At 40.4% G+C, this 112,395-nt stretch overlaps 3 protein-coding genes across 11 annotated transcripts; 2 read left to right on the top strand and 1 right to left on the bottom strand.

The window, feature by feature from the left end:
• On the top strand, nt 7,573–29,656 carry LIPN (lipase family member N). Of its 6 annotated transcripts, none has more exons than XM_018041741.1 (11): nt 7,573–7,734; nt 8,317–8,374; nt 9,001–9,116; nt 10,469–10,586; nt 12,265–12,463; nt 14,117–14,226; nt 17,808–17,944; nt 22,569–22,715; nt 23,632–23,703; nt 24,239–24,310; nt 28,078–29,656. In XM_018041741.1, the coding sequence occupies exons 3-11, from the start codon at nt 9,012–9,014 to the stop codon at nt 28,309–28,311; spliced, it is 1,194 nt and encodes a 397-aa protein (XP_017897230.1). In that variant the 5' UTR covers nt 7,573–7,734; nt 8,317–8,374; nt 9,001–9,011; the 3' UTR covers nt 28,312–29,656. The 6 variants fall into 6 exon arrangements, with proteins under 6 accessions (XP_017897230.1, XP_017897227.1, XP_017897229.1 ...); XM_018041738.1 differs by having other exon boundaries at nt 8,988–9,116; XM_018041740.1 differs by having other exon boundaries at nt 8,314–8,374.
• On the top strand, nt 42,437–77,095 carry LIPM (lipase family member M). Of its 4 annotated transcripts, XM_013975081.2 has the most exons (10): nt 42,437–42,494; nt 51,139–51,244; nt 58,926–59,043; nt 66,443–66,641; nt 67,658–67,767; nt 69,082–69,218; nt 69,349–69,495; nt 72,377–72,448; nt 73,838–73,909; nt 76,496–77,095. In XM_013975081.2, the coding sequence occupies exons 1-10, from the start codon at nt 42,478–42,480 to the stop codon at nt 76,781–76,783; spliced, it is 1,266 nt and encodes a 421-aa protein (XP_013830535.1). In that variant the 5' UTR covers nt 42,437–42,477; the 3' UTR covers nt 76,784–77,095. The 4 variants fall into 4 exon arrangements, with proteins under 4 accessions (XP_013830535.1, XP_005698244.2, XP_013830537.1 ...); XM_005698187.3 differs by lacking the exon at nt 42,437–42,494 and having other exon boundaries at nt 50,927–51,244; XM_013975083.2 differs by lacking the exon at nt 42,437–42,494 and having other exon boundaries at nt 50,962–51,244; nt 76,285–76,610.
• ANKRD22 (ankyrin repeat domain 22) lies at nt 78,638–108,681 on the bottom strand. Its single transcript, XM_005698188.3, has 6 exons — nt 108,445–108,681; nt 88,807–88,998; nt 86,720–86,827; nt 83,162–83,239; nt 79,745–79,843; nt 78,638–79,482 (listed from the first exon to the last, which is right to left on the bottom strand). The coding sequence occupies exons 1-6, from the start codon at nt 108,463–108,465 to the stop codon at nt 79,405–79,407; spliced, it is 576 nt and encodes a 191-aa protein (XP_005698245.1). The 5' UTR covers nt 108,466–108,681; the 3' UTR covers nt 78,638–79,404.

The following is a 112,395-nucleotide window of genomic DNA, read 5'->3' as shown; positions in this document are numbered from 1 at the left end:
TCCTGGTCAGGGAAGGTCCTGCTTATTAGAGAATTTCTGAGGCTTTGTACAGTGGGTAAGGGCAGAATTTAATACACTTTTTTTACTTAAGAGAGAAGTCTATAAAGTAAACAGGGGGCTTCCCTGGTGCTCAGGGGTAAAAAAATTCTGTCTGTCAGTGCAGGAGACATGGGTTCAATCCCTAATCAGGGAAGATCCCAGATGCTATGGAGCAACTAAACCCATGCACCACAACTACTGAGCCTGTGCCCTGGAGCTCAGGAGCCACAACTACTGAGGCCTGCACACACTAGAGTTCAAGCTCTGCAACAAGAGAAGCCACCACAATGAGAAGCCCGCACATCGCAACCAGAGTAGCCCCAACTCCCTGCAACTAAAGAAAGGAGCATGCAGCAATGGGGACACAGCAGTTGTTTATTTATTTACTTGTTTAAATAAAATTTAAAATTAAACAGGGAGACTAAAGCAAAATCACCAGAGAACAGAAAGGGAGTGACGGAACCAGAAACAAGAACAGGGTATAAGATGGGTAATGTCCAGACAGAGCAGGAGTGTGGGTGACTAAGCGAAACAGGCTACCCAGGTTCTGAGTCAAAATTAGGTTGGCATAGAACAAAGCCAGATCTGGCAGCCTGGTTGGTATTTACCTGCCAATGCGTTGATAGGTGTGTTGTGATAATTTTTCCACAGTCATACTTTCAGATAGCAATCGCTTGACCCTACCCAATGTAATTCATCTCCATGAAGCCCTGTCTCGCAACACTGAAGAATTACCTAACCCTCAACATAACAATCTGCCTTTCCACATTTAGTTGAGTCAGAAATTTGGGGAAGTCACTATTCTTTGTAAGAAAAGGCTTTTCCTTCATCTTCATACCTGAGATTGCCTAAACGAGGCTGAACATTTCACACTTTTTTTCACATCTTCCAGATCCAGTCCTTTCAGCATTGATTCCAAATATTGTGTCCTGCACACCAATGTGATGTTACATGGATACATTTGGCTCAGTGGAATGAACTAGTTCTTGTTAGTCCTTCCTTTAAAGGACCTCAAGGATAATACCAGTAGTTATAAAGATCATCATAACAAAAATCATTCTCATTTCTGTACTATGTTGTGTTCTATTCAAAGTGCTTTTAGAGCTGTAATTATCGTTCTTTCTATTGATTGAGAGGTAACAAGGAATGGTTATGGATAATGCTACTGCTGGGCTTCCCCAGTGGCTAAGTGGTAAAGAATCCACCTGCAATGCTAGAGATGAAGGTTCGATCCCTGGGTCGGGAAGGAGAAGGAAATGGCAATTCACTCCAGCATTCTTGTCTTGGAAATCCCATGGACAGAGGAGCCTGGCAGGCTACAGGCCATGGGGTCACAAAAGAATCTGGCATGACTTAGCAACTAAACAACAACAACAACAAATACTCATGTTAGCATTAGATATTGAAAGTTCCAGAGCCAACTCCACAATTGGTTAGCCACATGACACCAAAAATATCATGTAACATTGACTCCAGCAATTTCCTTTTCTACAAAACAGTGACATTCATTCCTGCCTACATCATCTGCTGTCATGGATACCAAAGATGTATTAAGACATGAAGCATATTTGGAAAGCACAGTACTTAAACATAGGCCCTGAAGTCACATTGTTTAGATTCGGTTCCTAGCCCTATTATTATCGTTATATCCATAGACAAGTTAATGAATCACTTTAATCACATTTTCCTAACTGTGAGATAGAAATAATATTTGTTGTTGTTTAGTCACTACACTGTGTCTGATTATTTTCAGGGGTTCTAGCCCTCCAGGCTCCTCTGTACATGGGATTTCCCAGGCAAGAATACTGGAGTAGGTTGTCAATTTCTTCTCCAGGGGATCTTCCCAACCCAGAGATAGAACCCATGTCTCCTGCATTAGCAGGCAGATTCTTCACCACTGAGCCACCAGAGAAGCCCAGAGACAACATTAGTATCTCTATTATTGAGTTGTTATGAGATAATGCATTAGAATTTGACAATGCCGTTACATAGAAAGAGATTAATAAATATTATTTGTAAAATGCTGGGTGGGGCACTTCCCTGGTGGCTCATATGGTAAAGAATCTGCCTGCAGTGCAAGAGACCTGGTTTTGATCCCTGGGTCGGGAAGATACCCTGGAGAAGGTAATAGCAAACTACTCTAGAATTCTTGCCTAGAAAATTCCATAGACAGAGGAGCTTGGTGGGGGTATAGTCCACAGTGCTGCAAAGAGTCACACACAACTGAGCGACTTTCACTCATGCAAAGATAATTGATTAATATATTTAATCATGATCAAATTCCCATATGGAAAATAGAAATATTAATTTACATAGGAATGAAGTATACCAAGACATTAAATGATATATGTAAAATCCTATTTTCCTGCCATCTTGAGACTTTGATATATTTATCTTACTAAACATTAAAAATAGAAATCGCCTCTACCTATTATTTTGAAACCCTTCACATTTGCCAGATATTATACTAAGTGCTTTCTATACATTATCTTGTTGGATTTTCAGAATAGTCCTGAAAATGGACTCCATGTTCTGTCCATTTTACACATCTCTATAGACATAACAGTTTGTTTGTAAAATTAATAACTTGCCAAAGTAATAGACCCACTTTTTGGGGGGAAAAGCTATCTCAATATAAGGGCCAGTATTGTTGATTAACCATGAATCTATATTGCTTCTCACAATGCAGTATTGCCAGAATAATAGTATTTGTCAAGCAATTAATCTCCATTTATTCACATAAGCAAATAAATAAGCTCTAAGATTTTATCCAGTGCCATACTGCCTAATACAATGGAGGCAGAAAGAGAAGAAGCATGTGCACAGAAATAAGAATTAATATTTATTTCCTACTATGCACCAAGAACCAAACTAGACATGTATTATCTCATTTAGTCCTTACAATTGTTTATGAGTTAGATATTAGTATATCCATTTTACATATGAAGAGGATAAGTAGTTGAAATAACTAGGGTACCCAAAATCAAACAGCAAATAACTAGCTGATTGCTCTAATTCTCAAGAGCACTTTCCTATGCTCTCAATGTTATGATCTAGGTATGTCTATGTGCTGTGCTTAGTTGCTTAGTTCTGTCCAATTTTTTGCAACCCCATAGACTGTAGCCCACCAGATTCCTCTGTCCATGGGGATTCTCCAGGCAAGAATACTGGTGTGGGTTGCCATGACCTCCTCCAGGGAATTTTCCGAGCCCAGTGATCAAACCCAGGTCTCCCACATTGCAAGCCAATTCATTATCGTCTGAGCCACCAGTGAAGCCCAGGTATGAATATAGTCATACATGAACAAGGCTAAAGTGTCTGAGCAGACATCCCAGAGGAGGAAATAAATGATCTAAGTTGTAAGGAAAGACTTGGGTGTCTACAGACAGAAGGAAAAGCAGAGAATGTGAAGTCTGTCCATTTCCAAATGGACATGGGTGGGAAAACAACTGTCTTGTGACAGTGGTTCTGCCTGTCTCATTCATGATTGCACCCACAACTACGCAGGCACGTTCAGTGGTCAATAAATAGCTGTTGAATGGCTGGCCATCTCTGTCCTCTAAGCACTTGACTAGGTACTATGGTAATTGGAATACTTTTCATGCATGTAATGAATACATATTTGGCTACGACTCATTTCTCAAAAATGTCTTAGCATACTTAAATAAAGGAGCTATAGGTGTGAGGGGGAGTATTAAAGAAGATCTGAGTGTTGGCAGGAGAAGACTGGCTGGCAGGGCACCAAAAGGTTTCACAGGGAGGCACCTCTTTGGTGACTATGGCATATGAGACTGGCCAATCCTAGCACCTGACTTGTCAGTGTCCCAGAAATGATTGCACTTACCCATGCTGAACACTTACGCATGCTTCAGTCACGTAACTGAAACTTACAAGAAGGTGAAAAGCATAAATCAAAACATGTCTTTATAATTTATATTAGAAACTATAGTTGTCAAAAGAACTATTTCAATTTTTTGGCCACAGCAGTGCATTCTTTCCCTGTAATAAGACACATAGGAATTCCCAGTATAAAAATGTTACTTGTTTGTGCAAGGGAATAAAACACAGAGGAAGTATATGGTTTAGCAAACTGTTGCTATTTATTCAGTCAATACTCTGAGAAGAGTTAAATCCAGGAAGCTGTCAAATCTGTAAATAAGTTTAAATAATATTATTCTGGTGACATTTTCTCTTAGGAAATGTTAAATCTTAAAAAAAAAAAAAAAGGTTTTAAATAGCAGTTTGACATTTATTATTGGAGTAGATAGAGTCAGTGTAACAAACCATTTTTCCAAACGTAGTGACCACAAGAACACTGTTGGATATCACGCTTATGATAAAGGACTGTAGCTAAGTATTTATGCTCACGTCTTTTTTGCTGGACAGTAAGGCTCAAAGCTCATTTGGGGAGCAGAGGCCAAACACTTGAGAAGATACGGCTGATGATTCAAATAGTAGGAGGTTTGATAGGCAGATACTGAATTCATGTCAAATATAAGGAAGGCATAGCCAAGTTATTCAGCCTCCTTTCTCCACTAAAGTTTCCTACTATACTGTTTCGTCTTAATCTCTTTACATTTCTAATTAAATAAATAAGTTTTTCCCTCGCCTATCCGTCTCCCCTTCAAATCACCCTGGTTCCACTGGGGCTGGACCCCGACAGCGACCCACTCTAGTATTCTTGCCTGGAGAATTCCATGGACAGAGGAGCCTGGCAGGCTACATACAGTCCATGGGATCACAAAGAGTTGGACACGACTGAAGTGATTTAGCACAGCACACGTAAGATACAAAGTTAGGTATTTGGGGTGAGTACGATATGAAAAATAAAGAATCTGGTTGAAAAGTTTCAACAAAATAAAAGGAGAAACAAGAAAAAAGAAATATAAGCCTGAGAGTACAGAGCTGGAATCTCCAATAAATAACTACTAGCCAGATGTGACTGTAAGTAAGTAAGTAAGTAAGTAAATGAAGTCACTCAGTCATGTCCAACTCTTTGCGACCCTATGGACTGTAGCCTACCAGGTTTCTCCGTCCATGGGATTCTCCAGGCCAGAATACTGGAGTGGGTTACCATTTCCTTCTCCAGGGAATCTTCCTGACCCAGGGATTGAACTCGGGTCTCCCACCTTGGAGGCAGACGCTTTAACCTCTGAGCCCCCAGGGATGTGACTGTTCAGCCCTTTAAATGAGGTAATACTAATGGAGATGTGCTACACTGTAACATAATATTCAAACTCAAAGACAGTGCAAAAAAAGAAGAATGGAAAATTCCTCAATAATGATATTGATTACATTTTGAAATGATAATATTTTGGATCTGTTGGTTTAAAAGAAATAGAAATAAAATTAAATTTTATAAAATGATTATAAAATGAATTCTAAATAAAAATTAAATGTCATCTGTTCTTTTTTAATTTTTTTTATTAGTCATTTGTTCTTTATACTTTAAAACATGTGGCTGTAAGAAAATGTAAATTGTATATGTAGTTCACATTATATTTCTACTGGACAGCACTGGTATAGAGAAAAGAATAAAGGTAAGTGTCCCCTATGAAATATGATAGAAAAATATGAATAATTATGCATTTCTAAAATTTTTTAAATATTTGGAGAAATGAGAGAATGTAGATTGTGTCAAAGACATCAGATTGTGCCATAGTGGTCACCAAACTTAAGGATAGTTTGGAGTCTGAACAGAAGAAAAGCTCTTGAGTAATAACTTTTATTTTATTAGTGTGCAATGCACTTTACAGATAATAGTGGACTTTTTCCAGGTTAGTATAAAGCAAGATTGTTTATTCCTATGAATTTAATGTAAAAAGACAACTTTGTGCCTTTACAAGGAAATCGGTTGGAAGAAGTCTCCAGATTCTTTAGATAAACCTCAAAGCTGAGTAAGACTATGAGAAGGCAATGATGTTGAAATCCTTCTGAGATTTTAAATCTACAATCCATAAAGACCTGAGAAGTTTAACTACATTTATGCTATTTCCACAAGAAGTCATGGCAACATTTGTGCTTCCTAGAATTCTCCAGTGAGTTCACTGAAATTTTGTTAAAAGGATTGTTTTTAAAATCTCAGTCCATGAGAGGACCCAGACAAATCTACACACCTCTGCCACTGCCAAACACACCTTTGCCCATTGTCACTGAAGGCAAAGTATGGTTGTCTTTTTCATCAAAGAGGCTGAATGAGCGTGGACTGCTACTTAAGCTTTCCACCTATTCCAACAAGCTGACTGTTTCCTGTCACTCTACGTTTGTTTAACTGGCTCAAGTGGAACAGATCTTAGGATCTGGACAAATATGAACATTTGTGTTTTTGAAAGGATTTGGGAATGAGCCCAGACTAATAGAACTGGAACTACTTTATCCTGGGCATCAACTTACCATTTTCCCACTGGGAAAAGAAAGAGATTCAATTACTGCTAGGGATTTTCCAGCATTCAAAGTGAAGTAGGAAATGAAGGCACTTCTGCCTCTACCATCCAGTGTTTCCGGTGGGATTTAGAGCTAAATTGTCTTCATTCTCCTCAGGCCTCTAGGCCAAAGTTAACAGCTGGTCAAATCCCTTTGGCATAAGGGTTCATTTCCTCTGCTACACTGACATGTCCAAACACTCTCTGGCCTCAAAGGTGAACCTAGAGCCTGTCATACAGGGGGAAGTAAGTCAGAAAGAGAAACACAAATCTGTATATTAGCATATATGCATGGAATCTAGAAAAATGGTACTGATGAACATATTTGCAGGACAGGAAAGCAGATGCAAATATGAGAATGGACTTGTGAACACAGGGCAGGAAGGAGAGGGTGGGACAAATTGAGAGAGCGCCATTGGCAGATATGCTCTGCTATATGTAAAGTAGATGGCTAGTGGGAAGGCATTCCGCAGGGAGGTAAGCTCAGTGCTCTGTGATGGCCTAGAGTGGTAGGATGGGGGTACTGTGGCACGGGGACGGAGGCTCAAGAGGAAAGGGGATATAGCTGATTCACAGTGTTGTACAGCAGAAACCAATACAACATTGCAAAGCATGTATACTATCATGTAAGAATTGAATCGCCAGTCTATGTCTGATGCAGGATACAGCATGCTTGGAGCTGGTGCATGGGGATGACCCAGAGAGATGTTATGGGGAGGGAGGTGGGAGGGGGGTTCATGTTTGGGAATGCATGTAAGAATTTAAGATTTTAAAATTTAAAAAATAAAAAAATAAAATTAAAAAAAATTTTTTTTTAAATACAAAAAGAAGTGAATCAGGAAGGCCTCAACTTGTCAACTGTTGCAATCAATCACTTTCCTGCACATTGCCTGTTACCTGGTGGCTGTCAGTACTTTCACAAACATTGCTTCGGTTGACCCTCACAGTGAACTCTAGTATTGAGAAGGCAGATAACTGCTAACTCTGATTTTGCCTTAGGATCCTGAGTACACACTTCCACATTGGATGCCTTGTTTTGAAAATGTTGCTGAACCCTCCCCAGGGTGACAGACATTCAGTGTAAATGAGGATTCAGTCAAACTGGTTAACCTTGGGTGTGTGCCACTGTCCAGGATTTCTTCATTTCCAAGGGCTTCCTGTCTCTCATTTTTCTAGCTTCTGGCTGCAATCATATCTCACTGTCACAAGCAAAAGTTCAGAAGTCCCTCTTCAATAAGGAGTCCTCAGGAACAGGGGAAGCTCTCTTAACTAGGTAAGATCAAGACTTAGAGCAACTGGGAGGCAGGTTGGGAGTGGTAGCCAGGTATAGGGCTCTGCACTGAGGCTTCCTGTGTTCCTGTCCTAGTTCTCTCACCTCTTGGCTCTATAACCTGGGACAGATCTTTAATCTCTCTAAGCTTTCGCTAATTTGTTTGATAAAATGAGGATAATAACAGTAGCTATTTCAATGGCATTTCTTCAATATCTAAATAACATACATGAAACATTTAGAAAAGGGCTTAGCACAAGCTGAGCCCTCAATACACATTAGCTAGTATTAATTTCAAAAATGGTTTTAATTATATAACATTTATAGCTATAAAATCAACTGCAGCCAGAGAGCCAGTTTATGGAAAGCTACTGAACTTCGAAAGTAAACTCTGAATTTCTCTAGAAGTCTGTCATTAATTTATTATCATAAAGGTTCTCTGATGTTACTCTCTTGCTCATTCTTGGATTAAAAAAAAAAAAAAATAGTGAAAGAGCTTACCCTGAGATTAATGCGTTATATGTCACTGATCCTCCCTACAATCTTATAAGGTAGGTTGTTTTATTATCCTAATATCACCAGCAGGAAAAACAAGAGACAAAGCTACTGAATAACTTGCCCAAGGTCAGAAATCTTGTTCATGGTGAGGCTGGACTTCAAACTCAGACCACTGAACTGCAGCTCCGCTTTGATAAGTACTCAGCATTGTGATGTTGGCCAAACTGCTTTGAGGAGGCATGCTTTTAAACTGTGCTAAGGAAGAGACATTACACATTCAAATGCGTAAAATTTGCCTGTGGTTGTTCACAAGAGAGATAGTCTCATCACTTGAAACTTACCATAAACCTGTTTGTTTGAAGTGTCATTGTTCACTGCTCTTGTTTGTTTTGTGGGATGTTAGAGGAGCTTAAAGGATAACTCCACTTTTAGCTTCTCTGTGGTGTGGAAACTTGTCCTCCGAATCTTTATATATCCTGGCAACTCACAGGTCAGCAAAGATTTAAATTAAGTGAAAATTTTGGATTAAAATAAGAGATAAAATAAACCTTCATACGAGTTCATCTCATATCTGGAACTGGACTATGTCAGGGCAATTTCTATGTGAAAAAATAGATTAATAGTGTTTGGAGTTAGCTCATTGTACTTACTCCCTTCCACACTGTCTCAGCTTTCTCAGGATGTTATTCAAGTTTTCACTGGGGAACTATTTCATTTCATTAATCAGTTTTGACATGTAACAATTTGTGGTTATTAAGTGTTTTCTATCAGGCATTCCCACCATGTGGCTGTTTTTAACAACAGCCTATTTGATTTGTGGAACTTTAAATGCTGCTGGATTCTTCAATTTGGAAAAAGAAGCAAATCCTGAAGTGTGGATGAGTACTGTAAGTGATGGAGAATTCCAAAGAACATCAAATAAAGCAAATTAATAGGTTGTAAGATTATTGAAGTTCCTGTTCTAGCAGAAAATCTCCGATATAGATTAAACATAAGTGATTTTTAGAGATTTGCTGGTGGCTCAGACAGTAATCTGCCTGCAATGTAGGAGACCTGAGTTGGATCCCTGGGTGGGGAAGAGCCCTGGAGGAGAGAATGACTGCCCACTCCAGCACCCTTGCCTGAAGAACTCCGTGGGCAGAGGAGCCTGGCGGGCTACAGTCCATGGGGTCTCGAAGAGTTAGACATGGCTGGCAGCTGAGCATACACAGATTTTAAGCCCTCTGGATGATATATGTGACTGCTCTCTACTGGACTGTGGTTTTAGTACCTTTGAACCAAGAGCAGTCTCGCAGTTGACATTTATATACATAAATGTCAATTATTTCATATATGTGTGTGTGTGTGTGTGTGTATGTGTGTGAGAGAGAGTCACTTTGCTGTACCCCTGAAACTAAAACAACATTGTTAATCAACTATACCCCAGTATAAAATTAAAACTTTAAACAGATGTAATACCTACGTTTTATGTATACACAATGGAACTTTACTCAGCCGTAAAAAGAATAATGCCATTTGCAGTTATATTGATGGACCTAGATAGAGATGATTATACCATGTAAGTCAGAAAGAGAAAGACAAATAGCATATGAAGCCACTGACATATGCAATCTAAAATATGATACACATGAACTTATCTATGAAACAGGAGCAGACTCACAGAGAGCAGACTTGTGGTTACAAAGGGAGGGGACAGGGGAGGGTTTGGGATTAGCAAGTGCAAACTATTATGTATAGAATGCATAAACAACAAGGTCCTTTCGTCTCCTGTCTAGCACAGGGAACTATATTCAATATCTTATAAATAAACCATGATGGAAAAGAATATGAAAAAGAATATATATAATACATATATATTGTGTGTATGTGTATAAAACTGAATTAGTTTGCTATACACCAGAAACTAATACAAATTTGTAAATTACATTTCAATTAAAATATGTCTATATGCACTTTAAAAAAGACAACTGACTTGAGAATATAGTTTTGTCAGAAGAATGAGTCAAAGATAGATATTATCTCCAACTCCCCCAAAACATTTACCACTAGCAGATGTTTTCTAATAGTCCACTTATGTTTTTAATCATGACTTTATGTAGCAAATTAATCTCACTGTTACCTGGAGCTGCAGATTTCAAATAATTTACCCTAATAAGCACACACTAGCTGCTTTGTTCTAGCTCCTTTTGATAACCTTTAGAGAAAATGTGTAGCTAATGCTTCTATTTTTACTGAGCAGAGTGAAATCATCACCTATAATGGCTACCCCAGTGAGGAGTATGAAGTAACCACTCAAGACGGGTACATACTCAGCGTCAATCGGATTCCCCACGGGCGAAAAGACACTAAGATCACAGGTACCAAACATGTCTATCTTGAGAAGGAGAATTGCACATGACTAAAATTTAGTACTTGCTGTTCATTAAGATAGTGACTGATTTATCAACATTGGTTTGAATTTTGGATTAGTTTTTATATAGTTAACAGGAAGTCTCATTGTATTCCAGTTCTCTGGAGGCAGGCAAGAACTGAAAAATACAAAGGGCAAGACTGATCTAGCGGATTTCCTGTTGGAAAGAGATTGTGTATACACGTTAATCCCAGTCTCCCAATTTCTCCCACAAAACCCCCTTTCTCCCTAGAAATCCATGTATTTGTTCTCTACATCTGTGTCTCTGTTTCTGCTTTGTAAATAAGATCATCTATACCATTTATCTAGATTCCATATATATGTGCTAATACATGGTATTTGTTTTTCTTTTTCTGACTTACTTCACTCTATATGCCGCTCTGTAGGTCCATCCACATCTCTACAAATGACCCAATTTCATTTCTTTTCATGGCTGAGATATATTCCGTTGTATACACATACCACATCTTCTTTATCCATTCTTCTACTGACGAACATTTAGGCTCCTTCCATGTCCTGGCTATTGCAAACAGTGCTGCTATGTATCCTTTTGAACGATGAGGGAAATGTAACCACAGATCTTCTGAGAAGGGAGAGAGAAGAGTAAGCAAAGTCTCTGCAAAGGCTCAGTGGTCTTTATTTACCAAATCACTTACTGTGATCGCTCTGCCTTATCTCATCTCCCATCCACATTCAGAGGCAGCTAAAATCATGTTGCTTAAGAATTCAAGGGTTTCAGATGTGTATAATGGACTTTTGGACTCAGAGGGAGAGGGAGAGGGTGGGATGACTTGGGAGAATGACATTCTAACATGTATACTATCATGTAAGAATTGAATCGCCAGTCTATGTCTGATGCAGGATACAGCATGCTTGGAGCTGGTGCATGGGGATGACCCAGAGAGATGTTATGGGGAGGGAGGTGAGAGGGGGGTTCATGTTTGGGAACGCATGTAAGAATTAAAGATTTTAAAATTTAAAAAAAAATAAAAATAAAAAAAATTTTTAAATTAATTAATTAATTAATTAAAAAAAAAGAATATGAGAAACTATATAAATATATATATATAAAGCTGAATCATTTTGCTATATACCAGAAACTAACACTGTAAATAAACTATATGTCAAAAAAAAAAAAAAAAAGAATTCAAGGGTTTCAAAATGAAAAATGGGAGTGTGACATGGGTAGGATTACTATATAAAATATGAGATGCCCAGTTAAAGTTGAATTTCAGATAAAGAGCAGATGAGTTTTTCATATGCCTCATTTTATGATATATTAAAAAGCGAGTTCATTGTTAATATGAAATGTAAATTTAACGGGGCATCTTGGGTCTTTTTGTTTATCTTTATTTTTGTTTTTGCTAACTCTTGCAACACCAAGCATGATGAGGAGTTGTGGGGAGCCACTATGAAGTATAAAAGGAGAAACATGTATAGGAAAGACTGCTTAAGAAGGGAGGATAGAATTTGGGCAAGATTGGAAATTAAAATATATTTATTATATGTCTCTTTTTGGTTTTGGGTTTTTCCAGTGGTGTGTGTGTGTGTGTGTATTATTCTTATGTTTCTGAGATGCTTTAGTTGTTATAAATTTCTCTCTCTGCCTTTTTGCCTCCGTCTAGGTGCCCGACCAGTTGTATATCTGCAGCATGCCCTGTTTTCAGACAATGCCTCCTGGCTTGAGAATTTTGCCAATGGCAGCCTTGGATTCCTTCTAGCTGATGCTGGTTATGATGTATGGATGGGAAACAGCCGGGGGAACACTTGGTCAAGAAGACACAAGACACTCTCAGTGAACGAAGAGAAATTCTGGGCCTTTAGGTAAACTGTATCTAAGAAAGACCATGAACACAATTTGAGACAAGTCCTTTAAATATAATAGTGTGGATGGTATTAATAATAATGTAGGATACTTGGAGTCACACAGCTCCTTGCAGTCTCTACTAAGAGCTCAAAGGAAAGAAACAGCAGGAAGCTGATTCACACTGATTCTCAGATAAGTTAATTATCATTTCAACAAGGTCATTTTAACATATGTTCCTATCCAATACAAAGTATGTCTCAAACGACAGCTTAGAAAATTTCTGGGACAACGTATGCACTCATTCAGCCAATATTTATTGAGTGCCTATTCTGTGTACTGTTCTAGTCCCTGAGCGTTCAAGAGTAAACAGGCCTCCACCTTCACGAAGCTTATATTTTTATCCTAGTGATGTTATTACAATTTTTTTTCTCTTGGACTGTCAATTAGTTTTGCAAAGATGATGTATATCAGTACTATATTTTACCTACAGGAACTATGGTTGAGAATGTATAGAATACCATTTTCAGGAAAACTCTAATATGAGATCGTTACAACCTTGTTAATAGGCAATAGGAAAGAATCTTTTGACATGCTGACTGCTTGCTTTAATGAAGGCGTTTTCTGCTGTCATCAGAGAACAAGCTGATGCCTGCAGTGAGCATTCTTTCTCAGGCTTAAACTTCCTGGTTGTTTGAAGCCTGCTGCTAGAACAGAACCATATTAATGAAATATTCCATACCTTATTTCTGTACCTACTGACAAGTTGGAAGGAAAGGAAGAATAGGCCAGATTGTTAGGATTAGAGCGTTTGCCCAAGGGCAAGCATCAGGAAGTACTTCATGCAGCTGGTCCTTGGCTGGGAACTTGTAGCTTGTTTACTGTAAGGCATCACAATGATTCCCTTTATACTGGAAAGTACCAATCTATATTTCCTCTTATGTTCTTTTAATAAGCAGGTCCTTAGTTTGTAAAGTACCTAACTCAACCATATATTATATAGGCATTTTTTGTTCTCTCAACATTTGTATTAATGTTGACTGAACCAGTACTATAAGATTTTGGTATATATTGAATATAACCATATATGGACGGAAACAATAATAGCAACATCCGATTGAATGTCTAATTTCTGCTGGAGTCATTCCTTTAATACTATCCAGCCCCCATAGCTCCCCTGCCATATAGCATGTCATGCTTATTTTACAGATGATGAGACTTAAGGTCAGAGCATTTAAGTAAATTACGGAAAGCTACTCAGCTAGTACAAGATACAATCATGATTTACAACTGAGAAATTTTGAAATCTGGGTGTTAAATGGCCCTAAGCATCTTGAAGTTCCCTGGGAGAGACGGAAAGAGAGGCGTGCAAACCAGGTTAAGTAAAGGGCAGCAAAAGAAATGCAAGAGAAGGGAGTGAAGAGGAAGAATGACAAGACTGAATTTCAGAAAATGTAGTATACACAAGCCTTGAAATCATTCCTGCTACTAGAAAGTAACACATATAAGTGTAGCAAACAAAAACCACAATAGCCTACATGTAACTGGATAAATAATGAAACACAAACCAGGTAAGCGGACAGCACAAAATTCTGTGTATAAAAAATAAATGAGCAAGTGCTCTGTTTTGAACTTAGCTGCAAATATTTATAAGGTCCTGTTTTATTCTTCAGCTTTCATGAAATGGCCAAATATGATCTCCCTGGGATAATAGACTTCATTGTAAATAAAACTGGTCAGCAGAAGTTGTATTTCATTGGATATTCGCTTGGTACTACAATAGGTATGTTTACAAGGGTCAACATTTTTGCAAGGGTCAGAGCCACGTAAGAGTTCACCTTTGAATCAGGAACAGAGTCACTGTTTTACATTTACAGTGTCCCTAATTATATGTCCTGTGATGGGAATGTAACTCTAGTGGCTGTAAACCTGAATTCCAGAGACTGTGAGTTTGTAGGAAGAATCCTTCATCCATTTCCGGTCACTGCAGCACATTTGTAATGGTGATGTAATTTGCCAGGAATTCCAAAGAAATATTTCTGAAGACTGAGTCTCTAGATCTCCTCCAGGCTGAAAAAGTAAAGCCAAATGGCATGAAATATCCTTGAAGAATGGTAAATATACATCAATCATACCTTCCTCACAACCCACATGGGATATTAAAAAATAAAAAAGAGAGCTTATATTCATATTTGAACAAATTTTAAAAGATATAGTAATGTTTTCTTTGTGAATCAGAATGCAAAAACTTACTATAATAAGTAAATCGGGCCTATACATTTAGTGTATGATTCATGGGTGGCGCAAGTGGTAAAGAACCCGCCTGCCAATGCAGGAGACATAAGAGGCCTGGGTTTGATCCCTAGCTCAGAAAGAGGCCCTGGAGGAGGAAATGGCAACCCACTCCAGTATTCTTGCCTGGAGAATCCCATGAACAGAAGAGCCTGGAGGGCTACAGTCCCTATGGTCACAAAGAGTCGGACATGACTAAAGTGACTTGGCACACAATTAACTGTAAGCACTGTATAAAAAGTTTTTTTAAAAGTCCAAAAAATGTACTTTGAATGTACACTCCTTAATGGTTTCCCAGATTTTTCAAAAAGGAAATCAATAATCTAGCTCCAAATAAAAATTTTAAAACCCTATACTACTAAAAATATGAATTTGTTCTCAATCTTCCACTAAAATTTCTAATTTTAAGAGACTGGGTTAAATGAAAATGCACTCTTAGTTTGGGTGAAACTGTGTGAGAGATAATAAATAATCCTGCTGCTGCTGCTGCTAAGTCGCTTCAGTCGTGTCCGACTCTGTGCGACCCCATAGATGGCAGCCCACCAGGCTCCCCCATCCCTGGGATTCTCCAGGCAAGAACACTGGAGTGGGTTGCCATTTCCTTCTCCAATGTATGAAAGTGAAAAGTGAAAGTGAAGTCGCTCAGTCGTGTCTGACTCTTAGCAACCCCATGGCCTCCAGCCTACCAGGCTCCTCCGCCCATGGGATTTTCCAGGCAAGAGTACTGGAGTGGGTTGCCATTGGTTTCTCCGAATAAATAATCCTACATTACCACTATTATAATCAGGAACAAACATGTATTTACCAGTGTTTTATACTGATAAAGTGAAAATCAAATTTGCTCAGTCATGTCTGACTCTGTGACCCCACGGACTATACAGTCCATGGAGTTCTCCAGGCCAGAATACTGGAGTGGGTAGCCTTTCCCTTCTCCAGGGTATCTTCCCAGCCCAGGGATCGAACCCAGGTCTTCCACATTGCAGACGAATTCTTCACCAGCTGAGCCACAGGGGAAGCCTATTTATACTGATAGGCAGCTTACAAATTTAGGAGAGTCTGTAAGGCTGTGAGCATTGTTTCCCAGGTGGCACTAGTGGTAAAGAACCTACCTGCCAATGCAGGAAACATAAGAGACCTGGGTTTGATCTCTGGATCAGAAAGATCCCCTGGAGATAGGGCATTGCAACCCACTCCAATAGTCCTGCCAGGAGACCCATGGACAGAGGATCCTGGCCGGCTATTGTCCATAGGGTTGCAAAGAATCAGACACAACTGAAGCAACTTAGCTTGCAGCATATGAGCATTAGAGAGAATATACCAAAGGAATATCAAAGAACTAATAGTAAGAGGACCTATCCCCCCCACCCAAAAAAAACCTGCCACTAACAGGAAAATAATCATACCGTAACTGCTAACACTTAGGAGCATTTTCTATGTTTAGGGCTTTTCATTCAGGACCTTTGCTACAATATCCCTCTCTAAGCTTTAGAACAAGCCTACCACTATTATTCCCATCTCATAGAAAAAGAAAACAGAAGTTCAAAGAAATTGATTGGCCCCTTCAAGGTCTCTTAACACATTAGAGATGGCACCCAAAATTCACACCAGGTAATCTTGACTTCACTGATGGGGTTCTTGGGTGCTGTGGAGAGATTGTATGGAGAAAGAAGATTTGAGTGTGACTAGAAAAGTAGATAAGACTTAGATATGCCCTCATTACCTGATTGGCAGGGAAAATAGTCAACTTTATCAGGTTTCTGGGTTGCATTTCAAGCATGACATTTTTCAGTGAGCATGATTTGCATCTTGAGTAGAGAAATTTCTGTTATGTGGGAAGGACCAATTCTTCATAGGACTTTTAACAAGTCAGGACCGGCCCATTAAATACCACGTGGAGTAGGACTCTTCAGCCAGTATGACCATCAAAAACTCACCTCTGCACATTTCTAGACATCTGCTGCTGCTGCTGCTGCTGCTGCTGCTAGACATCTTCTAGGGGGAGCTATTATGCCTGTTTCAGTTTTTGTATCAGTGCCCAGCCAGCTCCTTTTCTGGTTAAGACAGTTTCAATATTTCAACAAGAAATTCAGAAAAAAAAAAAAAAAAAAAACCTTCTGCTATGGCTTCGTGCACGCATGCACACACACACACACACGCATACACACACACACACACACACACACACACACACACACAATGGAGGGGGGCCCAGGAAAGCACAACAGGGAACCAAAACAAAGAGATCCTCCACATAGACTTTCCTGTGTGGGGCTGAGCCCCACCACTTTCACCCTCATATTGCTAGATACAAATGCAGTGTTATTGCTTTATAAATGGAGACATTTGGTCCTTACTGGGACCATGGTGGACCTTTTGGAAGCAGAGAAGATTCTGGAGGTTTCATAAGCATCCAATGAAGAACTGGGAGCAATGCAATCTCATCCCACTGTGAAAAAGAAAAACTGTGAAATAACTCCGTGTGTGTGTGTGTGTGTGTGTGTGTGTGTGTGCACGTGTGTGTGTGCTCAGTCATGTCCAACTCTTTGTAACCCCACAGACTGTAGCCTGCCAGGCTCCTCTGTCCATGAGATTTTCCCAGGAAGTATACTGGAGTGGGTTGCCATTTCCTCCTCCAGAATAGCTAGATGGTGATGCATAGAGCTGATTGATTCACCTCCTACAAACTGACCATTTATTTCCAGAGGTTCCGTGACTCACTCTGTCATCTCAGAGTTGGGGTAGAATGACAATACTACCAGCACCTAGCCCCCGCTTGGTGAGGGTTGAGGGCATCCTCAGTTTACTTGGCAGGAGTTGCTTCAGCAATTTATTCCTAACTTTCCCCAACCAAGTTAAATTGTCCAGAATAAGAAAGAAATGGAGATTTGAGAGTAGACAGGGCTGAAAATAGATTAACTTTGCCAAATAACTCAGAAGAGTTGCCCAATTCATCCCCCATGATTGCTGCAGTAGAAGAATAAAATGAAAAAGGAGAGCTTCACTTTTGTTAGTAGAAACATTACATCACTACCCCTAATTTTTATGAGATTATCTTATCTCCCATTCTCTTAGGGTTTGTAGCCTTTGCCACCATGCCTGAACTGGCACAAAGAATCAAAATGAATTTTGCCTTGGGTCCTGTGGTCTCCTTCAAATATCCCACAGGCATTTTTACCAGATTTTTCCAACTTCCAAGTTCTGCAATCAAGGTAAGTTCTTCCTTTGCCACAGTGTATATGAGGATCTCCTTTTGGATGATAGACCCTTATTATTTGAAAATCTACTATGGAACAAAAGTAGGACATTTTGAAATCTGTAGATACCAGACTCTGGGGTCAGGTGCTGTGTGTGTGTGTGTGTGTGTGTGTGTGTGTGTGTGTGTCACAGTGTCTACAGCTCTCATATATAACTCACTATACTCAGTTATTAACAGACCTGAGTATAAGTCAGAATTTCTAGCTGAGCTGACTACTATGGCAGTTTCCTTGTTCTGTTCTTGTTCCACTGGGCATGTCAATGAATTTACACTGCTCAAATGGTAGACATTTTTCAATTTGATCACTGATGTCCTTGACTTTGATATTAGATAAGCTGGAATAATATACCCCTTTCCATATGGGAGCTTGCTTCAATTTACTAAAGCTAAAATGCCAAAGCCTAAATGTTTTACAGCTGAATAATTCATTCAACTATTTATTGGTTATTTTCCAGTGGTTGGAAAGCTGGTTTGGTGGTCAATTGTGAATTTAAGATTTTATCCATTAAAAGTTTTTCTCTGTTTGCTTTTTGTTTCTCTAAAAAGCTCATTGACTAGTATTTTATCAAGATTGCCCCTTAAATGTGAATTGAAGGATAAAATGAGTTGTGGCCAAAATGAGATCAAAGAAACAAGTCAGGATATCAATAATTCACTTTTAAGATGAGATCTTGGTTTGTGGTGAAGAGGTAGGAATGGGGAAAAAAGGATTTGTGAGTTAACACAAGGAAGAACTTTCATGAGCCCTAATGATTGATTTGATAGTAGGTTTTTGGTATTGTTTGATAAACTTAGTTCTAGGAGGTCTTCTGGGTCTTCAGCTTCAGCTGATCAGCTTCTCTACTGACTTCAGGTGGTAGAGGCATAGATTTGAGTTACTGTGACGTTGGATGGTTTGCCTTGGAAATGAACCGAGATCATTCTGCCACTTTTGTGGTTGCACCCGAGTACTGCATTTTGGACTCTTGTTGATTATGAGGACTACTCCATTTCTTCTGTGGATTCTTGCCCACAATAGTAGATGTCATGGTCATTTGAATTAAATTCACCCATTCCCGTTCATTTTAGTTCACTGATTCTTAAGATGTCGATGTTTGTTCTTACCATCTCCTGCTTGACCACGTCCAGTTTTCCTTAATTCATTGATCTAACACTCCAGGTTCCTATGCAATAGTGTTTTCGGTGTCATATCTTTTTGTTCTTTTATACAGTTCATGAGGTTCTCACTGCAGGTATACTGGAGTGATTTGCCATTCCCTCCTCCAATGGATCATATTTTGTGGGGAAAGACTAGAGATCGCTTCAGGAAATTGGAGATATCAAGGGAACATTTCACCCAAAGATGGGTGCAATAAAGGACAGAAGCGGCAGAGACCTAGCAGACATTGAAGAGACTAAGAAGAGATAGAAGGAAAACATGGAGGAACTGTACAACCAAGATCTTAGTGAACTGGGTTAGTACAATGATGTGGTCATTCACCCAGAGCCTGACATTCTGGAGTGCCAAGTTAAGTGGACCTTAGGAACCACTGATGTTAATAAAGCTAATGGATGCAATGGAATTCTGATAGAACTATTCAAATCCTTAAAGGATAATGCCATCAAGGTGTTGCATTCAATATGTCAGCAAAGCTGGATGACCCAGCAGTGGCCACAGGACTGGAAATGGTCAGTCCTCCTTTCAATCCCCAAGAAGAGTAGCACTAAAGAATGTGCTAACCATTGGACAGTTGTGCCTATTTCCCATGCTAGTAAGCTCATGCTTAAAATATTGCATGCTAGGCTTCAGCATTATGTGAACCAAGAACTTCCAAATGTCCAAGCTGGGTTTAGAAAAGAAAAGGAACCAGAAATCAAATGGCCAGCATTTGCAGGATCATAGAGAAAGCAAGGGAATTCCAGAAAAAAACGTCTACCTCTGTTTCATCAACTATGCTAAAGCCTTTGACTGTGTGATCATGACAAACTGTGGAAAGCTCTTAAAGAGACGGGAATACCAGACCTGTCTGTGGGTTGAGAAGCAAGAGTTGGAACCCTGTATAGAACAGCTGATTGATTCAAGACTGAGAAAGCAGTATGACAAGGCTGTCTGTTGCCACTCTGTTTAACCTATACACTAGCACATCATAAGAGATGCCGGGCTGGATAAGCTACAAGCTAGAATCAAGATATATAGGAAAAACATCAACAACCTCAGTTACGCAAATACTGCCACTCTAATAGCAGAAAGTGAAGAGGAACTAAAGAGCCTCTTGATGAGAGTGAAGGAGGAGAGTGAAAGAGATGGCTTGAAACTAGTATTAAAAAACCTAAGATCATGGCATCCAGTCCCATCATTTCATGGCAAATAGAAGGGGGAGAAGGTGGAAGCAGTGACAGCTTTCCTTCTCTTGGGCTCTAAAATCACTACAGATGGTGACTGCAGCTATGAAATCAGAAGGTGATTGCTTCTTGGCAGGAAAGTTGTGACAAACCTAGACACGTGTTGAAAAACAGAGATATCACTTTTCCAACAAAGATCCGTATAGTCAAGGCTATGGTCTTCCCAATGGTTATGTACAGTTGTGAGAGCTGAACTGTGAAAAAGTCAGAGTGCCAAAGAATTGATACCTTCAAACTGTGGTGCTGGAGAAGACTCCTGAAAGTTCCTTGGACACCAAGGAGATCAAACCAGTCAATCTTAAGGGAAATCAACCCTGAATATTTGTTGGAAGTACTCATGCTAAAGCTGAAGCTCCAGTATTCTGGTCATCTGATGTGAACAGTCAACTAATTGGAGAAGTCCCTGATACTGGGAAAGATTGAGAGCAGGAGAAGAGGGTGTCAGAGAATGAAATGGCTGAATGGACATGAACCGAGGCAATGGACATGAATTTGAGCAAACTTCAGGAGATGGTGAAGGATAGGGAGGCCTCATGTGCTGCAATCCATGGGGTCCCAAAGAGTCAGACATGACTGAGCAACTGAACAACAGCAACTTTAAACTTAGGGATTCCCAGGTGGCTCAGCGATAAAGAATCCACCTGCCAGTGCAGGAGATGCAAGAGATATGGGTTCAATCCCTGGGTCAGGAAGATCCCCTGGAGGAGGAAATGGCAGTTCACTCCAGTATTCTTGCTGGGACAATTCCATGGACAGGGGAGCCTGGAGAACTACAGTCTATGGATTTGCAAAGAGTGGGACACAATTGAATGACTGAGTACAACGCTTCCCTCATAGCTCAGCTGGTAAAGAATCTGCCTGCAATGCAGGAGACCTGGGTTAGATTCCTGGGTCAGGAAAATCCCCTGGAGAAGGAAATGGCAATCCACTCCAGTATTCTTGCCTGGAAAATCCCATGGACAGAGGAGCCTGGCGGGCTACAGTCCATGGGGTTGCAACAGTCGGACACGACTTAGTGACTAAACCACAATGTAACTTCCCTTTTGTGTGATTGGTAGTTCTATTTCAAAATGTGTTGGCATCAATTAATTTGGGATATTTTCTACATTGGGTCAGAGTTAAGCAGGTAAACTGCTGCTGCTAAATCGCTTCAGTCATGTCTGACTCTGTGTGACGCCATAGACGGCAGCCCACCAGGCTCCCCCATCCCTGAGATTCTCCAGGCAAGAACGCTGGAGTGGGTTGTCACTTCCCTCTCCAATGCATGAAAGTGAAAAGTGAAAATGAAGTCGCTCAGTCGTGCCCGACTCTTAGTGACCCAATGGACTGCAGCCTACCAGACTCCTCCGTCCATGGGATTTTCCAGGCAAGAGTACTGGAGTGGGGTGCCATTGCCTTCTTCAAGCAGGCAAACTAGTTAAAGTAAATCCAGAGATAGACACATCTATCACTAAGTATACCTGTTTTGCATATGTATTGCTTTGCCTACATAGGTCAGATCTGAGGTAGGTATTTTCCCGGATTTATCTCAGTTTCTAATTCCCTATTGTCAAACTTTCTGCCACTTTAAATCCCATTCTCTACTTCTACCCCTCCATAATATCTGTTACCCCTAGAAGCTCCAGTCGTTTCATCAGAGATCCCCACTCAAGCTCACTTTTATAAACTCTAGAAGTTTTAATCATGCTGTTGCCCATGACATCATTTTCTTCTATCCAATGGCACGTTCCCTTCAGTACACCATCCTCTACTTTTCAGCATGAAAGTCAAGCACTCTGGTACACTACCAGAAAGGTGATGTGTACATAGGTAAAACCCTGCTTTTCTTTCCTATTCAAGGCAATGTTTGACCTTAAAGGAGAAACTGTTCTACTTCTCTTGCCAGTTAATGAGAAATATAGGCAATCACTGATTGGATCTATTTCAGGGGAGCTTTCACAATGGATAAATTAGCTAATTTGGGGCTGAAGATCATTGCTACCATCTCCTTGTAAATTATGTTTGATGATATTCCCTAGGTAAAGACAGATTTATAAATAGCTACTTTTCCAAAATAACTTGGTCTCCTTGAGCAAAATGGGAAAAAATATACAAATATAAATATGAATATAAGACTTCTCATTCCAGGGGTGAAGGGAATGTCAGGAAATCTGCAAATGATTCTTGAAAGAATAATTATTTTTTATTTTTTACAGAAGTTGTTTGGTACCAAAGGCTTCTTTTTAGAAGAAAGTATAGGGAAGTCACCTTCTATCAAAATCTGCAACAATAAAATATTGTGGGTGATGTGTAGTGAATTTCTGTCCTTATGGGCGGGATTCAACAAGAAGAACATGAATATGGTATGTATAAAGATTCTAGGGCCATTTGATGCTTTTAGAAATTCCAGCTTTCCTTTGGTTCTTCTTTTTGTTTTTTATTTGATTCATTTATTTTTGGCTGTGCTGGGTCTTTGTTGCTGTGCAGGCTTTTTCTGGTTGCAGGGAGTGGGGGCCACTCTCTAGTTGAAGTGCATGGGCTTCTCATTGCAGTGGCCTCTCTGGTTCTGGAGAACGGGTTCCAAGCACGCTTGCTTTAGTAGTGTGGTTCCTGGGCTCTGGAGCACAGGCTCAATAGTTGTGGCCCATGGGCTTAGTTGCTCCACGACATGTGGAATCTTCCCAGATCAGGGATCCAACCTGTGTCTTCTGCATTGGCAGGTGGGTCTTTACCACTTAGCCACCAGGGAAGTTCCCTTTGTTTCATTTTGATGTATCTATCATATTACATAAACTAATGCGGTACTCTGAACTCATTTTAAAGGCAGAGATTTTCTCTGCGTAGAAGATTAGATATTCAGTGTGAAGACTGAAGAAGAGAATAGGCAGCTTCATCCTTTCATCTCTGGTCAAATTTAATATAACAGTTGTGCAAGAATAGGTAGCAGTTTCACATGTTTGCTATTAGCCACCCCTTGCTATAGTCACCTTGATTTTATAATACAATGCATTAAAAAATAAAATAAAATCCTAGGAAAGAGACTTTAAACTTATTCTTTGTGCCCTCTCTTGTTGGGTCACTTTAGCCTCAAATGCACCACTTGAAACATATAAGACAGCATGGAATAGAATGGAATGGAATGGATTCTGCCTTGCCATTGTACTGCAATATTTGTTTATTCATTCTTAGCATAATTATTCTCTGCTTCTTAAAGGCACAGTTTTTCCTTTGGGTGATAATTGCTTTAATATGTTTTGTTTTGTTTTGTTTTATCTTCAGAGCCGAATGGATGTGTATATGTCCCATGCTCCCACTGGATCATCAATACAGAACATCCTGCATATAAAACAGGTAGTGTCTTTGTCATGGAAAACCATTCCCCTTATTTTCTTTATATTTGAAATGACAGAGTTAGCATGTCTGTTCTAAGAAGCTTAGCAGCTAGCTTCCATTTTACCTTTTTCTCCATCTTTATAGTTGCATTTCCCTGGATTTTAAGAGAAAGAACAAGGTATGTGCAGACCAAGTCGGTCACATAAATGAATCCCATTTTAAATATGAGCTTGTAAAGTAGGCTCTGAGCTGAAACTGAACATTAACTGGGAGAACCTCAGAAGAACTGAGCCTTCCCAGAGAGAGAAATACCTGACATTTGATTTCCCACAGTGAGTCTTGGGTTCTCACTAGCTTTTCCTTCAAACCAAGGAATTCATTGCCTCCCTTTCTCTTGATCTTGTTTTGCACACTGGTAAAATTTATCTATATCCTCTAGTGATGCAGAAGCCTCATTTTCTTCCCAGCATACAGTATACTTTTCTAAGATTTGCTATTAACAGTCATAATGCTTATTCTGAATACTGCTTTTCTATAAAACATTTCACTCCAGCTTTACCATTCTGATGAATTCAGAGCTTATGACTGGGGGAGTGAAGCTGAAAACATGCGTCACTACAATCAGGTGAGTTACTCAGAGCAACCCTAGAAGGTTGGCTTTGAAAAATTATAATGATACATTATTTGACAGTAAAAAGAATCCTAGCTGGCACTTGGTCACATTCACGCTGGTAGACAGAGATTTTTCAAAGTGCATTTTAAATATTTATTTATTTCAAAAAATCTAAAAATAAAAGAAGTATATACTAAGGAAGTTAAATCATTTATAATCCCTCCACCCAGAGATAACTAGATGATCAATATTTTGTTACATTTCTTCCAATCTCAACATCACTACTTTTCCACAACTTTTAATTTGTTTTTTACTTATAGTCATAGCAAAACATAACTAATGTTGCAAGAGATTTTTAATATAATTTTAATAGCTGCATAATAATTTAAATTGTGTGATAAAAATTTATATAGTAAATGAATACATACTTCTTGATACCAACAAAAAAATAAAATTGCACATAGGAGTTAAGAGAATTATCCACCTGTGAAGAGCTGAGTCTTAAGGCATCTTTTTCCCTCTAACTTTACATACTAAAATTTATATATTCATTTAGCCATCCTATGCTTTTAATCAACACTGTTGCCACCTTCCTGTTTTTTTCTAAGTCAGCAGCTGGGCTTCTCAGTATGAATTAAAAACGTTAGATTAAAATTTTCCTTTATTTTCCCAAACTGGCATACCTAAAGCTATCAGTGCAAACATAGGTCAATTAAATTGCTTCTGGACATCAAATGAGTCAATCAAACCAGTCAATTTCTTAGTTGTTGTTTAGTTGATAAGCCATGTCCAACTATTTTGTAATGCCATGGACATTAGCCTGCCGGGCTCCTCTGCCCATGGAATTTCCCAGCAAGAATACCAGAGTGGGTTGCCATTTCCTTCTCCCAGGATCTTTTCCCCCCAGGGATCGAACCCGTGTCTCCTGCATTGCAGGCGGATTCTTCACTGCTGAGCCACCAGGGACGCCTTCAATTTCTCAGTAACAGATTGAATTGTTAGGGAAATGAATCCACTAGCTTCTAAGACAATGAGAGTGGTGTCTAATTATTATTTTTATTTTTAATTAGCATGATTAAGATGTGACTTACATACAGTATAAGTCACTGATTTTGCATGTTCAACTTAGTGTTTCAACAAATATATCCGTTCATGTAACCACATCACAAGCAAGATATTGAACATTTTTGTTACCTGCAAAAGATTTTGCTTGTTCCTCCGACAATATAAATTCACAGATGCATATATTTGCAAATGCTTAGAAAAAGGCCAAAAAATAAAGAGCACATGTTAAAGTGATAGCTCTCAAGAAAAGGAAGAAGGGAAAGGTGAAGTGGATGCATACAAAGGAGTAAAAGGAGGCTATTATTTTGGATTTCACACACTTGTTCTCTTTCTTTGGATTTCACACACTTTTGTTCTCTTTCATTGTTTTTCATGAACATGTTAATTTTATATATTGTTTATATTTACAAGAAAATAAGACCAAAAAATCACATACACATAAAACCATTATTATCAAGTTCTCTTTTTTCAGCTTTATTGAGGTAAAACTGACCCAAAAGATTTAAGATTGAAGTGTTTGATGTGATGACAAACGCTGAGAGTGTAAATGTTCTCAGAATTTACAGTAAGCTAGCTGGTCCTGCCCTACTCCAGGCCAATTCTATTTTATTTGCTTGCAATTTTGTATCACTGGAAGTCAATTTTTATTCTGTTCTCAACAGTGTGTCCTCTTCATAAGTTCCCAACACAGCCTCTGTGCCCATTCTGTTTTCTTGAGAATAAAAAGGTTAACTTATATAAGCTTTATGAGGGTAGGAATTTCCTTCTGTTCTGTTCCCCAGTATTGTCCCAGCTGGTAGAGTAGCTAGCCCTTACTAGTCCCTTGATAATCATTTGTTGTATGAATGAAATTTCTTAACTTCCCTCTAATCTACCTTAAAATCTCTCTGTGTTTTTGATTCTGTCTTTCCTTTCACTCTCAGAATATGATGGTCCTCTTATCCAAGTTATCCTGTCTTGTGTCCTCGACCCCATCTCTTCTCATTTATTCTTACTGCCTTCTCTTACTATCTTAAGTGAACTCCTGTTTCATACAAAAAAACAAACAGAAACCCTTCCCTCAAGCCTTCAATTCTATCAATCCATGCTTCCATCATTCTGTTTTCAATCAACATTTTTTAATATCTAAAAATTTTAAGTATCTCTACTTCTCTACTCACTCTTGAACACTGAAAAAGGTAGTTTGAGTCCTCATCTTTTTATTATAGCTGTTCTATTTAAGGTACCTTCCCTGGTGGCTCAGACTATAAAGAGTCTGCCTACAATGTGGGACACCTGGGTTCGACCCCTGGGTGGGGAAGGTCCCCTGGAGAAGGAAATGGCAACTCATTCCAATATTCTTGTCTGGAAAATCCCGTGGACCGAGGAGCCTGGCAGGCCCCAGTCCATGGGATCATTTGTGGCTTTTAACTGCCAAACATAATTGCCTGTTCTCACCTGTAGTATTAGTTACCATAGACTCCTTGCAACTTACCACCCAGACTTGGATTTCCATAATGTAACATTCTGATTTTTTTCCCCTCCCTTTTTGATTGCTCTCTTTATCCTCTCACTAGCTACTCTCAAACCCTCACCACTCTCAATTATCAGAATTCTCCACAATTCTTCCCATATCTCTCCCCTTTGTGTTTGAATAATTTAGCCATCTCTACAGCTTCCACTTTGCTGGTGCTTCAGTGGCAGAGAATAGGACTGCCAGTTCCAGAGACGTGGATTTCATCCCTGTCAGGAAGATCCCCAGAGAAGGAAATGGCAACCCACTCCAGTAATCTCATCTGGGAAATTTCATGGACAGAGGAGCCTGATGGGCTATAGTCCATGTCGTCACAGAATCAGACATGACTTAGCCACTAAACAACAGCTTCAGTTACCCTGCTCTGAGGATAATCCAAACTGCCTGCCTAGATTTTTTTCAGGACCCATTCCCAACAAATTTCTTCTTCAAGTCATCCCACAAACTAGGCAGAGCTGTGAGAAATGACCCTGCCTTGTCTCTAAAACTTCTGAAGGATGCCCAACTGCCTTAACCTGACATTTAGACCTTGACTGTCTCCAGTCTTATATCCTACTGTATTCCCTTACATAGTTTTTTTCTGGGTGCACTGGGCAGCTTGCCATTCCTGACCACGCCACACATGCTCTATCTGCCTGCTGGAAAGTGCTCACACCTTCATCCTTATCTTTAAAATACAACCATTCCTCAAGTGAAAATGACAGTGTTAGTTGCTCGGTTGTGTCCAACTCTTTGCAACCCCTTGGATGGTAGCCCACTAGTCTCCCCTGTCCGTGGGATTCTCCAGGCAAGAATACTGCAGTGGGTAGCCAGGCTCTTCTCCAGGGTATCTTCCTGACCCATGGATCAAATCCAGGTCTTCTGCATTGCAGGCAGCCTTTTTACCATCTGAACCACCAGGGAAGCCCTTCAAATGACTGCTCTTTATATGAAACCTCAGTTAAAAATAATTTCTTCTTTGTCTTCACTTCCATCATATTTGGGGAATGTTTTATAGCATCTAACATATCCTCCTTTGTATACAAACATTTATTTAGCCATTTTGCCTTGTTCCTTCACACTCCTTGTATATAGGGACCATTGTGTGCTGTCTTCCTATGGTCATCGTAAATACTCATCTAGCAGTCTCTCTACTTATTTGGAGTCAGTCGTTGCTCTGAGGAGCTTCCTCTCATGAATGTCCTTTCTCTCTCTTCCGTAGAGTCATCCTCCACTATATGACCTGGCTGCCATGAAAGTACCTACTGCCATCTGGGCTGGTGGAAAAGATATCCTCATCACACCCCGAGATGTGGCCAGGATACTCCCCCAAATCAGGAATCTGCGTTACTTCAAACTGTTGCCGGATTGGAACCACTTTGATTTCATCTGGGGCCTCGATGCTGCTCAACGAGTATACAGCAAAATCATAGATTTGATGAAGTCATATCCCTAACTGCAGTATACCTCCTTTTCAGATAGGAGTTGCTTCCAAGCCCATAAGAGGCTTTGGGGAGGAAATACTAGTCTACTTAAGTAGCAGTGAGATGTACACTGGCATCCTTCACCTTGTTGCTTTTGCTGAGGTGTTCTCTTATCACGGCATCCCAGCTAGGAATTATTTCAACTCTGTTGCTCTTTCTCAAGCAAATGTCCACATCTGAACTCTCAGAATCTCTTCCTTTCAGTCAGAGCCAAGTCCATGCTTTTCTCCAAGAAGCCCTAGTAAACTCTTTGCTGCTAACTGTACACTTCAGGGAAGAATTAAAAGAGGCCTTTGTCTTTCTTATTTCAAATATATATAGTGGCTTCATGCAAATAATACCCACTCCCCATCCCATCTTTTCAAATGATTGAATGTAAGCATAGGAGTGCTGGCCTAGAAAAATCTTGTCGGGGGGTCATTTGGGAAAATATTTCAGATGGCTGTAATCTGTGGCTTTCTCAAAATCACAGGTAGAGCAATAGTCAAATGGTCATCTAGTAGACAAGCCATGAAATAAGCCTGATCCACATCAAGCTTGAAAAGAATAGCAGAATGGAAAACTAACCAAATCAAACTATTCCAGGAGTTTTACTGTTACAAGCTGGGGGATTGGAGTGGGGGGGGGGGGGTGTGGAGACAAGATTGAGGATGACTAGGATAAACTGAATTTTTAGTTGTTAAAAGTATTCACTGTAGACTACTGTCTTTAAAACAAGGTTAAATTGAACAAAGCTTTTTGAAAATAGTGTATTAGAACTCATAGACAGTAGTCTTAAGTGATAGCATTTGAGAGCTCGTTCTTTCTTGTTTTGCTTTAAAGATAAACTAAACTGATCAACCATTATGCCTTCATTATCAAAGTAGAATTTATACTATTGCATTAATACCGTTAACATTTAAAGCAGCTTTCTGAAAGCCTAACTGAGGACCAGAAGACAGGCACTAGAAATTCTAAGGTCATGCTTTATTTCAGTCTCTAACTGATGCCAGACACTGAGTCTAGGACTCAGTACAGAGTTCCAAAAGTAGCATGAAGCTTTAGTGTCAGCTCTATATTCCTGAATGAACTCTTTCAGGAGTGAATTCCAGGTGCAAACCTGGAAAAGACCTTTATTTCCACGAAGATGTAATTAATGGAAAACTGTCTATAAGCCTCAAGGAATCATAAATTTAATAAATAATGCACAATACATACTTTCAACAGTTTAACTTAAAACAGATAAGTGTAGTAGTTCACAAATATTTGCATGCAGGGTCAAGGTCTTTGGATGCTGAATATCCTATAATTATTCTCCAATAAATAATCTAGAATTGATCATTTTTAGTTTTAGTGTCTTTAAAAGGGATGACAATTTTTTAAAATTTGGGAAGCAAGTTTAAATGGAAATCTTTTATGTCTTTATAGTATTTATTTACCAAGATTAAACTAATTTTATCACAGTTTTTAGTGACTTTTATTGAGCTCGTTCAAAGATTATATGGTAGTTTTCATACAAGCAATGCGTTCTATTTTGTGTGCATGCATACTAAGTTGCTTTGGTCATGTCTGACTCTTTGCAACCTTATGGACCATAGCCTACCAGGCTCCTCTATCCATGGGGATTCTCTGGGAAAGAATACTGGAGTGGGTTGCCATGCCCTCCTCCAGGGGATCTTCCCAACCCAGGAATTGAACCTGTGTCTCTAACATCTCCTGCATTGATAGACAGGTTCTTTACCACTAATGCTTCCTGGGAAGCCCACATCCTATTTTAGTCACATTTAATTAAATTAATAAAAACTCATTGATAACTATAAACTATCAATAACTTCTGAATAACCAACAAATCACAGAAGAAATGAAAAAAGAAATCAAAATATGCATAGAAACTAATGAAAATGAAAACACAACAACCCAAAACCTGTGGGACACTATAAAAGCAGTGCTAAGAGGAAAGTTCATAGCAATACAGGCATACCTCAAGAAACAAGAAAAAAGTCAAATAAATAACCTAACTCTACAACTAAAGCAACTAGAAAAGGAAGAATTGGAGAACCCCAGAGTTAGTAGAAGGAAAGAAATCTTAAAAATTAGGGCAGAAATAAATGCAAAAGAAACAAAAGAGACCATAGCAAAAATCAACAAAGCCAAAAGCTGGTTCTTTGAAAGGATAAATAAAATTGACAAACCATTAGCCAGACTCATCAAGAAGCAAAGAGAGAAAAATCAAATCAATAAAATTAGAAATGAAAATGGAGAGATCACAACAGACAACACAGAAATACAAAGGATCATAAGAGACTACTATCAGCAGTTGTATGCCAATAAAATGGACAACGTGGAAGAAATGGACAAATTCTTAGAAAAGTACAATTTTCCAAAACTGAACCAGGAAGAAATAGAAAATCTTAACAGACCCATCACAAGCACGGAAACTGAAACTGTAACCAGAAATCTTCCAGCAAACAAAAGCCCAGGTCCAGACGGCTTCACAGCTGAATTCTACCATCACCCTAATACCAAAACCTGACAAAGATGTCACAAAAAAAGAAAACTACAGGCCAATATCACTGATGAACATAGATGCAAAAATCTTCAACAAAATTCTAGCAATCAGAATCCAACAACACATTAAAAAGATCATACACCATGACCAAGTGGGCTTTATCCCAGGGATGCAAGGATTCTTCAATATCCGCAAATCAATCAATGTAATTCACCACATTAACAAATTGAAAAATAAAAACCATATGATTATCGCAATAGATGCAGAGAAGGCCTTTGACAAAATTCAACATCCATTTATGATAAAAACTCTCCAGAAAGCAGGAATAGAAGGAACATACCTCAACATAATAAAAGCTATATATGACAAACCCACAGCAAACATTATCCTCAATGGTGAAAAATTGAAAGCATTTCCCCTAAAGTCAGGAACAAGACAAGGGTGTCCACTTTCACCGCTACTATTCAACATAGTTCTGGAAGTTTTGGCCACAGCAATCAGAGCAGAAAAAGAAATAAAAGGAATCTAAATTGGAAAAGAAGAAGTAAAACTCTCATTGTTTGCAGATGACATGATCCTCTACAGGGAAAACCCTAAAGACTCCACCAGGAAATTACTAGAGCTCATCAATGAATATAGTAAAGTTGCAGGATATAAAATCAACACACAGAAATCCCTTGCATTCCTATACACGAATAATGAGAAAGTAGAAAAAGAAATTAAGGAAACAATTCCATTCACCATTGCAACGAAAAGAATAAAATACTTAGGAATATATCTACCTAAAGAAACTAAAGACCTATATATAGAAAACTATAAAACACTGATGAAACAAATCAAAGAGGACACTAATAGATGGAGAAATATACCATGTTCATGGATCGGAAGAATCAATATAGTGAAAATGAGTATACTACCCAAAGCAATTTACAAATTCAATGCAATCCCTATCAAGCTACCAGCCACATTTTTCACAGAACTAGAACAAATAATTTCAAGATTTGTATGGAAATACAAAAAACCTCGAATAGCCAAAGCAATCTTGAGAAAGAAGAATGGAACTGGAGGAATCAACTTGCCGGGCTTCAGGCTCTACTACAAAGCCACAGTCATCAAGACAGTATGGTACTGGCACAAAGACAGACATATAGATCAATGGAACCAAATAGAAAACCCAGAGATAAATCCACACACATATGGACACCTTATCTTTGACAAAGGAGGCAAGAATATACAATGGAGTAAAGACAATCTCTTTAACAAGTGGTGCTGGGAAAACTGGTCAACCACTTGTAAAAGAATGAAACTAGATCACTTTCTAACACCGCACACAAAAATAAGCTCAAAATAGATTAAAGATCTAAATGTAAGATCAGAAACTATAAAACTCCTAGAGGAGAACATAGGCAAAACACTCTCAGACATAAATCACAGCAGGATCCTCTATGATCCACCTCCCAGAATTCTGGAAATAAAAGCAAAAATAAACAAATTGGATCTAATTAAAATTAAAAGCTTCTGCACAACAAAGGAAAATATAAGCAAGGTGAAAAGACAGCCTTCTGAATGGGAGAAAATAATAGCAAATGAAGCAACTGACAAACAACTAATCTCAAAAATATACAAGCAACTTATGAAGCTCAATTCCAGAAAAATAAATGACCCAATCAAAAAATGGGCCAAAGAACTAAATAGACATTTCTCCAAAGAAGACATATGGATGGCTAACAAACACATGAAAAGATGCTCAACATCACTCATTATTAGAGAAATGCAAATCAAAACCACAATGAGGTACCACTTCACACCAGTCAGAATGGCTGCGATCCAAAAATCTGCAAGCAATAAATGCTGGAGAGGGTGTGGAGAAAAGGGAACCCTCCTACACTGTTGGTGGGAATGCAAACTAGTACAGCCACTATGGAGAACAGTGTGGAGATTCCTTAAAAAATTGCAAATAGAACTACCTTATGACTCAGCAATCCCACTGCTGGGCATACACACCGAGGAAACCAGAATTGAAAGAGACACATGTACCCCAATGTTCATCGCAGCACTGTTTATAATAGCCAGGACATGGAAACAGCCTAGATGTCCATCAGCAGATGAATGGATAAGAAAGCTGTGGTACATATACACAATGGAGTATTACTCAGCCGTAAAAAAGAATTCATTTGAATCAGTTCTGATGAGATGGATGAAACTGGAGCCGATTATACAGAGTGAAGTAAGCCAGAAAGAAAAACACCAATACAGTATACTAACACATATATATGGAATTTAGGAAGATGGCAATGACGACCCTGTATGTAAGACAGGAAAAAAGACACAGATGTGTATAACGGACTTTTAGACTCAGAGGGAGAGGGAGAGGGTGGGATGATTTGGGAGAATGGCATTGAAACATGTATATTATCATGTAAGAATTGAATCGCCAGTCTATGTCTGACGCAGGGTGCAGCATGCTTGGGGGTGGTGCATGGGGATGACCCAGAGAGATGTTGTGGGGAGGGAGGCGGGAGAGGGGTTCATGTTTGGGAACGCATGTAAGAATTAAAGATTTTAAAATTTAAAAAATAAAAAACTTAAAAAAAAAAGAACAAATAGATAAGACTGAGAACAGATGTCTAACTCTTAGTAAGCATATGACTCAACTGAAAGGAGTGGAAGGATGTGACTGTAATAGATTAGCCTACTAGTTATGAATATTTAAGAGGCAACGGGCATCAGTTAATATGTTTACATGGAGAAAAAACGGCATTGGTTAATACAGGAATCTGGTTAAGCGAGGGTCAGTTAAGAGAGCTTCAATAGGATTTGTCCTATTCAGCTACTGCTACAACAATCCTGTGCAATAAACAACCCAGTAGCTTACAACAGCAAACATTTATTTTTTTATGCTCACAAGTCCACAGTTTGGCTGGTGTGGCTCCATTTTACACAGCTTGGCTCAAAGCTGTAAGTTGGGTCCCAGTCTGCTCCATACCTTCTCTTCATTCTGGAACTAGCAGCCCTCAGGATTATGTTCTTCATGTGACAGATCCCAAGAACACGAGAGGGTAAACGAGATCACGCTAGAATATTTGAACCTCTGCTGGTTCACATGCCTTCAGCTAATTCAGATCACAGGACCAAGCCTTACCTCAATGATACAGAATAGTCTGCTTCACCTACAGGAAGAAACTTCAAACCACATGCAAAAAAGTGTGGATATAAAATGCTATTATACGAGAATGAAGAATCGGGGAAGATACTCCATTCTAGCATACATAGGCACAAAATCTGAAAGATAAAAATAGCGAATAAAAAGTAAGTTTCCCTCTTTCTCCCAACTCCTTATCGTACACTCTTTCCTTCAAAGACACCTAACTCTTACCAATATTTTTGTGTGTCTTTCTACAGACTATGCTATGCTTATTCAAATGAATCCACAGATACCCAGTTTTTTCTCCTTTTGGTACCATATTGTACAGTCTTTACCATGTCTTGCTTTGATCACTTACTATCTCTTGGAAATCATTCTCTATCAGTTCACATGGAACATTATTAAAGGTTACATGGAAATTCATCATTAATAGAGATTATGATGAATTAGGATTTTTTGTAATTCCACAGTATTGTAGAAAATATTATACAAATATCAGTTTATAGTTTATACAAATATCATTTGTACCTACAAGATAAATTATCTTTGAACCAGAATTATTGGTTCAAAGAGAATATAGAATTATAATTTGAGTTAATTCCTTGTCTCTGGTGGCTCAGCAGTACAGAATCCACCTCCCAATGCAGAAGCTGCAGGTTCGATCCCTGGGTCAGGAAAATCCCCTGCAGAAATAAATGGCAACCAACTCCAGTACTCTTGCCTGGGAAATCCCATTGACAGAGGAACCTGGCAGGCTACTGTTCATGGGATCACAAAGAGTCAGACACAACTTAGCGACTAAACAACAACAACTCAACCAAAGCTGAATTTTATGCTGGCACCATCATTAACATGTATAGGGACCTAAGGGGAAATGTCAGTTCTCTAAAAGCTTCCACTGACTTAACTACACAATTCTCTGCCCATGATTGCAAAACATTGATGTGATTCTCATTACATTTTAGAGTTCTGTGGGATTTAAGTGCTTTGGGGTAGAATGCAAACAGATTGTTGGTATTCTTGATAGGTTAAGAAATACTTTTCCTAACCAATGTCAACATATAACAGGACTTTGCTGCTGCTGCTGCTGAATCGCTTCAGTCATGTCTGACCCTGAGCAACTCCATAGACAGTAGCCCATCAGGCCCCTCTGTCCCTGGGATTCTCCAGGCAAGAACACTGGCTGCTGCTGCTGCTAAGTCGCTTCAGTCGTGTCCGACTCTGTGCGACTCCATGGACAGCAGCCCGCCAGGCTCCTCTGTCCACAGGATTCTTTAGGCAAAAATATTGGAGTGTCTTGCCACTTTAGTCCCATCAAAATTTCAGTCATTTCTAAAATAAAACAAACAAAAATCTCATCAGTATCATCACACCTCCCACAGAGCCAACCCAAATACAAATAATAATGATGAAAATAATATGGTTCAGTTCAGTTCATTGGCTCAGTCAGGTCCGACTGTTTGCAGCAGCATGCAAGGCCTCCCTGTGCATCACCAACTGCCAGAGTGCACCCAAACCCATGTCCATTGAGTCAGTGACGCCATCCAACCATCTCATCCTCTGTTGTCCCCTTCTGCTTCTGCCCTCAATCTTTCCCAGCATCATGGTCTTTTCAAATGAGTCAGCTCTTTGTATCAACTGGCCAAAGTATTGGAGTTTCAGCTTCAACATCAGTCCCTCCAATGAACACCAAAGACTGATCTCCTTCAGAATGGACTGGTTGGATCTCCTTGCAGTCCAAGGGACTCTCAAGAGTCTTCTTCCACACCACAGTTCAAAAGCATCAATTCTTCCGAGCTCAACTTTCTTTATTGTCCAACTCTCACATCCATACATGACCACTGGAAAAACCATAGCCTTGACTAGATGGACCTTTGTTGACAAAGTAATGTCTCTGCTTTTTAATATGCTGTCTAGGTTGGTCGTAACTTTAGAATTTTCCCCACTTTATTGTGATCCACACAGTCAAAAGCTTTGGCATAGTCAATAAAGCAGAAATAGATGTTTTTCTGGAACTCTCTTGCTTTTTCCATGATCCAACAAATGTTGGCAATTGATCTCTGGTTCCTCTGCCTTTTCTAAATCCAGCTTGAACATCTGGAAGTTCACAGTTCAAGTATTGCTGAAGCCTGGCTTGGAGAATTTTGAGCATTACTTTACTAGCGTGTGAGATGAGTGCAATTGTAAGCATTATATACAGTATGGGGTTTTCCAGGTGGCGCTAGTGGTAAAGAATCCACTTGCCAGTGCAGGAGGTGCCGGGGACACAGGTTTGATCCCTGGGTCAGGAAGATCCCCTGGAGGAGGGCATGGCAACCCACTCCAGTATTTTTGCCTGGAGAATCCCATGGACAGAGAAGCCTGGCGGGCTACAGTCCATGGAGTTGCAAAGAGTCAAACATGACTGAAGCTACGTAGCACGCACAGCATGCACATGTAAAGTATATAAAAAAGCACCAAGGAATTTTCTGTGTGCCAACTCTTCTCCTAACCAAATGAGTTCTCAGCTGAACTGAGAAAGTTAATTTATTTAGAATCCTATGTGCCCTCCATAAGCTTCATCAAAGTTAGCACCTAACAAAAACAACAAAAAAGTACCTTCCATGCCCTACCATTTTCTCCTCCTCCAAGGAAGGATTTCTGGAAACTCTGTTATAGGAGATGACCACCTGGTCCCAGGTGGCCAAAGCATGCTGCCAATAGAATGGGATGCAGAAACTCTGCACATTGAAAACAAAAGCTAAAAAAATTAGCACTGGGATAGAGAAAAGGGAAAATTACTAATCACATACTCCAAAACACTTCAGTTCAGTTCAGTCACTCAGTCGTGTCCGACTCTTAGTGACCCCATGAATCGCAGCACACCAGGCCTCCCTGTCCATCACCAACTCCTGGAGTTCACTCAGACTCACGTCCTTCGAGTCTGTGATGCCATGCAGCCATCTCATCCTCTGTCGTCCCTTTCTCCTCCTGCCGCCAATCCCTCCCAGTATCAGTCTTTTCCAATGAGTCAACTCTTCGCATGAGGTGGCCAAAGTACTGGAGTTTCAGCTTTAGCATCAGCTCTTCCAAAGTAATCCCAGGGCTGATCTCCTTCAGAATGGACTGGTTGGATCTCCTTGCAGTCCGAGGGACTCTCAAGAGTCTTCTCCAACACCACAGTTCAAAACCATCAATTCTTTGGTGCTCTGCCTTCTTCACAGTCCAACTCTCACATCCATACATGACCACAGGAAAAACCATAGCCATGACTAGACAGACATTAGTCGGCAAAGTAATATCTCTGCTTTTGAATATATCATCTAGGTAGGTCATAAGTTTTCTTCCAAGGAGTAGGCGTCTTTTAATTTCATGGCTGCAATCACCATCTGCAGTGATTTTAGAGTGACACTGTTCCCACTGTTTCCACATCTATTTGCCATGGAGTGATGGGACCAGATGTCATGATATTCGTTTTCTGAATGTTGAGCTTTAAGCCAACTTTTTCACTCTCCACTTTCACTTTCATCAAGAAGCTTTTTAGTTCCTCTTCACTTTCTGCCATAAGGGTGGTGTCATCTGCATATCTGAGGTGATTGATATTTCTCCCGGCAATCTTGATTCCAGCTTGTGTTTCTTCCAGTCCAGCATTTCTCATGATGTACTCTGCATAGAAGTTAAATAAGCAGGGTGACAATATACAGCCTTGACGAACTCCTTTTCCTATTTGGAACCAGTCTGTTGTTCCATGTCCAGTTCTAACTGTTGCTTCCTGACCTGCATACAGATTTCTCAAGAGGCAGGTCAGGTGGTGTGGTATTCCTTTCAGAATTTTCCACAGTTTCTTGTGATCACCATAGTCAAAGGCTTTGGCATAGTCAATAAAGCAGAAAGAGATGTTTTTCTGGAACTCTCTTGCTTTTTCCATGATCCAGCAGATGTTGGCAATTTGATCTCTGGTTCCTCTGCCTTTTCTAAAACCAGCTTGAACATCTGGAAGTTCACGGTTCATGTATTGCTGAAGCCTGGCTTGGAGAATTTTGAGCATTACTTTACTAGCATGTGAGATGAATGCAATTGTGCGGTAGTTTGAGCATTATTTGGCATTGCCTTTCTTTGGGATTGGAATGATAACAGACCTTTTCCAGTCCTGTGGCCACTGCTGAGTTTTCTAAATTTGCTGGCATATTGAGTGCAGCACTCTCACAGTATCATCTTTCAGGATTTGAAACAGCTCAACTGGAATTCCATCACCTCTACTAGCTTTGTTCGTAGTGATGCTTTCTAAGCCCACTTGACTTCACATTCCAGGATGTCTGGAAGAGGGTGTTTGCTATGACCTGTGCATTTTCTTGGCAAAACTCTATTAGTCTTTGTCCTGCTTAATTCCACATTCCAAGGCCAAATTTGCCTGTTACTCCAGGTGTTTCTTGACTTCCTACTTTTGCATTCCAGTCCCCTATAATGAAACGGATATCTTTTTTGGGTGTTAGTTCTAAAAGATCTTGTAGGTCTTCATAAAACCGTTCAACTTCAGCTTCTTCAGTGTTACTGGTTGGGGCATAGACTTGGATAACTGTGATATTGAATGGTTTGCCTTGGAGATGAACAGAGATCATTCTGTCGTTTTTGAGATTGCATCCAAGTACTGCATTTCAGACTCTTCTGTTGACCATGATGGCTACTCCATTTCTTCTGAGGGATTCCTGCCCATGGTAGTAGATATAATGGTCATCTGAGTTAAATTCACCCATTCCAGTCCATTTTAGTTTGCTGATTCCTAGAATGTCGACATTCACTCTTGCCATCTCTTGTTTGACCACTTCCCATTTGCCTTGATTCGTGGACCTGACATTCCAGGTTCTTATGCAATATTGCTCTTTACCTCATCGGATCTTGCTTCTATCACCAGTCCCATCCACAACTGGGTATTGTTTTTGCTTTGGCTCCATCCCTTCATTCTTTCTGGAGTTACTTCTCCACTGATCTCCAGTAGCATATTGGGCACCTACTGACCTGAGGAGTTCCTCTTTCAGTATCCTATCATTTTGCCTTTTCCTACTGTTCATGGGGTTCTCAAGGCAAGAATACTGAAGTGGTTTGCCATTCCTTTCTCCAGTGGACCACATTCTGTCAGACCTTTCCACCATTACCCGCCCATCCTGGGTTTCCCCGCGGGCATGGCTTGGTTTCATTGAGTTAGACAAGGTTGTGGTCTTAGTGTGATTAAATTGACTAGTTTTCTATGAGTATGGTTTCAGTGTGTCTCCCCTCTGATGCCCTCTTGCAACACCTACCATCTTACTTTGGCTTCTCTTACCTTGGGCATGGGGTATCTCTTCACAGCTGCTCCAGCAAAGCAGAGCCACTGCTCCTTACCTTGGATGAGGGGTATCTCCTTACCGCCGCCCTTCCTGACCTTCAACGTAGGATAGCTCCTCTAGGCCCTCCAGCACCCGCAGAGTTGCTCCTCCCAGCCACCGTCCCTGGCCTTGGGCAGCAGGTGGCTCCTCAGGGCCACTGCCCCTGGCCTTGGGCGTGAGGTGGCTTCTCCTGGCGCCCCTGGCCCCGGATGTAGGGTAGCTCCTCTCGGTCGCCACCCCTGGCCTCAGACACAGAGTAGCTCCTCTCGGCTGCCACCATTGACCTCGGATGCAGTGTAGCTACTCTCAGCTGCCGCCCCTGACCTTGGAGCTGGGTGTCTCCTCCCGGCTGCTACTGACCTCAGACGTAGGGTAGCTCCTCTCTGCCGCACTTAGTGCGCCGGGTCGCAGCCACCCACGCTTAGACTTATCACAAGGCTATGTGGAAACTGCTTATGTTTACATGTTAACAACAGTTAAATAATGAAATAATGAGACAATACTATTCATACCATAAAACTGATACATGTATATGATGGGAAATGCAAATGTTATAAAAATTGTTCACTACTAAATAATTCTTTAAATAGATTTTTGGGGTGGGGGGATTGGTGCAATGCATATCCATATTTCCAATTATTTAAGGTTTGAAAGGCAAATACAGAAAATTACAAGTTTTAAAAACCTATTCTTTTATTGAAAAGGCTTAGTTTTCTAAAAATAATCAAAGATTTGAGCAAGTCAGTGTGAAATACAAGAAATATTGAAAAGACATAGAATCTATGATTCATGGGCACATTACATAAAAGGTAAAGAAAATGCTTTTATAAACTTTATTAACTGAAGATTCATAATTTAAGATATCTTATGATTTTAACAGAGAAAATTAAACTCTAGTTTTATATCAGCACATTATTAGCAAGTTTGGCAAGGGACTCAGGAAATCTTTCTCATACCGAGGATGGTGTCAAGAAAAAAACCCAAGTGATGGCAATGATGAAGCCTCCCTCCTCAAATGCTTCCTAAGGAAAGGTCTGGTGAAGTCTCTGAAGAAAAATGTCTTCATCATGAAGAGTCCTTTGATCTTCCTCATTCTCCATTTATTCCCTTCTCACCTGTTCCTCTCTACCTTCAAACTGAAAGGATCATCTTCTGTCTGAATGCTGAAGCTTTGTATTGCTGCTTTTCCTATGGATCTGACCTTTTCCTCCGTATGTTGCCCTGATCTATAGTCATTTACTAGAATAAGATCACCAGCATTCAAGGACTTTTCTTTCCCCTTCAGCAAGACTTGCAAGGTGATATGCACTAATCCAACACTCAATGCATGTTACCCCATAGATCTTCCACTGGCAATTTGCCAATGCCCAGAATGAAAAAGGATGTCTTTTTCTGTCTTGCTGGCTTATCCTCTAGCAGTTACAGAACAAACAGTCGAAAGGAAAGGAAAGGAAATTTTGTCTGTTCCGGGGAGGCCTCATGCAAAGCTAAGTGAGAGGCAGAACCATCCCTGGATCCCCTGATTCTTCCCTAATTTTAATGAGGGTGGTGTTCTACTACGGCAATATTCCCTAAACTGTAGTCATTCACATTCCTCAGTCACAATGTTTGCCCCATCTGTATGCCACCTTTAGTACTACTTATTTAAAAGCCTCAAAATCAATTTGCCTATGTAATTAAATTACTGTTAAAACTAAACTTCCTACAATTACTGTAAATGAGAGGGAAAAATATTATTTGCTAGAATTTGAGGAGAACCAGAAACATAATAGGGCTTCCCTGGTGGGTCAGCAGCAAAGAAGACGCCTGCAATGCAGGAGATGGCAGGAGATTTGGGTTCAATCCCTGGGTCAGGAAGATGCCCTGGAGGAGAGCATGACAACCCACTCCAGTATTGCTGGGAAAATCCTGTGGACAGAGGAGCTTGGTGGGCTACAGTCCATGGGATCACATACAGTCAGAGTGCACATGCATAAACAGCAACAACGAAAAGGAGATGATTGAGAATAAAATTGATTACTATTCAGGACACTTGAGTTTCAGAACTGCCTTGTTTTTGTTCAACATGGGCTCTTCATTTGCAAGAGAAGTTAACAAGTGTTAGAAAAAGAGACAGAAACCAAAGTTAGACTTTCTTCTTGATGCACTCAAAAGAGTGAAAGAAATTATATAGAGAGACTATGGTAGGATGAATAATGTGAATAATTCTGCCCCCCTCCAGCTGAAAGAGGTCCATGTCCTAATCCCAGAAACCTGTGAATATATGACCTTACATGGCAAGAGAAAATTTAGAGATGTGCTTAAGTTAGGATACTTGAGGTGGAGAGTTTATTCTAGGCTATCTGCCCAATGTAATCACAAGGGTCCTTATAAGAGGGAGGCAAGAAGATCAAAGTCAAAAAAAGGATCTATGACAATGGAACAACCAGAATTGATATGATACACCAGGAGCCAAGGAATGCAGAAAGCCTCTAGAAGCAGGAAAAGGCATGGAAGTCTCCAGAAAGAATACAACCCAGATCAACCCCTCCAACTTTCTAACCTTCAAAACTATAAGAGAATAAGCTTATATCATGAGCTTCCCTGGTGGCTCAGATGGAAAAAATCTTCCTGCAATGCCAGATTCCTGGGTTCAATCCCTGGGTGGGGAAGATCCCCTGGAAGAGGGCATGGCAACTCACTCCAGTATTCTTGCCTCGAGAAACCCTGTGGACGGAGGAGCCTGGCAGGCTACATACAGCCCATGCGGTCTAAAAGAGTCAGACACAACTGAGCAACTAAGCGCAGGACAGGTTTGTGGTAATTTGTTACGGCAGCAATAGGAAACTAACACAGAGACTAATTCTCATACGAAGTGATACAACATTATTTAATACCATGCACAGGTATCAGCCAAAATCTTCCATAGCCCAGTCTTGCACATCTGCACTCAGGAAACACTGCCTAATGAATTCCACGAGGGCATCTGAGAAAAGGGTAGCCACAGATGAAAGCAACTACAGAAGAATTTAGGCCGGAGGCAGTGAAGCTGGTTACCTAAACGATGGCCGATTATAGGGCAAGAAGCTTTGTGTGGTCGGTATCCTGCTTCCTCTTGTACTTCAGCCTCCTTTTATACTGTAGTGTCTGAGCTGAGGAGACAGCCTTCCTGAACCTTCAGCGAATGGACTTTGTACTGAGGTAGGTCACAGCTATAGTTCTTCTTGCTCCTAAATGACACTGCCTTTCTATTAGATTAAAATAGGCTTGGGAGTGTTTTCTCAAGTTTGAAAAAAAAAATAACTGTGTTCTAATATCATTGCAAAAGTAAAATTTGTTAATGACAGAATTTTTTTTAAACATAGAGAAAAGCTAACATTAAATAAATAAATAACCAGTAACCCCCTCCCCAGAGAAAAATTCCTTTTTAATATTTTGATAGATTTTTCTCTGGTCCCCTTTCTCCTCACGTCTGCTTATAACTTAAAAAATATCCAATAAATACTGTGGAGTAGCCTTCATTCTCCCCATTAAAACATAAACACTTTTGCATTAGCTATGATAAAACATTTATAATATTTTTGTAATAACAGAATAGTACTGGTTGGTAAGGATAAAGCAGAATTTCTGTAACTATTTCACTCATGTGGCTATTTTTGCTGTTTCCAACATTTCACCCTGCTCCTTGAAAATATTTTTGTTCACTACTGATGGCTCCTAGAAATAAATTTCTGAATTAAGAATGCTTAAGTTTTTAATACTTATTGCCAGATTTCCCATCAGAGAGTTATAAAAATTTATATTGGGAGAAAATTTCTTTTAAAGACAATGAATTGCACATTTAGGTAAATAAAAGAGGAAAATAAGCAATAACCTTTTGGGAAGAAAGAGAAAAAAAGCTTTTTATTTCATATTTTATATAATAAGTAAGAGAATATGCTTGTCTTTCTTCTCACTTGGCTATCTACTGGAGAAAGACAAGGGCAGAAAAAGATGCTCTGGAACTGGAGTGACTTCTTAAAGGGGAAAAAAATAAGTAAGGAAATTTTTTAAGGGTATTTACGACTGAAGTGACTTAGCAGCAGCAGCAGATGAATTTATAAAAACTTCTGGGCTTCCCAGGTGGCGCTAGAGGTAAAGAACCCACCTGCCAATGCAGGAGGCTCAAGAGATGCAGTTTTGATCACTGGGTTGGGAAGATCCCCCGAAGGAGGGCATGGCAACCCACTCCAGTACTCTTGCCTGAAGAATTCCATGGACAGAGGAGCCTGGCAAGCCACAGTCCACAGGGTCACAAAGAGTCAGACACGACTGAGGCATGACATGCATAAACATGTTCAGAGTCAGTGTTTTCAGGTTCCAGAAAGGTGTTGCAGATGGACAATCCCCAGCAGGGCAAAATGTGGAACGTTTTTTAAAAGTTTTTGCCTGTTTCAGAAAAGGTTTGTGCAAGGTACACACACAGCTAATAATAAATTTGATATTTTAATTGCTACAGACAACCAAATTTATGTAACCTTAAAGTAAATTTCTACTTTGGCTGTCCACACGAGTTATTAGATCGAGAACTTCCAAATTGCCTGCTTGCTAGGTGCTGTCATAGCAAAGCCCATGACACCCAGAGCAGCCTGGCCAGTCCAAGCGGCTTTTGCCAAACCTCATACAGCAAACTCTGCTGGCTAAAGAGCATGGCTTGTTGTTGGGGTTGCCCATTCCAGGTTCTACGTATATATTAAAATATGAGGTAGAGAATTTCCAAGTGATCAACCTTATTTCCAGTCTTCTCCACCTCAAGCTGGGCAAATTGAACATAATCCTAGAAATAAGGTTAAGAACAATAAACAACCACTTAGTAGGTAGCCTCCGAGTGCCAGGCATCACGCTGTGCACCTCACACACATACTTTGCTTAAACTTTACAACAATGATGCAAGAAAGGTGTTATTATTGTTATCAATCTATAGGTAAGAAAAAAGAAAATCAGAAAATTGTCCAGGGGTCCACAGCTGGTGAAAGGCAGAGTTGGGATTTAAACACAGTCTGTTGGATTCCACTACCATTGATTGTCCCTTCCAGGTGGGACCCTCTGCAAGGTGCCCCTGCGACCTGAGGCTTCAGCTGGTGTTTCTAGGCATCATAACTAAATCTACACATTCTCACACTTACCCCTTCAATGGCCCTGGAAAAAAAATTTTTTAAGCAACTCAATGACAGCTAGAGTCATTTATGATCCTCAATTATACCATCCTTCATTGGTATAGCATAGATTTGAAAGAGCAGGAAAAAGCTGCTTTTCTTCTATGTCTTTAAGGGTATTGTTTTAAAATTATTTACATGAAGTTTATGGATTTGTTATTGTTTTGATATATTTCATTTATTCTGTATTAATGTGATTAAGAATAAGCTCTATAGCCCCTGTTGGAAAGACGTATCAGAATTTTATGTCAATTCATTGCAAATTTTCTGGGTTTTGACATGTTCTTCAGGAAATCATTTTGATAATTAATATAATGCATCTATTAAAAGCTGAAAATTTGGGAATGCCAAGATTTAAAGAATTCAAGATAACTTTCCCCTAATTGTTAAATGTATTTAAGAAAATTCTTTCACTGTTGTTGAAGCAATTTTTGAAATTCAGCCCTGTCATTGCTGTTTTGAAAGCTCTTTTATCTCTGGGACTGGGTGGCCATAAATGCTAACCATGGAAAGTTTAGTTGATCAGACTATTTGCAAGATGTCCCAATGGATGAACTTGGGTGCTCCATGGTGTTTTCTACCTAGCATCATTCAGACCAAATCCTCATGCTCTTGTTCCCTGGGCTTTACTATATTTTTTAAGTGCAGTCCAGTTTTATGATAATTAATGTTTAAATCAACCTTGAGATGAAAGGAAGCTAATAAACTATCATTAGCTGTTATTTTTATTTCTTCAACCCCTATGATTTCTCCTTACACATTTTAAAAACTCAAAGAAATTGTGAGTCATTATGAATCATCATTTTACTACATTTTTTATGCTGGTGACTACAAGGAAAATCTTTAGCCCTGGAAGCCCCCAGTCTTATTTCACTATCTGGAATCAAATTCATCTCTGGGGAAGGAACAAGGCTGGAACAATTTGCTGCACAGAGATTAGAGTTTCTCCTCCTGCAGGCAGGATGTCTGTGAGCGCTGCAAGGCAGCGACCCCCAAACCCCGGTCTTCCTTAGAACCGTCTGTTTCATATGATTAAAAATACTGATGCCTGGACCCCAAGCCCAGATACTCTGATTCAATTGGTTTAGGGTGGGAACTGAAACCAGCCTCATCAATCAGATGATTCTCAGTCTGATTTTCTTGCATATGAGAGGTGACATCAGGTTTGAAAACTTGGTCCCTATCTGATCCAGTAAAAGCCAGTGCTTTGAACACACACTTAATATATGTATCTGTCATCCAGAGGATAAAACATGGTGTTCTACAGTTGGTTAGCATAAAATATTTGTTATGAGAATAGGGTGCATTGCCTAGAAATGACAATGAGGAAAGGTCTTTTGTTTTTCTTGCCTGCAAAACAGGTACTAAATCGTGATGACAAGCTCATTTGCAAAACAACTCTCAGAGAATTCGTCAACAGATACAAAAAACAATAGTTTTAAATGCAAGCTTATATTCATATACTGTGATGACTCTGTGGGCCTCAGAGTCACCTCAGAGGTGGCTCAGTGGTAAAGAATCTGCCTGCCAAAAGACGCAGATTCAATCTCTGAATCAAGAAGAACTCCCCCCCCCCAGAAAAGGATATGGCAGCCCACAGCATTCTTACCTGGGAAATCCAATGGAAAGAGGAGCCTGATAGGCTACAGTCTGTGGAGTTGCTAAGTCTGACATGACTTGGCAACTAAACGACACTGTGATGACTCTATAGGCCAAGATTTCTCAACCTCAGCATTATTGACAGTTGGGATTGGGATATTCTTTGGGGACCCATCCTGTGCACTGTCAGATGCTTAGCAGCATTCCTGGCCTCTACCGCTAGAGTCAGATTCCTATAGTGGTGACATCCAAAAATGTCTCTGGACATAGCTGAAGCTTCCTTGGGAGATGAAATCACTCCCCTCTGAGAAGAATTGCTCTAGGAAAATCATGTTAAGCTTAGAAGCTTCAGGATTTTGCGATATAAGGTGAAAGGGTAAAGGTGGCTTTCAAGTAGTGGAATCAGAAAAGACTATATGATAATTGATACTGGTTAAATTAAATAACTATTTAGAAAGAAAAAATAATACACATTAAATACCTACTCATACTGAAAAATAAATTTCAAATGGTCCAGAGTTCTAAGAAAAAAATATTGTGAAAATATTTAAAAGAATATGAAATGTATTTGTATAACCTCAGTAAAGAAAAACTGTCTTAAGATTCAGAAAATCCAGAAACCCAAAGTGAAAACCTCAAGAGACTTAACTCGTAATATCTTAGCACTTCTGCATGATGAATTAATAACTAAAGAAAGGCACTGCAATCGAAAAATTTTAAAGAGAAAATATGTGTAATATATATAACAAACTGATGACAAATATCCATAGAAAATTAAAAGCCCAGACAAATTGAAAAACACAGAGAAAACAAGCTAATAATAAAAAGCAATTCATAAAAGAAAATCAAATAGCCAAAACATTTTAAAAGTCTCATTTTCATGGAAGATTGGAATTGATATATATGTACATACTACTATATATAAAATAGATAACTAGTAATAGCACAGAGAACTCTACTCAATATGTTGTAATGGCCTATATGGGAAAAGAATATTAAAAAAAAAAAGAATGGCTATTTGCATATGTGTAACTGATTCATGTTGCTGTCCACCTGAAACTAACATAACACTGTAAGTCAACTATACTCCAATAAAAATTTTTTCAATTTATATAAATGATACTGTATTATGGACAAAAAGATAGCATATATTATTTTTACCCAAAAAAGAACAAGTATATTAATTGTGTTCAAAAATTTTATATCATACTAAATTTTCTCTCCTTAATTATAGATGCATTAAATCTACCATAATGATAGAAAAAAAAAAAAAGGTCTCAATTTCATTATAACTTAAGCCAATGGAGGAATTCCCTGGTGGTGGCCCAGTGATTAGGACTCGGTTCTTTCAGTGCCAAGGGTCTGGGCTCAATCCCTGGTCAGGGAACCAAGATCCCATAAACTGTGTAATGTTGCCAAAAAAAGAAAGAAAGAAAAAAAATGCAAACTAAAATTACAATGAGATGTCTTGATCCCATCATACTGGCAAAATTTAAAAGATTTACGAAGTGCAGAATGGGTGAAGGAAATTGTGGAGAAACAAGCATGTTCATGCCCTGTTGGGAGAACTTACATTAATTTGGTCTCTTGAAGGCAACTAAGCAGTAACTATGGAAATGTAGATGGTATACTCTGACCCAGTATTTACATCTATAAATCTTTTCTATTAAAATACTCTCATATGTGCTCACTATATATATATATATATATATACACACACACATACATATATGTATATACATACAAGGGTAATTGCATGGTATTATTTATAATAACAAAACTTTACAAACAAGCTGTAAGCCATCAACAAGGAATATTTGTCACAACACTCTATCTTGATACATACAATGTCAGTTAGTTCAGTTGCTCAGTCGTGTCCAACTCTTTGCGACCCCACAGACTGCAGCATGCCAGGCTTCTTTGTCCATCACCAGTTCCTGGAGCTTGCTCAAATTCATGTCCATCTAGTTGGTGATGCCATCCAACCATACAGTGTAGCTTTATGCAATATTTACATTGAATCAGATAATGTAAAATATTGAAGTGAAAAAACCTTTTATATGACAGAGACTCCCAGAGCTGTATATAAATAAGTAAATATACAGTTCAGTTCAGTTCAGTCACTCAGTCGTGTCCGACTCTTTGCGACCCCATGAATCACAGCACTCCAGGCCTCCCCGTCCATCACCAACTCCCGGAGTTCACTCAGACTCATAGAATATAAGAAAATGTCTAAGATTCCAGCTTTCAGGATGAAGGGGGAAAAGAGTCTAAAATTGAGGGGGCAAAAGAGGAATTGAGAAAGAAAAAAAAGAGGGTAATTTTCTTTGGAAACATGCTGGATTAAAGGTTTAAAAAAGAAAAAGTGGGTACATCCTGAATACTCAAGGAAAAATTTAATTAGGGCTCAGTTTAAAGGGCTCTCAAGTGCTGCTTTCCCCCAAAGTCAGAGTTTTATTAAAATAATTCATTCAGGTTCTAGAATCCAAAACCCAGTCCAGTTTTGGATTATAGAGTCCAAAGTCCAGTGAAGGTTATACCATCAAATGTGCCTGAAGGCCCAAGTCAGTGCTCTCGTCAGGATCACACTATGATCAAATGACCAAAGCTCTTGTATAAACAGATGCCCTATTCCTTCTCTCAACGTGAGTTATCTCACAAGAGACTCTGGGCCACCTGGAAAATGCTCTTTTGGTTTATCTGCCCTCCCATTTGTCACACATACCTAAAAATGTATAATTCCCATTTTGAGATCAATTACTGTCTCTCAGCTGGTTTAAAAATAACCATGGTACAATATTGAGGTTGTTGATATTATAGAAGGTATAATCTGTTTAGGTGAGTTCATAAATATTCATACCCTAAACTTATCACCTGATGAAGTTCTAGAGAATTTGAGAATCATGTTCCTTGGAATCTATCCCTTTCTTCTAGGTTATCCAATTTGTTGACATGTAATTGTTCATATGGTTTCATTGGATCCTTTAAAATACCTTTAAAAGGTATTTCTGTGGTACCTGCTATACTGTTGCCTTTTTAAATTCCTAGATTTATTTATTTATTTGAGTTATCTCTCCTTAACTAGATGGACCTTTTTTGGCAAACTAATGTCCCTGCTTTTTAATATGTTGTCTAGGTTTGTCATAACTTTCCTTCCAAGGAGTGTCTTTTAATTTCGTGGCTGCATCACCATCTGCAATGATTTTGGAGCCCCCCAAAATAAAGTCTCTCACTGTTTCCTCTATTCCCCCATCTATTTGCTCTCTTAAATTAGGTCAAAGCATACTCTTAGCACACATCAGATCTTTCGTGGTGGAGATGTTGAGATTGGTCCAAATAAGAGCTGCAAGCTCGTCTCCTCATGTCTATGCCAGGCAGCCCAGAGTGGGTGAGGCTGAAAGTGTGGGTGGGCATTTACTCACAGACTCACCATTCCGGTTCTAGCTTTAGTTCCTTCACCAACCACATTCCAAAAGTCTCTCGTTTAGTGTGGCTGCTGGTACCTCAGTTCTGAAGATTTGATGTCAAAGCAAAGAAATATTTTACTTTAAATAGTATTTTTTCTTAAATTCTAACGCATTCTTTACTTACAATGACAGTAAGACTATTCTCCTGCTTTGCTTAAATATTAGTTGGGAAAGGCATTGCTCAAACAGTTGGGTGAACTGGGACATTTAGCTCATGAAAGTAACTAGGCTGCAACTCGCTTTAGTTATTGCAGATGATTTAATTACCAGGTATCCATCAAATTAATCTCTCAGCTATTAACTAGTGATTGCAACCCCAAATAAAACCCATCATCTATTTAGCTAAGCGAGCTAGAAATGACCTAAACACGGAGGATTCAGTCTTTCAATCAACATTTTTACCCATCACTGAAAATAGAAAATATCTTAAAATTTTTTCCACATTTTAAGTAAAAATGCTTATCACTACATTGACCTTCAACCAAAGGACAGTGATCACTAAAGCCCTAGAATGTGACTATAAATTAGGGTTATAAAGTTTTCTGCAGACTTCATGTCTTTCCACTTAACAAAAGAAAGGTAAGATAAGAAATAAGAAAAAGTTCATTTGTACCTTTTTTTCAGTTTCCACTTATAAGTGATATCATATACTTGTCTTACCTATGAAACAGAAATAGACTTACAGATGTAGAAAATAAACCTATGGTTACAAAGGGATAAAGGGAGAGAAATTGGAATATTCATATTAACATATACACATTAGTATACATAAATATAAAATAGATAACAAATAAGGGCCTACTGTATAACACAGGGAATTCTACTCAATACTCCGTAATGACCAATATGGGGGAAAAATCTTAAAAAGAGGAGATATATGTATCTGTATAACAGATCCACTTGCTGTACATCTGAAACTAACACACTATAAATCAACTTTATTCCAGTAAAAAAATTTTTGAAGAACTAGGTAAAAAGAAAGTGACTCTTCCTTCCTCTGTTCATACTGCCTTCCCTCATGGCTCAGTGGTAAAGAATCTGCCTGCAGTGCAGGAGACCCGGCTTCGATCCCTGGGTTGGGAAGATCCCCTGGAGGAGGGCATGGCAACCCACTCCAGTATTCTTGCCTGGAGAATCTCCATGGACAGAGGAGCTTGGCGGGCTATAGTCCATGGGGTCAAAAAGAGTCAGACACGACTGAGTGGCTAAGCACAACAAGGTTCATATTACCTGATGGTGAACAGAGATTTTTATGGGTTGTATCAAATGCACTTAATTGCAGGTTGCATCAGAGAAAGTTCTTTCTACACACCAATTCATGTGATGGAATGGGAGGAGCCAGATAGTATTGGGACATTCTAAATGTCCCATTCTACTTTATGTTCCTTCATTACTATCAACCAAGCTTATTTAATGTGCTTTGGAATTTGGAGAAGAAATTATAGCTGGCAAACATGTGAAAGAGTTTTTAAACCTAGAGGTTCTTCTGACTTTAGAATCAGTTGTTATATTACCAGGAAGAGATAAATGCAGGTGTTGGAACATGCCAAAAATCTTGTCAAGAGAATGGATTGTTTCGTACAGAAACGAGATGTGGCTTCTGATCCTGGTGGCGCATTTGTTCCAGAGAAATGTGAATTCAGGACCTATGCCGACTATCACTGTGGACCCAGAAGCATTCATGAATATTGTAAGTTGGGATTTTCCATGTCTGGGGGGAAAGGAAGTACCTTACATGCTTGTTGCTTACGACTGTGTATTATCTGCATTATATATCATATTTATATGTGGTGGTGATTTTTGCAAGTTGAGCATAGTTTTAAATTAACATATTGTCCTGAAAAGAAAACACTAAGCTGGGTGTGAGTGGATGTGGCTTCACCTCGAACAGTTTCAGTAAATTCAGGCAAATGATAATCCCTTTGAGCTTCAAACACAATTTAACTTTTTCTTGAATTCTTAGCTTCATCCTATGAACAGTTAAATCATTGCAGTGTCTTGGGTCAAGCTCAGAGCTATGATTATTTCCATATCATCTGTGCTAATTATATTCCTCTTCTACTTTTTCCAATATTAGAAAGATGTTATACCTCCTTTCTTACTCTCAGGACAGCCCCTTTTAGTAACATTTTGTGCCATTCTAATCTATTTAATCCTAGTTTGAACTGGTAAATCTGTTGACTGGCAATAAAAGGACCCTTATAAATGATAGAGAGGCCTTCCTGTTGATAAAATTCATGAATGATGTGACCTCTCTAGACATCTCACAGAATGTTTTTTTGGCTTCTGCTCACATTCTTAGCTGAATTTTAATAACATTCATGATATAGTAATACTTATCCCACAGCAGACATTGTGATGAAAGCTGAAAAGATATTATTTCATCTTCACTGTCGTATGTTATAGATATGACCAAATCAAAGAACTGAGATGAAAGAAGTTAAGCAACTCAAATCAGGCCACATCCCTGGTAGGTGGTAGAACTAGAATTCAAATCTAGGCCTGCCTGAACACACAACTTATAATTGTAACCACTGTGCAACAAATCCTCCCAGGGAAGAAGAGGCTGCCTCCAGCTGAATAAGGTGATTCTCTGTAATGTTCATGCTCCATAGCTTTATCATAGACTTAATATACCTTTATACAGATTTAAGATGCTTTTTACAGAACCTTCCTTGAATGAATTCTAAAACTCTAAATAGGCTATTGAAATATTCTGAATCTACACACATGCAAATACTGGAAATGGGTTGCCATTTCCTTCTCCAGGGGACCTTCCCCACCTAGGGATCAAACTCCCGTTTCGTACATTGCAGATGGATTCTTTACCACTGAGCCGTCGGGGAAGCCATATGAATTAGTACTCTGAAGCACTTCTATTCTACTTCACTTAATTTATATGAGAGATTATAAGGATTTTCTATCTTACTTTGCCTCTCCATGTACAATTCTCCATGCAGAGTCCAATTTAATGGATTTTAGTCTTAGGGCTCCTGAAGCCCGAGCATTGTGTAGGTGCTGGGCACACCCAGTGGGTGAGGCCCAGGGAGATTGGCTATATCTACAACTAAAGAGATTCTCTTCACTCAACAACCGAGAAGAATCTGTATGGGAACTTCTAAGGGCCAGAAGGATGACTCCTAAAGATCTGGCTCAGTGGTAAACAATATGCCTGTCAATGCAGAAGACACTGTAACACAGGCTCAATTCCTGTATCGGAAAGATCCTCTGGAGAAGTAAATGGCTACCCACTCCAGGGTTCTTGCCTGGAAAATATCTTGGACAGAGGAGCCTGGCAGGCTACAGTTCATAGAGTTGTAAATAATGGGTCATGACTAAGTGTCTGAGCATATACACACACTAATTCATACTGATATAATTTATCCTATATTTTGGTATACAACTTGCCTCACTCAAGTATTCTTCCAGCTAGTGATAATTGAGCAGCTGTTAGGCCTCAATACTGGGCTAGGCACCAAAGTTAGAGAGATCTAAGCATATCAAAGCCCTGAGTTCATGGAGTTAACAATCCAGCAGAGAAGACAGACACTCAATTATCAACCACAAGAGCAGTGAAATCAAAAAGAAAATATAAAATAGAGAAATTAAGAACGTTTTTCTGAAGAAAGATTTCTTAACCTGAATTCTGAAAGATGAATAGGAGTTACTTGAAGAGGTAGGAGAGATTTTTAATTACAGTAGTAGCTAATGCTCGTTAAGTCCCTACTATGTACCAGTCAATCTTGTTGGTGTCATATGTGAATGATCTTTTTACATTCTTTGCAGTAATCCCACAGAATGCAAACTATTGCAAGCGCATGTGTGGGTGTTCATGTGTCTTTGAGATCCTACAGGCTGTAGCCTTCTAGGCTCCTCTATCCATGGGATTGTCCCAGCAAGAAAATGCAGTGGATTTCCATTTCCTCCACTAGGGGATATCTTCCTGACTCAGGGATCAAATCTGCATCTCCTGCACTGCAGGCAGATTCTTTATCACCGAGGCACCCGGGAAGCCGGAATAAACTATTGGTGTACCTAATGTATGAACAAATAAACTGAGCAATAAGGACAGGTTAACTAAATTTCCTAAGATCACGCAGTTTATGTATTAGTGCAAGAGTCAGGATTTAAAACCTCAAGCGTTGGGACCCCACAGCCTTTCTCTTAACTCCGATGCCCTTTTATCCTATATACTACACTGGCCACTTTGCACCTGGCTTTCTCCTCTCCTGTTCCTTTAAAACCAGCAGCTAATAGGGATAATTCCCTCCTTCTCTAAGTAATGACAAAGGCCAGAAACTGAGGATACTTAGGAGATTTGGCAGCTTTATATTCTACCAATGCATTGGAATTACCTGTTTCCTGACCTGAAGTGAGTCAGGAATATTTAAGTGCCCCGAATGCTTCTGACATATGCTCAAGTTTTGGAATAAGTGTTCTTGTCCAGTGGTTCTCAAATGTTAGAGTGCATCAGAATTTCCTAAGAGACTTGCTAAGACCCAAATTGCTGGACCCTATCCTCAGAGTTTCCAATTCAATAGGTTTGACTGGAAACTGATCATTTTGTGTTTCTACCAATTGTCCAAGTGATGCTATGCTTTTGGCTCAAGGCTATACTTTAAAAACTATCCTTCTATTTCAATCTCCACATTCAGTTCAGTTCAGTTGTTCAGTCGTGTCCCACTCTTTACGATTCCATGAATTGCAGCACGCCAGGCCTCCCTGTCCATCACCAACTCCCAGAGTTCACTCAGACTCACAACCATTGAGTCGGTAATGCCATCCAGCCATCTTATCCTCTGTCGTCCCCTTCTCCTCCTGTCCCCAATCCCTCCCAGCATCAGAGTCTTTTCCAATGAGTCAACTCTTCACATGAGGTGGCCAATGTATTGGAGTTTCAGCTTTAGCATCATTCCTTCCAAAGAAATCCCAGGGTTGATCTCCTTCAGAATGGACTGGTTGGATCACCTTGCAGTCCAAGGGACTCTCAAGAGTCTTCTCCAACACCACAGTTCAAAAGCATCAATTCTCTGGTGCTCAGCTTTCTTCACAGTCCAACTCTCACATCCATACATGACTACTGGAAAAACCATAGCCTTGACTAGATGGACCTTTGTTGGCAAAGTAATGTCTCTGCTTTTGAATATGCTATCTAGGTTGGTCATAACTTTTCTTCCTGGGAGTAAGCATCTTTTAATTTCATGGCTCAGTCACCATCTGCAGTGATTTTGGAGCCCAAAAAAATAAAGTCTGACACCGTTTCCACTGTTCCCCCATCTATTTGTCATGAAGTGATGGGACCAAATACCATGATCTTCATTTTCTGAATGTTGAGTTTTAAGCCAACATTTTCTCTCTCCTCTTTCACTTTCATCAAGAGGCTTTTTAGTTCTTCACTTTCTGCCATAAGGGTGGTGTCATCTGTATATCTGAGGTTATTGATATTTCTCCTGGCAATCTTGATTCCCACTTATGCTTCTTCCAACCCACCGTTTCTCAGGATGTACTCTGCATAGAAGTTAAATAAGCAGGGTGACAATACAGCCTTGACGAACTCCTTTTCTATTTGGAACCAGTCTGTTGTTCCATGTCCAGTTCTAACTGTTGCTTCCTGACCTGCATACAGATTTCTCAAGAGGCAGATCAGGTGGTCTGGTATTCCCATCTCTTTCAGAATTTTCCACAGTTTCTTGTGATCCACACAGTCAAAGGCTTTGGCATAGTCAATAAAGCAGAAATAGATGTTTTTCTGGAACTCTCTTGCTTTATCCATGATCCAACAGATGTTGGCAACTTGATCTCTGGTTCCTCTGCCTTTTCTAAAACCAGCTTGAACATCAGGAAGTTCACAGTTCACATATGGCTGAAGCCTGGCTTTGAGAATTTTGAGTAGTACTTTACTAGCATGTTAGATGAGTGCAATTTTGCGGTAGTTTGAGCATTCTTTGGCATTGCCTTTCTTTGAGATTGGTATGAAAACAAACCTTTTCCAGTCCTGTGGCCACTGCTGAGTTTTCCAAATTTGTTGGCATATTGAGTGCAGCACTTTCACAGCATCATCTTTCAGGATTTGAAATTGCTCATTAGGAATTCCATCACCTCCACTAGCTTTGTTTGTAGTGATGCTTTCTAAGGCCCACTTGACTTCACATAAGGATGTCTGGCACTAGGTGAGTGATCACACCATCATGATTACCTGGGTCGAAAGATCTTTTTTGTACAGTTCTTCTGTGTATTCTTGCCATCTCTTCTTAATATCTTCTGCTTCTGTTAGGTCCATACCATACAAGATGGTACGTAAGAGGGTAGGTTTTGCAAGAGGGCATCAGAAGGCAGACTCACTGAAACCATACTCACAGAAAACTAGTCAATCTAATCACACTAGGACCACAGCCTTATCTAATTCAATGAAATTAAGCCATGCCTGCGGGGCAACCCAAGACGGGCGGGTCATGGTGGAGAGGTCTGACAGAATGTGGTCCACTGGAGAAGGGAATGGCAAGCCACTTCAGTATTCTTGCCTTGAGAACTCCATCAACAGTATGAAAAGGCAAAATGATAGGATACTGAAAGAGGAACTCCCCAGGTTGGTAGGTTCCCAATATGCTACTGGAGATCAGTGGAAAAATAACTCCAGAAAGAATGAAGGGATGGAGCCAAAGCCATACCCAGCTGTGGATGTGACTGGTGATAGAAGCAAGGTCCGATGCTGTAAAGAGCAATATTGCATAGGAACCTGGAATGTCAGGTTCATGAATCAAGGCAAATTGGAAGTGGTCAAACAAGAGATGGCAAGAGTGAACATCGACATTCTAGGCCTCAGTGAACTAAAATGGACTGGAATGGGTGAATTTAACTCAGATGACCATTATATCTACTACTGCGGGCAGGAATCCCTCAGAAGAAATGGAGTAGCCATCATGGTCAACAAAAGAGTCTGAAATGCAGTACTTGGATGCAATCTCCAAAACAACAGAATGATCTCTGTTCGTCTCCAAGGCAAACCATTCAATATCATGATAGTCCAAATCTATGCCCTGCCGGGGTCCAGCCCCGGTGGATCCAGGGTAATTCGAAGAGGGGATGGCATGGCAAGGAAAAACTTACTTATTTAGAAATTTAAAGAGAGATTAGAATAAATAGTATAGTGGGAAAATTAGTGGAGAAAAGAGTCTGAATAACTTGGTTTACGTGGAAAACAAATAAAGTTCCAAGACAAGGAACTTGCACTATCTACGTTAGGCCACCAGCGCCCACTTGAATAGTGGAGGGTGCCCCACCTTGGGCTCCCTCTCGCGTATGTCTTAGAAGCCAGGGCGAGTAAGTAGACTTGGAGAGACTCCACACCCCAGATGGGAATTCAGCCTGAAAAAGAGAGTGAGGGAGAGGAAGAAAGAGAGAGAGATTCGACACGGAGGAAACCACTCTTTCCAGTGACTGGCCCATCCTTTATTGTCCAGGAAAGCTTTTTATACTTTTGGTTGTACATAGAGATCAATGGACAATACAAAATTATGCAGCATCAGCAGCCCTGACTCTTATTGAGACCAGGCTTTCTCTCTGCATACCTAGCTGTATACACAAGTCTTAGGTGATTTACATCATCTTCTGGCCAGAAGGCCAATTAACATTTTATGGCCCTTCTCTGATAAGGGTCTGTCAACCAGAGAAATTATTTGCCTTAATAGTGTTGTTCTTCCCAAAGTCTGGTGCCACTCTCAGAAAGCACTAAATAAAGTTACATTCTTACATAGCAAGGACACAACAATTTATAAGAAAGAAAGAGGAGTACAGTGATTTATAACAAAGAGAAAGTTAATTAGCTCAAAAGTCTAGTGTTGCTAACATCAAAACTACTATATTCCTTTTTCTATATCCCAATTACATTGATTAATATCCTTCAGGTGTCTAAAAGATAAAGTATATGGAGGCCTGGCAGCAGACATTAACTCAACAAAGAAACCCTTCACCAAATGAATTCTTAGCTCTAAAAGGCTCTATATCTTTAAGATGTTTTAAGCTTCGTGCCTCTCATGGTTGGGGGCTGTAAACAATCACAAGTTGTAAAAGTCTCCAACTGTCAGGCAAGTTAGAGAGCCATCAGAGGGATTTGAGCTGAAACATTCCCTTCATATGCAGGAGACCAGTTGGAGCTCTAAGTTAACTTTTTCCAGAGAAAGGTGGTCGGGGATAGCCCCCTGTAATGTCAGAAGAGTATAGTATAGCAAACAGTAAACAGACAGATTTTGGTTTCGGGGTAGATGCTCAGGCAGAGGACCCCTCGAGACCTGACTCGCCTTGCTCGTCAGGACTCTCCGCATGACCTTGTCATGGGTGGGATCTATGCCCCAACCAGTAACGCTGAAGAAGCTGGAGTTGAAGGGTTCTATGAAGACCTACAAGACCTTTTGGAACTAACACCCAAAACAGATGTCCTTTTCATTATAGGGGACTGGAATGCAAAAGTAGGCAGTCAAGAAACACATGGAGTAACAGGCAAATTTGGCCTTGGAATGTGGAATTAAGCAGGGCAAAGACTAATAGAGTTTTGCCAAGAAAATGCACTGGTCATAGCAAACACCCTCTTCCAACAAAACAAGAGAAGACTCTACACATGGACATCACCAGATGGTCAACACCGAAATCAGATTGATTATATTCTTTGCAGCCAAAGATGGAGAAGCTCTATACAGTCAATAAAAACAAGACCAGGAGCTGACTGTGGCTCAGATCATGAACTCCTTATTACCAAATTCAGACTCAAATTGAAGGAAGTAGGGAAAACCACTCGCCTATTCAGGTATGACCTAAATCAAATCCGTTATGATTATACAGTGGAAGTGAGAAATAGATTTAAGGAACTAGGTCTGATAGATAGAGTGCCTGATGAACTATGGATGGAGGTTCCTGACATTGTACAGGAGACAGGGATCAAGACCATCCCCATGGAAAAGAAATGCAAAAAAGCAAAATGTCTGTCTGAGGAGGCCTTACAAATAGCTCTGAAAAGAAGAGAAGTGAAAAGCAAATGAGAAAAGGAAAGATATAAGCATCTGAATGCTGAGTTCCAAAGAATAGCAAGAAGAAATAAGAAAGCCTTCCTCAGTGATCAATGCAAAGAAATAGAGGAAAACAACAGAATGGGAAAGACTAGAGATCTCCACATTAAAGATAAAGAAAATGAGAACTGGAGAGGGTTTACTTTAAAAAAAAAAAAAAAACCAACAATAATCTAATTAGATAGTGAGAAGCAAGGAATTTCTTGTCTATTTCTTCCATGCTCAAGAAATCTACTTTTTACTTTATAATCATTGAGAACATAACCATACAGAACTGAACTAAAAAAAAATTTTTTTTTGCTTTTTCTGTAGAGTGAAATCATCCAACATAAAGGTTATCCTTGTGAGGAGTATGAAGTCTTAACAGAAGATGGATATATCCTTTCTGTTAACAGGATTCCTCAAGGCCTCGTGCAACTTAATAAGACAGGTATGATTTCCCCTATATTATCCCAACATCGCAGTCTTCCCTACAGTAAAGAATTCCTTGTGATTTGAGTATGTAGAAAGAAACATGGAACTTTGGTACAGACTGGGCCCATTATGCCAGCCAGAAGGTGGCTTCAGCTCCTTCTTAATTCCCATCACCACCGTCCCACTCCCAATTATCTCAAATAAACAGTGAGGTATGGTTGTTGTGGTTGTTGTTGTTGTTTTTGTTGTTGTTGTTGTTGTTTTTGGCTGTGCTGAGCACACAGGCTTTCTCTACTTGCAGCACACAGGTTTAGTTGCCCCCTCAGCGTGTGGGATCTTAGTTCCCTGACCAGGGATTGAATCCACATCCCCTGCATTGGAAGGGGAATTCTTAACCACTGGACCACTAGGGAAGTCTCTAAACACAGCATTTGCTTTTCAAAAAACACCTTCAAGAAAAGCTTATTTTTTATCCCTTCTAGTAATTAATTCATTCCCCCCAATCCCTCCTATATTCTAGAATATCCCCTGATGATCTCTTAAATAGATCACTGCAAACCTTGCTCACAAAGAATATAAACTCCAACATGGCATCTGATATCCACCCTAGCACATATATTTCCCATCCAGATAGTCTTATGAGTATCCTGTAAATATTTCAGATGTTGCTTAGCTTTTCACTACTCTTTTAAAGAACTGAGCACTATATGTATATTTTAAGGTTTTGGTGCATGTTTCCATTGCTCTTACAATCCCTTTTTTTTTAATAATGATTTTCAGCCACTGTTGGCTTTTAAGAAATTCACTTTCATTACTAATTAAAGTGTACCCGTCCTTCAGCTACATTTGGCTCTATTCCTTTTAAAAGGCTAGAGCTATATTTACAGCAGCAACTACATTATCTGTCATGAGTGCTGCTGCTGCTAAGTCACTTCAGTCATGTCCGACTCTATGCGACCCCATAGATGGCAGCCCACCAGGCTCCCCCGTATCTGGGATTCTCCAGGCAAGAACACTGGAGTGGGTTGCCATTTCCTTCTCCAATGCATGAAAGTGAAAAGTGAAAGTGAATTTGCTCAGTTGTATCCAACTCTTAGCGACCCCATGGACTGCAGCCTACCAGGCTCCTCCGTCCATAGGATTTTCCAGGCAAGAGTACTGGAGTGGGGTGCCATTGCCTTAGTACAGATAATGTAATTTCTTACTGTCTTCTTTCATATACCAGGTACAATGCTAAATTCATTTACGTTAATGCCATTTAGCTTTCATAATAATCTGAAGAAACTGCCACTCACAGAGGTTAAATTACCTCGAGAATCTCTGCTAGTACTTGCTAGTATGTAGCAAAACCTGCACTCAAATTAAGATTCCTCTCTTAACTAGGACCAGAAAATGCTGAATGAATGCTATTTGGCTTTGGTATAAAGAAGCTTCAGGGTTCTATTTTACTCTAATTTACATTTGTACAGCTTTTTCCAACAATACATTTTCATTTTATTTAATTTTTTTCTTTGGAGTATAATTATTTTATAATGTTGTTACTTTCTGCTGTACAAGGAAGTGAATCAGCTTGATGTATACATACATCCCCACCCTCGTGGACTTACCTTCCTCCCTACCCCAATCCCACCTCTCCTAGGTCATCACGGAGCACCAAGCTGAGCTCCCTGTACTATAAAGCAGGTTCCCACTAGCTATCTGTTTTACACATGGTGGGAGCCTGGCAAGCTAAGTCCATGGGGTCACACAGAGTCGAACACGACTGAGCAGCTAAGCACAGCACACAGCACAGTGTGTATATATCAAGCCTAATCTCAAAATTCATCCCACCCCCTCCTTCCCCCTCCCCCATGTCCACGTATCAATTCTCTAAGTCTATATCTCTCTCTATTCCTGACCTGCAAATAGATATATCTGTACCATTTTTCTAGATCCCACATATATGCATTGTGAAGTGAAAGTCTCTCAGTCCTGTCTGACTCTTTGTGACCCCATGGACTATACAGTCCATGGAATTCTCCAGGCCAGAATACTGGAGTGGGTAGCCTTTCCCTTCTCCAGGGGATCTTTCCAAGAGATTGAACCCAGGTCTCCCATATAGCAAATTCTTTACCAGCTGAGCCACAAGGGAAGCCCACATATGTACATTGTTATATGATATTTGATTTTCTCTGACTTACTTCACTCTGCATGACAGACTCGAGGTCCATCCACATCTCAACAAATGGCCCAATTTTGTTTCTTTTTATGACTAATATTCTATTGTGTATATATACCACACCATCTCCATCCATTCCTCTCTTAATGGACATTTAAGTTGCCTCCACATCCTGGCTATTGTAAATAGTACTTCAATGAACTTTGGGGTACACGTGTCTTTTTAAACTATGGTTTTCTACTGGAGAGGGTGTGGCGAAAAGGGAACTCTTTTGCACTGTTGGTGGGTATGTGCAGCTTTTTTTCACACCAGTTAAATAGCTGTGCTTTATATATGTCCAGCATGCCCTTAAGTCAGTGCTTTTGAACTTACAGTTCTCTCTCTGGACCGCAGTTCCATCAGATACCCATGCAGTTTGCTCTGGCCTCTCTTTCAGCTCTTTTGCCATGTTCTTCCTAACCAGCCTGTTCAAAACAACAAACCCTTGCCAACTATGGAGATCTGGCCCTTTATCCTGATTACTTTTCCTTACAGCCCTTAACACCATTGATATGATAGATATTTTCTCGTTTGTTTATTAACTGTCTCTTCCAACCAGGATGTAAACTCAGCAAGAAACTTTATCAGTTTTGTTCAAGGGTATAACCAGTGCCTAAAATAGTGCCAAGCACATGGCAGGTGCCAAATATATGTGGAATGAATGAATGAATATTTTATAAATAAATGAATAGCCTGGAGATGGAAAGAACTTTTTCACTAAGCCCCCCGAATCCTAGAAGGAAAGCAAGCCACAGTTCTTCCAAGCAATCAGGAGACTGCCGCGTTTCATAAGCTTAAGGGGTTACCTGCAGCACCTGTTCAGGGATGGAGTTTGTTTTCTTAAATACTGTTTATTTAGACTGTTCCCTCATTGCCCAGGCAATTGGAGTTCAAGGTGAAAGTGAAAGTCACCCAGTCATGTCCGACTCTTTGCGACTCCGTGGACTACACAGTCCATGGAATTCTCCAGGCCAGAATACTGGGGTGGGCGGCCGTTTCCTTCTCCAGGGGATCTTCCCACCCCAAAGATCGAATCCAGGTCTCCCGCGTTGCAGGCGAATTCCTTACCAACTGAGCTATCGGGTGCAGAATACTCCCCTCTAGTGGCTGATGTTGTTCCTGCAGCTTCCATTGGCCTCTTCAAGGAAGAAATCTCCCAGCAATGACGGAGATGGATTTCTCACCATCTCTTCAAAAAGAGGGCCGATAAAATTCATAGTGAAACAACCGAAAGATGTCTATAAGTTTGTGACAAAAGCCTTTTTTAAATTTTGTTTTCTCAAATAATCATTGTTAGCTTCACATATTTACATCAAGAGGTAACATAGGCTGGGCCATCTTCAGAAACAATAGATCTTTAAGCAGCCCTTACACACTCACCTGCTAGCTATAATTTAAATGAAAGCCCATGACTCAAGGGGATATTTGAAATGAAATAAATCATTTCTAAGCCAATTCATTCACTAGGTGAACCATAAGTACAAAGTGTACTGCTAAGGAGGACCAAGCTGGCCTCAATCATGGGAAAAGTCCTTAGCATTCCAAAGAGGAGCGCTGACTCTCCTTGATTTGATCACCTCATGTCAAGGTCATCTCCTTGAGGGTCAAGAGGATGAACTCAAGGACCAGACATAAAGGAAAGCCTAAAATAATTCTGAGTTCCTTTATCCTGGCCTTGCAGTAGCAGCCCTCGAGTTCTCTCTCCAGAAGGATAAAATGAGGCAGATGGCATTCATGAAGACTGCCCAGATGCTGAATGAGTTTTCTCTAGGAAGGCCTTTGTCTTATATTGAGGCTCTGAATATGGACTGAGTATGGACTCAGTTCACTGATAAGAACTCAGTTAACTGAATAAGAGCTACTATCTTTTAAGAAGTCAGGCATTTCCATTTTGGCAATATTTACCAGCAATGATGACTTTGCTAAGGTGGTGTCTGCTGTTTTTCTACCATAAAGTTCATATTCTTCACTCTGGAATTCATAAATAATTTGTGAGGAGATATTTTCAAGACAAGTAAATATCCTATATCTCTTCAAACTTTTACCCACTAGTTTTAGCATCCATGGATGAATTTATAACACCATCCAAGTTTCCATATTCCCTGGTGGCTCACACAGTAAAGAATCTACCCACAATGCAGGAAACCTGGGTTCGATCCCTGGGTCAGGAAGATCCCTCGAGAAAGGAATGACAACCCACTCCAGTATTCTTGCCTGGAGAATTCCATGAACAGATGAGCCTGGCAGGCTACAGTCCAGAGAGTCACAAAGGTCGGACACAAATGAATGACACTTTCACACACATGCTGTAACTAAGAGTTTTTTCCTTCCATAATTACTTGTTTATTTTTTGTTGGTGTCAATGTTAACTCATACATTTTTAATTTATTCAGTGGGATGTAATTTATATCATCATTATTTATTTTGATGTTAAAACTTTCACATGTTTAACAGTTGAAATTCCTTCAAGTTGGCTTGCCAGTCCTCTTGATATGAAAGACCTATAATTAAGCCATTAAGTGTATGGTGTGTGGGTGTTTACATATGTGTGTGTGTGTATATAAATATCATAATATTTATAATTATACAAGTGTATGTTTATGTATTATTTATATAGTAAATATATATAGCCTGATGAATTATGGAATGAGGTTTGTGACATTGTACAGGAGACAGGGATCAAGACCATCCCATGGAAAAGAAATGCAAAAAAGCAAAATGGCTGTCTGGGGAGGCCTTACAAATAGCTGTGAAAAGAAGAGAAGTGAAAAGCAAAGGAGAAAAGGAAAGATATAAACATCTGAATGCAGAGTTCCAAAGAATAGCAAGAAGAGATAAGAAAGCCTTCTTCAGCGATCAATGCAAAGAAATAGAGGAAAAGAACAGAACGGGAAAGATTACAGATCGCTTCAAGAAAACTAGAGATACCAAGGAAACATTTCATGCAAAGATGGGTCGATAAAGGACAGAAATGGTAGGGACCTAACAGAAACAGAAGATATTAAGAAGAGGTGGCAAGAATACACAGAAGAACTGTACAAAAAAGATCTTCACGACCCAGATAATCATGATGGTGTGATCACTCACCTAGAGCCAGACATCGTGGAATGTGAAGTCAAGTGGGCCTTAGAAAGCATCACTATGAACAAAGCTAGTGGAGGTGATGGAATTCCAGTTGAGCTATTTCAAATCCTGAAAGATGATGCTGTGAAAGTGCTGCACTCAATATGCCAACAAATTTGGAAAACTCAGCAGTGGCCACAGGACTGGAAAAGGTCAGTTTTCATACCAACCCCAAAGAAAGGCAATGCCAAATAATGCTCAAACTACCACACAATTGCACTCATCTCACACGCTAGTAAAGTAATCCTCAAAATTCTCCAAGCCAGGCTTCAACAATATGTAAACCGTGAACTTCCTGATGTTCAAGCTGGTTTTAGAAAAGGCAGAGGAACCAGAGATCAAATTGCCAACATCCGCTGGATCATGGAAAAAGCAAGAGAGTTCCAGAAAAACATCTATTTCTGCTTTATTGACTATGCCAAAGCCTTTGACTATGGTGATCACAAGAAACTGTGGAAAATTCTGAGAGAGATGGGAATACCAGACCGCCTAACCTGCCTCTTGAGAAATATGTATGCAGGTCAGGAAGCAACAGTTAGAAGTGGACATGGAACAACAGACTGGTTCCAAATACGAAAAGGAGTTCGTCAAGGCTGTATATTGTCACCCTGCTTATTTAACTTCTATGCAGAGTACATCATGAGAAACGCTGGGCTGGAAGAAACACAGGCTGGAATCAAGATTGCCGGGAGAAATATCAATAACCTCAGATATGCAGATGACACCACCCTTATGGCAGAAAGTGAAGAGGAACTAAAAAGCCTCTTGATGAAAGTGAAAGAGGAGAGTGAAAAAGTTGGCTTAAAGCTCAACATTCAGAAAACGAAGATCATGGTCTCTGGTCCCATCACTTCATGGAAAATAGATGGGGAAACAGTGGAAACAGTGGCTGACTTTATTTTTTTGGGCTCCAAAATCACTGCAGATGGTGACTGCAGCCATGAAATTAAGAGACGCTTCCTCCTTGGAAGAAAAGTTATGACCAACCTAGAGAGCATATTGAAAAGCAGACATTACTTTGCCGACTAAGGTCCATCTAGTCAAGGCTATGGTTTTTCCTGTGGTCATGTATGGATGTGAGAGTTGGACTGTGAAGAAAGCTGAGCGCCGAAGAATTGCTGCTTTTGAACTATGGTGTTGGGGAAGACTCTTGAGAGTCCCTTGGACTGCAAGGAGATCCAACCAGTCCATTCTGAAGGAGATCAGCCCTGGGATTTCTTTGGAAGGAATGATGCTAAAACTGAAACTCCAGTACTTTGGCCACCTCATGAGAAGAGTTGACTCACTGGAAAAGACTCTGATGCTGGGAGGGATTGGGGGCAGAAGGAGAAGGGGACGACAGAGGATGAGATGGCTGGATGGCATCACTGACTCGATGGATGTGAGTCTGAGTGAACTCCGGGAGTTGGTGATGGACAGGGAGGCCTGGCGTGCTGTGGTTCATGGGGTCACAAAGAGTCGGACACGACTGAGTGACTGAACTGAGCTGATATAAGTGTATATATTAATAGTATTTCAATAATTATATATACTTTATAATCCTAGTTTTAAATTGTATATGAATTTTATTGCTCAGTCACTAAGTTGTCTGACTCTTTACAGCCCATAGTACACATTATTGATATTATATTAATATGCACATATATTTATGTATAATTTTATAATATAGCTTATTAAAATATAATGACATTATTTTCTTATTTCTATATGACAGTTATAATTATATATAATTAAATTAATCATTATACTCTACGTTCTTCCTGGGGCACGTCCAATATCCTTTGACCCCAGGCAAGTCTAATGATAATGGTAACTACACAAAAGCAATAATAGAAGGCAAACGCTATTGATTCTTTCTCTGTGCCAGACATTCTGCCATCTGCTTCTTGTGCACTATTTTACTTAATCATAACTAAAATACTATTTTCTTCATGAGGAAATCAAGGCAGAAAGGTTAAGTAACTGGCCAAGGTAGTCAAGTTAGCAAGCAGCTGAATCGAGGTTTGAACACAGGTCTGTCTAACTTTAAACCTTCAAACACATTAAGGGATAAGGTGCAGAACATTACATGCTGTTGAAATTCACTTTTTTGTAGGTCCCAGACCTGTGGTGTTACTGCAGCATGGCCTGTTGGGAGATGCTAGCAACTGGATTTCCAACCTGCCCAACAACAGCCTGGGCTTCATTCTGGCAGATGCTGGTTTTGACGTGTGGCTGGGAAACAGCAGAGGAAACACTTGGTCTCGGAAGCACAAGACCCTCTCCATAGACCAAGATGAGTTCTGGGCTTTCAGGTATACGTAAATCTTGAGAATGAAGGTGGGCATGGATATCTGGGAGAACTGAGTAAAGAATTAGAGCTCCTGGTATTAGGATAATTTACTTTGGTTGGCCCATCAATATCACAACACTATGTCCCCCAGTTGTCATAGCTGACTAGTGATTCTCTGGGGGCAGTAAACTGAGTTCGCCAAGCAGAAGGTTGGCATGGCCAGTGGAGTAAGAATGATGGTTAGTGTCAGGTGATGGAGACTGGGATGGGAGAAATGTAGGTCCATTTCCTTGTAGATGGACATCCTGGGACTGACTCTTCCCTAAGTGATGACTCCCACCCCCAGAAGAAGATAAGGACAGGCAATGTTAAAGATATAAGGAGAATGAATAAGCCTTAGGGGCCGTCAACTTGGTTACTATATCTCTCACACTCTTACAGAAGTTTTTTAATGTTTTTATTTGAATGATCTATTGATAATTCAACTTGCTGTTTATCCATTTCACCAGAGAAGGGACCCTGCGGCATCTTTAATACATTTCATATCAAGAATCTGCATAGGAATTCTCTGGCAGTCCCGTCGTTCAGACTTCATGCTCCCACTGCGGGCAGTATGGGTTTAATCCCTGGTGGGGAACTACGATCCTGCAGGTCGCCTGGCATGGCCAAAAAAAAAAAACAAACAAACAATCTTGTTGGCCCCATGCTATTATGCTAGTCAAATAACAAGGACACCTCCACCAGGAGGTGGAGCTTGTGCTCACTAAATGTTGGTTAAGATGGTTATTTCTCTTTGATAATATCTAGCGAAACTTAGCAGCAGCAGCAGCAGCAGCGAAAACAGCAGTTTGCTAACAGCCCATGATTCCAGAGGCACCCACGCACCATGGGTTTGAAACAAGTCCATCCTGTTGTGAGGAGCACAGTAACAAGCTGATGGATGGGACTGACAACTCAAGGGTGTTTGTAAACCCTGGAGGGCTTCTTTTGTTTGTTTCTGGTTATAATTTTTCATATAACTTTCTTTTCCCCTTGTAGCTATGATGAGATGGCTAGGTTTGACCTTCCTGCAGTCATGAACTTTATTTTGCAGAAAACGGGCCAAGAAAAGATTTATTATGTTGGCTATTCACAGGGCACCACCATGGGTAAGTTCCAAAAAAAATCAGGTTTGTATATTCAGGAGAAATGTGAGCGTATATGAGCACAGCCAGGCCAGGCATCACAGACTTCTCTCAGATCTGGCTTCTTCAGGGCCATGAGATTCTGATTTCTCCCTGCCCACCCTCCTGCCCCACAACATGCAAATATCAGCTTAGACAGAGAGTATGCAGGCGCTTTTGAAATAGACACAGAGTATTTCAAATATAACGGCCATGCTCTGGCTGTCTGTGATAGTATTTTCCTCCCGAAGGCTCTAGAAAGATTGTCCCTTTGCAATCTGGGGTATTCGTCTCTATTTTATAAGTATGGAAACTGAGGCACAGACTGACTTTACCAATATCCCAGACCTAGTCTATGGGCAGAAATAAGAACTGGAATCCAGTTCACTGAACAACGTTTCTACTAGTGTGTGTGAAAGTCGCTCAGTCGTGTCTGACTCTTTGCAACCCCATGGACTGTACAGTCCATGGAATTCTCCGGGCCAGAATATTGGAGTGGGTAGCTGTTCCCTTCTCTAGGAGATCCTCCCAACCCAGGGACTGAACCCAGGTCTCCCACATTGCAGGCAGATTCTTTAGCAGTTGAGCCACCAGGGAAGCCCAAGAATACTGGAGTGGGTAACCTATCCCTTCTCCAGCAAATCTTCCCAACCCAGGAATCGAACCAGGGTCTCCTGCACTGCAGGTGGATTTTTTTCCACCTGAGCTACTGTGTTCCAATTTGGGCTCCAGAAAAGCTGGAGATCCAAGAAAACTAGCAAAACTCTGTTATCTCAATACCCATTATGTTAGAGAACATGCTTTTTATCAATAAACAAGAAAATATCTCTCATCCTTGATGTCTCTCACTATAAAGATGTATGAAAAATATCTCACAAGCATCTGAGAATTAAGTAAGATCCATGAAAGGCTCCTGCAAAATGTCTAACATATAGTTACCTCTCAATATACATATTTTCTCAAAATCCATATTATTGGATTCAATAATTTAATAATTCACTGAGAACCTAGTAATGGGCAGCAAGTATCCTATACGTCAGAGGAAGCTCAGAGATGTGGTTGCTGCTGTTGTTTTTGCCTGTCAAGGAGCTTATAATTTCTCAAGAGAGTTAGAACACACATAATTCAGTTCAGTTCAGTTCAGTTCAGTTCAGTCTCTCAGTTGTGTCCATTAGCACACATAATTACTGAGCTACTAAACAACAAAACAATTACTGGAACATCTTGATAGAAGTAAAATAAGCATTTTATTCACTCTAGGATATTTGATATCCGTGTTGACATATTTCTTTTTTGCAGGCTTTATTGCATTTTCCACCATGCCAGAGCTGGCTCAGAAAATAAAAATGTATTTTGCTTTAGCACCCATAGCTACTATTAAATATGCAAAAAGCCCTGGGACCAAATTTTTGCTGCTGCCAGATATGATGATCAAGGTATGTGACTCCTCAGAAAATTCCTTGCCTAGGCACAAGAGTTTTCCAGCCCATTGGCTAGGAAATACACTTTTACATTAGAGACACTTCTTTTTTCCTATAATGACTATTTCATTTCATGTTTTTACAGGGATTGTTTGGCAAAAGAGAATTTCTCTACCAGACCCGGTTTCTTAGACAGTTTGTTATTTACCTTTGCGGCCAGGTGATTATGGATCAGATCTGTAGCAACATCATCTTACTCCTGGGAGGATTTAATGCAAAGAATATGAACATGGTAAGTGGCAGCCTAGTCAATTCTCAGTGTCCCAGAACAAAGCAAACAATTAGTAGTCTCCCTCCTTGAGGGTGAGCTAATGCCAGGAAAGATTTAGGGAAGTGATGCTCCAAGAAACTCAGTTTTCTTCAATTCAGAATACTATGCAAAAAATACTTCAACATGGGCTGAGTCAAGTTTAACATAACAGCATGATGACACATTAACTCCATAGATTCAAGATTGAAGAGGTCTGAAATCAGCCTTACTATAGTGAATTAACATCTGCAAAAATATGTGATTAGAACCCATAAGTCAAAAGACAAAACTGCTGTGCACCATCCATGTCTTCTTTTTACTCAGACTTTTCCGGTTTGTAGTTTAAGTCCTGTGATAGGCTGTCTGGGAGTTTCAGTTTGGCTAAGATAGCTTCCCAGGGTTTCCCAGGGTTTCCCAGGTGGTGTTAGTGGTAAAGAACTTGCCTGCCAATGCAGGAGATGTACGAGACACAGGTTTGGTCCCTGGGTTGGGAAGATCCCCTGGAGGAGGGCATGGCAACCCACTCCAGTATTCATGCTTGGAGAATCCCGTAAACAGAGAAGCCTGGCAGTTTATGGCCCATAAAATTGCAAAGAGTCAGACACAACTGAAACAACTTAGCACACACAAGGCATAGCTACCATTTGGCAAGTATGACAGTGGGTTCCCCAGGAAGCATACTCTGAGATGGAGATTCGTGTGCAGAATGATTCAGGCTATGGCCTTGGGATAACAACACATAGGAAAGGGAAGGCAACAGGACTTGGTAGATCAAAAAAGTCCAACTGAGAAGTAGCCTTAGTGGGAACTTCAGTTGACTGCCGGGAGCCAACATGAGGAATCCCCCCCGTGGCAAAGGTTATGAGGAAGGAAGCCAGATATACACAAAGGCTTGATCTGACTTCAGGGGTTCCCCCTGGGTTTTCCTGAACATCTACCCCCAAAAACCAGAGTCTGCCTGCCTTATTGTACTGTGCCTTCCACTCTTCTGCCTCTAAAAGGAATTAACTTAGGGCTCCAGTTAACAGTCTCCTGCATATAAAAAGAATGTCTTGGCTTAAACCCGTTTGATAGCTTTCTAACTTACCTGACCGGTCTGCCCAGACTTTTACAACCTGTGAATTGTTTATAGCCCCCCAACCGTGAGAGGCACAAAGCTTAAAGCATCTTAAAGATACAAAGCCTTTTTCTAAAGAGCTAAAAATTATATTGGTGACGGGTTTCACTGTTGAGTCAATGACTGCTGCCAGGCCTCCATATTCTTTATCTTTTAGGCACCTGAAGGATATTAATCCATGTAATTGGGATATAGAAAAAGGAATATAGTAGTTTTGATGTTAGCAACACTAGACTTTTGAGTTAATTACTTTTCTCTTGTTATAAATCACTGTACTCCTTTTCCTTGTTATAAATTGTTGTGTCCTTGCTATGTAAGAATGTAACTTTATTTAGTGCTTTCTGAGAGTGGCACCAGACTTTGGGAAGAACAACACTTTTAAGACAAATAAGTCTTCTGGTTGACAAACCCTTATCAGAAAAGGGCCGTAAAATGTTAATTGGCCTTCTGGCCAGAAGATGATGTAAATCACCTAAGACTTGTATATACAACTAGGTATGCAGAGAGAAAGCCTGGTCTCGATAAGAGTCAGGGCTGCTGATGCTGCATAATTTTGTATTATCCATTGATCTCTATGTAAAATCAAAAGTATAAAAGGCCTTTCTGGACAAAAGAGGATGGGCCAGTCACTGGAAAGACTGGTTTCCCCCATGTCTTCTTTTCTGACTCTATTTTCAGGCTGAATTCCCATCTGGGGCGTGGACGCTCGCCATGTCTACTTTCTTGCCCCAGCTTCTAAGACCCATGAGAGAGGGAGCCCAAAGAGGGGCACCTTCCGCTATTCAAATGGGCACCGGTGGCCTAACGTAGATGGTGCAAAGCTCTTGTCCTGAGGTTTTATTAGTTCTCCACAGAAACCAAGTTATTCAGCCTCTTTTCTCTACTAATTTTCCTACTATACTATTTCCTCATAATCTCTTTTTATATATCTAAATAAATAAGTTTTTCCTCGCCATACCATCCCCGCTTCGAATTACCCTGGATCCACCAGGACTGGACCCTGGCAGTTGACCCTCTAGGGATCTGTAAAGATGGGATGATCCTTCAGAATTGTCCCAAGTTAGCATGAGAGGGCTGGGTCTTTATAACCCCCACATCAAATAGTCATTTAATGCAGACAGCACCAGTCATGGGGAGATGGGCAGTGCAGCTCTCTGCAGAGGGGGCAGTTCCCCAAGGACACCAGACAGCAGAGGGCTATCTGTCAACAGCTGGAGGAACATGTTTTTAATTCCTGAAGATTGTTTTGCCTTTTTTTAATCAAAAATATGATGAACAGCTATCATTTGATAAGCATTTTATTGTATGCCAGGCTATTATTCCCTATAACAACCCTATGAGACAGGTATTATCAATATTCCCACTTTACAGATTAATAACCTGACATTTAGTGGATTAAGCTATGCTCTTAATTTCTCCTAAAAATTAAACAGCAGAAGTGAGATTTGAATGCAATCTCAGTTTTTGCGTCTTTATCCTTAATTAATTTAGGAAAGCTTTTTAAAAGATAAAGTCAGATGTCTCATGAGAAGCTTTTCTCAGATGAAAAATTTAGGTGCTTGGGATAGGTTTAGGGACATTTTTTAATTATCTGCATGTGTAGTTTTCTATTTCATGGATAAATGCTGAGACTTTAATGATGTTCCCTTTTCTGAGTTTGACACCCTGAAGATTTGATCTTAACAAGGTGCAAATCTTGTGAGTTTTTCCATTCATGTCCCACAAACTACTCATACTTTGTTACAGAGCCGAGCAAATGTCTATGTTGCTCACACTCCTTCAGGAACATCTGTGCAAAATATCCTGCACTGGAGCCAGGTAAGGATGCTGAATTTGTAGTCTTTGTTTAAGGTGTTTGTGCAGTTTGTCTGGAAAAGCCAATGCTCTTTGGACAGCCCAGGAGTTGTTTCACCTTTATTCCAAGATGACACGTGATTCTGCCAATACTATTTCAACTGTGAGTTTGATCTAGAACATTGAAGCTTTTCAAGATATGGGAGGAAAGGATTGGCCCTAGGACATCTTCAGTAGACTTCTGAAAATGTGAATTCAGACGGTCCAGGTGAGACCTTCTCAGTCCCTAGCCACCTCAAAGATAAGACTGGAGATAGGCTTTTCCAGCAGGACGGCATGGTCAAGTAGGAAAAAAAAATGCAAACGCAGATCTAATTCCCCAAAGAGGTTTCCAGGGAAGTTCTTTGTACTGCAGATTTCACCTGTAGCCAAGGAAGGAATGTCCTGATTAACAGTTACAGGAACTCTCTCCAGGCACAGTGTGGTGAGTTTGTTCTGCATTGGTTCAAGGAACAACGTGACTGTTAATTATTCTTTCACATGTGAAGAAGCAACAAAACTGATATTGCTCATTAGAGATGATACTATAGAGTGACCCCAATTGGCTGTGGGAATAAAAATGCACATAGGACAGAGAGTTAGAACTGCACCAACCTTAGATTCTCACCTATTAAAAATACCCCCAGAGAAGGGAATGCCACCCACTCCAGTATTCTTGCCTGGAGAATTCCATGGAAGAGGAGCCTGGTGGACCCTAAAGTCCATGGGGCTGCAAAAGAGTCAGACATGACTGAGCAACTAATGTATATACATATATACTAAAAATACTACTTTGTTTTTTAAAAATGAGAGACTTTTAACTCAACAAAAAGTTGTAATAGTGATGATGACATTAATAAATCATAAATATTGGTACTGTCCATTTTTCTAATTTAGAACCTAGTCAAATTGTTGGTCAAAGGTCATTGTTATATTTTAGTAGATGTGTGTGAGAGCAGGAGAAAGAGAGAGAGAAGAGTGGGGAGAGGCATTTTATCATCAAAATCAAAGAGTTCTAAACTGGATTAAATGTTGGTCATCTTCTTCCAGAGTCACTACATTGCACAACTGTACGGGGTACTCTCCCACTGTAGGTTTGTGCAGGATATCCACCTACATAGACTATGATGGGAATACACTTCCCGGGGTTGTATAATATGGTGGTCAAGTTCTATAGCCCATTTTTCTTCCTGAAGGACCTTATTCTTGTCTTTACAGTCTCCTGAAGATTATCCTGAAGTTGAATGGAAAGCAGCTTCAGGCTTTGTTCTCTGCTTCCCTCATAACTGCAGATTTGGCAGCAGTTTCCACCCTTCCTCCCATCTTTACCCCTTAACACATTTGAATGCCATCTAAATTTTTGTTTCCTTTTAGGCAATGAATTCTGGGGAACTCCGGGCATTTGACTGGGGCAGTGAGACCAAAAATCTGGAAAAAGGAAATCAGGTAAGAAAATCGAATACCATCTGCTGAAAACATATCCTTTTGAAATGCATGAGAGAAAAGTTATCCTGGCAGTTTATTCTAGAAATGGAAATAAAGTACAGGAAATCAAGTAGAATAGAATACTACTCAGCCATAAAAAAAAGAATGTAATAATGCCATTTGCAGCAATATGGATGGACCCAGAGATTATCACACTAAGTGAAGCATGTCAGAAAAAGAAAGAAAAATATCATATGTTATCACTTATATGTGGCATCTAAAATATGACACGAATGAACTTATCTACAAAACAGACCTACAGACAAAGAGAACAGCAGACTTGTGGTTGCCAGGGCAGAGGGGTTAGGAGAGGGATTGACCTGAAGTTTGGGATTAGCAAATGCAAACTATTATATATAGGATAGATAAACAACAGCGTCCTACTGTATAGCACAGAAGACTCTATTCAATATCTGGTGAATATAACTGAAAAGAAAATGAAAAAGAATATATATCTGAATCATTTTGCTGTACAGCAGAAATTAACACGACATTGTCAGTCAACTGTGTGCATGGCATAAAATAAATTCTTAAGAAAGAACTCAAGTAGAAAGTAATTAGTTCTGGTTCAACTTCATTTAAGAATGAGAAAATTTAAAGCTTTGACAAGAGACTTTTAGAAGTTAAAAAAAAAAAACTGTCATAATGCTTAGGAGAACTTTTCTGGCAATGCTGCCTCTGTGAACAAGGGACTGGGTCTCTTAGGAGGTACCAAGACTGGGTAGACAGTGAAGGGAAGGGTGCAGTCTGGTGGCTGCTAGAAAGATCTTTCAAGATTTAAAAACAACAATGACGACAGAAAAAGAAATGACGATGGCAGGAATGAGGTTGGTTCATGGTACAATAAAAGAAGTATTAATAACAAGTGAGAATTACTGCATTAGTTGGGCCTCTACCCTACAAAATTGTGTAATGATGGCTAGACTGCTTTAATTCTTCAGGCCTCAATCTGTTTCTCTTTAAAATGAACATTATTGGACGAAGTAACTTTTAAGATTTCTCCCTGGTTACACTTTTAATGAATCTGTAATCTACAAGTGAAAAATATGAAAAAATATTACCCAAGAAAATGTGTGTGTGGTAAGTGCTATGGACTAAAATTTAAAGTAAAAGTAATGGGCATCAAACTTTTCTGAGCATAAAATCTTCGCTGAAGTTTATTGGTTGGCTCGTACATGAATGTAAACAGATATTGACCATGCAAACACAAAGCTGGAGGTAGCAGAATACACATACAGGTGAATCTCTCGAGAGTCTCACATCATACTTACCATCCATTTTTCTGTTACAGTCTAGATATAAAAGTCTAGGAAACTGGAGAGGCCACCGCAGTGCCACTGAAGAGCAAACTCTCAATCACAAGTATCAGCTATATATTTTTAGATCCTTCTTGTTTCCTAAAATATATCTTTAGAGAAAGCATACCAGTTCCAAGGTATATTTAATTAGTCAATATTTAAGGTCATGAGTTAGAAAGTGAAGCATGAAAAATAGGTGACAGAAAATGTCATGGAAGGAAAAACACACAGACCAAAAGGTGTTATTACACAAGAAGATATCACAGAAGCACACAGCCTTAGAGCCAGTCCTGATATTCTGTTCAATCGTTTCACCTGTTAGATGAGAAAAACATATTATAGGTTCCATAGACTATTACAACCTTTCACATCTAGTTACTCTTTAAAAAGTGGATCTGACCTCAAATGTGATGAAGACCATACACATATGTCTTATTATAACTCACAGTATCAGATGCTGTACCTTCAAATTCTTAAAAGCCACAAAGAGAAATAAAGACTCCCAGGATTGGAGTCCTGGGTCCAGGGTGGATTTTCTGAGAAGTGGGCGTGGACATTTCTGTTGAGAGTTCTCATTGTTTATTAGCATCAAGGGCTCTCAGCCAGCCAAACTGATCTGGTAGTTCTGTTTAAATAAGAGAAGATCTCAAGAACTAGGAATCCTAGATATCCTTTCTCTGGATGATGGGCGACTAGAGCAGGGATCTAATTCTCACCACTTCTGGGTTAAAACTCCCTAAGTTTCTGTGCCATTGGCTTCCCCATGTTTCTGGAGACACAGAACAGAAAACCCCTGTGAACAGCCAAGTCCTTCTAGGTAGGTTCCATCCTCTTGCCTTTCTCTGTAGACTCTCCTCAATCTGACCTCACGAAATGTTGTGAAATTATCTTTGAAAAAAACAGTATTATCTTTTAAAGGCAATTTATATATTAAATATTTACTAATAGGAAAGGAAAGAATTGAACATGCAGTGCCAAAGGGGCTAGATGATGTTTTCGTTGAGATGTTTTCTCATTTAACTTGGTAAATTGTTCCAGGCATCATCCACGTTTTGCAGACGAAGAAACCGAGGTTAAATGAGGTTAAGCAGGAGTTGGAGTGGAAACTCTTAATGAAGTTTTGAATGGCTCCAGTGCCCATGCACCTTCCATCACAACACAGAGCACATTTACTGTGTTTATTAGAAAAGTAGATTATGAGTTTGGAAGTCCAAATGTTGTACAGTTAAAAACGATTTCTTTTCTCTAGCCAACTCCTGTAAGGTACAGAGTTAGAGACATGACAGTTCCTACGGCAATGTGGACCGGGGGTCAGGACTGGCTTTCAAATCCGGAGGATGTGAGAACACTGCTCTCCGAGGTGACCAACCTCATCTACCATAAGAACATTCCTGAATGGGCTCACGTGGATTTCATCTGGGGTCTGGATGCTCCTCACCGTATGTACAATGAAATTGTACATCTGATGAAACAGGAAGAAGTTCCCTTTCCTGGGGAGCTATCAGTGCAAGCTTGTGAAGCATCTGTTACTAACTAGTCTTAGGAAAAACCTTATGAATGATAGGGCCAAGAATGAAAGATATTAAAGATTTTCAGCATTGGAAACCCACCATATTAGTAAAAGGGAGGGCAGACATTAGGGTTAGGATTGTACTCATTTCTTCAGATTTTTTGCATTTGAGGCTAAAACTGACATTTAATTTTTTCAGTTAATTGAACTACTCATTGGGTAAACACAGTTTTCATGTACTATTGTGTATTCTGTCATCTTGAAAGGTAGGTTTTAGCTGACAGCTAGGAATTATCTAGTCATTCTTTACATCATTCAAATAAACTTCCCTAAAACTTTTGTTCATGTCTATGAGCCGTATTTTTAGAGCAATAAAGTAAAATTATGAACTGGAGTCAGAGGTCTTGAATCTCCAGATGGTTGCTGAATTTGAAAAAATAAGCTAGATGTTTTTACCTTATTGCTACAGAGACATAACACTACCTCAGGAAGCCAAACTGCTTTAACCAAAAAAGAAAAATCAATGTACAGTATAGATGAAAAGGCCAAGATTCATAGCTGAGAGTCAAAGAAGATTATCTTCTAGGATATTTATGAGTTTTTCCAATAAAGCATGCGTGTGTATTTCAGTACCTAGATTCTAGCTCAAGCTTCTTTGATAATTTACAGGTTGTTGCTAGGAGACCTACTGGCTACAAATGTCCAGCCCAGTTTTCTGCCTTCAAAAGTTAAATACCAGGAAGAAAGTTTTAAAAATATCATGAACATAATACAACATTATGTTTTGATCTTAACAGAGGTACTGTTATTAGACTATCATACCCAGTTCAGTTCAGTTCAGTTCAGTTGCTCAGTTGTGTCCGACTCTTTGCGACCGCATGGACTGCAGCACACCAGGCCTCCCTGTCCATTGCCAATTCCCGGAGTTCACTCAAACTCATATCCGTTGAGTCAGTGATGCCATCCAACCATCTCATCCTCTGTCGTCCCCTTCTCCTCCTGCCCTCAATCTTTCCCAGCATCAGAGTCTTTTCAAGTGAGTCAGTTCTTCACATTAGGTGGCCAAAGTATTGGAGTTTCAGCTTCAACATCATTCCTTCCAAAGAAATCCCAGGGCTGATCTCCTTCAGAATGGACTGGTTGGATCTCCTTGCAGTTCAAGGGACTCTCAAGAGTTTTCTCCAACACCACAGTTCAAAAGCATCAATTCTTCGGCGCTCAGCTTTCTTTATAAGCCAACTCTCACACCCATATATGAATACTGGAAAAACCATAGCCTTGACTAGACAGACCTTTGTTGGCAAAGTAACTTGTTTATAAATCTGGATTTATTTCTTTAGAAAATTGTTCAATTTTCACACAGTTTCAAAGACAACAGTTATGAATTACATGATATGGTGATTTTGCAGAACTCTGACACCAAACCAAAGGCATACTGGCAATTTGTTGGAAGTTTCACTTTTTTGTTTTTAAGTCTTCAAAGTCACCTTATAACTCAGTTCAGTGTGAATGGATCTTAGATAATGTAGTAACAGACATTTAAGGGCTTCAGAATCTATATCTACACACAACTGCTTCCCTCATAAAGTATGTGCTTAAGGTACTGTGCAGAGTTCAATAAATTTTCCTGGATTTTATTTTTTTGTTAGACCTTTGTTCTGTTTGGAGATGGTAAACCTTTCATTCTTAGACTGCATTTGTTACTACACACTGTGTAGTCCATGGATAAAAATAATTAAGATGCAGTCTTGCTTTGCAAAATTCAATTATTTTTAAATGTGCTTATTTCTGTTCTGTCTCACTGACAAAGAACTTGAGACAGATATTTCAATGTTCACTATCTCTCTTCTAGAAGTTTAATCCAGACGCCACCTCATCACATAGTTCTTTCTTGTAAAGAATTATTTTATTCAAATAATTTACAATATTTTTATTTTATCAATAAAAATTACACTGACAAGGTAACTGCCCTGCATTCACAAGAGAATCATAAAAATATTTTTGAACAAACAATCTGATAGTCACATAATCACGTTTGAAATCAAGACGGCTCTAGTTTGTAAACTGATAAGAAAACATCTCGAGATGTGCTGGTACACTGGCTCTTTGTAAGGAAAAAAAAAAGCTGACTGGAAGCATTTGCCAATATCTGTGGTTGACAACTGATACATGATTTTGTTGAAGTTGAATTTTACATATAAATCTCTAAACCTACACACATACATATACCATTCTGTACAAATATATATGCTTGATTCTTTGTCTTATTACTCAAAGGAGCCTCAGAGGAACAGTTTATCTCTTGGGGCAGGATACGGATGGGACATCCTCTTTATAAGAGCAGTGCAACCGAAAAGAGAGAAGAACACTGATCCTTTCCTTCAGGAGAAATTGACTTTGAAACACCAACTTTTTTTGACTGATGTGGAGAGTCCAACATCTTTAGTGTCTCTCTGAAAAGGATTGTGACCACAATGAACTCCACTGAGCAAAAGACATTAGAAATACAAAGCTCTTCAAAAATGTTACCCATGGCAACCAACCTTATCCCCATACCACGGGGGTCTCCAGCGTGAGTGGTCTGCAGACCCATAGTCCAAGATTGAGACACAATCCAGGCCTAACTTCTTCATATGAGATCGCAAAGATTATGATGCTTTCCTTAGCATTAATTCAATCTGGGAAAATTTTAATCTCTGTGCAATATCCAGGGAAGTCTCACCATGCTGAGAAGAAAAAGAAACTGTAGTTATCGCCAAGAAAGTCAAATGTCACTGCAAAGGCTCTAGTAAACAGTTTAGTGTGACTGACTCACAGGCTTGGCAAGGGCTTTGAATGCCACTGGGTTCTAACTTTAATGGGATAACTTGATTCCTTAATAACTTGCTATTAACAACTTCAGGGGCAATTTATTTATGTCAACACAAGGCCAACGTTAGAAGGCGATGCTGCTGGAAGGACCTCAGACCGTGGTCCACAGATCCTTACCTTATTCTTTATCATGGGGTTTGCATGGGCTTCAAGGAGCAGAGGAATGAGAGTCTGGTTCTTCATTTCACAGGCATAGTGTAGCGCAGTGCAGCCATACTGAAACGCAAAAGACCAACACTGCAATGGACCCATCAGAACCCTTACTCACTGAGCATGTGGCTTCTTTAGCACACATTTTTCATATTTTGTCTTGCACAACTAAGCCAAGCCAACAGTCTGCAAACCATCCACGTGCAATTACATTTCCTGTGCTCAAAACATCTGTTCTGCCTCAGTGTGTATATTACCAACAGCCGGTAAGTCATCCATATCTTCCCTTGTTTTCTGTTCCACTAAACAAACTCCGCTTATAAAAGGCTGATGCTGAACTATCCCAAGGTTTCTTTCTACAATTCTGGACAATCACCACCTTGATTATGTCACCATCTTTTCTCTTAAAGAGTTCCCAAGTTTTTACAAATATCATCCTTTATGGTTCATAATCAAAACCCCTCCAGTCTGAAGAAGGTTGCTGGTGCTCAGATGTTATAGCACACCTACGAGATCAGTGTTGGTCCACATAGTCATTGCCCATCCTTGCTTTGTTGTAGCTTATATTATGTATTATACAATAGCAGACCTACTAGATGGGTCTAATTTAAAACACTAGCTGACAGTCAAAGGAAATTTATAGCTAAGATATTCATGCCCAAAATTTTGTCTTTTAAAAAGCTGCCAAATAACTATGATTTTGAATAATAATATTCAAGAAGTGAAGAAATAGTATGCTTGACTGTCAAGACTAATAAAATTGACTCTGGATCTTATTCCCCAGAAATTCCTCTAAGATCGTAGGAAATAATGCTGCAATCACTTATTTTTTATTAAATGATAACATGTTAAATGAAGATCTGGATCTGAGTTTTTCCATATGAAATAAATAGGATCTAATTACCTAAAAATGCAATATACTACATTACTTAGATTTGGAAAAGGGGCCTTAATTTTTGAAAAATAGTGATGAAAGAGTGTGTCTGCATGTATGTGCTTGCGTGTATGCAGAAATGTGATTTTCTATCCAGAGATGGAGAGAGACATAGATAATGAGAAAAATGTGCTAGGGAAATTTCAGTCATAGGCAAAGTTTTAAACCTTTTTTAAGGGAAATTAAGTTTGCAATTATTATTATGAACACATTTTTAAAAATAGATACACTCTCTGTTGACTCATTTATATACATCCTTGGTGTAGCACGTTGAAAATCATCAACTACTAAGTTAGAAACTAAAAAGCTCTGGATGAAATGATCTTTCAAGACATTCCACGTGCTTTACATATTTTTAGTTATACAAATAACACTGCTGCTGCTGCTGCTAAGTCGCTACAGTCGTTGTCCGACTCTGTGCGACTCCATAGACAGCAGCCCATCAGGCTCCCCCGTCCCTGGGATTCTCCAGGCAAGAACACTGGAGTGGGTTGCCATTTCCTTCTCCAATGCATGAAAATGAAGAGTGAAAGTGAAGTCGCTCAGTTGCATCCGACTCTTAGCGACTCCATGGACTGCAGCCCACCAGGCTCCTCAGTCCGTGGGATTTTCCAGGCAAGAGTAATGGAGTGGGGTGCCATTGCTTTCTCCAACAAATAACACTAAATAAGCAGAATCTTGAATTAGACAAGACATCAGAAGTCATCCAATAAAGTCTCTAACCGCAAATGGTTAGATAATACTTAAAGCAAAAACTATTTTAAAAAGAAAAAAAAATTCACTTTTGAATTTAAATAAGAAGACCAAGCAATACCTGCAACAAATATTTTAGGTTTTTTAAACATCTTAACTTAATACATTTCGAAGTTATCTAAGAAAATGATGATGCACAGTCTATCCAAATTAATCCAAAAATTCTACCTTAAATAAAAGGGAAAACATTCATTTCATATATGTATTCTCTTGGGCATTCTCCTACTATATCTCTCTTTCTTTCTCTCTCTCTCTCTCTCTCTCTCTCTCTCTCTCACACACACACACGCACACACACACACACACAGAGTGTGTTACCTCCATTAAACAATACCAATATAACCAAAACTAAATTACAATAATGCAAACAGGGGTGGGGACATTTTCTCTATCACAGAAAAATGGTAATAGACATGCACACATACAGATGTACACAGCATAAAATACACAGCATGGATGTACACAGCATGGATCATAAAGAAAACCTAAGAATATTGGTTTTCTTAGGATCAAATTTCAACTTGCATGCCCTTTCAATAAAGAACTGGGAATCAAAGTTTCATTTTACTAATATAAGCAAAATTTCATGCCAGTAAACTTCTGATCCCTATATTATCATGTAAGAGAAGATGAGTACACGGGTATGGGGCAAAAGGTGAATTCAAAATCTTATATTTAAACAGGAAGAAAGTAGCTTACACTGCTTCTGTTATCACTGTTTTTACTGTCATTTGGGTTTCTCTTTGACCTTTGCCCTTATTTTTCCTTAGTTTGCAGTTGGGGACCTTCTCACCAGTGAGTTGGGGTTTTGGCTGCAACAGCTGTTAGGATTCATTGAGCACTTACTGTGTGCCAGTCACTCTGCTCAGTGCCTCACATGAAGAGCCTTGTAAGAACTAGTGATGTCCTCATCTTACCACCCAAGAGTCAGGCAAGTTTAAAACTTGCCACAACTCGTATACGTAAAAACTGGCAAGGGATCTGTCAGTTTACACACAGGCATTGGGATCCCAGCTTAACTACTGAGAATGGAATTTTGTAATCAGAGCCTCCATTTTCATTACCTTCCCACTACTGGTGGAGCAGTTCTCTTAAAAATGTCCTATATTCAATAAAAGTATTAATCCCGTGAGTTCAGTGGCAATCTCAAGGTTGCCTGACACAGTAAAAAGGAAGAAGAAAAAGGAGGGCAGGAGGGAGTGAGGCAAAGAAGGAGGGCGGGAAGAAGAAAGGCAGGAAAGCAGGAAGGAGCAGCTAAATGTTCAAGTGTTTCACAAAATAAAAAACAAGCAATTTATAGATGACAAATATTGTTGCTGTTTAGTTGCTAAGTCATGTCTGACTCCTTCAAGAGAAGTATAATACCCATACAGAGAAGGCGATGGCACCCCACTCCAGTACTCCTGCCTGGAAAATCTCATGGATAGAGGAGCCTGGTGGGCTGCAGCCCATGGGGTCACTACGAGTTGGACACGACTGAGTGACTTCACTTTCACATTTCACTTTCATGCATTGGAGAAGGAAATGGCAACCCACTCCAGTGCTCTTGCTTGGAGAATCCCAGGGGTGGGGGAGCCTGGCGGGCTGCCGTCTCTGGGGTCACACAGAGTCGGACATGACTGAAGCAACTTAGCAGCATACTACCCATAAATACCATTTTGAATGTTATTTCAAAGTGACTAAAGATGTAAGCTTACACAGTCTGTGGCATTAACTTCGACACCAGCATTAAGCAGCTTCCGTACAAGAGCCTCATTCTGCTTCGTCTTTGACACCTGTTACAACAGCAAGCACAAGAAGAACAAGAGAGGGTTATTTACAAACATGCTCTCCATCTTATATCTGGAATATTCCCATCAATAGGCTTTATTTTAATCCCAACATCCCGCTGCATCTATGTATCATTCTTAAATTCTCCCCACTTCCCCCCTGCCCTCCCGTAACAACTAGGGAAAGCCATGGTTGTCAGAGTGTAATCCTGGAGTAGCAGCATCAGCATCTGGGGACCTAGAAATGCAAAATCTAGGGCGCCATGCCAGACCCATCAAATGCTACTGAGGTTGGAGTCCAGTGACCTGTCTTTCTTTTCTTCACTCAGAACCTTTCTATAACATCCCATTGTTCTGGGGACAAAAGCAAAATCTTCAGCCTGTGGCAATCCCCATATATTCTGCCCTCCACGTACGGCCTCAGCCATCTCAACCACACCCCCCGGCTCACCTTGCTCCAGCCACATAGGCCTCTGTTAGTCTTTCATCCCCACAGGCTCCACTGTGCCATAGAAGAGTTGCACTGACTGTTTCTTCTGCCTAGAAGCCTCCTCTCTTTCTTCTTTGCCTGGTAAATATCTCACCCTATGCCCCTCTTCCTCCAGCAGGCTTTCTCTGACCTACCTGTCCAGGCAACATCCCTCTCCATTGACCCCTCTGTGTACCAACTACCTCATGAGAGTTTCATAAGTTTCTTTCACTGTTTGATTGAGTGACTCATTCTTCACTACCATCTAACTCTCATGAGGACAAGGACCAAACCTGTTTGGTGCATCATTGTATTGCTAATACCCAGCACCATGTCTGGCACATAAAAGGTTTATAATTATGTGGTGAATGATTGAAAACATGAATGAAATTAACTAGGCTCCTCAGAAATCCACCTTTCCTGCCTAGTTTTCTGAGATTCTGGGGGACACTTTGAGCATCCCCCACCATTCCACTGTGTAGGGAGCATGGCTGTCCCTATTCAAGTGGGCGTGTCCTGGAGTTAAGCCCCTTTATCATTTAGGAAGCTCCATCCAGCTGTCTTCTCTTTGCAGTTCCCTCCCACCTCAATATCTGCCTTTCTCCTCCTGTCCTCTAATGTAACACAGTCCTTTCTGATCCCTTCCCAGATTATTTCCTCTCATGTCATTTATTCCTTATGCATCATAAATTTACAACTTCAGTTCAGTTCAGTTGCTCAGTCATGTCCGACTCTTTGTGACCCCATGAACTGCAGCACGCCAGGCCTCCCTGTCCATCACCAACTCCCAGAGTTCACTCAAACTCATGTCCATCAAGTCGGTGATGCCATCCAGCCATCTCATCCTCGGTCGTCCCCTTCTCCTCTTGTCCCCAATCCCTCCCAGCATCAGGGTCTTTTCCAATGAGTCAATTCTTCGCATCAGGTGGCCAGAGTATTGGAGTTTCAGCTTCAGCACCAAAGAACACCCAGGACTGATCTCCTTTAGGATGGACTGGTTGGATCTCCTTGCAGTCCAAGGGACTCTCAAGGGTCTTGTCCAACACCACAGTTCAAAAGCATCAATTCTTCAGTGCTCAGCTTTCTTCACAATCCAACTCTCACATCCATACATGACCACTGGAAAAACCATAGCCTTGACTAGACGGACCTTAGTCGGCAAAGTAATATCTCTGCTTTTCAATATGCATCAGAGGGCAGACACACTGAAACCACAATCACAGAAAACTAGCCAATCTGATCACATGGACCACAAGCTTGTCTATCTCAATGAAACTAAGCCATGCCATGTGGGCCACCCAAGACGGGAGGGTCATGGTGGAGAGATCCGAGAGAATGTGGTCCACTGGAGAAGGGAATGGCAAACCACTTCAGTTTTCTTGCGTTGAGAACCCCATGAATAGTATGAAAAGGCAAAATGATAGGACACTGAAAAAGGAACTCCTTGGGTCGGTAGGTGCCCAATATGCTACTGGAGATCAGTGGAGAAATAACTCCAGAAAGAATGAAGGGATGGAGCCAGAGCAAAAACAATACCCAGTTGTGCATGTGACTGGTGATAGAAGCAAGGTCCGATGCTGTAAAGAGCAATATTGTATAGGAACCTGGAATGTCAGGTCCATGAATCAAGGCAAATTGGAAGTGGTCAAACAGGAGATGGCAAGAGTGAACATCAACATTCTAGGAATCAGCGAACTAAAATGGACTGGAATGGGTGAATTTAACTCAGATGACCATTATATCTACAACTTCAGGCCCCATGAATTAATATAATACATGTACAATCAGAGCTGACTTATTCGCTGTAATTCATCTTTTTTGCCCAGGCTCCAGCTTTAAACATTGCACTGTTTTAGAGTGCAAGTTTGTGTGTCAACAAATTCTGAAACAGCCTGACCAATCATAATTGAGACTTTTTCTTCATAATCTCTAAAAAGGCTTGGAAGTGAATGGCAGATTCTGCCCCCCACACACACACCAAAACTACAAATATTTGAATGCTGTAGACTAAATATACATTTTTAAGAACTTTTTGAGTATAAACAGATTATATGTTTGTCAGTGAATTATAGTTTTCCCGCTCTCTCATAAATCCAAGTATCAGAATCAATGTTACCATATTTAATTATAGTTCTTCAACATTTATAACATTTAATTACTCAAGGAGATAATCACATTGCCTACTGGCAGAGTTTGTTCTGGAGCTTATGTTGACAAGAATAACTAACAGCCATAGTCTATTAGCAAGAAGGGAAGGGAGTTGGTCACTTAACTGAAATGAATTGCATATATGTTGAGTCATCTCTCAAATGTGGAACTTGCCAAAAGAGGAACCAGATGGGAAAAAGTGAATGAGTTAGTGCAAATCTGCCATTCTATTTGGGAAAAACTCAAGCTTCATTCCCTACTCATAATAGGACTGTATTCATATACCAACTGCATCTTTCTTTATGCAAGCAGATTATTGCACTCCAAAGCTTCCTTCAGGAATGAATAAATCTACCACGGGCAAAGGTGGGCTTCAAATTCTCTGTAAAGATCTCTTATGTTTGTCAGCTTCTGATGCAAATCCCCTGGGATCTGTTTTTTAATTCACACCAGGGTGAGTCCTAAAAGTCAGAAACTCAGAAAGATATGTACAGACTTACACTCTCCTTACCAAAAAAAAAAAAAAAACAAAAAAACGAGTGAGAGAGAGAGAAAATAAACAGTAGGAAGGGGATTTTTTAGTATTTAGAATTTTTTGCTTTTCCTTCAGAAGATTCGTAATCAAAATTAATTTATTTTTCCAAACAAACATTGTATAGATTATTTTATCATTGATTGATTGACCTGGGTTCCTTTCTTCTTGCTTTACTTCAGTCATAGCATTGCATATATGTTGGTAATGCCATTTATAGAATACAGACCAAGAGCTTATTTTTGTTACCATTTATTTACATCTCACCAGTGTAGCAAAACTTAATGACTCATGTTGACGAACTCTTACTCACTTATCTCATGAGTATTGTACTCACCATGAGGAAATACCCAATAAGCAGGACAGGCATTAAGAGGATAATGAGTAGATAATCAAAGAAGGTAAATCTTTTCTTCACGGCGTAATGCAAGCAGGTTCTCTGTTTCTAAAAAATTCATAAAATGACTCTTTATTAATAAAACACTTTTTCAAAATTCAGATATTTAAATTACAATATCAAAAAATTTAGTCTGTGATGTTTATTTTTGTGGTACTCATGGCACCCTTTTCTGAAGAGTACATCTAACAAATAAACCCCGTTTGCCATTGACGAGAATATTGAACACAGTTAAGTCTAAAGGAAAAGTTGGGCCACAGAAGAAGACAGTAAATAAAATGTACATTTTACAAATTATCAGAAGATGGATTATCACACTCTGTTTGGGGGGAAAATGCATTGAGATATAAACAAAGGACTGAATTTAGTATGAAAATCTATAGTTAGTCCTTAATCTGGGCTTTCCTGGTGGCTCAGCAATAAAGAAATCACCTGCAATGCGGGAGGTGAAGGTTTGAGACTTGGGTTTGATCCCTGAGTCGGCAAGATTCCCTGAATGAGGGCATGGCAACCCACTCTAGCATTCTTGTCTGGAGAATCCCCAAGGACAGAGAAGCCTGGCAGGCCACAGTCCATGGGATCACAAGAGTCAGACATGACTTAGCAACCAAGCTACCACCACCACCCCTCCTTAATCATCAATGGTACACACCAGAGCGTTTTGTTTGTTTGTTTTTAAGGACTCCAGTTAGGAGTCCTTACTCCTAACTCCTAGGTTAGGAGAACTTCCTGAAGGCAGTTCATAGACCTAAGAAATGAGAAAGCACCAGTTCAAATTATTAATGTATAAGAATCAATAATAGGGGAAAATGTAACAGATTAAACCTTTAAAAAACATTAAAAATATTTTTTAAATTGCAAACCAAATACCACTTCTCATAAAATCTCTACTTAAGTAGCCACTGAAGTCCTTTCCATGACCTCCATGAGCAGGCTGGCTCAGGTTCTCTGCCAAACAGAGCTAAGCTGCCTCCTCAGCCCGTCCTGGTGTTGACAAACATCTGCCTCTCTCAGCTTCCTAAACACCAAGTCTCCTAAGAGGGCATGAACCCAGACACATCTGTCTTGGCCACCCGCTCTCACCACAAGGCCACCTACCTGGTTCCTCAGCTGGGTGCTGGGGCAATCATGTCGCACTCCACTAAACTGCCTATCTGTTAGATTCAGCCCAGCCGTGACTTGCTTTTAAGCCCCACAACACAAGAAATAGGAAGCACAAACAAGAAAGTCCAGCAGTGATCCATTTCCTGATAATAAATTATTACTCCAAATGTGGACTTTGAAGTGACTTGGAAGGGGCCGGTGGGGCCTTATGGGCTATTTTCCGTCATTGAATGTACTTGAGTGGGTACTGGGCATCCACAATTATTACAAAGAGTGACTTTTTATGTTTACTCAGTGTCCTTTAAATGTCGGCTTTTCTGTGATGCCAGAACTGGACATTCCCATCGGGTTCTGAAAGGATGTTCACAGCATCTCCTGTCTGGTTTCAAGTAGCCTCATATTTGTTCTTTGCAAATTTCTTACTGAAGTTCTTTTAGTCCATAAGCAAATTATAGAATCTTCCAGAGATCAGAACATTGACATAGTAGACAAAAGTCTAACTAATGAAATAGCAGCACCAGGTCAATACTTGTTTTCCAGGAACTCTTGCCAACTACTTTTGTAATAGTGAGGAAGATGAGCAGAGAAAGAAGAAGGGCAAAGAGAAGCCTGGGGAAGAGGAGAAGGAGGAAAAGAAAGGAAGACGCTCTTGGCAGACAAATGAGTGAACCATTCCTGTTTTGTTTTGCTTTTTCATAAATGCAAGGACATAATTGCCACAAAACCCACAAAATATGCCTGCTCATGGAACTATGCTTGATTTTGCTTTTTAGCCTGATAACATGGCCTCAGTAAGTGTCAGTCTCTCTAAAGTAAGGCCAAAAAAATTTTTGTTGATATTAAGAGCTGCAAACAACAAGCAAATGACGTCCACTGCTTCCACTGGGCCAAGGGGAAAGGCATTACTGTAGTCACAGCCTCACCTGGTTTTTGAGATTCACATCAGCATTTCTTCTCAGAAGGAAGGAAACAATTCTCATGTGCCCCCGCCTGCAAGCGCAGATCAAGGGGGTGTCTCCATTAAAGCTGTCTTGGATGTTGATATAGTTGCCGTCTTCCCTCACCCACCGCCACACTTGACCCAGGTCATTCTGATAGGCCGCCTGGCAGATGGGCTGAGGAGAGGAAAACAAAAGCAGGTTTTGAAATACAGGAATAATTAAACTACAGAAAAAAAAATCACCTGATACCTTGAAATTCAGTGTTTTGGAACAGTTGTCCTCTGCTTTGTAGATGAGATCTTGAGTCTCCATTATGCCTACTTTTAAGTCTGGGACAAGCGTAAGTACACAAGGAACCTGTTATTGCTTGGCACGCAGGCATGTTCATCCAAGACCAGCGAGTGAAAGAATGGATACAATATTACCAACTCAGTAAGGAAATCATGTGTTGGGTTCATGGATTAATGTCTGTCAGGAAAGCAGGATTTTACTTAAAATGGAACTGGCCTATGGAAGGAGTTCAGGGCAGCAGCAAGTAATGGGTTAAGGACATATGACCACCTGCTCCCTTCCCGCACATCCCACCAAGAAGCTCTGCACAGTGGGAAAGACCTATTTCAGACAAATAATATACAAATAATGAATTATGTATTTAGTTGCAATTAGATGCTGTTTATTTTATGAAAGCATTATAAGGAACTTTGCAAAACACAATGGGAGGTTCTGAGCCTACCTAATCTTGCCTAATTTTCCCTCTTTGCTCTCCCTCTGAACTTCTCTCTTTTTTTCAGTTTGTTGATGTTTAGTCACTAAGTCATGCCAGACTCTTTTGCAACCCCATGGACTGTAACCTGCCAAGCTCCTCTGTCCATGAGATTTCCCAGGCAAGAATACTGGGGTGGATTGCTATTTCCTTCACCAGAGGGTCTTCCCAGGGATCAAACCCACATCTCCTACACTGACAGATGGATTCTTTATCACTGGGTCACCAGGGAACCCCATGTTTAATTTCCCCATCGGGGCCTCTACCTTTACTACCCCCTCTGCAAAATAAACAAGCTAAGCAAAACACTCTTCACCTCTCTCCTCACCTGGCTAACTTCTAGCTTATCCTTCATGCCATAAGTTATTTTCATCCAAGTCTTTCCTGACTGCAGCATTCCTTTACAGCAACTGGCATAATTATACCTCTTTTCTTATTTATAATTGTGTGTTCCACACCAGTGTGAATCAGGAGGTGTTGAGGCCACAGTGAGTGTGGGGAAGCACTGAAGCTCAGGCTAGAAATTCCACTTGAATAGAAACAACTTAATTCTATTCACCACCACAGCCCCAGAAAAGAGTGCTGAATTTGATCATTAATGACCATTCAGAGATCATGCAGTGTTGGGCGGCACTGGGCAAAGAGGAGAAAAACATTAAGTATTTTCAGATTGATTTTAATTAGACAGTATTAAAAAACACTAAAAATACCTAGCACATGAATCATACTTAGTTTATGGAAGCTATTATTATCACTTATGAGTTTCCCGGGTGACATTAGTGGTAAAGAACCCGCGTGTCACTGCAGGAGACATAAGAGACACAGGTTCGATCCCTGGGTCAAGAAGATCCCCTGGAGGAGGAAATGGCAACCCACTCCAGTATTCTTACCTGGAGAATCCCACAGACAGAGGAGCCTGGCGGACTGCAGTCCATGGAGTTGTGGAGAGTTGGACATAATTTAGTGACTAAAGCAAGTATTAATTAAATTAATCAGTAGTATCTGCCAAGAGGTAAAGAAATAGTGTCCAGAGAGGTTGCAAGAGAAGCCAGGAAAAGATATGGCCCAAATGCAAATGAGGCAAAGCTTTTCTTAATTATAAAATTAGATTGTTATGAATGTTCAAACTACCACACAATTGCACTCATCTCACACACTAGTAAAGTAATGCTTAAAATTCTCCAAGCCAAGCTTCAGCAATACGTGAACCGTGAAATTCCTGATGTTCAAGCTGGTTTTAGAAAAGGCAGAGGAACCAGAGATCAAATTGCCAACATCTGCTGGATCATGGAAAAAGCAAGAGAGTTCCAGAAAAAGAGCTTTCTGCTTTATTGACTATGACAAAGCCTTTGATTGTGTGGATCACAAGAAAGTGTGGAAAATTCTGAAAGAGATGGGGATACCAGACCACCTGACTTGCCTCTTGAGAAATCTGTATGCAGGTCAGGAAGCAACAGTTAGAACTGGACAGGGAACAATAGACTGGTTCCAAATAGGAAATGGAATATGTCAAGGCTGTATATTGTTACCCTGCTTATTTAACTTCTATGCAGAGTACATCATGAGAAACGCTGGGCTGAAGAAGCACAAGCTGGAATCAAGATTCCCGGGAGAAATGTCAGTAACCTCAGATGTGCAGATGCCACCAACCTTATGGCAGAAAGTGAAGAGGAACTAAAAAGCCTCTTGATGAAAGTGAAAGAGGAGAGTGAAAAAGTTGGCTTAAAGCTCAGCATTCAGAAAACGAAGATCATGGCCTCTGGTCCCATCACTTCGTGGGAAATAGCTGGGGAAACAGTGGAAACGGTGTCAGACTTTATCTTTTGGGGCTCCAAAATCACTGCAGATGGTGATTGCAGCCATGAAATTAAAAGACGCTTACTCCTTGGAAGGAAAGTTATGACCAACCTAGACAGCATATTCAAAAGCAGAGACATTACTTTGCCGACTCAGGTCCGTCTAGTCAAGGCTATGGTTTTTCCAGTGGTCATGTATGGATGTGAAGAGTTGGACTGTGAAGAAAGCTGAGCGCCAAAGAATTGATGCTTTTGAGCTGTGGTGTTGGAGAAGACTCTTGAGAGTCCCTTGGACTGCTAAGAGATCCAACCAGCCCATTCTGAAGGAGATCAGTCCTGGGTGTTCATTGGAAGGATGCTAAAGCTGAAACTCCAATACTTTGGCCACCTCATGGGAAGAGTTGACTCATTGGAAAAGACTCTGATGCTGGGAGGGATTGGGGCCAGGAGGAGAAGGGGACGACAGAGGATGAGATGGTTGGATGGCATCACCGACTCGATGGACATGAGTTTGCGTGAACTCCGGTAGCTGGTGATGGACAGGGAGGCCTGGCATGCTGCAATTCATGGGGTCACAAAGAGTCGGAGACAACTGAGCGACTGAAGTGAACTGAACTGAACTGAACTGACCGTAAAGAGCCTGCCCGCAATGCAGGAGGCGTGAGTTCCATCCCTGGATGCGGAAGATCTCCTGGAGAAGGAAATGGCAACACACTCCAGTATTCTTGCCTAGAAAAATCCCACGGACGGAGGAACCTGGCGGCTACATACAGTCAATAGGATCTCAAAGAATCGCACACGATTGAGCGACTACACCTTCACTCTCAACTTTTATTTGGACATCACACAATGATTTGTTGGATGACTTGTACAAGCAGATGAGAAAAGTCTATGTTGTTATACATGCTACCTCCACTAGGAGGCAGCTCGGAGTCATAAAAGCACTGACAACAGTCTGTAATTAGAAGGGAAAAACAGTCTGTCGTATTAGCTAGATAAAGCTGTTTGGAAAAACCCATTTCATTTTTTAAAAATTTAACCATATACCTGTGAAACTTTGCCTCTGATCACTACTACTCATTGGAAATGATGGTCTCCAAAACTTAAAAACAGGTGGCTCTAGAGTTAAATTTTCTGTTAAAAAGTAAAGTGTCTTCCTGGCTTGGTTAGACATCCTATACGAATTGTTAATTTTTCTTTTTCTAAAATTTTTGTTGACTATATTTAAAAACGTGGAGTCTTTTATGTAGTAATCTGGCTTTCCAGATCAAACATTTTAAGAGCCCACAATTCACACAGGACACCACACAAAGCTCCCTCTGCTTGGGCTGCTCAAAATCTTCATTGAGAGTTAAATATGAGGAGGAAAGGAAAAGTGGACAGTTTTCCTGCAAGAGCTGCCAAGCCCTTGTGTGTTTTCTCAATCCCATTTGAGCGACATTACTTACAATATTAACCTGACCTTATTTTTCCATCATTCCTAGGCTTCTTATATCCTAGAAACACAGTTTCTGTATTTAGCAATATCTGCTTTAAAAAAAAAGTTTAAAAATTTCCAGAAGGAAGATAGAATTAAGAAAGTCAAATGCAGTTCTGATGAGATGGATGAAACTGGAGCCGATTATACAGAGTGAAGTAAGCCAGAAAGAAAAACACCAATACAGTATACTAACACATATATATGGAATCTAGAAAGATGGCAATGATGACCCTGTATGCAAGACAGCAAAAAAGACACAGATGTGTACAGCGGACTTTTGGACTCAGAGGGAGAGGGAGAGGGTGGGATGATTTGGGAGAATGGCATTGAAACATGTATACTATCATCTAAGAATCGAATCGCAAGTCTATGTCCGATGCAGGATACAGCATGCTTGGGGCTGGTGCACGGGGATGACCCAGAGGGATGTTATGGGGAGGGAGGTGGCAGGGGGGTTCATGTTTGGGAATGCATGTACACCCGTGGTGGATTCATGTCAATGTATGGCAAAACCAATACAGTATTGTAAAGTAAAATAAAGTAAAAATAAAAATTTTAAAAAAAAAGAAAGTCAAGTGCAAGAAAAGATTATTGGATCTGATCATTAATAACCATTCAGAGATCAAGTTCACCACAGTCCCTGGTGGCTCAGACGGTAAAGCGTCTCTCTACAATGCAGGAGACCCAGATTCGATCTTTTGGGTTGGGAAGATCCCCTGGAGAGGGAAATGGCCACTCCAGTACTATTGCCTGGAAATACCCATGAACAGAGAGGAGCCTGGTAGGCTACAGTCCATGGGGTCACAAAGAGTCAGACATGACTGAGTCACACACCAAACTTGCCACAAATTCCTCTCTGATCACACTCTGCGGAATTTCCCAGAAAAGAATACTGGAGTGGGTTGTAAGTTTGGTAGTGACAGCTACGAGGGAGCCAGTGGGTACCCAGAGGGGAGTAGCAGGGACCAGCCAAAGTTCTACCCCCCTTACAGACAAGACGGTGGTTTCAAGTGGTTATAAATACGAGCACTGGAAGCAAAGTTCCTAGGTTCTGATCTCAGCTCTGCCATTCAACAACTGTGCTATTTGGACAACTGAAACAATTTGTGTTCAGTTTGTTTCTTCATTTAATAATCACATCTTCTTTACTAGGTTACAAAAAGGATTAAGTGTGACTGTATAGATAAGCACATAGCTCAGATCTGACTCATAATAAACCCTCAATTAATATAAACTATACCCTTATAACTATTTTTTTTAAACATAAGAGCCAGTGAAGATGAGCAGAGATGGTTATCAGATAAATAATTACTGAAAGAGTAATGATGGGATAGGAAACAGAAGTCAAAGCACTAACCTTACTAAAGAGAATGACAATTTGGTGCTAAGGAAATTCGAACAGTTTGGTTCAAAGCAACAGAGAAAAGATAGTTAAGATATAGAGAACTTATATTAGCTGAATTTTTTGCCAGAAAATCTGAGGTTTGACCTTCATGCTTTATGCTAACATGTTTTTATCATAAATAAATATAGACATAGTTAATAAATACCAATTATGTTTAAATAGATGGATGGGTTAATGATGTAGGGGAGCAAAATTTGATACCCCAAAATATGTCTCTTTGGCATGAGGATTAATTTAGGCTGGTTATTTTTAAGAAACTGAAGACTCAGAAACTCTTTCTCTTTTACCTCCCACTTAGTTACCTGAAGAATTTAGATAAAAAGGCCTATTATGATTCTTTGCCATGTGTATGAAAGTCACTCAGCTGTATCTGACTCTTTGCAACACAATGGGCTGTACAGACCACGGAATTCTCCAGGTCAGAATACTGGAGTGGGTAGCCTTTCCCTTCTCCAGGGAATCTTCCCAACACAGAGACTGAACCCAGGTCTCCCACATTGCAGGCAGATTCTTTACCAGCTGAGCCACAAGGAAAGCCCAGGAATACTGGAGTGGGTAGCCTGTCCCTTCTCCAGGGCATCTTCCCAACCCAGGAATCAAACCGGGGTCTCCTGCAATGTAGGTGGATTCTTTACCAACTGATGTTAGGCGTTTCTGCAAAGAAGACATATAGAGGGTCAATAGGAACAAGAAAAGACGCTCAACATAACTAATTATTGTGCCTGCTAAGTTAATTCAGTCGTGTCCAGCTCTTTGCAACCTGCTGTCCATGGGATTCTCTAGGCAAGAATACTGGAGTGGGTTGCCATTCCCTACTCCAGGGGATCTTCCTGACCCAGGGATCGAACCCAAGTCTCCTGTGTCTCCTGCATTGCAAGCAGATTCTTTACTGCTGGAAAGCCCCATCACTGGGGAAGCCCCATCACTAATTATTGGAGGAGGGGTAAACTGGGGAATTGAAATTGACATATACACACTGCCATATATAAAATCGTGTTGGAGAAGGAAATGGCAACCCACTCCAGTGTTCTTGCCTAGAGAATACCAGGGACGGGGGAGCTGGTGGGCTGCTGTCTATGGGGTCACACAGAGTCAGACACGACTGAAGTGACTTAGCAGCATATATACAATAGATAACTAGAAAGCACCCACTGTATAGCGCAAGGAGCTCTACTCAATGCCCGGTGGAAATAGAATCTAATGCCATTTGCAGCAATATGGAGATCATCATACTAAGGGAAGTAAGTCAGAAAGAGAAAGCCAAGCACCATGTGCTATCACTTACATGTGGAATCTAAAATGCGGCACAAATGAACCTATCTATGAGATAGCAACAGACTCATAGACTATTGGTTGAGATCAGACTTGTGGTTGCCAGGGGGCTGAGGAGAGGGAGAGGGATGGACTGGGAGTTTGGGGCTGGTAGATAAGGCAGTGGCACCCCACTCCAGTACTCTTGCCTGGAGAATCCCATGGATGGAGGCGCCTGGTGGCCTACACAGTCCATGGGGTCTCTAAGAGTCGGACACGATTGAGCGACTTCACTTTCACTTTTCTCTTTCATGCCCTGGAGAAGGAAATGGCAACCCACTCCAGTGTTCTTGCCTGGAGAATCCCAGGGACGGGGGAGCCTGGTGGGCTGCCGTCTACGAGGTCGCGCAGAGTCGGACACGACTGAAGTGACTTAGCAGCAGCAGCAGATGTAAACTATTACATTTAGAATGGATAAACTGTATCCAGTCTCCTGGGATAAACCGTAATCGAAAAGATATTTAAAAATAAGAATGTATGTATATGCAAAACTGAATCACTTTTCTATATAGCAGAGATTGGCACAGCATTCTAAATCAACTATAATTAAAAAAAAAAAAAGGCCCGTTCCAGAATAGAGCTATCACCAGAGGTCTCTGTAAGGAATATGGGGAAAACTCAGCAAAGCCTAAAGATCAGAGTCCACTTTGTGTCCCACTGTTTATGCAGGCCCAGCAAACACCCATCTACCAAATATCTGCTTTTTCATCTTTTTAAAGAAAAACGTTCATTCTTGTTTTTCTGGCTGCACCAGGTCTTAGTTGTGGCATGAGGATCTAGTTCCACAAGCAGGGATCAAATCTGAGCCCCCTGCATTGGGAGCAAGGAGTTTTAGCCACCTGCCCACCAGGGAAGTTCTGTGCTTTTTCACCTTTACGTGAATTGCCTTCTTCCCCTTTGAAGTCTCAAATCACTACCCCAACATCCTCTTCATATTTAGCTGAAGATGGTATTTAACGTGAGGGTTTCAGCCGTTTGGGCGAGCTCCTCAGTTTTCCTGGGTCTCTCCCATGTAAACATGTTATCAAACGTTCGATTGATTTTCTTCTGTGTATCTTCCTCATGCCCATCTAATTCGCAGATCAGCCAGAAGAAGAGGAAGTGTACGTGTCTGGCCTTAAAAATAGTCAAGAGCTGGGTGCTGGAAGACCACCTCTGCCCACTGTGTATCTCACCTTTTCAGGCTTCCCTGGTGGTTTAGAGGGTGAAGAATCTACCTGCCAATACAGGAGACCCAGATTCAAGCCCTGGGTTGGGAAGATCCCTTGGAGAGTGCAATGGCAAGCCCATTCCAGTATTCTTGCCTGGAGAATTCCATGGACAGAGGAGCCTGGTGGGTTACAGTCCGCAGGTTTGCATTTCTGGTAACATGGAAGAATCTGAGCTGCCTGCACCATTAGAGACTCTCTGAAAGCAAAGTTTCTCCCACCACTGCCGTCCTCAGTATTGCTTCCCTTTAAGTGCAGAGGATCTTCCTGAACTGTCGGTCTAAAGAAAGATGATGCGGAACTCTGCCTTGATAAGTTGCTTGTTAACCATCTCCATGCTGAAGATCCACTCATTTAAAATGTTCCCGGGGGCTTCCCTGGTGGTCCAGCGGTTAAGAGTCTGCACTCCCAATGCAGGGAGCACACAGGTTTGATCCCTGGCTGGGGAACTAAGATCCTGCATGCTACATGGCATGGCAAAAAAAGGTCTGTGGGGGGGGAACTAAAATGTTCCCTAACAACTTCTGAGGAGGATGAGTGGCTTTTGATGCAACATAGTTCAGGTAAAGAGCCTTGTATATTAACGAAATGTCTTCCCAGAAAAATCCAGAAAGCATTTTCCTCCTCTTCAATTCAGGAAATCTCAAGGAACAATAATGAAGGTTTAATTTTATTTGTACAATAAATCTCAAGCCTTTCCTTCTGATGACTTCTTTCTTCACATACTGTGACTTAAATTTCCCAGTAAATTCTTTCTTTCAGACAAATTTTTTAAAAGGCACAAGGTGTTTTTTTTGTTGTTGCTGTTTTTGTCTTTAGGTTCACTATCCTTTATGTTACGTGAAAGATAGTCTCAGCAGTGGTTGGGTTATCAGAGTAGTAGCAGTGAAGGGGAAATCAAGGCAAGGCACACATTTATCTATTTTCTATTCTTTCTCCAACAAATATCCTCTTGAGAATGTGATGATATCTTCACTGCCAGAAAGCTAAAGAAGCATCATTACCACACTTGAGACTGAGAAGCCCTGCGGTCAGTGATGGGGACCAGGAGAAGGCAAAGGCTTGCTTGAGGAGAAAGGGCAGAGGAAGCATGGGTTCTAACTGCTAGATTTCGCACATCAGAAGCCCTGTATCTCCCCACCAGCTCAGACCTCCAAAGAAGTAAGTGCAGAGCTTTGAGGAGGAAGTAGTGTTGAGGCAGGAGATAGATGGGCCCCAGTCTGAACAGCTGGAGTTTCTTCCCTGTGGATAGATATCCAAAATAGCTGGAGCAAGAGAGGAGCTGAGCCCTACCCAGGTCAGAGATAAAAGATCACATATTCCTCATTCTCGAAGGCAAGGAGACCTTCCAGGTGACGCATGTGCAGGAAGACTCCTTGAAGGTCAGAAAGGGAGGCAGCATCACCTCATAGCAAGTGATGTCAACTTCCCGGGGGCCTCCTCGCTAAAATGCATCTTGGCTAAGAGACGCGTATGCACACTTAGGAGGATCCTGGCATGCACCAAATATATCAGAACCAAGCAAAGCAAGGTGAATGGCCAAAGGAAGCCCAGAAGAAATGCCCCATAAAAGTAATTCAAACTACCAGGGGGACAGCACTCTCTCTCTCTGAGCCTGCCTGTCTGTCTTTCCATATGGACTCTTTTTCCTGCTAATAGACACTTTACTTGCTTCACAACTGTCCATCTCTACGTGGAAATTCATTTCCACACAGCTGCGGGGCCAGGATCTTGTCATCGATCACTGGTCCCTGGTGGTCTGGTGGCCAGGATTTGACACTCTCGCTGCCCGACATCAGTCTCTGCCAGGAGCTAGAACTCTGCTTCAAGCTGCTACAGGTCGAGACCAACAGAGATTAGCGTCACACTTCCTGCTTCCTGTACGCCGGGACTTGCTGCCAAACCATGACGGCCCAAGGGTGGGGAGGACCATGTTAAACTGACATTATTTAGAATCACTGGAGCAGTGATGACAAAAAGCAAATCAATCCTGAGTCAGATTCATTAATCTTTAAATTCCAGGCTTCCCTGGTGGCAGAGTGGTGACGAATCTGCCTGACAATGCAGGAGATACAAGAGATGTGGGTTCATTCCCCAGGTCAGAAAGATCCCTTGGAAAAGAAAATGGCAACCCACTCCAGTATTCTTGCCTGGAAAATCCTATGGATAGAGAAGTCTGATGGGCTACAGTCCACGGGGTCACAAAGGGTCAGACACAACCTGAGCACAAGAAAGCACAAATTCTGAATAGACAATAAAACTTCTTCTTGCCTGTATCTGGATGGACTGTTCTCACCAGCATGCCTTGCATACACTGCTCAGCTAGTCCAATTGGCCCAACCTCCCATGCTTCAGATTCCCCACACATGCATCCTCTGTCCAGGACACTATCTCCAAGAGTAGATTCTAAGCTTGATTCATGTTCCCCAGAGTTCAGCTCGAATGTCACTATCTCAGAGAAGCCTTTCAGGACAAATCTAATTCCATACATACACCCCTCTTAGATACTCTTTCTTTATCCTGTTGCTTCCTTGCTTCCTCTTTTCACTATAATTCTCTTTCATATAATTCTTTTTTTTTCAATTTGTATATTCATTTCACACTGGTAGCTCCAAGAGCTCCAGATCCACTTTTATTTTATTTTTTATCACTATGTACCAGGAACTAGCACGTGCCTGGAATGTAGTATGTGATCAATATTGTTGATTAAACAAACAGGTGACTGATGCATGAATAAATATTTATTAGCACTTAGTTCTAGTTTCTGCTCATGCATTGAAGTTATCATTTCCTCTTTGAAAAGTGATTTAGTACCTTATTATCATTTGTAAAATACTTAAAATATACAAGGAAGGAGTCAAGACATCAGCCGGGTGCTCTTTGGTGCTCTTTTTAAATACATAATGCCAAAATTTTGCAAAGGGAGCAATATACAAAGAAGATACAGCCTGCAAAATTAGAGGGAGAATTTTGTTTTTCAACTGCCTTTGCTTCTCCTTTTCCCTCATCTGGAATGATGCAGTGTTTCATGCTGAACTGGATCTCACCCAGCCCTCTTGTTTTATGTGTATCAAAACTGTGACCTGGAGAGGTTAAATGGTTTCCTGTAAGAGCCAAGAGTTTCTGGCACAATGGCGACTAAACTCCAGGTCTTCCGGATTTCCATTCCGATGGCCTTTCCACTCATTTCATCTCTCTCTCTCTCTCCACTGAGCTCTCCTCTTCAGGGGTACCAGCTCTCCCCAAAAAGCCCTGCTCAGCTGAAATTGCTTTATTTCACTGTTTATTTCAATATGATAAGCTTTTCTTTAAACCATATGCTCTTTTTCTACGGCATCATCTTCCTATCTGAAAAATAGATTCATTTCTAAAATATTAATACTAAGAGTGTGTGTGTGTGTGTGTGTCTATAAGCACCTCTGTTCACAGGTAATTTTAACATTTAACTTTCCTAAAGTTTGAAGGGCTACATCACTTATCATATGATTCTCTAGATATTCCGCTTAGGGCCTGCTTCCCCAGCTGACAAGTATAAGAGCTTAGAGAAGATTCTATAGGTCTCCTAAGCACGAAGTCTTGAGCGTTTTAAGTTTTTACACATATTTCTGCTTTCTAATTTTTGTTTGGCAACAATCCTTTCCAGTGCAACGCTTCTCTACAGCTGAGAGTAAGATGCACCTCACTGGCACCTGGATTTAGTACCCTATTCTTCTAACTAAGGGAAAGGGCCGTAGTGTGTCCTCGTGGGGAGCAGAGTGGTTAAGACCAGCTTCTTTATGGAGAGTGACATGCCTGTTTAGAGAGCTTTAAGGAAAGAGTTTAGCAGGTTCACCAGCAGGTAAGCAGAATTCCCCTGCACAGGTCTCTAGCCAGTAAGTATTCTTTGGTTGCATAACTCTGAGTAGGTTCCTGAAACTGTCTCTGCCTCATGTGTACATGCGTGCTAAGCCGCTTCAGTCATGTCCGACTCTACAACCGTGTAGACGGTAGCCCGCCAGGCTCCTCTGTCCATGGGATTCTCCAGGCGAGAATACTGGAGTGGGTTGCCATGCCCTCCTCCAGGGGATCTTCCCAACCCAGGGAAGGAACTTGAATCTCTTATGTGTCCTGCATTGGCAGGCACAGCCAGGCACATTATAAGTCCAAAGTGTATGTTTGTTATTATTGCAAATAGTGTGAACAGATATGTGTCATAAAGGTTTAAATTAATCAGCCTTGTTTAAAAGTCCAGCTTGTATAACTGGGAGTGATCACTCCACTTCTCTCACTGAGCTCTGAGCATATCCCCTACTGTAGCCATTAGGAATGACTCTGGGATGCCCCCTCATTCCCTCCTTCTATTTTTAAAAAAATTTATTGGAGTATAATTGATTCACAATGTTGTGTTAGTTTCTCCTTCTTTCTTAAAAATATATTAGAAACAACTTAAATGTCCATCAGTGAATCCATGGATAAAGAAAATGTGGTATATCTATATCTACTGTGGAATATTATTCAGCCGTAAAAAGGAGCAAGTTTCTTTTACCACTTGTAACAACATAGATGGAGGAGGAAATGGCAACCCACTCCAGTATGCTTGCCTGGAGAATCCCATGGACAGAGGTGTCTGGTGGGCTACAGCCCAGGCGTTGCAAAGAGTCAGACACGACTGAAGCAACTTAGCAGGGGCTCATAACAAAGATGGACCTTCAGGGTATTATACTAAGCGAAGTATGTCACACAGAAAAAGATAGATACCAGATGCTCTAACTTCTGTGCTGTGATTAGTTGCTCAGTCATGTCTGACTCTCCGCGGAATCAAATAACAACAATGAAAAACAACAAACAAGCACACACACAAAAATGCACACATGAATATTGAGAATAGATGGTGGTTGCCTGAGACAGAGGGAAGGAAGTGGAAGGCGGGGGAAATGGGTAAAGGAAGCCAAAAGGTGCAGACTCCTAGTTATAAAATGAGCAAGTCATTGGGATGCAATGTAAGCTTGGTGACTATAGTTAGTAACAGTACAGTTCTTGCTTGAAAGCGACTAGGGGAGTGGATCCTAAAACTTATCATCAGAAAAGTTTTTCTAGGAACTTCCCTGGTGATCCAGAGGTAAAGACTCAAAGCTTACAGTGCAGGGGTGTGGGTTCAAACCCTGATCAGGGAGCTAAGATTCCACTTGCCACATGGCCAAAAAAAAATTTTTTTTAATTCTAACTACACATGGTGATGGATGTTAACTGGACTTATTGTGGTGATCTTTTGCAATATATACAAATACTGAATCATAACTTTATACATCTGAACCTAATGTAATGTCAGTTATATCTCAATAAATATATATATGCTAGGTATTAATATAGATATTAATGTAAAATAGCATAACTATTAGCAATGCAAGACTCTAAAGAGTAGCAGAATATGCACCCCAATTTTCACCTCTTAATGTAACAGTTATTTTGAGGTAAAAGCAATTGAGAAAAAGTAGATATAAAGATTGTTCTCTGCCCTCCTATTTAACTAAAAGCAGGATATAAATTTGTGAAGGTATCGCCCTTCCTTCTCTACCAGAAAATACAATATTACCCTTGTCAGCCCAGAGGAGGCAACAAAGCAATCTACAGAAACTAGTTCTCATCTTCCATTAGCTATCTTATGTATTTGCCTTCCCTCAATTTTCTGCCTTAGGAACCCAAAGTTCTTTTCCTTCCATCTTGCCACTGATATACAAACTCGTTGTTCTTTTGTTAAGATGCTATGTGAGCCCAAGTTGTAAGCACCTCTTTGAGTTACCCAGAGTAGTAGCATTTGATAATTAGTTGCATGGAAATACCTTTTATCCCATCACTACATTATTGCCTGCCACATCAGTAAACAAAGGATGTCAAAGTCATCATAGGCTGCAGCTACCTCTGACCATCAAAGGTGACCTGGTGAGCCCTGAGGGAACTCCGGAAGTAAACAAAGAATAACCTGCCATCAGACTATGGCCACTACCTACAGTGAGCCCTGAGAACACTCAGGATGTGGAAACCAGGATATAGGCCCAGATAGCTGAGATGCGTATCAAAGAAATGATTTCAGTGAGCCCAGACTCTGGCGTCTTTCCATACACGGAAAAGCACTAAATTCTTTAACTTGAGATATCTAGCTTTCTTCGGTTAACAGTAATCTTTTGTTCCTACTCCCTGCCCTTGCTCGCAAAGCTCCTATATATCCTGGCTTCCCCTTCACCTCCTTGGAGCAGTTTTCTGAGGGTTACTTGAGATGTTGCATTCTGGGCTTGGTCCTCAGAGTGTCTGCTGAATAAAACATAACTCTCAACTTTTAGGCTGTGCATGTGTTTTTCAGTCAATACTGTTCACGATTCAATATTAATTATGAGCTTTGAATAATTACCTATGAGTTTCTGAGTAAGTTAAAGTCTTTTAGGGATGTGTGTAAGCCTCCCTAGAGAAGGGAATGGCAAGCCACTTCAGTTTTCTTGCCTTGAGAACTCCATCAACAGTAGGAAAAGGCAAAATGATAGGATACCAAACGAGGAACTCCCCAGGTCAGTAGGTGCCCAATATGCTACTGGAGATCAGTGGAGAAATAACTCCAGAAAGAATGAAGGGATGGAGCCAAAGCAAAAACAATACCCAGTTGTGGCTGTGACTGGTGATAGAAGCAAGATCCAATGCTGTAAAGAGCAATATTGCATAGGAACCTGGAATGTCAGGTCCATGAATCAAGGCAAATTGGAAGTGGTCAAACAAGAGATGGCAAGGGTGAACGTCGACATTCTAAGAATCAGCGAACTAAAATGGACTGGAAAGGGTGAATTTAACTCAGATGACCATTATATCTACTACTGCGGGCAGGAATCCCTCAGAAGAAATGGAGTAGCCATCATGGTCAATAAAAGAGTCCGAAATGAAGTACTTAGATGCAATCTCAAAAACGACAGAATGATCTCTGTTCATCTCCAAGGCAAACCATTCAATATCACAGTAACCCAAGTCTATGCCCCAACCAGTAACGCTGAAGAAACTGAAGTTGAACGGTTTTATGAAGACCTACAAGATCTTTTAGAACTAACACCCAAAAAAGATATCCTTTTCATTATAGGGGACTGGAATGCAAAAGTAGGCAGTCAAGAAACACCTGGAGTAACAGGCAAATTTGGCCTTGGAATGTGGAATTAAGCAGGGCAAAGACTAATAGAGTTTTGCCAAGAAAATGCACTGGTCATAGCAAACACCCTCTTCCAACAACACAAGAGAAGACTCTACACATGGACATCATCAGATGGTCAACACCGAAATCAGATTGATTATATTCTTTGCAGCCAAAGATGGAGAAGCTCTATACAGTCAACAAAAACAAAGACCGGGAGCTGACTGTGGCTCAGATCATGAACTCCTTACTACCAAATTCAGACTTAAATTGAAGAAAGTAGGGAAAACCGCTAGACCATTCAGGTATGACCTAAATCAAATCCTTTATGATTATACAGTGGAAATGAGAAATAAATTTAAGGGCCTAGATCTGATAGATAGAGTGCCTGATGAACTATGGAATGAGGTTCGTGACATTGTGCAGGAGACAGGGATCAAGACCATCCCCATGGAAAAGAAATGCAAAAAAACAAAATGGCTGTCTTGGGAGGCCTTACAAATAGCTGTGAAAAGGAGAGAAACAAAAGACAAAGGAGAAAAGGAAAGATATAAGCATCTGAATGCAGAGTTCCAAAGAGTAGCAAGAAGAGATAAGAAAGCATTCTTCAGCAATCAATGCAAAGAAATAGAGGAAAACAACAGAATGGGAGACACTAGAGATCTCTTCAGGAAAATTAGAGATACCAGGGGAAAATTTCAATCAAAGATGGGCTCGATAAAAGACAGAAATGATAGGGACCTAACAGAAGCAGAAGATATTAAGAAGAGGTGGCAAGAATACACAGAAGAACTGTACAAAAAAGATCTTCACGACCCAGATAATCATGATGATGTGATCGCTAATCTAGAGCCAGACAATTTGGAATGTGAAGTCAAGTGGGCCTTAGAAAGCATCACTACGAACAAAGCTAGTGGAGGTGATGGAATTCCAGTTGAGCTGTTTCAAATCCTGAAAGATGATGCTGTGATAGTGCTGCACTCAATATGCCAACAAATTTGGAAAACTCAGCAGTGGCCAGCCACAGGACTGGAAAAGGTCAGTTTTCATTCCAATTCCAAAGAAGGCAATGCCAAAGAATGCTCAAACTACCGCACAATTGCACTCATCTCATATGCTAGTAAAGTAATGCTCAAAATTCTCCAAGCCAGGCTTCAGCAATACGTGAACCATGAACTTCCTGATGTTCAAGCTGGTTTTAGAAAAGGCAGAGGAACCAGAGATCAAATTGCCAACATCTGCTGGATCATCAAAAAAGCAAGAGAGTTCCAGAAAAACATCTCTTTCTGCTTTATTGACTATGACAAAGCTTCTGACTCTGTGGATCACAAGAAACTGTGGAAAATTCTTCAAGAGATGGGAATACCAGACCACCTAACCTGCCTCTTGGGAAATCTGTATGCAGGTCAGGAAGCAACAGTTAGAAGTGGACATGGAACAACAGACTGGTTCCAAATAGGAAAAGAAGTACATGAAGGCTGTATATTGTCACCCTGCTTATTTAACTTCTATGCAGAGTACATCATGAGAAACACTGGACTGGAAGAAACACAAGTTGGAATCAAGATTGCCGGGAGAAATATCAATAACCTCAGATATGCAGGTGACACCACCCTTATGGCAGAAAGTGAAGAGGAACTCAAAAGCCTCTTGATGAAAGTGAAAGAGGAGAGTGAAAAAGTTGGCTTAAAGCTCAACATTCAGAAAACGAAGATCATGGCGTCTGGTCCCATCACTTCATGGGAAATAGATGGGGAAACAGTAGAAACAGTGTCAGACTTTATTTTGGGGGGGCTCCAAAATCACCACAGATGGTGACTGCAGCCATGAAATTAAAACACGCTTACTCCTTGGAAGAAAAGTTATGACCAACCTAAACAGTATATTCAAAAGCAGAGACATTACTTTGCTGACTAAGGTCCATCTAGTCAAGGCTATGGTTTTTCCAGTGGTCATGTATGGATGTGAGAGTTGGACTGTGAAGAAGGCTGAGCACCAAAGAACTGATGTGTTTGAACTGTGGTGTTGGAGAAGACTCTTGAGAGTCCCTTGGACTGCAAGGAGATCCAACCAGTCCATTCTGAAGGAGATCAGCCCTGGGATTTCTTTGGAAGGAATGATGCTGAGGCTGAAACTCCAGTACTTTGGCCACCTCATGCGAAGAGTTGACTCATTGGAAAAGACTCTGATGCTGGGAGGGATTGAGGGCAGGAGGAGAAGGGGATGACCCAGGATGAGATGGCTGGATGGCATCACAGACTCGATGGATGTGAGTCTGAGTGAACTCCGGGAGATGGTGATGGACAGGGAGGCCTTGCATGCTGCGATTCCTAGGGTCGCAAAGAGTCGGACATGACTGAGCGACTCAACTGAACTGAACTGTGTAAGCATGTGATGTGTGTATATGCATGTGGTTGTTGTATTTGCTTTCAAATATGACAGTAAATTCCACATTGTTTTGTCCTCAATATATCTGAAAAGTGAACCATTCATTCTGCTTCTGAGGATATTCTCATTGATACTGCTAGTGAAGTGAAGTCCCTCAGTCGTGTCCAACTCTTTGTGAGCCCATGGACTGTAGCCTACCAGGCTTCTCCTTCCATGGGATTCTCCAGGCAAGAATACTGGAGTGGGTTACCATTTCCTTCTCCAGGGAATCTTCCTGACCCAGGAATTGAACCCGGGTCTCCCGCATTGGAGGCAGACGCTTTAACCTCTGAGCCACCAGGGAAGCCCACATTGATACTGCTAAGTAACTCATTATGTCTTACCTTGCCTTGACTGAACCACCTGCCACATCAGCAGGCCATTAACAATTACACTGCTCACACAGAAATTTCTGTAAGTAGTTATTTCTGGGGCCTAAACTACAGTCTGATCTTCCCTATTGGTTCAGTTAGGAAAGAATTCGCCTGCAATGCAGGAGACCTGGGTTCGATCCCTCGGTGGGGAAGATCCCTTGGAGAAGGGGACGACTAAAACTCACAGCTGTGGTCCTGGCCCAGCAGCATTATTTTAGGCCCAGCCAGACCTACAGAATAATAATCTATATTTGAACAAGATGTTTGAGTGACCTGTATGCACATTAAAATTTGAAAAGCACTGGCCTAAAGCAGTATTTCTCTTGGGAGAATGGCACTGAAACATGTACAATATCATATAAGAAATGAATCGCCAGTCTAGGTTCGATGCAGGATACAGGATGCTTGGGGCTGGCGCACTGGGATGACCCAGAGAGATGGTATGGGGAGGGAGGAGGGTTCAGGATTGGGAACACGTGTACACCCGTGGCGGATTCATGTTGATGTATGGCAAAACCAATACAGCATTGTAAAGCAAAATAAAATATAAAATAAATAAATAAAGCAGTGTTTCTCTCCAAGAGGTGGTAAGCTGATCGCCTACATCAGGATCACTTGAGAGGCTCCTCTACAAAGTAGGCTTCTGGACCCTACCCCAAACTGAGTGAAACAGACTCTCTGGGGTGGGGGCCCTTGAAACTGCATTTTCAACAAGTTCCTCTCCCCGGCGCTTAGGCAATCTATGGTTTAAGAAAAGCCGGAGTAGCATTTTAGAATATTATACGTGTTGACACTTTCATCTATGTGAGTTTTTCACCAGCCTACAGTCGTTGGTCAAGACACACCTAGAAATATAAACTAATTAAAGAACAAGTTGACTACAGAAACACACACCCACAACTGGCATTAGACAAAACTGCCAGCACTGAGAAACTGCCTTTAGTAACAGACGAACCACTCAAAGAGGTTCTACTGAGCGTCTGCAATGAAATGCAGACAGACAGGCTATTTGTGTCAGAGAGGAGAGGGAGCAAGTCGTGAATAATAGCATCATTTCCTCTCTTGTTTAAACATCACTCTCTTGTTCTCCTTTAAAACATTAGTAAAAATCTATTTGATTCTAACTGGTTACTCTCAATATAGGAAAAAGTATTTCTGTATCCATCAGATGTGAAAAGAAAAATATCAAAATATATTCTGTTTTTATCTGTCTTCTATATAGACAGAGGCTTTATTAGTAACTGCTAAAGGTGAATTTCCCTTCAAATACCAAGAAAAAAGGTGTTACTCTGTATTATACAAATGGATCCTTAAAAGAACCAGGCTATCTTTTGTCTGTTTAGAAAATTCATCTGAGGACAATTTTTACTTATCCCCTGGATATTTGACATCAAAAAACACAACTCCATTAACTCCATCTTCATAAATTTCATTTTATGAATCTAAATTACCCCCATAAACATCTGGACATCATGACTTGTACACACTATGACTCTGTCCAGCTGAAGTTTTAGAGCTGCAAAATAATATTGCCTTAACAATATTAAACATATCAAAAAGACTAGCACACAGGACCTAATTTCGACTTAGTGCCCTTACAGAAAATTAGAAAAGAGAAGTGGAGACATATTAAGAGGGATAGGAAGTTCCATTTGAAAAGCAGGAGCCAGTCTTAACACCCTGGGAATCTTATTTCCAGAGAACTTACATACCTCAGAGTATAGGATTCCCATGCTAGTCCTTCACGGATTTACACCTCTACAGCTTCTTAAATCTTCTCGAGGTATTTCCAGTTAATATCCAAATCCTTCCCAGTCCAGAGAAAGGTCTCTAGAAGCCCAGGTCGGTCAGTGGCAAGTCGTATCTTCCCACGCCGGTGAGTACTCTTTCCGCAGCCCAGGCAGCAACACACCTTCCAGTGAGCCCAACCCCGGGAAGCAAGGGTATTAGTTTACTGTGTAATGAATGGCCCAGTCTTGCATCATCTAATGTTACAACCCCGAGGAACCGGTTTCTGAGTCATATCTACTCTGCCAATGGTGACATGTGAAAAGAAGGAAGCAGAGTTGAAGAGGGAAGGAAAGTTCTCACAGGGGCAGGAAGGACTCAGGGCTCAAAACGGGGTACTGTGTTTGGGACATTTCCTATTGAAATCTGGTTTTCGGTAGCTATTGAGAAAGGCTAAGTGCAAACAAACTCACTTGTTAGACCCATATATGTCGGCACAGGATTTGACCTTTGTGAAAAATCAACTTTAAAACTAATGGATTATTGCTATCTTTATTCACAGATAAGTTTGTTTAACATTCCTTGATGTTTTAATATAAACTAATTAAAATAATAAAGCCAATTTGTGAGCTATACTATTTTATATAAATAAATATAATGACTTTCAAGGGCATCTCTGAGTAAAGTTTGAGCAACTCAAAAAGAAACTAACTTTTGGAAAAATTAGTCCCATTTACGTTCTAGTCAATTCAATTACCTTGAAAGGTTTAAATTATACTTATAGTACTACCATATTTCATTTTCCTTTATAAGCACTGTAATTCTGAGCATAACAAGTAATACTTTCACGGCTAAACAACCTTGTGAATCTAATAAACTTACTCTAATGAAACAAATATTAAATTGTCTTAAACATTCTTTTTTCAAATTTAGTCAAATTAATTTATAATATTCCATTTAAAAATCATAAGTCTAAAATCTCTACTATACACTTGATGCTTTTGAGCTGTGGTATTGGAGAGGACTCTTGAGATTCCCTTGGACTACAAGGAGATCAAACTATTCAATTCTAAAGTAAACCAATCTTGAATATTTATTGCAAGGACTGATGTTAAAGTTGAAGTTCCAAAACTTTCTCCACCTGATGCCAAGGGCCAGCTCATTGGAAAAGACCCTGATGCTGAGAAAGACTGAAGGCAGGAGGAGAAGGGGACGATAGAGGATGAGATGGTTGGATGGCATTACAGACTCAATGAACATGAGTTTGAGCAAGCTCTGGGAGACGATGAAAGAGGGGGAAACCTGATGTGCTGCAGTCCATGGAGTCACAAAGAGTCAGACACAACAGAGCAACTGAACAACAACAATACATTTTTCATGGAATCACCAGGCCACGGGGTCAAATAGGCTAGCATGCCAAATCTCTTAAGCACTGTTGACATTGTGTGTGTGTGTGCGCGCGCGTGTGCGTGTGTGTGTGCGCGTGTGTGTGTGTGTGTGTGTGTGTGTGATGTGAATAGTCAGTGACTCAGTCATGGCTGACTCTCTGCAGACCCATGGACTGTAGTTTGCCAGGCTCCTCCATCAGTGGAATATTCCAGGCAGGAATACTGGAGCAGGTGACCATTTCCTGCTCCAGGGGATCTTCCTGACCCAGAGATCAACCCAATGGAGTTCTCTTACGTCTCCTGGATTGGCAGGTGGATTCTTTACCACAAGTGCCATTGGAGGAGGAAATGGCAACCCACTCCAGTGTTCTTGCCTGGAGAATCCAAGAGGCGGCGACGCCTGGTGGTCTGCTCTCTGGTCGCACAGAATCAGACACAACTGTAGCGACTTAGCAGCAGCAGCAGCTCCATCTAGGAAAACCAGACATTTTATATACCAAGTGAAAGTTCAAGTTGCTCAGTCATGTCCCAATCTTTGTGACCCCAAGAACTGTAGCCTGCCAGTTCAGAGCCTCCTCTGTCCATGGAATTCTCCAGGCAAAAATACTGGAGTAGGTAGTGGTTAGTTCCCTTCTCCAGGGGATCCTCCCAACCCAGGGATCAAACACAGGTCTCCCGCATTTCAGGTGGATTCCTTGCCAGCTGAGCCACCAGGGAAGTTGTCATATTTGGTACCAAATATAATACAAAATATTCACACATTTTCTCTGAACTTAACACAATCACAGCAAAGTGCTAAACATTCTCAGAATTAAAACACACACTCAAGAGAAGAGTTCAATCATCCCAAGCAAACGGATGGGACTCTCTGATCAACTGAGGTTCTTTCTGGTCAAGATTTAGGAGCTAGGATTCAACCTGAGCTCTTGAATTTCTTTTACCCCCCAGGGAAATTCTTTCTACTACACTGATGGATGCAGAGGACTAGCCTGATTGTTGTTATCATGAGAATTATACACCTCTATGCCTTCGCTTTGGATCCAACCCCCCAACAGTTTTAAGAATTAGCTAACACTTCTGCTGGAGACTTGGAGATGGAAGTCTGCAATATGCACCAAGATTGCAGCTGACTTCCTCTTCGGCTTAGTTTGATTTTGTGTTTCTTTATTCTTAAGACATTCAGTGTCTTTCCCATTGACCTAAACACCAATGCTATTTCCAGGGGGTACTTCACTCTTGTGTAAATCTTCTGTTACCTTTTTTAGCTTCCTTTGTAACCTCTTCTAACTAACCTATCTAACAGAACTCTTCACTTTCACTACCTCCACGCTAAGGTTGCTGCTGGCTTCTCCAAGCTCTTTGCACCCTAACTGAACTGAGAAGTCTCCTTTAATTTCCTATCAGGACCACAGCTCCTCTAACTGGAATCTGTATCTCTCTCTTGACTGCATCTCGAAGGTGTGGGAGTTTGAAACAAGCTTCCCCAAATGTGCCATGTTAACATGAAGATTGCTTTGAACTAAAGGCAATGGAGATCCAGTGGGTTCAAGAGAATCCATTGCCCCTCTCTTAACTACCCAGATTGATTTTATTCTTTGCAGCCAAAGCTGGAGAAGCTCTATGCAGTCAGCAAAAATAAGACCCAGAGCTGACTGTGGCTCAGATCATGAACTCCTTATTGCCAAATTCAGACTTAAATTGAAGAAAGTAGGAAAACCACTAGACCATTCAGCTATGACCTAAATCAAATCCCTTTATGATTATACAGTGGGTGAGAAATAGATTCAAGGGATTAGATCTGATAGACAGAGTGCCTGAAGAACTATGGACAGAAGTTCGTGACATTGTACCGGAGGCAAGGATCAAGAACATCCTGAAGAAAAAGAAATGCAAAAAGGCAAAATGGTTGTCTGAGGAGGCCCTACACATAGCATTGAAAAGAAGAGAAGCAAAAGACAAAGGAGAAAAGGAAAGATATACCCATTTGAATGCAGAGTTCCAAAGAATAGCAAGGAGAGATAAGAAAGCCTTCTTCAGTGATCAATGCAAAGAAATCGAGGAAAACAACAGAATGGGAAAGATTAGAGATCTCTTCAAGAAAATTAGAAATACCAAGGGAAATTTTCATGCAAAGATGACCACAATAAAGGACAGAAATGGTATGGACCTAACAGAAGCAGAAGATATTAGAAGAAGTGGAAAGAATACACAGAAGAACTGTACAAAAAAGATCTTCACCATCCAGATAATCACGATGCTGTGATCACTCACCTGGAGCCAGACATCCTGGAATGCGAAGTCAAGTGGGCCTTAGGAAGCATCACTACGAACAAAGCTAGTGGAGGTGATGGAATTCCAGTGGAGCTATTTCAAATCCTGAAAGATGATGCTGTGAAAGTGCTGCACTCAATATGCCAGCAAATTTGGAAAACTCAGCAGTGGCCACAAGACTGGAAAACGTCAGTTTTCATTCCAATCCCAAAGAAAGGCAATGCCAAAGAATTCTCAAACTACCGCACAATTGCACTCATCTCACACGCTAGTAAA

Source organism: Capra hircus, chromosome 26 (assembly GCF_001704415.2).
Source record: "Capra hircus breed San Clemente chromosome 26, ASM170441v1, whole genome shotgun sequence".
Taxonomy (NCBI): domain Eukaryota; kingdom Metazoa; phylum Chordata; class Mammalia; order Artiodactyla; family Bovidae; genus Capra; species Capra hircus.
The sequence above is the reverse complement of the archived record's forward strand: the minus strand, read 5'-3'. Positions and strand labels throughout refer to the sequence as shown.

What these genes read in the sequence shown, in the direction of transcription:
- ANKRD22 (XM_005698188.3), bottom strand. Translation starts at nt 108,465, where the DNA reads ATGGGAATCCTATACTCTGAG. An exon ending in TTATTGGGTATTTCCTCATG is followed by an intron (nt 83,240 to 86,719) that starts GTGAGTACAATA and finishes CTGTTGTAACAG; the next exon opens with GTGTCAAAGACGAAGCAGAA. An exon ending in ACCCCATGATAAAGAATAAG is followed by an intron (nt 79,483 to 79,744) that starts GTAAGGATCTGT and finishes TTTTCTTCTCAG; the next exon opens with CATGGTGAGACTTCCCTGGA.
- LIPM (XM_005698187.3), top strand. Translation starts at nt 51,098, where the DNA reads ATGCCAAAAATCTTGTCAAGAGAATGGATTGTTTCGTACAGAAACGAG. An exon ending in CGTGCAACTTAATAAGACAG is followed by an intron (nt 59,044 to 66,442) that starts GTATGATTTCCC and finishes ACTTTTTTGTAG; the next exon opens with GTCCCAGACCTGTGGTGTTA. An exon ending in TGCCAGATATGATGATCAAG is followed by an intron (nt 69,219 to 69,348) that starts GTATGTGACTCC and finishes ATGTTTTTACAG; the next exon opens with GGATTGTTTGGCAAAAGAGA.
- LIPN (XM_018041738.1), top strand. An exon ending in AAAAGACACTAAGATCACAG is followed by an intron (nt 10,587 to 12,264) that starts GTACCAAACATG and finishes GCCTCCGTCTAG; the next exon opens with GTGCCCGACCAGTTGTATAT. An exon ending in ACATGCGTCACTACAATCAG is followed by an intron (nt 24,311 to 28,077) that starts GTGAGTTACTCA and finishes TCTCTTCCGTAG; the next exon opens with AGTCATCCTCCACTATATGA.